General features: G+C 36.6%; 1 protein-coding gene and 1 long non-coding RNA gene across 3 annotated transcripts in view; both read right to left on the reverse strand.

The window, feature by feature from the left end:
• Nucleotides 1–1,257, reverse strand: part of LOC135413202 (uncharacterized) — a 6,588-nt gene extending 5,331 nt beyond the window's left edge. The window contains exon 1 of the long non-coding RNA XR_010430126.1: nt 1–1,257. This exon is cut by the window's left edge and continues 2,090 nt beyond it. This is a non-coding gene — a long non-coding RNA (uncharacterized LOC135413202).
• Nucleotides 1,258–3,033: 1,776 nt separating this feature from the next.
• Nucleotides 3,034–81,463, reverse strand: VEGFC (vascular endothelial growth factor C). 2 transcript variants are annotated; one of them, XM_064652545.1, is made up of 7 exons: nt 81,085–81,463; nt 25,147–25,360; nt 23,016–23,206; nt 14,214–14,365; nt 10,309–10,418; nt 9,721–10,051; nt 3,034–5,797 (listed from the first exon to the last, which is right to left on the reverse strand). In XM_064652545.1, exons 1-7 carry the CDS (start codon nt 81,226–81,228, stop codon nt 5,683–5,685), a joined length of 1,257 nt encoding a protein of 418 aa, XP_064508615.1. In that variant the 5' UTR covers nt 81,229–81,463; the 3' UTR covers nt 3,034–5,682. The 2 variants fall into 2 exon arrangements, with proteins under 2 accessions (XP_064508615.1, XP_064508616.1); XM_064652546.1 differs by lacking the exon at nt 81,085–81,463 and adding an exon at nt 78,225–78,452.
• Between the last annotated feature and the right edge of the window lie 62,716 nt (nt 81,464–144,179).

Consider the following 144,179-nt stretch of genomic DNA (forward strand, 5'->3'; position numbering starts at 1 on the left):
TGGAACTTGCCCTGACTTTAGTCCAACAGTAAGACTTTCTTAGTCAAAGAGAGCAAAGCATGTCATATCCCACCTAAAAGAGGCACAACAGAAGTGAGAAATGGGAGACAGTCACATTAACTAGATTAAATGAATTTATTCTCATACTTGTCAAATCTCCAGAACTACCACCTTAAAGCAGGTGATACCATCCAGGACAATTCAGTCCCTTCTCTAACATCTGCTGGCTTACTACAAGAACATGATAATCAAATAAATAGTACCAGAATCTCGGTATTCCATTTTAAAATCAACAACAACAGTTTAGCATATTAGGTTCTCAATTTCTGACCTGAATTTTATTTACTTATTTCATACAAAGTATAATAACTTAAACAGAAGGGAGGGAATATTTTCCATGGCTTTTGGGCATAAAGCTGTCAGAACATTCTGAATACCTAATGAATTTTACTTCACAGGTAAAATAGAGAAGTAATCAGTTCACATATCTTGATGGGAGTTTAGGCATATGCTGCATCTATTATAGGCATTTGCAGAAGTGCATCTTCAGATTAGGGAAAATTACTTTGGAAATTGTCTCCTATGAATTGGGAGCAAATGAATGAGGATTTTTATGGTCTAAGTCTAGAATTTAGGTACCCCTCACAATGACTATGAAGTCAATTGTGGATCTAATCCCTTGTATATTTTTCCTTTATATGTCCTTTCATTTTACTCTTTACAGATTCTTCAGTGATAAGGAAGTTTTAAGTACTGAATGGTGAGTATGCTTAAGGTTTAATTACAGTTTGATATGGCATTTCACTGGGAAGGATCCTGTAACCCCATTTCATCTGTCTTCACAGTGCTGTAAAGCATGGTGTAGGGTATGTCTCTGCTAAGGAAGAGCACAAAACTCAAGGGTTTTGTGGTATGTTTGAAAAGTCTCCTTACTGGCCCTTCAGCTGTGGATTTTTTTCTCTCATAGCATGAATGACATGCGAAAATAAACTCAATTGCAAGCCTGAATTTAGTTCCAAAATGCTGCGCTGGACATTGTTGTGAGTGCACTTTTAGACAGCAGGGATAGTATCCAGCATCCAGCAGAATTAAAACTTGTGGTTTTTTACAGGGAGAGTGATATTATAAACTGTCTTTTATGTTTCAAGTGTAATATGCTACAGTGATTTATACATCTGTTATTTTTTTTGCAAGTTTGCTTTGGGGAGGTCTCAATTGCAATATTTTTTATTATTATTATTTGCTTGGACAGATTGGATTTGCAAACTTGGAATGTGAAGTTTCAGACTTCTTTTTAACACTTGCTTTCATGTATGTGTAGTGAAGAGAATCACTAAGCATCTAAAACCAGATTAATCCCTATGTTGGCATGATTATTTAAAGTAAAGAGAAGAAAGAGGCCTTAATGACAATAGAGAGGAAAGCAATGCTATTATTAGTGAGAGATTGGATATAAAAGGGAAATGGAAGGGTTAGAGTTAACAGTTATATGTGAGAAAGGCTGACAGGGAAATACAGATAATCTTATGGGGAGACTGAGATATGGTCGAGAAATGTAAGGGGAAGAGTTCAATGACCACATATGGCTGATTATAAATGTAGAAAAAGAATAAAAATTTGCTGAAACTCAGCTGAAAGGTCAGTGTCTGTCAGGAATGGATACAGCACCCTTACTCAGGAGAAATATCTGAATACAAAAAATATAATTTTCATGACAGGGTCTTGCTCAGAAGAAGAGGGAATAAATGGTAATACACAATTAATAGAGATTTCTGTAGTTTTTCTCCAGAAGAAGAAATACTTACACAAAAGAGTAAAGCATTGTGTTTTAAGAATTTTTTCTTCTAGAATGTGCTATGCTTTGTATTTCAATAATTTTCAAGATGAAGTAAGGTCCCTGATTCATAGCTTCAGACTACAGATAAAATATAAATTTTTTAATGATAAATTAGTGACATTTTAGAAACTTTTACTGTAAAATTGGTGACTTCTTAATGCTTTCTACTGTTCATATTTCATTACAACATTTGCACATGAAAATATAGATGAGTCCAGATATGTATTTTATAAAAATGTTTTATCTATCCAGAGCTTTTAAGAACTCTAATGTAATCTAGAGTCTTAAAGCTGTATTAAACTGGTCTAATTTTATTAGTTCTTATTAGCTAGTAATATTAATTAATTTTAAATAATTAAATACCTGGTCCACTTGTTCTTATTATTTCATCACTCAATCAGAAGGTTGTCCTGTGTTCTTTCTCAGAAGTTTTATCTGCAATGCAAAATGAAAAGAGAAAAAGAACAAAAGGAAGCTATTAAATAAATTATCAACTATTACTTTCATTTTTTCAAGAAAGATCTAATAATATTAAGAATTATTACTATATTGTATTTTCTAAATTGAAAATTTCTGAAAATTCTGCATTGACCACTTTTAAACTTTTCTACTTAACAGCAACCTTTTGTACCTCCAAACAATGCAAAATTAAATATTTTATAAATTACATAATCTTTAAAGAATAAATTCCTAAATGAAATATAAAATAAATAATATTTAAAAGAACATAGTCTATTCCTCAGGATAATCTCTTGATGAGCTTATATAAATGATTCCATTTCTGTCTTTTTGGCATAGATGTGATATCTGGTTATACTTCAAAAAAAATCACAGAGAGAGAGAGAGATGTTAAAATTCAAGGGCATCTGGAGTTGTCACTGAGATCTAAAGACTGAAAATGAGAATACTGAAAGCAACCCTAACACTAAGCCTTTCAAGTTGATACAGTACATATGCAAGATTTCAGGCTGGTCTTTCAAATAGAAGTAAGAGAACTGATTTACTATGAACTTGTTCAACATGAATTAAACAAACATGTCAGCAGACTAACAATACTCACACTGTAAATAGTACGTCCTTCTGGTAATACAGGTAGAGAGGGCTTACTCTGCATAATTTATGGTCTCCATACAGTACAATATTGAAAGAGTACAGAAACTGTTGTAAATTTGTGATGAAATGCAAGCATAAGTCTGTTTACCATTAAATGTGATTTACTGCAGTTACATGCATTCTTCCTCTCCCACCCACCTTGTAAGTTTAGTACAAGGTACAGGGCTTTTAGACAAATAACAATAAAAGCTTTTTACTCAGAATTAGTGCAGAATAACTTGTATATAGAATTATTGTCAATCTTGTTAGACCTTCTTCTAAGCTGTATAGCCTATTTTTAGATATTTTAAGAACAGTAAATTAAGATATAAAGTGAAGATGAAAATTTCAAGATCATAATCAAATAACAAATCAAAACTGAAAATGGTGTAGACCTATCAGCTACTTTATATAATATGTGCAAGGAAGACCTGTTATACAGATTATTTTGTGACACTATGGAGATAAACAGAATTACATTTTATCACGCAGAATGGGAGTCTGTATCCAATACTAATGGTAATAATCATGATGTATAAAAGGAATTTTTAAAACATTATTATCACAGAAAGCAGAATTGGAAAGCCTGATAATTATAAAATGTTATCAACTGCTTGCATGTATTATTGTACGCACCTGCATAACTTTAAGAATGGTTAACTAGTCGCTCTGCTCTGCCATAAATTCGATTTGTGGTAACTTTTACAAGTCAGGAATTTACTTTTTCTAAATCTTAGTTTTACTTAGTGATTAGCATAACTTATGTCCAGAAGTTTTCAATGTTTCCTCGTTCCAGATTTGGTTTGTTCTTCCCCCCACTGCCTCTCTTCTGTTTGAGCTGGGATAGAAATTTTAAAGCTTATTTTGGGAGCTTTACCTACAGTATTTCTTCTCAAGTCTTCACAGAAGTTTGCTCTTTAATTGATTTCTTAAGGTATTTTACGCTTCCTTCAAGCAGCTGACCTACAGACATGGATGCCTGGATTTTTACCAATACTGAATTGAAGTTTGATCATTAGCCTCTTGCTATTATGTTGACATTGCCGATTTAGACACTGATGATTTGCATGACTACAAATCCAACCAATGGGAATTGTCGGTTGTTATATTAGCTTAAGTTGTATATCAGTGTTAATTGTCATCCAAAGTTCTATCTGAAGCAATATAGTAATAAGGACATACCTCAGTATTTGCATGCCTAAACTTCACTCTGTTAGCCTATCTGGATAACAAATAGCCATCCTCTGAGGAAGAACAATGAGCATACTAAGCATACAGTGGAAAGTGCTGTTTCTCATCCTGTTAGACTGCCTCAACCCATGATGGAAACTGAGTAATTCAAAGCAACTCTCACTCCTTTAAGGAACTATGATATCCAAATATCAAGAACCTAGAAAAGCAACTTCTCCTAACCAACCTTCTAGGATATAATAGTACTTCATTAATAACTCTTTTAAGAACAGTTGCTTAGAACCAGCACTGATGTCTACAATTATTTTTACTGATCTGCCTACTCCTTTCACAAAAATCTTGCTTTGCAGCTTTGCTTGTTCCACTTCTGCACCCAACAAATTTTTCATATTTTAACAGTTTCTGATATATTTTAATTTTGAATAGATTGCTCTTCCCATGCAAGTTAAAAATCTTACTTCTTTTTAGAATTGCAGATATTTGATTTCACATTTTCTTAAAAAAAGGGAATTTTTTAATGTAGAGACTATGTCAATCCACACCAGACTGGTATAAGTTCTTTTATCTCCCTATTGGAATATAAATTGCTTTTTTTTTTCCTTCAAAATATTTTTGCATACACATACATTGATCAAGATATCTGACCAGCTATATGAGAGAGTAAAGCGCATCAAAGCATTTTGAATGATTTAGCTGTAAAATTTACACTGTAGTTTGTTATACTAAACAGAATGCAGTGTTGTTATTTCCGCTTTCATACTAACAACCTTGAATAGACATTACTTTATCTTATTCCTTAGGAATATTAACAAGAAATAAAAGAGAAGGTGAATATATTGGAATGCGAGTAGTTGCTGCTGTGCTTTAAACATAGTCCTTATCCTTAAGCAATGTACAGGATCTCCAATGTTTTCATTAGTTAATAATTGTACTTGCTTTGCTAGTTTCATTCTAGAGGCAGAAATATCACTGGGTCATGAAAATTCCAGTATAACTGTTTCTATTTCAAATTACATACACAAAAGGTATGAGGCAATGTCTGTAGTCTTCCTTTCCTAAAAGTGCTTTCTCCTAATCACCTTTTCCTCTGTTAAAAACCCTGAAAATAAAGCTGAATCCGAGTTCCTTTTCAGCCAGATGATTAAACATTCTCACTATTATATAATACAATTTCCATTTTATTTTAAACATACTTTGCATGATATAAAAATATTGATCACAGTGAGCTTTAACAATTGTTACTGCTATAAACAGAAATGCTGCACGATGGTTTTAGTGGAAATAAATTATATAGTCATTATCTCTTAAAAAAATCACAAGAAGGAGAACCTAGGCTGTTTGGTCATTGGCAGAAAATAAGTTCTTATTGAGTTCTTTACAAAACATGAACCCCAGTTATCTTCTACATTTGCTTTCCACATCTTCAGAAAAGCACGAGTCTGTCTCTGAAAGCCCCACAGGGTCTCTGGTGAACATTTAATTCCAAATATTAGCAAAGTTTCTGTTCTTCTTTTGTTCTAATGGAAAAATGTACACCAACATAGCAAGTAGTGATCTCTTCACTAATTCATAAGTGGTCTTTTCCAATATGTGGGTACACAGCGGCACACTTCTTCACTAAAGTAAAATCCAGCATCACAGCGTTTCGTTCGGACTGTACACGGTGGTCTGTAACAGCTAAAGAAATGAAAAAAGTGGACATTAATATAATATGATCATTTATATTTGCCTGGAGTAGAAATCTGTGTGCCTTTACATTGCCATTTCTCAATGTGATATTTAATTCCTACAAATACATATATTTTAACCTCTTTTTATGTTCTTGCCACTAATTTAGTTGGACTACTCTTCACAAAAGACACTGAAAGAATAATGAATGCTACTGAAAAGAAATTATTCTATTGTCACAGATACACATGAGTATTTTTTACCACACTGCCTGGTTGTAGTCACACTAATCTTGAGTAGTGTTTCCTTAAATTTTATTTTTAAAATAGGATATTTTTCTGTACTCAAATTGGCTTGTTATGACCTACTGCATGCTGCAAGTTCGAGGTGATGATCCAGAATCACGTCATAATAAAATCTATCATCTACTATCCCAGGACTGTTTCTCACCTTATTCATTATTACAATAAGCCTGAGAGATTTGTCTACATATATTAAATTGTGACTCTGATCTTGAAAATGAGACCATACTTCCTTTCAAGCTGCAAATTCCCATAGTCAGTCTCCGAGTGGGAACGTATCTACACTTCATATTGTATCTGTGTGCATTTTGAAGAAAAATCAGAGCCTATTTATCATGTTTCTGATAAATATTACTGGAAATGAACAGAATACATACCTACTTGATTAAAATAAATTTGACAGAAATAGAACATTGAACCACAAATAACATGTACCTAAGGAGTAGCAGAATTTTTCTTCCATCAATTCCTTGACTGAAAAATAGAACTTTATACAAAGATAGTATCTGTGGTTGTCCCTGAACCCTTCCTTTTCCTATTTTACTTTTCTATTAAAACAAGAACTTGACCTAAAATAACCCTACAATAACAATGCTGAATACTTTCTGGTGTATAATGGAGACAAAGTACAAGTCTGGGGGTTTTTTTCCTACATTGGCAACGAGTCAAAAGACAAAAGTATATGTTTTGAATTTCATCACAGTTATACTTAAAACTTGTACTTAAATAAGTTGCCGATAAGTTAGAATTCTGGATGCTTGCTTTGGATACCAAGTTACTACTTCACAATAATTTGTTTATGATATAAGGTCTGCATTACAATTACATTAATTCACTCCAGCTAGTTCAACCAATGAAACTGGCTATGAGGAAAACAATAAGGAATGAGGAAGACTGCAAACATGACATTTATTAACTAGTCACATCTTGTTCAGTGTTTTCAATGTCATTTATCATAGATTAGTTCACCAGTGTGGTCTTTGTAATTAAGGGAGAAACATTATTTTGTGCCACTTAATATAGATACTTGAAATCAGTGTAGCAGCTCATGGGAATCTCTCGAAGCTCTATTCATCTTTTCCCCAAAAAGTCTGGAAATGGTGGTAAAAAGCAACAAAATGGTTTGCAAAAGGATCTAACTGTGAACAAACAGGTAGCCAGCAGCAGGTTTGTTCTGGGAAAAAGGTACTGCACAGATATGCAATGGATAAAACACTGAACTCACCTTTTTGCCTATCTCTGTCATGCAAGCTTAGACCATTTCACGTACTGAATGACAGCAAAATGAAATAAGAAGAAAAAGAGGCAAAGCCAAACTCTTCCACACACCTATGATTGTACACAATGTAAAGCAGTCACATAGTCATTAAGTATGAGGAGTTCAGTTTGTTTAGAATTCATGCTTCCTTGTGAACTTCAATTTACAGAGGAGAGTGCTATATAGCATCTCTCCCATGTGATTTTATGTCTAGCAGCAGTTAAGGTCAGGTTACTGCAGTCTTATCCTTATCTGGGACTTTTCAACTGAACAAGAAAGTCCCTATCCTCCTCTAAAATGCTTTGCAGCTGAAGTGCCTAGTTATCTGGCCCTACCAAAACTGACCAAAAATAAATTTTTGAGGTGACAGCAGAGGGTGAATAGTGGTAGAGTCATTGTAACTACATAAATGTGGTTTCCTTAGGAAACTGCTGAACAATAGACCTGGTCTTTCAAAAGATTTGGGCTGAATGCTGTTTACAGGGCGTTTTCATGTGACAGATGTCTGCTTTGATGAGGATAATCTGAGCATGCTGGAACTAAGACAGATGTTCAGTCACTATACACAGTTCTGGGCAAGTCAGCAGCAACTTTCTCTTTGTGGTCAGTAATAGCGATTTTTTGCTGCAGAATGCCCAAATTGTCATTGGAGCAGTCTTAACAACCACACAGATGAAACAAGTAGAAATGCTACTTCCAGAGCTGCTAACAGCATCATCAGCATTAAAGTCAGGATGCTTTTTTTCCCCCCCTTTTTATCTTTCATCCTGTTCTTTGTATTTGTATCTGACTTTTTATTCCTTTTCTTTGAAACAGGGCATAACTCTAGGCAGAGGGATTTTAGATACAGTGTATAAAAGCATTGGTGCTTCAAAACCAGAAGCTACAAGGATCACTTCTCTCCACAGGGAGCTGTCTAGGCCACAGCTACAGGATTCTGCTCATGTCTAGGGCTCAGGCATCTTGCACAAAGTTATAGAGTGGTACCTCTATTTATGTGGTCTCAGGACAGCAAGGGATCTTTCAAACAGGATGTTATAGAATTTTTATTCCTTTCTGAGTTAGGTTGTGCTGGACAGAGCCAAAACGTGAGAAACCTATGCTAAGTCCTTTCTTAAGCAGGAGAGATTGCATCTTCTATTTTCCTTGACAGTGCTAACCTCTACAGGACTATTGGGTGTAGATGTACAGCATAATACCATATACAAATATTTCCTTCTGCACACAAACTGCTTAGAAAAGAGAAACAGCTAAAAGCATCCTATATCACACTGTCCTCAGAAGTGAGAAAGCGATTCAAACTGTATTATATTCGATCACAACATAACAGAGAAAAGCTGAACTCAATTTCCTCTTTCAAATACTAAGTCTTTAAAAAAATACATATTTCTTATGGCATTTCTTAGCTTTTTAAATGCCTGACTTCTCCAGTTATGAATGTTCTTTTAAAGTGCACATGGTTTATATTTGTTGCTGGAAGTGCACACTAGAGATTTTTTGATAAGCAACATATTGCTATACATTTAAATGTCCCAATTTGCTATTTTCCATTTCCAGTGCCTTAAAAGTTATTTGTCATTGATATAATAGAAATAATTCACCCTTTTTTAAAAATAAGTGATCTTTCTGCTCCAAACTGCATTGTTTCTGCTTTAAGAAATTTACAAGAGAACTGACTTTACAGGATAACTTTTGTCACGTAATATACAAAGCAGAAATAACACTCTTGTTTCTCAGAACCTAAAGTCATCCTCATTTTTATATACAGACTGCTAATGTTATGGGTGTAGCAGTCATGGAAGGAAAAGGTCCTGTGACATATAAAGAAATTGCAGTTTTCTTCCTGACTGAATCTCATTTTAAATGATGGATGCAGGCAGTCTGTTTTATAGTTACATAAGTCCACTTTTCACAGAAATCACCCAGAGCTGGGTGATTCCAAAATTTATGAAGCGAAAATGAATGATGGTATCTCCAGAACTAAGGCCTGAAATCTAACTAGGAATATTTGAGTTATATGAATATTTGAGTTACTTAAATTGCAATATTCAGTTCTTGGGAAAAATAGAGTGGGATTTTAAATAATATAGAAGACAGGGAGCTTGAAAAATTAAGCTTAGACTTAATTTTTCTGAAAAGAAAAAAAAATCACATGCTGTAGTAGTAGCAAGAGTACAAGAAACTACGCTTTAGAATACTTATGCCTAATAGTTACCTATTAAGAGTTTATAAAAGTCACAGAAGATAAAACTGAACTGAAGACAGGCTTACTGTTTACTTAAGACTACAAAGCATTTCAACAGCCAGCTAATGTCACAATGCAGAATTTTATGCCTTAAACACAATGAAAGAACTAAAGACTGCGTTTTTACCTGCATGTCTGGTGGTGGAACCTTTTTCCTTTTAAGAAGCATTTATTGGGTGATTCTATACATTCACAGATGCATTTTGCAGGATTTAGAGGTTGATGTTTAGGACAGGTCTTTTTACATAGACACTGGCACTTTTCTTCATCAAATTCCTTATTGGGCCCACAGGAAGCGGGGATAAGTTTGTTTTTGCACATACACTGACATGATGATCTGTCTAATTCTTTGTGAGGTCCACAGCTTGAGGGCCTCATGCCTCCTTTGCAGACACATTGACAAGTTTCTTCATCCAGCTCTTTGTTTGGTCCACAAATATGGAATCCTTCAGATGTATCTAGAAATATAGCAGAGAAGTTGCACTATTACCAGAATTTTGTGTCTACCCACTCACCCAGTTTTATATGAAGAAATGACAGCAAATCCATACCTTTTAAGATGTTTCAAGAACAAGTACATGTCAAAAGACAGGCAATACAGAGTAATATTATCAATACAGAAAAAGACACAACTAATTACTTCTTGTTTTTAATTTCTCCTTTAGTTGAATCAAAATGTAGAGCTACATTCAGTCTTATAAGAAAAAGTGCTTACCAGAATCTCCAAGGTGAGAAGAGAAACCAAAATCATGCTGCGACAAACATCTGCAAATTTGATTATTCCAAATATGATTTTTTGGACAAGTTTTGTTTGCCACATGACACCTGTGAAATTAAATATGCTGTTCATTTACTACCATAAGAATTCAAAAGGAAAAAGAATAGTTTCTAGGTGTTGACTGCCTTACTTCCTCTCCACTAAAAATATCTTTCTAAGAGTGTCACCTCATTAATAGTGTTATTTTTTACTCCTATCAAATCTGTTACTATTTAAGGTCCTCCCGAATACAGGGATCTCCAACCATTTGTTGAAGAAACCAGCTCACATTTCAAGTTTCAGCTATAACTTCTAGAAGCTGATATTTGTACTTTGCTAATGTAGTCTGGAAACAGATCTAATCCTGGAATATAAGCCTCATCTAGAAAATAAAAAAAATATTAAAAATATGTCAAATACTGTATAGTGGTAACAACATTTTTTATGTTGCTTTTTGAGGTTCAAAAATGTTTTTACACATAAGATGTCAAAAGACAGCAGATAATAGTTTCTGAATGAATGCTGTAGACAAAGCTTTGATTTAAAAAATACAATCAGTTTATCAGATTCTTTTCCCCTTTATGTGAAAGTTATGTGTCATTAACTGACACTTTCTCATTAATCACTCAAATTCTGGACAGGTTTCTTGAACCTAAAGATATGGACGTCAGCGGTGATGGCTCTTCACTTTGGAAATAAAAGACAATACAGAAGTTAACTCTTTCTCTGCTCTTTATCTGCTACAGTTTTGCAGCCAAGGTAATTATACCCAAAAAAAGCAAAAAATTCAAGCAGCAGCTCCTGCCTTTTTAAAGACTGAGTGAACTGAGCTAGTGGGTGAGCCATAGATAGAATGTTTATGTGTATTATCCCATCTTCCTTGCTTGCAATTTCTTTATCATCAGAGCTGACATTACAACTTTGATACACCTCATGTATCCAGGCTGTGTCATTTATTCATTGTTTCTGTAGTATTTCTAAAATCCTCCTAATCTGTTAAAGCAACACATATATTACACATTTGATGCACTTTTCTTTCCCCTGAGCACCATTACTCATGCATTCAAAAATGCAGGTGCTGGGACATTCTGTGACCGTCATTCAAGTACACCACTCCCCTCCAACACATTAAACCACTCTGATTGTAAAGGCTGCTGTAATTTAACATCACCCTGCATCGCCTCATGTTTTATGAAACTGGTGTTTTCTGATTTCATTCCACTAGTGTTCTCACTCTTGCTCCCTCACTTGGCACGTTTCCTTTAGCCTGCCTCCTGATTCTGCTCAAGAAATAGTAAAGATAATTTACAGAAATATTACTCTATTCTGTTAAAAAAAAATAAAATTAAAGAACAAAAAAAACCCCACACTCACACCTGGAGCAGCCTGGCTCTAGCTGGGAGTGTTTAAAACTAGTTAGAGTATGAAGAAAACACCAAGCGCATGTGAATTCATGAGCAATGTTGCTACAAAGCCCAAATTACCAGAACTTGAACAGAATTAAATGAATTTCAGTATCAGGGTTGGAGACACCCAGCAAAAGGAATGAAGATGCTTGTTTACAAGTTCTACTCTGGTTTCCAGTACAGACAATTGGCTGAAAATTTAAAATGACATTTTAGAAAAATTCAGGAAGGCTAGAAAAAAAAAATCAGATGCAAAACCACTTTGCAGAAAATGTCATCACCTCTTTTTGTATTATTGTCCATTCAACTGAAAAAAAAAAGTCTTGAGACAAAGAGGTAATTATAGAGACTTGATCTGAATTATGTATCTTGAAGTCCTCTCTGTTCCACCCTACCTCTAATCACTAAACTTCTAAAATAGGGTGACAATTTTGTAACTCAGGTACATGTCTTGATGACATTCCATATAAATGGAGTAGAGTACTACTTAAAATACCATTAATTCAGGATGTATTCTGAAACACTGGCTAATACCAACTGACATGCCTCCATTCCACAAGTACATAGAAACAGCTATTAGTTTTTAGACCTAGACCTTAATTCTCAGGATAAAGTCATGCAGAAAACATATTTTATATAAAAAATATGAACTATTTGTATTATACTTTACATGTGGTCTCTCTCTTCTTTCTACGATATGCCTGTGCATCTTGGTATAATCCAGCCTTGAATTCTTATTAAATCCCAAGGGTTACTACCCTAAAACCAGAGACTTTACTCTTAGGCTTTTCTTTTCAGTAATACATAAGAAAGTAATTTAAATTTTTCTGTTAAAATGAGCATGTACATAAATACATGCACACATGCAGATCTGCCACTGTGACAAGAAAGTAGATTTCCAAGTTTTGGCTTAATAATAGCTTCACTAGCATTCAAACCTATAAATCAAAATGTTAAGGAAAAAAATAATAAGTTGAAAAGAAATACTTCACTACAAATTAAAAAAAAACTAATGGGATTCTGAAACCCATCCAGGAACCTACCAGGAACATGCAAATGTCTTTCCTTTCTAGAATCTAGAAGCACTCAACTTAGTATTTTGTTGGGTTTTTTTTCTGTTTTATTGTACAAAGCCATAGATTCTAAACATAGAGAGAGTACTGAACAGTGGAGAAAGCCTGTATATATTCTGACCTAGTATTAGTTTGTCTTATCTTTGTTGAAGCATGATTCCTTACTCACAGAACAGACAGGTACCTGCGTGCTGTTCAAAGCCTTGTATTTGTACACCCACCTCCCTCAACCACAGGTAGCTGTTTCCTAGCTAGAATAACTCTTGCACTGGTAATTACAACACCTCTTAACATGGAAACACTAAGAGGATGGCAACAGTCAGCATAATTTGACTTTACTATTGACTCTTGCGTTTGTGTTTTTTTAATAATCTGATAATTATGTGATTAAAAAAAAATCATAGATCAATTTCCTAATATATTTCCAATCCACTGTTAATGATCTATGTTTTGATGAACAAATTAAATGATTTGTGTTCAAAGAGAATACAGTCTGAGTTTAACTGGAACGCGTCAGAAAACATCCAGACTTAAACTGAGTGAAACCACAGAGAAAAATACTTAGCTTAACATCTCTGCGAAGTTTGCACTGTTCACTCACCTTATTAAAAATGTCTAAAATTAATTTCAGTTCAGTTTCTATTAACTGGTTCTTCCTTAAAGCAACCATTAGACTATTATATATTTTTGGGCTCCTAAATACATATACATCATGAAATCATTACTCAGACCTCTGAATGAAGGAAGGAGTTCTTCAAGTGTTTTAATAACACTTGTTTTGGTGCCAGATCTCTTCTGTGTTTTTTTTAATTCAAAATCACACAAAAAAAATCTATATGGTAATCCTGTGGAGTGTCAATTAACCCTTTACTTTCCCTTTCCATTTTATTTTCATCTCTGGCATATGAAACTGTCACAAAAGATTTGTAGTTAAAGATTCCATAAAAAATAGTCCTTTTTTAAAAAAACAGCATTTTAACTAGGAAAATACGGATTGAGAGAGAAATGAAGTCTCCTACTTATTTACAAAGGTAAGTATTTTTAGCTTTCCTTGACTACTTTTAAAAAAATAAATTGATTTTGCTGGTGTTTCCTTCAAGTCTCAATTGGATTGCAGCTCTTTCCATCAAACAACTCCCACAAACAACATTATTATTAATTTTTAAATTATCTCACTCTAGTTTATCTCCTGGATAAAAAGGTAATGCTAATTTAGAAACATTCTCTTAATGTAAAATATGGTAGCTCCCTTGCACAATGCATTCTGCTACTACTACTGTGTAGTTCACTTATCATAACTATAAAAACTTCCAGCACTGTTTATAATCTAATTATAATGTGAAACATCTCATAATGTGAAAGGGAAGACAAGTTTCATACTTACTGAGTTTGTGTTGCTGGCAAGGAACGTCTTATGATCGAATGAACTTGTCTGTAAACATCCAGCTTGGACATGCATCGGCAGGACGTGTGATTGGCAAAACTCACAGTTACGGGTTTGGGGCCGTGAGAAAGAGGCACTGTGATCTCAAACAACTGCAAAAGGGAAAGCAAAACAAAAAACTTTTTATATAGATCTGTAATGGTCCAACTAAAACTAATGTAAGCACATACCAAAAAACTTATAAGGAAATTAAGTTCATTTTTCTGCTCTCTTCCACCATTCAGTGGCACATTCAATTATACTGCTAAATAATTATTAAGTGCAAAATTAATACAATAGTTATGGTATGACAATAAACATTTTTAGGATTAAACTCTCTTATGTGCCTGTTTGTTTACTATAACATTTAACATAAAAGTGTAAAATGTAAAAAGAACTCATTTTTCTAGGAGATGATTTCAAAAATGGCAGTCTTTTAAAAAAAAATCCAAAGTGAAACATTTGGAAAGTGCTTCAAAAAGCTGAAAACAAAAAATAATATAAAAATAATATAAAAACCTAATACATCAATTATACAATTATAAGAGCTTGTGTAAAAAAGGAATATATTGAACTTAGATAAAACCATTTTTGGTTCGATAACTATAGAACTGCAGCATACTGTAGTTTTTTAATTTTTTAGTATTTGTATCATTGCAAATTATACGCCTACCATAATGGAATATATCTTGAACTATTAATTTGTTTTCAAGAAGAATTTATATTATTATAAAGACTTCTAGACAAAGCATATTAACACCTGTATTCTTGTTCCATCTGCAAAATAAGTAACACTTAAAATTTTTGTCTTGAGTCATTAATAAGATAAAGACAGAAGTTCATGTCTAGTTTAAGGTTTAGTATCAATAAAATCAATGCCTAATTATCACCAGACATACCTCCAGGTTTTTCACTAAGTTCAACAGAGACCTCTGGAAAGAGACTTTCTAATTAACTTTTTATAATATTTATAATCCTTTTTGCCTTTCAAACCAATATTGGATCCATTACTCTTATCTATTATAAAATATAATAAAAATATAAAATATATAATAATGACAAAAAGCATTCTTACTAAGATGCCTCATGCAAGGAGAGCAATAAACATAACACAGAACTATCATTTTCATACTAATATGCTTTATGTACTTATTAATTTCTTTAAAAAATATCCAACTATTTGAAGGCCATCACAGATTTTGTTTTAATGCACAAACTAGGAAATTGGAAAGGAGGAAGGTGGTGGTGTAGATAAAGAGACAGAAAGGACCATGTTTATGAAAAATAGCTTTCCTTTCTGGATACAGTATATATTTGAGAAAAATACATGCTGAGTTCTTTGAGTATGTTTTTAAGTACTGATCTTTAATCAGATGACAATGCCAGACTTCTAACCTTTCTTGAAACAAGCTGTGCTTTCTGAAGGACAGCACAGCTGTTGAGACCTCTAAAAATCTGGACAGCTAATAATCTACAGATGCAAAAGCTTTTATTATATTTAATATCTTTTAAGAAAACCAATTCTTAGGAGATATGTATGAATTGAAGGACAGAACAGAGAGTATAAACTTAATTACAATAGTGCACATGAAAAGAGGATCTTGTTTTTCTTGCTCTTATGACAGTATAAACTTGCTTTTCTGAAGCTGAAATAAAAACCCACTATAGGAAGAACTGATAAATCTTAGAAATTAAAATAAGCATGAGTCTTTAAATGGACCAAACTGCAGCTAAAAAAAAAAAAAAAAAGAGAATGTTCTGTTCTTCCTCTGTTCTTGCAGTAGATCAGTTTGCCATGCTGCAAGGCATAGCAGACTTCAGACCACTGGAGACAGCAACATAGGACTATTGCTACACTTCCAACCTACCTAGAAGAGGTAGATCCCTGTCCAGCTGTCCTGTTCAGCTTCAGTAATCACTGAGAGAAATTTCGGAAAAACGGCTGAAACCTATCAATTGTGAGTGGACATGATGGCGAACACGAATTGTCTTAATTTACATTTATCCTTCCATTTCACCTGTGAAAGGTATCAGTTTACCAACGAATATTGCTAACAACTATTCCCACCAACACCTCAGTGGTGCAATGAGAAAAAGGTCTAGTTAAACTACTAAAGGCAGACTAGTTTCCCTGACCTGACTGAACAAGCTTCAGTTTGTTCAACTAAATTCTCTTAATAGTAACGTATTTTACATCCCCCAATAGCTGCTACTATTCATACATAAAGTCAAAAAACTATATATAGACAACTATTTATATTAGATATTACATTATATATAGTATCCCATTTCTAGTCCTGACTTTCGTAAAGTGCTTAAGACAATACATAAACTAGCATTTTGAAAAAGAATGGAAAACACATTTATTTCCATTAATGAAAAGGCTGGAAGTGAAATACTGGGGTTGGAATTATTGGTTTGTTCTTCTGACACTTTTGTCTGCATGTGCTATTGGGATACTGTATTCTGATGCATACTGGAGAAAAGAAATATTTTCCTCTTCTGATAATGTAAATCTATCAAGAAGATATTTCAAAAGAAATAAACTCTTGAAAAGTAGTCTATTACAGAAAATATATTTAATACTAAAAATAATTCAGTTAAAATAATCTCTGGCACTTGAAAATAAGATGCTTTCTATAGAAAATCTATATTCTGCTTTCAGTTGAGATAACAGCATCTCTAAATTCAATGAAGCTGTTTAAGTGTAAGTGAATAACTCTCAGTATGCATAAGTTGTGTTTGAATCTTCAATTTAGGTAAAACCTCACTATGTGCAACGCTTTCTGGTTTTGTTAACATCTAATTTATTTTTTTGCTTATCTTCCTCATCCAATAGAATAATAAGCTCAAAATCTGCTATCGCTATAGGGCATGTTGGCAACATGTAACAGCCAAATGTCAATACCTAGAAAGGATAGTTCTGTGAAAAATTCAGGATAACATCTGTGCATGAGGCTGGTTCTCCACTCTTCTTTTCTGGCAACATTGTTGGCTAGGGCTAGTATTGCTGGTACCCACATTGCCCAAATGGGTAACTCTTCTTGGAGATCAAATGGCTTATATTTCTGGCTGATCCCTCATTCAGTAAACATCTGATTTTACTGCATTCTTAGGGGTCTAAATCTTCTCTTCCTTTTCAATTTCAAATCATAGTAAAAATCCAACTAATTCACACTACAGGCAAAAGGGAAAAGACATTTCTCACAGATATCAATGCCTGAAGATAGACATTCAGGAAAGACTACAAAGAATGAGTTTCAGTTTCCAGAAGAACATGAGATCTGATAATATTAGGGATTAGGGCAGTTTTTCAAAGTGGAGAGCTTTTATTGCCTGCAGTCTTCAGAGAAATGTTAGTAATTATGGTACATTAAACAGCAAATTAAAGTACCTTAAATGAGTATTGCTTGAGTTAGACAAATACTCAGAAGAAAAAAAATAGACTCAATTTGCCCATGCTGTTCTGTACCTTTTTGCTACCAACACTGCATTATCAGGAAACCAGGGGAAAGCAGAACAGAAGCAATATGTGATCACATAACTAAAGAGTATTATATCTAACAAAAAAAAAAAAAAAAGAAACCACACAAAATCACAAAGCTCTGTCCTAACTGCTCCACAGAAGCTAATAATCATAAATATGACTCAGTAACACAGTTAATCTCAGTGTATAACACATATTATCGGAAGCTCTGCGTAACTGAAGAACAGGTAAAAACCATAAATAGTTAGTGCATTTCATAAGAATTCAACTCCTGCCATTCAGCCATCTGACCACAGAAAGTCAGATGAAAGATCTTCTAGTCTTTCTCAATGTTTTTAATATTTCTCTTCAAAGTACTGTGTTTGGCCCTTGTCTCCTTAGGTCTTCATACAATTTGATAATTCTCCATGACAACCTTCCCTCATTTAAGCCTAAATGAAGCTTCCCTTTCAGCCAGCACACAAAGCTTGATTTCCCTTCCCTCTTCTTGGGATCCTTAGCATGACTTTTAGCATTCTGGCACCCATACATCTTGTCCCCACTAATTCTGGATCAAGAAGGTTCCCTCGTTCCTTCCCAACAAGATATAGGTGAGTGTATCAATAACAGGCTCTCCCAGTAAGATGGCATTTCGGTGCCTAGATCTGACACTGCATGAGATTTTTTTCAGCTTCAAGTTATCATGCATTTTAGTTATCAAAAAAAAAAAAACCCACAAAAAATCACTTTCCCCTGGATTTTCATTTTTTTACAAGTCAGTTTTTTTAAATCCCTGAAGATCAGTGCACACGCTCTGTAATGTAGTTCTCAGGTGAGAAGCACAATAAGAGGACACCAGGCAAAGGTATCTCTGAATTACTCCACCCAGTCAGACTTGGCCATTGACATTCTGCAACCAGCAATTACTGTGACGCCAAATCCATCAGTTCCCCTTCTTTCCCACCTTGTCATTTCTTCAGACATCCTTGCAAGAGCTTCTAGGCCAGAGCTGTGTGGTCCCATGGACCACCCTGTAGTAGGCTCTTATCAGTTCCTACACTGGCAGTGCTCTTCTTTTAACCATTTATACAGATGGAGTGAAGAACAGACACAAGGGTAGGACAAGAGTCTGGTGCACAACCTAGAACTTAGTATGACTTTAAAGTTTAAAAAAAAAAAAAAGAAAAAAAGAAAGAATGTAACAGAAGACAGGAATCTCTGAGCGTGTGACCAAAAGCGCTACTAGAACTCCTGAAATAGGAATCTTCCATGTATTCCTCCTCAATGGAGGAGGAATCACAGAATAGTGAAAGGATGTTATAGACATGTTCCAACCACTTTCCAGACACTCTCCACTAGACCAGGTTACTAAAAGCCCCAAAAGGTGTGTAGTTTTGATTCACTGCATTGATAGTTTCTTCTTTAGACTAGAAGGACTTTGTGCTACACTTTCCAGAAAATCTGTTTATTGTTATACAAAGTATTTCTTTGCTTCAGTGGCTAAATTAATTTATTCAGCACCATCATCATATGTGCCAATATCCATTGCATCAGCACACTTAAAATTATTATTATGCTCACTGACTTATAAAATATAAATTATCCAAAACTGTTATTTTATTATCAGGATAAGGGAAGGTTATCATTCTAGATACTTCTCAAATATAGAATATTCTTTTTTTTTTCCCAAGACTTACATTAACTACACTATGTTCTGATGGATGTTAGTTTATTTTGGCAAGTTTCCCTTAAATTGATTGAGTTTAAGTTTCCATCACTTGTGATCTTTGCACTTCCTTAAGTGTCAGTAAGGCCAGCCAAATATAACCAGTGTAACAGAGTACAATGTATCTGGAGAGATGTTTAAGGTAAGGATATGACTGATTTCAAAACTAAACATCTCTATACTGAAAAGAATGAAAATGAACTATTTGAGAGATGGTACATCATCTTTATTTTACTGTCTAACTTTCTTGAAAGACAGTACTTCAAGGCTTATGTGTGATACAACAGGTAACTTATCTGATGTAATAAATTTAATACTTATTTAATATGCTTGTTTGGGTTTTTTTAATCCTTTTTTTTTTTCTTCCAGAAATTTCTACAAAAAACACCATTTGGAACTTACATATCTCCCACTATTAATAGTACCTACTATATAATTTCAATAATCAGTCTTACACAGAAAAATGCATGGGAAAAGGTATAAATAGTAACGCTCAAAACAACTGAAAAGTCTTGTGACATATGCATATCCAAATTTTGAAAAGGAATACCATGTAGATCTCAAACATGGCCAACAATTTCAAGGTGTTAACTTGTTTCCTGTGAGAAAAGCTCCACTAAATCTAATTTCGAACTGCTTGGATAGATGTTTTCCTTTGAGGGATTATTACTGTAATCACGAAACAAGAAGATTCAGGACTTTTACAACAAATGATCTGAAAGAAGTCAAAAAACTGTCACCCTGCCAGCCAAGAGGGAGAATGGAGTGAGACGGCTCTTTGACATCTGCTCCCTGCTTCCCTTCAACCTATGAACAAGTGGCTATAGGTGGGGCATAAAAAAAGTGCAGCTGAGAGACAGGCTGTTGCTGTACCAGGTAGTTCCAATTTTTGAATTATTCTTGTCGTGGAAACAGAGAACAGCTGCTTGATTGATAACAAATTAGAGAAAAAAAACAACACAACTACACCACAAACCAAAAGAAAAACATTCTCCATAGACCTTTACTAGACAAGCCACCACTTACAAACTGGAGTTTTGCAGTGTCGCAGATAGAGAAGGTCTACTGGATTTTATGAATTAGCATAGGGGGCCCTCAAAAGTTTTTGTAGACCTTATACTATATCTTAATTAAGAAACTATCTCATATCTCAATCATGGTTGTATAAACATCCCTTAGCAACTACAGAAACAGTTTTTGTGGGAAAAAAGATGGTATTAAAAGCAAAGCAGAATACTTTTCTATTTTTTTCTCAATAAAATTAAGTAGCTAGAAAGGAGGAACACAGCCTGAACTAAACTATCGACCTCTCTCTGGACCACCAGAGTGTTACACAAGGCAATCTGGGAACATCTGACCTGGTCCATCCTCCTAGCAATCAATGATTTGCCCCCTATAAAAATAATTTCTATGCTTAGTCCTTTTATTTTTAATTAATTTTGATGAAAGCTGATATCAGCCTTCTTTATACTTTAATGTCTGGAACTAATGCTAGAGCTTGCCCTCACAGTAAGACCTCCAGCTGAAAAATTAATTTCCCATTAAGCACTTTTTCTGCAGGGTGAACATTATGAAGTTATCTTATGAAGTTTATGCACCAAAAATAAAGCTAAAAAATGGTGAATTATGAAAAAAAGATTCCTGGTTATTAATCATTTGTTCCCATTTGATTCAGGAAATAATAGAGAAACAGTAGCGAAAATAGACGTGAAGGGTACCTGAATTTCACAGAAGGTCTTGAATCCAATAGTTTTTTCTTCCTAATTCTCATCTAATATAGGGTAAGCTGTGGTCAGATAATTTTAAAACTATTTCAGATGGTGACAGATGAAGAGATATAGCTATAGGTCTCTTCCTTTATTAAGAGTTTTTCTAAACTGCATTCTGTCAAGGACAAGATAAAACTGGAAAGCAGAAGCAAGATAGAAAACTCAGAGATTAAATCACCTGTTTTTTCAGTATAGGTAAGAAAATAAAACAATGTTATTTCCTCTTTCTTCTTTGTGATAAAATCTTTAAGATTTTCCTTTTCAGAGTCCCTCAAATCTTTAACTACAACTACATCGTATCATTACGAATAACATCAAGAACTTCAAAAGGAAACTCACTACTAAACATTTTCTACTGGGTAGAAACCTACTTTATTCAATAGACACGAACAGAAAGATGAAGAGAAAGATATTATTTACCCCAAACTGACATGGTGCTCAAAGACTAGGAAATCTGTGTTGCATGGAACAACTCTCTCCGTGACTAGATCATCCTTTGTTTCAGTAAGCTAAACTTCATCAATACATGTAAAAAAAAAGATCATATTTCTTGGGTTTTAACATGAGAATTATATTTGTATCTCAAAGTAACTTAGGAATTAATTGCATCTTAAAGTAACAAACAAATTAAGACAATGGTTTCTCCTATTAATGGGAAAAACAACAGGGCTTGAGAAAAGTAAGTGTTGTAGTTTTCCTTCTCTAAGCTACTTGAGTTACGTTATTCCTGTGCTGTACAGTTGTCTACCACTAGCTTAAATTTGGGATTGAAAATTCATGGTAAAATATACCATTTCAGACAAACAGATTGATGAGAAATGAAGGCAGAAAATGCATTTAAAAAAATGAGTAGTTTTTTCTGTTTTCTTTATGTTCCTTTTTCCTAATTCCCTCTCAAGAAGCCTCAGAGCACTAAAAAGTTTCATGATAAAGGAGTGACATTTCCAAGGGCTATGATATTATAGCTGGCTATGCAGTTCTGGATCTTCATTATAAATATGTACTGTATCTTCAGCCAGATGAATCTAGCTGAAAGAGGAAACAAGATTTACACTAAAAAGTGAAAAACCCACAAACAACAAACCCCCTACCAAATACCGTAACAACAGCAAAATACCCTGGCAAACACTTTTAAGTGTGATTATTTTTACAAGTTTTTTGAGGAAAATGTTGTTGTAAGATAACTGTGATAATTCCTATGGCTACTTAAAATGATGTAATATATGCTTCTCCTTTAAAGGCAGCTCACAAGCTCAGTGCATGATCTCTGCACCTGATCACTAGCCCTGAACTGGAAGAATAAAACCCACACATACACCTGGAGGAAGATGCATTACAACAAAACAAATATGCTAATATCTCTTAATACAGTAAAACTCAGTTCCTAATAGGCTTTATTTGTAACGTATCCTGTCTGCATATGTCCTACAACAGTCCACACTAATAAAATTATAGGCTAGTTTTCCATAGAGTGCTTGCCTCATACAGGTAAGTGGTAGATGCAAAAAAAAGAAAGGGATAGAATTAAGTTTCATGGGTAATCTCAAAACTGAGAACTGGACATCACAATTTATTTTTTCCCTAAAAAAAAATAATAATATATTTTGGGGAAAAGAGCATTAAACATTTTTTTCCAGGCAGTAGTCTTCAGCTGTTTTTCCTGTTTAGTCCGGAAAATACATACAAAAACCAGCTGATATATTTTCCTTTGTCATAGTAGCAATAAGAAGGTTTAAAATAAGCACGATCATATATGGATTTGCAAGTAGCACTTGGACTGTAATAAAAGAGTGAGAACTTACTGTCTTGCTGATGTAATTTGTGCTGATGTTCATACACTGGAGTCCTTCACTATTGCAGCAACCTCCACATCTGTAGATGGATACACATGGGGGTTTAAAGAAGGTGTTTGTAGTTGCTCCAAACTCTTTTCCCACATCCACACACACTTCACGTGGCATGCACTGAGTTTTTCTCCATTCAGTATCAATACCTGCCAAGTTATAGGGAATGTCATGTGTTATAAAGTAACTGTTTAAAAACAATACTCTCCTGAAGTAAATTAGGATTCTTTTTAAACTTTGGAACCATAATATCCATTGCTAGAGTCACATCCCATAGTCAGTGAGATACACATCTCTCTGTGTTAACTTCTACCTGATTTTTCTTCTTCGTAGGAACATGACATATTGACATGCAGCAGAAGAAAAGTCACAGCAGAGCTAAGAGGGACCCTAACAGGGAGACCTTAAAACACAGAATCATAGAATGGCTTTTGTTGGAAAACACCTTTAAAGGTCACCCAGTAAAGCCCCCTTGTAATGAGCAGGAACATCTTCAACCAGATCAGGTTCCTCGGAGCCCTGTTCAAACTTGAATGACCTTGAATATTTCCAGGGATAGAGCATCTACCACCTCTCCAGACAACCTGTTCCAACGTTTCACTACCCTCATTGTAAAAAAAAGTCTTCCTTATATCTAGTCTGAATCTGCTTTCTTTTAGTTTAAAATTATTACCATTGCTCTATCACAAGAGGCCCTGCTACAAGACATCTCTCCCCATCTTTCTCATAGACCCCCTTTAGGTACTGGAAGGCTGCTATAAGGCTGCTTCTCTCAGCCTATCACCATAGGAGAGCTGCTCCAGCCCTCCGAGCATCTTCACAGCCCTCCTCTGGACCTACTACAACAGGTGCACATCCTTCTTATGTTGGAGGCCCCCAAGCTGGACACAGTACTCCAGATGGGGTCTCACCAGAACAGAGTAGAGGGGCAGAATCACCTCCCTCAACCTGTTGGCCAGCAGCTCAAGCTGTACATGTCCTTTCTCGTTTGCCTGGGGTAAGTCTTATCTCGGGTAAAGTCTAAAGAAGTATTGCACATCTCTTCAAAGTAATTTTAAACAGTCCCACACAGTACTTCACTTAAATACTCTAAAATAGAAATGTAAAATTTTACACACTTAATGTGAAATTAATTTAAATACATGCTTAGTTTGTTAACTATAAGGGTAATATTTAAAGCAAAAGGTTATTATTTAGCAACTATATACAACATGTGATTTAATCTGAAGCATGATACTTGTGCCCGGATTATCCACCCAAATTTAGGCAAAGATTTTACATCATGTTATACAGCCTTTTACCAAATAGAATCTTATACTGAACAGTCCTGAGACTTGCAGCTGTGCAGGACCCTTTATTCTCTTTTGGCACTAGATTATGGTAGGTTGTTCACCAGAAATGGAAAATTTGCCTTATGTGTACTTTAAAGTCTCCATTAAGATATATGATATCCAATATCACGTAAAAAAATACACCTTCTGCTATAAGTCCTACATTTCTCTGCCTACAAGCACTTGTTTAAACTTGTAAGCTAATATATTTTTATCCAAGCAATCTGAAACACTAAAGGATATTGACATATTGGGTTGAAAGCCCTTTTTTTCTGATTTTAGCATAACATCATGACAGCTGCCCTCTTGTAACAGGGAAAAGTTACAAGTGGATTACTTGGCATCCTAAAGCCACAATGCATAAGAGAAGAAAGCATTACTAAGCCATGATGTAATTGCAAAAAATGCGCAGAAACAGTTCAATGACTCCAACTATTAGCATCCCCTCTGCTTTCTGCAAAATTTTTACAGCCTCCACAAAGTAGGACTTCTTATACCTGAAGGCACTTTCTCTATCTACAGAGCTGAGAAAGCAACTTTCTCACAATGGATGTACCTAAAATACGTCTACAGAGCGATTTGTTTCATTATGTAATGCGGACTATCAAAGGTTTTATATTATAGACAACACATCAAATCAGGCTGCTGAGATTGGTTTACTGACAATGGTTAGCTTTTAAAACGTTTTTGATGCAACTGAAAAGCCTTCAGAATTTAATTTATTGTGTGTTGGAACATGGTTTGTGTCCTGTACTTACTTTTCAGGATCTCTGCATTATAGTGTGCTGCGGCAAATTTCAGGGAATCATCTGATCTTGTGTCAAAGCTGGAGTGTTCCCTGTTGTGTTGCCAACCTCCTTTCCTCAACTGACATTTGAACATTTTCCAGTATTCTGGGTAAAGTACTGTCATGAGTTCATCCACACTGGACACAGACCGCAACTGCTCTTCCAGGTCTTTGCTTGCATGAGCCTGTCAAAGTAACATGCAAGATTAATTACTTTCTCTATTACACAGGGTTTGCTGGAAACTAGCCTGAAAAGCAATTCATACATCGTAAAATAAAGTCATGCTCAAAGGGGTCCTCATTATAGAAACTGCTTCTGTTAGTCAATGCCAATAGTATGATATTGACAAATACTGAAATGTTTCACTTCTGCCACTAGTTCTTTATCGCACTTGTAGTTGAAAACATCTTATGGGAAAGGAGCTATAGAATTAAGCCCACACAAATACAGTTTGTAGATTAAAAAAATAAAAATGCATTTTTATCCTGGAAAGATAAGTTTTCATGATAAAACTTTGAATGGTTAAACCCCAAAATATTTAAATTGTGTTAACGCTGTTTAATATTACATACTCTTAAAGTAACATCAAATTTTTGCCCATTTTCCCTTAGTCCAGGAAAATCAAAACACGCAGAAATGCAAAACCAGTTATTAGGAAAAAAGAAGAAAATAATTCATGTTATTTTGTACCTGTTTAGGGAAAATCTTAGTAAGAAAATTGTATTACAAAGCACTAGTCCTTAAATCAGTAGGAGTTAAAGACTTTGGTACCTTTAAGAATCTAAACTGCACACTCCCTCAATGCTGAGTTTCAACTGAAACTCATCAGGCCTCTAAGCACTACATTCCTCAACTTGCTGTTTCAGGGGTAGCCTGAAATCCTGTAATCTTACTTTCTTATTCATGGGCCTTTACATAAGCTCATTGCAATTGCAGTTTTCTAGATGACTGAGATTTACATTCCAATTTATCGCTTATCTGGGAGATTCCTCTGTCCTTTTAGATGAAACAATATATTGCATCAAAGGACTGTTGTTATTCCCTGCCCACCTTTCTCATCCATGAATTTCTGACTTCCCAAACGGCAGGGCAGTAAGGAGAAAGTACTGAAGAACGTTTAGCCACCTTCTCAGTCTACGTGGCCCTTAGATGGCAGTATGAGACACAAAATATAGAGGTACACTTTGTACAAAGTGTATCAACTGGCTGCAGACGCTGTACAGTTTACTATAAAACTGTTCTAATCAAAGAAACACCGGGTTGTAACAGTGTAAGACATGTCTAAGTGCAGAAACATAAAACTGTAGAAACTGAAATTTAAGAATCCTTATCCAACTTCACTATTAACAAAAAAGAAATTATTTCCATTCAATGATTTTGAACATTATGTGAGTAAAATCGCTAGTTCTGAACTAGTTCACCTGAATCAAAACTGCTCCTTGTCTCACAAACAACTACAAGTGTACAAAACGGCACGTGTGGTTGCATCCCCTCCCTTTTCTGGTGTCAAATACAGTAGAAACACCTCAGGTAAGGCAAATTTACAGAACTCATTTCTGTACAGTTATACACAGAACTGTGAAGGTTGTGAGGCACCAGAAGAGGTGGGCCAGAGAAGCTGTGGATGCGCCACCCCTGTGTGTTCAAGGCCAGCTGGATGGAGCTCTGAGCAATCTGGTCTAGGCTGGAACCAGATGATCTTTAAGGTCCCTTCCAACCCAGGGCATTCTATGATTCTAATTCCTATTTCAAAGTAATTTTATATGACCAAGTGTTACGAAGTTAGAAAAAATGTTTTCACTAAAGCCTCACTAACCACAGTGTCATTGCAGACTATGTCCTGGGAGGTTTCAACAACCAATTTGTCATCTCAGGAAAGTGATCATGCAGGTCTTGCCTCCACTGGGTCATCCCTGACCCAAGCCATGCATCAAGCAGTATCTGGGGTCTTTGTCTTCAAATTTGATGGCAACATAGAGCATCTGACTCCCCAACACCCCTTCACTCCTTGTAGGATGTCACGCAGGGTCTCAATCAGTGGGTCACAGACAAAAATCTAAGCTTAACAAATAACTAATTTGGCTACTGTCTGCTTGTTCTGAGAGGTGAAAATTGCAGGACTTGAGTAGCCTCACACCTGCCTGAGGGTGCTGCAGCACATGTCCCTTGACGGAAGCAGGTACCTGCACCAGCACAGTAAATGCCAGTGTGGCAAATGCATGTCTGCCATGTGATGGGAATATGCATGGCACAGGAGGTCACAGCATGTCACAAGGCTGGATGCCAGTCTATTTTGTAAAAGGCACAGGAATAAAACCTGTGTTTAGACATCTAGTAGGCGATCCTAGGAAGCCCCAGTAGATCATGGGGGTAACATGGAAGGAGAATCCAAATGAAGGTTCACCACCTCTGATGAATCCTTTAAAAGCCTGTGTAGCCCACTGTAGACAAAATGCTGGCTATTGCTGTTTCAGATATTCAAGGTACAGGCCTAGAACATCAGGAAAATAAGTACTGAAACTCAATATTACTTAGCTGATAAGAAGCTAAGCAGGAAAGACAGAGTATTTGTTAGAAATAATGCATACTGATGAATTCCTCTTGGGTCAGGAAATCAAGTCAGGAAATCTTTTCAGCTGGACACAAAATTTGTTATACTTGTACAAAATATGTATGAATAAAAGTCAAAACATGAAGAAACTAGTTGCTTTAACTAAATATTGTATTAAATTTAATAAAGTATTGTTTTATTCTGGATATTCCACAGGTTATAGTGCCATGTGCCTACAACCTGAGATGGGGCAACCCTGGTTGTGTTTATAGACTGGGGAACAAGAGGCTGGAAAGCAGTGCTACAAGAAGGGACCTGGGGCAAGTTGAATATGACTCAGCAGTGCCCTGGCAGCCAGGAGGGCCAACTGTGTCCTGGGGGGCATCAGGCAAAGCATCACCAGCTGGGCTAAGGAGGGGATTTTCCTGCTCTGCTCTGCACTGGTGTGGCCTCACCTTGAATATTGTGTGCAGTTATGGGCACTGCAATATAAGTAAGATATTAAGCCATTAGAGAGCATCCAAAGGAGGGCAATGAAGACGGTGAAGGGCCTTGATGGGAAGCCATATGAGGAGTGGCTTGGTCACTTGGTCTGTTCAGCCTGGAGAAGAGGAGACTGAGCGGAGATCTCATTATGGTCTTCAGCATCCTCATGACGGGAAGCAGAGGGGCAGGCACTGATCTATTCAACCTTGTGACCAGTGACAGGACTCGAGGCAATGGCCTGAAGCTGAGTCAGGGAAAGTTTAGGATAGATATCAGGAAAAGGTTCTTCACCCAGAGGGTGGTTGGGCACTGGAACCAGTTCCCCAGGGAAGTGGTCACAGCACCAAGCCTAACGCAGTTCAAGAAGCATTTGGACAATGCTCTCATGGTGTGACGCTTCAGGCTGTCAGGAGTTGGACTTGATGATCCTGATGGCTCCCTTCCAACTCAGTGTATTCTATGATTCTATGAAGTACTCACAATATGAAGAAAAGCAATTTTTGAAGCAGATATAAAATGAATTTTAAAAAATCATCATTATTGCATCTGAATTATTTTGTTCTTAGTTTAATAAAGCTATTTGCTTTTAAAGATGGCTTCAATTCAAATTTACACTGTGGAAAACCAACTTAATCACTAGTGGACTTTTGTTATGTCCCCTCTTCCAATTCAGAAAGAAAGGGAGAAGGAAATCCATATATCTATACTTAATACAATACAGCCGGTGCTCAGAATTAGGGAAAGAAAAAAATAGAAAAAATATGCTGATTTTTCAATATGCTTATAGTGTTACCTTGACACGCAAATCACAGATCTCTTCCTATATGTATATGTATTTTTTAATTCCAGTAAATTACTCTCATCTGTGACAAACTGTTTAAAGGAACAGTTTTTTAAGAAGCTTGTGGACTGATTTAATTTTAGAACAGCCAAACTTTTGTGTTGACATAAACATCAAATGAAATCTTAAGTTCTGGATGATTAGAAGAGTGTGTCCTGCATGTAGTATAAGCACTAGATCATTAAGGATTGTTAGAAAGAGTTTCTAAATTTCTAAGAGAGGAATGAATCTGCTTCTGTAAATGTAGTAGTAGTTTGACAACATTTTTGATTTTGTGCAAATTTTGGTTAATTTTATAAAGACATACTGTCTTGGTCCATATCTTTTATTCTTTGCTCTTTCTTAATTATGCATTGGCTTGTAGTGTAGGACAGTGGATTTCCATTGCAAAACAATTTTGAGACTTCAACACCTATTGGAATATATGACAAGACACAAAGAAAGTAACATCCACAAAAATGTACTACAGATCAGAGGAGCTCCAATTTTTCATTCATTTTATGCAAGCCCAGATTAGTTAAGTTTAGAAAGAAATATAGTTTGTAGCTGCAATTACTGTCACCAAGGTACTTATTCCCAAATGTTAAGTTCAAAGGGAAAAATAAAAGGTAATATAAAATTAATGAAAGTTGTGATAAGAGAAATTATACAACTTTTAGGACAAAAGAAAGCTTTTTGATAAATGTAAACAGTCTGTTGATTTTTATATAATCAGTTACAGTGCATTCCTGATGAAATCCTGGACCAACTGCTTAACATTTTACTGGGATCTATGTTTGACATCAAGCAGGAAGCAGGAAACAGTACCAACAGTGACTGCACAAGAAGTTTTCTCTATCCTATGTTTTCTATTTTCTTTGTTCTTTCAAGTCAGTTAAGGGACTGGGTTTTGGGACCTTTTATTTTTTTTTTCTTTTAACCACTAACCCTCCCTTCATAAGTGTTTATCTCAGTCCTTTGGTTGGCCATTTTACTGTGTTTGTCACTTTTAGCTGTTATCAACATTGTCCTATATGATCACCTAAAAATGTTAGAAGGTAAATTCTAAAGAAAGACACTGACTAAACCTTTAACTAGACAAACTCTACAAGATGATAGATGATAATAATAGCTTAAAGAATAAATAAAGAATAAATAAAGAATACAATAAAGACGTGTTTACTTCATTTCACTTATTTCACATTAGTTCTCAAGGAACAGTGGAAATGACAAATACACCTATAAATAAAGCAGTAAAGCTTGATGAAAAGCACTCTCTTGCTATTATTTATTTAATTTCAGAGCATTTTGTTCTATCAAAGTATGTTTTTCACAGTGTGGCTTTCCATTACATGGTATGTCCAGTTTTTCACAAAATTATAGCTTGCGAGGGAAGGGGCAGGATACCAAACAGGCTCTATATCCATTAACAAAGTCAAAACTATAATAGATTTTCCACACATTACATTATTTATGTTACACATGTCCCCAATGTCTGCCTCCATTATTAATAACAAAGGTCAGAACACTTAATATTTGGCAGCATGCTTGACACATAATTGATGGTGCAATGTGCTATAGCACTACTTTATGTATCTGCTCTGACTACAGTTGTCAGCTCATTTCATTTTCAAGGATTTTGTTGACAATTCTTAATAGGAAAATGCTGTCTATAAACCCCTCCAGTTTAATATGCTTATATTCTGTATTTATTGACTGACTAAAATGCATTAAAATCAAGTAGTTAAATCTGAATGTTGAAATGGTGTTTAACCAAATGGAAATATTGCAAGAGAAAAGCATGGATAAACATTTCACTTGCATAATAATTTATTGCAATTTTCATGTACTTCAGTGCTATTTTTTTTGGAAGTTGATACCAGTAAAAAACCAACCAACCAACCAAACAAAAAAACCCTAATTAAATATCATAGCCATAGTTAAGAATTATGTTCCACTTTTATGTCCACTTCTCTAATCATGCTAGAAAAGCTCTGATTTTGATCTCCCATGCACCCATTTGTCACCTGTAAAATTGGATGACTGTCTGTAGTTGCAACATTCAAGTTACCATTCATTACAGTAACAAAACAGTGCCTTACAGAAGCAAAACAGCAACAGTGAGCATAATTTTTTTTCACATCACTTCAAGTAAGAAGACCACTGCAGTTAATATGAACCAAAATCAAAATATCATAAGAACACCAGAGAGATTAGAAAAAGTCTCTGCTTCAAAGAGCTTACTTTGTAAGGCTTTGCCTATCAGAAAAACATAAAAAGTAAAAATGAAAGTATAAAATAAATAAACCAGTCTGAACTATATTATGCTTTAAGTGACTTCTATTCACTCTGGCATTTTAAATACTAAGAATAACATCAGTCAAAGAAAACAAATAAATGTGGGGGCGAGAGAGAGAATGTACAAAGTAGACAGGCAAGGAAAAATAAATGAGTTTGAGGAGAAATTTGAAAGAGAATTTGTTAAAAAGGAAGAAAAATACACTGGCTATAAGGATAAGCGTAATACTGCAAAAGTTTCACTTCTTGATTATATATCACACTTTTTTTCTCTTGTCTGGACTATTTTTTGAGAGAAAGATGCACAAACTCCTACAAAATCATCCTAAGCTTATACTGTTTAATATTGCTCCTCTTGTTTATAAGTACAAGTATTTAAGCTAAGGTAGGCAGTGTAAAATTTCCATGTTAAGCAAAATCCAAATTTATGCAAGTCAGCATTTACTGGATATTTTATTTAGATATGCTTAGAAAATGCTGGAAAACATATCTAAGTTTATAGATTTGCACAAAGGTACTTATGTTAAGTCCTTTAGTCAAACATTTAGCTGCTGCTGAGGTTCCGAAACATGCTGATACTTATTCCTCAAGTACCTGCATTCCTCAATGGTTCTCAACCTTCCCTAAAAAAATGCCAGTACTTTCATCCTTTCAATGGCAATTGCTTATGAAAATACCCTTTTCTATTTGAATTTGAATTCCCTGGGAAGCAGACAGAGATTAAAAAACCCCAAATTAATTCTAGTTCCTTTCTAGAGCAACTGTGTGCTCTGCTGCCTAATTTTTTTAGAAACTCATTTTAGTCAGTCAGTTCTCACAAGTTTTTACAAACTTGGCCAATTAATACCATTCTTGACTACGACTGAATGCAGTTTTGAGAAAGTAGGTTCATGGTGCCTTAGCTAGATCCTTTTTTGAAGTAATTTCACAACTAGATTATTGTAACAGGAAAGATTCTGTTCTCATGCACTTCAACCTGGTCTTTGAAATGTACTTTGTTCCAGAGCAGTAGTCTTCAGCTTATGTTCCTAAATCCCTACAGACTATTTCTAAGAGCATAGCAAGTTGTAAATGCAAAATAAAATACAGACCATAAACCCCATTATCAATAGACTTGTTTCACTATTCAGAAGCTTTCATTACATAAGTCCACAAATTAAAGGTCAAAGGCTGCACAGCAGTCATGGAAATTTCTGGGATAACCATTTGTTGTCTAAGTGCAGATGCATCTAGATTGTTCAACTGATTCAAGGGCTCATACTGAAGCTTCCAGTTAGCATTACAGATAGATTTGGAATCAATAAGGATTTGGATTATTGCTGCTGAAAGGCTTACATCTGATTAAATCTTGGAGACATTAGGCAGTGCAATCTGTACCAGATGAGATTTGTGTATTATTTTCTCAGTCACCAGCAACTCCAGCAATCATTGTTGACAAATATGTGGATCACCATGCATGACCAGAAAAAAGGGGAAACCATTTGTAAATAAAAACCATTTGTAAATTGAAAATAAAGAACAACACTGTGATGATTTCTGTGATATCAAGGTGACTAACAGACACAGCACTCTGCCAGAAAGAGAACAGCATGAAAATGTCAGTGCCCTCTACAATGCAACCACTGCAACCAGCAAGGTTCTGGTGCTGATTGCGTGCACTCTGATTATGAGACAACTGGGTTTATGCCACATGGCAGTTCTGTAGAATCTGACACTTTATAAGAACAATATGTTCATTTTGAATACTTTTGAGCAACTTTTAACTAACACTGAGGAAAGTGAACCACACCATTCTAAAAAGAAAAACTTGCACTCCTACAAAAAATCCTTATTATAAAATCTTATGCTCTCAGAAGAAGACAGAATGCCAATTAAGCAATTTTTAACTGTCTGACTACTGGGGTTTTTTTTTCAAAATACCCTGCAACCTTTTGGGGTTTTTTTGTTTTGTTTTTAACAGTTGGATGTATCCCATCAAAATCAATAAACAAGAATAAAACTACCAGGCCTCTATAAAAAGAGGCTGCTTATTCTCAGTTCTCAGTGTTTGCTGAACTTTCACTGGCTTTACCATTACTTTTATTTACAACTGCCATTAACTTTGTAAAAAAAAAAAAAACCAAACAAATATAGAGACATTTTGGAAGAAAGCTATTAACATGGTAGCACTGCAATGACCTGTCATCACTTCAGCAAGTGTAACACAGTCAGGGAGAATTAGAAAACTTCTCAGTATCAAGTAGAGACTTACTAAGTGGAGAGGTAAGGGGCAACCTCTTCATGTTAACTTATATGACAGCCCATTCTGAGATACTGCTTGAGCACAGTACCTGTGCTACATGAATACATCCTAGACCCTAATTAGGCAGTGAGAAGTAGGAGTTAGGGCCACGTATCAAGTGAGTGCTTCAAAAAGGCAGTAGGTAGAGTTTTTATGTCATGTTTTCTATTCTATGGGTCACTTGTACATACAAAAAGGTCCCACTAAGAGCAAGAATAATAAATTGCACATTCTTCACAACATTTTTGAGTTATGCTGAACACACAGACTACAGCATATGCTGTGTTCTCACTGTGATGAGAGTATTTAATTTTCAATTCAATGCTCATTTATTCATGGTTTTTTTTTAATGTGGCCATTTATAGGACAGCAAGATTACATGAACACATCATAGCTTACCACTGTTGTATAATTTCTCTTGTTACTAAGTAACTTGCCTTTTTTCACCAAGTTTTTAAAACCATTTTTTGAAGCCCTGAGCAAATATAATTAATCTATAGTCTAAATATTTAGCAACAGGTCACAGAAATTTCTTGAATTAATTATACTTCTAAAATGGTTCTTAAAACAAATAATTTCAGAGGTCATGAAACTAGATCAATTGAATTTCAAAGAAAAAGTTGAACTTTATTCCAAAACAAATGTTTTAATCTAAAAGGACATGATTTCCGTTTTGTTAAACAAGTCTTGCACAGTTTACAGATCTGTACAGAAATATTAATTACAAGACCACCTACCTTGTCACATTGACTATTTCAACAAATATTCCAGCCATAAACATAACACACTACTTACTCAAAAAAACCTAAAGACTAAAGAGCAAGTTATAACACAGCAATTCCAGTTGCAAAATCTTAGTTTTAAATTATTACAATCAAGTTTTGCATATACAAAAGAGGAAACACATAAAGGTTCTTAGAAACCTGTGCATTTTATTAAATTTTAGGGGTTCTAAGTGCATGCCATTAAAATTACACTATTATCTGATTATGTTATTTAGCATCATGTTTTTTCAGTTCATTTTACACAAGTCTATTTGATAACTCAAAGGAACACAGCAGACTAACATATCACACAGCTTTTCATAACCAAGGTTTTAAATAGTGAGATTTCATTACTAAACAAAATACCAGCTTTTATTTTTGTTGTCAAAGTATTAGTCAAATATTTTATGTAAAGGTTCTTTGCTAATCTAGGCAAAAGAAAGAGATCATCTGAATTTCATTATCCTGAGGCAGGTATACCATGCAGAAGACCTGCTACCCACAACTCACTTGTGCCTACCCTGATAATCCGCATTTGAAATGTGCTCCATTCTAAATTCTATGTGGAAGACCCTTTGGATCACAATTTGACACCTGTTACGGAGAAGTTACACTGAGACAAAACTATTTGTTTAAATACTGAGCCTGTAATACTTTTTTTTTCTTTTTGCTTTCCCTGATTGGCTAACTTCATTGCAAACCACAGTATAAAAGATCGGTAGTTCCGTGGAGCTGTCTCATCCCTTCTGAACTATGCGGAGGAAAAAATAAAAAACAATAAGGGTCTTTGATCACAAAAAGAGAAGTAATGCTTGTGTATCACTGAAGGAGAAAGCTTATTGTACCATGTAAAAACTGACAGGTATTAAGAGATTTGCCAGCAAGGCATGAGAGATAGGGAAAGGCAAATGAATCCTTGAGAATGGCAAATCCAAGAACTAAATTGAGACTTGGTGACAATTCCCTTTCATGCAACCAAAGCAGGAGAAATATATGCTCCCCATTATTTTTGGCTTAAATTATTCTGAATAGCATATTGTACAGCAATGTTACTTAAAAAGGATCAGGGGACATCAGCAGTATTAAACTAGATCCTAATTTACACTGACAGGACATAGAGTAATCCAGTACTGAACAGAGTACACTATCAGAAGACTTTTTAAATGAGGCTTGACCGCAGAATTAAGTTTTTTCAAGAAATACGCCCTGAGGTATCAACTTCTATTGGATGGCAAGAATACATATAACCTCTGACTGAAGATAAAATATTGCATTTTGAATCCATGACAGTTGCCATTAGCTGAAACTTTTCCTATACCCTCTTGCTGAGCTGCCTGCATTCTTATCCAGGCCAAGAAACTAATGAAAAATAAAACGGATTTATAGGGATTACATATATTAAAAGGAGGCATACAGAGAGCAGAAAAAGGGGGAAAGAGGCTCTAGTTATTCAAAGTCTGTAGAAAGATGCAACAAAGATGTTTAAAATTAAGTATGGGCATAAACCTGTATTTACTCATATTAAGCTTCTTTTCTGTTCTTAGAAGTAAACAATTTTTTTAAGAAGTAAATGGTTTTGTATCACTACATTTTGTATTCACTTTTGCATTCAAAGTCTTGAACAGAAGAACTTTAAAATAACAAACCCAGGTATCAGGTTTGTGACATGAAAATAGGAATGAGAGAAGAAAGAGATAAGGGAGTAAAAGTGAGTTAGTATCATGACAATGCAACCTAACACCCAGTCTCCAGCTCAGAGCAGCCCGAGATTTTATTCTTCAGAAGGTACACATCTTGATATTACATATTCTAACATAAAAAGTGGAAAAAAATAAATCAAAAAGCTCTAGACTTTTTGAATAAAGTATCCATCAGTTTCTTGAAAATCAAAGGTTCTAGAGATTTTTTCATATTTTAAAAGAAGAAAGTGTCAAAGCAGGAGAACTTGATGCAGAAAGAAATTTCAAATTCTCCAGCATTACCAGTGACTCTTCAGGAAGTGCTTTTTCAAGCATATGAAACCACTTCCCAAAGTCGATCTGGAGAGATTATTTATAATGGTTTTCATATAAAACCATGATGGAGTTATGTGCACACGCAATTAGTGCAGTGGAAGGATTCCTTTGACTTTTGTTCCCAGTAGCTTATCGTAAGTACCACAAAGCACACACATGTCTTTAGAGGACTGCAGTCCTGAACATTGGAATTTTGGACACACACTTATTAGCACCAAGAGACCATTGTAGTCACTGAGGTCACCATTTACAGGACCAGACCATGAAACAGCTTCTGTTTGTTCTTGTATATTTCTAACATTTCTTTTACTGAGAAATGCAATTTCCTCAATGCTTTAACAGCAGCTCTTTTCAAACAGAGTAGATTCAGACACAAGAAACACATGTCCCATTAGAGTAACTGGCAGTGAGAATGACATTTCTGGTATGCTGAATTAAATTTTGTTCCAAAGGAAAGTGTTTTGTTTATTTTCAATTTTATTTGAACTAGGATTGCAAAAGAAGGAAAAAAGTAAATGGATGAATTTAAAGAACATTTTGTTTCATATTGAAATAGTTTTAAAACAATTTGGAGAGCAATTATTAATGTAGCTTTATAAACATGTGTGGCAGATGATGCTATATATTTTGATTAATTTAGCTGAGGTTATTTCTGACACCCCACAAAACAATCTCCCATACTCTCATATATTTCTGAAAAGTCAAATAGCTGCCACCAACAATTACTAGGGACAAAACTTGAGCAGTATCAATTAAATTCCTGTTTTCACTGAGAGAGAAAGAAAGGAACAAAGTATGCAGAATTTTGTTGTTCCAAAAGATTCAGATTACAGAAGTGTTGCTTTAATACGTCTCTCTGCAATTATTCACATTTGTTATTTGGATCCATTAGAACTTCAACAATGGTATAAGTGTATTTCTTTTTTGAGATGTCATTAAAATTAACTGTGCCTTTAAACAAATGTGCCCAGATGCTATGGGTACAGCTAATCACAGGCACAAAGGCCCAGTCAAGGTCAGGCTGCGAGTTTGTCTCTAATTGCCCAGTTATACATTCCTTTTTCACCCAAATCTTCTACCGACTTCAATGGGATTTTTGTTTAGTGAGGATTACAGGATTTCACCTCCTAGTTTAAGTACTGCATCTATACATCACTATGTGTAGTATGTTTTAGTCCCTCCAGTCACAGTATCTGTAGTTTTACTAGCCCCAAATATCATGTTGAGCTTTTTAAGACTTTCACTGTCCCGAAGCCTTAAAACTCAGTTTCCTTTTGCTCTACTTTATTTTCTTTTGTTCTTCTATAGTCAACGCTATTGGACTTTGAAAAACAGTTACCTGGCTGCCCATGTTTGTCTCACTGCTGCTACATTTTTCATTTCAAATGTGCTAATTTGCTTTCAAAACCTATACCGAACTACTGTATTAGCCATTCTGCTAAAACACAAAGACAGTATTTTTTCTACCCCAAAGTCTTTCTCTTAAATTCTTGGTTTCATTTCAGGTTCTTATTAAAACAATCTGGTGATTTTTACATGATCTTACCGATGCCCATAATAGCTTTTGTTGACTTCTCTAAATATTTTTGCCTGCCACAGCATGTTTGTACGATTAATTCTCTATTCCATTTTTTTTACATGTTTACATCAGGTCGCCTGCAGTCTTCCTTAGTTTACCACACAACATATGTTCATGAAACATTTTTTTAATCATTATGCAAACACTACAATCTAGACAAAGTGCATGCCATCATTTTTTATCAGACAAGCTGTACAAAGACAAGGGTGTTGCTATGTTGTCAGTTCAGGCCTGTTGGTCTTTTCCTCATCCAAACTGAACTCAAGAGGAAACCCAGACACAGCTGACAAGACAGTTCACTCAGAGGCCTGTTTCTAACAAGCACAAACACAAAATACCATGAGTTTGAGTTTGTCTCCAGCATATCCCAGCTGCTCTAGCACCAACAAAGTCCTTTGTCACCTCCCAGAGCATGCAACTGGCACCTGCAGCACTACATTCTGCAAACACCTTTCCAGGCAGCTGAAACACACTTTGACAACTTAAAAACCAAAATATACTCAAAACCCAACAAAAACAAATCCCTCTGAACTGATGGACCCTCCAAAATGACAAAACCAGTAATTATGCCTCAGAGACCCAGGCCAGTGGTCTTTAGCTTATGCTGGTCTTTGGGCAACGTCAAATGTTTCCACTGGCCTCAGTTCTAAATATTCATTTCCAACTTGTGAGCAACACATTAACTGTCAGAAGCTGTGAGTTCACTATCTGATTTTTGTCTTAAGAGAGGCCAATACTCTACTGTGGTTTTATTAGCAAAGCCTCTTTCCTGTATAAGTATGAATGACGGCATTTTAAAAGAGTAGGAAAAAATACCATATTTCCTTATCTATGTTTTTGTGGTGAAACATATAACTATAGTTGTTTTCTATTCTCTGCAGTACAGGCATTTCAGTATAATTTTCTTGTTCTTTGAACAAAATTTCTTGAGCAGTATTGCTTACATGAGGAACACATGTTAGCATTAGCTAAAGAGACACACTGAGTAAACTATATCCATTTAGTCAAAAAGTCTCTAGCGAGTTGCAAGCAGCAGCAAACATATAATCATTGCTCAAGTTTTGCAGTTTCTCTGATATCATTATGTGACTGATCAGAATACTATTTAATGGGGTCCACTTTCAAGGTTACATTATGTTCTAATGGCAAACAGTCACTGCCCAAAGACATACACTCTGGTATTTTTCACGCTTGAAAAGCACATGCTTGTCAGGAGATTTTATCAGCTATTTACTTAAAATGCAAAAAAGCTCTTAACTCCTACTGATTAAAAAGGGGTGCAAACTTGGTGCTGAGTTTAGGACACTGCTACAAGGCTACACTCAACAGGCACTGGACCATATGCAGAAACAGTAGTTAACTTTTGGGGCTCAAGCACCAGCCTGACCATAGTACTCTTTTAACCCTTGGCATATACAGTAGTAGTAGAGAGCACAGCTAATTGCTAGATGATGTATAGATCAGTACATGCTTGTGGGCTTTGCATGAGAACATCTTAGTCTCCCTTGGTATCATGGTATTCAGTCCCATCAAATAAGGCTGGATAACAAGAACTGGCAGTTTGATTCAGTTGAAAGGCTAGAGTGCTGTAATTTAAAAGAAAGACGTGTTATCTCAGTATTCTCTCTGTAAGCAACATGAAGCACACATATGGAGGGTATGAACTAGAACTGGACAATCCAATTTTTAGAAGTCCTGCTAAGCAAGTGCACATTTTCAAATGGAACTTAAAACCATGTCTTTTCTGTGAACTGAAATTCTTGTGTGCCTTATTTTGACCTTCTTTCAGTATGGCCTGCACTAAGCCATAATAGTTTGTAGCCTGCAGACAGAACAGAAAATACTTTCCCTTTAAAGCGTCCAGATATATGTCCTGGGTTACACAAAAATTCTAGTATCCACTTTTTTTTCCTCTTTTCTCCAAATTCAGCTTTTTCGTGTTTTGCCTTCTTCAAAGAGACTGAACTGCTTGTGATTAATGACTCAAACACTCAACCACCTTGGGCTTCCACCACCACTGTGACATATCCAGACTGTGACCACCACTTTGACCAACAAAGATCAAAATTGCAACAACCAAGTCTCGACGCTGGATCCAATGGGTGTCTTGCGGGTCCATCCACTCGCCTGGAGGGTCTGCAGCCCTGCTCCGACTGCCTGTACCAGCACCGCCGCCTCACTACAGTGGGGCAGGAGAGCCACAGGGAAGGGCAGCCGTCTTGTCTCTGTCCTGTGGCCACACGTGGTTTTTTCTGGGTGGGGGAGACGGGCCATCATCTCTATTTGGTCTGGTGGGCAAGGAAGTTTCTCTTCATCAGTTGGTTTAACCCAGTTTTATCAGTATTGTTTTAGCACTGTTCTTGGTAAAGAGTTATTTTTTTCACTTAAATCCAGGAGTATTTGGTCTCTCTTTCTCTATTGGAAAAAGCAGGGTTATTGAATCTGAGGGAGTAGACTTCTGTCTGAGGTCTCTGCCCCTCCAAACTGTCTCAAACTGAGACAATATATCCTTTTCATTCTCAACCTTTTTCAAATTTTTAACAAATCCTTGTCATTTAAGGATGGATCCCTGCTCTCTGTAACCATATGTGTTGGCTTCCTAAGCTCAATTTGAACATTCCCTCAGAGCATTCCCTACATGAGTTGCCTAAAACTCTCCACCACCGTCTTCAAGACCAAATAACATGTGCATTAAAGTCTCTCAGCTCTGACTGTCTATACAACAATGCTATTTACACCTACCAATTGTACCTACAGACAGACTCCAGTGCTGCCAAACTCAGCCCTCCTTTTTAGGGCTAAACACACTTGCAGATAGTTTTGGAGAGCACATGGACATTCCTTACATGAAGATTTCATGGTACTTTCCATCTACAAAATCAGTATTCACGTAGCCTTTAGTTTCTATAGCTTTGGCCACCATCAATACAGAAGCCCATACATACCCTAAAGTCCCATCTCAAGTCTTTGAGATGGCCATGTAAGGCAAATATCAGTAGCAGGCAGAATTATACCTATTTAGTAATAGCTGCAAACTTAAAGTAAAAGAATTTCTGGGAAAAACAAAGTGTACTGTAACTGACTATACCAATATTTCTGACACAGGGCTTTACATCTCCTAAGAAAAGGTAGATGTTACACTTGTTATCATATCCTGAATCAGAAGGCAGAGTATATCAAAGAGATCTTGATTTGCCATAATATTTCAAATGATGGCCTCAGGATTTATACTTAATCTGGTTTTCAGAAAGCATGAGCTATTCGAGATAGAAACAGATGTCAGAAAAAATAAACCCAGACAGAAAATATGGCACATTATTCTAAATAATGTTTTTTTTCAAAGAAATGTTAAATAGGTTATGCAGTATAGTCAAATCCAGCAATGGTATAAATGGTAAAAATTAATATGTAGTTATGTATGTGCTCTTTCATGATTTCAGATTTACCACAGATATATTAGTGTCTCATTTTCGTGATTTCAGATATATTTGTGGACCACATGGAAACATTTTTTATAAGTAAAGGACAGACAATATATGGGAAGAGCTAAAGAACTTGGAAATATAATTTTCATTAAAGAATCTCCCAAATGTAACTAAAATAGGTAAATGTGACTTAAAACATAAAATTTGAGTGGCTATTGCTTTTTTTATTCACATACTTGACTGTCTGACAGAAGGATGTATTTTGCAAATACAATGAAGTATTTAGCTACTCTGAAAAAACACACAATGGCACAAAGACATAGATATAGAAGCCAAATATTTAAAACACTGCTAATGTTTGTATCTTATGCTGAAAGTCCAGATTATGGGACTCATGCAGTTACAAAAAATCATGTCTTCCAAATAGACTTAACATTTCCTGATAGTGGGCAATTTGAAAAAGCAAACCTTAAAGGAACAGAATGAAACAGAAAAATAGAAAATTAATCATATTTTTGCATCTTCTATTTTTAATCCAACTCCCAATTTCTAATTATTTCAATACCACAGTAATTCTCTAAGCATCCAGAATGCAATATTCCAAATGAAAGTCTAGATAACAGATGTCCCTTAACACATGAATAGCTGAACTGTATATTGAAAACTGCAATCTCTATAAAGAGAAATATTTTTATTATCATTTATTCATTTAAAGAACAAGAGTTAGTGACTTTTGTTACAGGAATACATTCTTTCTTCTGATATGCATATGTTCATAAAAAATAAACATATAGAATATACCACAAGTTACTAATTACATTGTTGTCTACATTGGAAGGACAGGTGTAAAGAACACATTGAGAAAGCTAATATCTAGAAAATGTTATCCCACGAAGGATATCCCACCTTGAAAGACAGATGAACTTTATCACTGAAACATTTTACACAGAAAAATTATAATTTCTCAAAAAATGAAAAAATAATGCTGATTTACATTTCATTTCTAAAGAAATGACAAAATCTAGAGAAGAATCCCATTCTTTCTCTTGCATTGTTTTTAAGCGTGTGTGACATAACTCCTTCCAAGAAATCTCCCCTCCCACTCTCCCTATCCTTCCCCTGGATCCTCAATTTTAACACCTATTTCTTTGGAGTTTCATCTTATTTCCTTCAATATTGACTCAAGAGTAGGGCTGCACCTTCTGATCTCATCCCCTTGGATATCATCACAGAAACCAGAGCTCCTATACAGAAAGGATTAATGGCAGTACAATAGTAGTCTCCTTATCAAGCCTAAACACAAAAAATGGAAACAGACGAACAATAACTCAATTTTACAGCACCATTCAAGATGTGACATTTTTGACATCTGCACATTTCCTACTGGAATGCAGGGAATTAACCTGATGGTTTCTAAAAATGGGAATGCATGTGTTTCTCTCTATGTGCCTTCCCACTTCATTACTAAATAATAGTTTGCATAAACCACTAACTTTAACAAAACATTTAAATTGCAAAAGCATAGTGTATTTGTATGCTATAAACATACACCTTATTCCACTGCACTATTATTTGAGTTTGGCAAAAAGGTCTGAATGGAAGCAGATTTGGAGTTGCTTTTTTCCTTATTTTTCTTGTTTGGTTTGCTTGCTTAATGCTGACTGGTACTGGTTACTTTCTATTCCTCCTAGAGTGACAGAATTGCTCAGATTGGAAAGGTCCCCTTACGGCCATACAGTCCAACACCCCAATCAAACTTCCAAAGACAAAAAAAATCCACCACCTCTTTGGGAAACATGTTCTGATGCTTAACTGTCCACACATTTTTTTCCCTTTATATCCTTTGGAAGCCTCTTCTGTTTGAACATATGATCCTGGTCCCTTGTTCTAAGCCTGTGCATCTCAGTGAAAAGCCCGGTTCCATATTCTTAGTAACCTCTAAATGAAAGACCACAGTTTGGTCCAGTCCTCTCAGGCTCTTTTCATAGGACATATGTTTCAATCTATCTTGGTTGCTAGATCTGTTGCTAGATTGCTGTTCAATCTATCTGTTGCTAGATTGAACCAAGTTTATTAAGGCCTTGTATTTTTTCTTTTTTTTTTTTTCCCCTGAAAACCAAACACAGTATGCCACATGTGGTTTAGCAGTCATTAAGTAGAGGAGAATAAGCACTTTGCTCAATTTACTGGCTATGCTCCTCTTGATAGAGCCCAGGATCCTGTCAGCCTGCATTGCTGCTAGGGCACAATACCGGCTCATGTTCATCTTAACTGTTCACCAGAATCCCCAAGTCCTTTTCTGCAGAACTGCTCCACAACCAGTGAGCCTCAGCCTCTACCACTGCAAGGAACTCTTCCATGCCAGGTTAAAGTCTTTGTATTTGTCTTTATTAAATTGCATCAGATTCCTATTAGTCCATTTTTCCTGTGCATCTAAGTCCCTCTGAATGGCAACCCTGCGTGGAAGTCTATCAGCTTCACTGCCTCCAGACCTCCAGTTTGCTGTTATCCAAAAACAACACGAAGGTGCACTCTGTCTCACCACTATGTACCCTCTTCTCCTTCTGTTACTCATGAAGATATAAAAAAAGTTGGTTAGACCACAGTTCTAATAACACCAAGGCTGTGGGTTTGATCCCTGTCTAGGCCATTCATTTAAGAGTTGAACTCAATGATCCTGGTGGTTCCCTTCCAACTCAGAATAGTCTGTGATCTGTGACTGTAGTAAAATAGGTTGGGGTTCTCATCCACAGACCTAGTAATTTCATCAGAGACAGCAATCAGATTAGTCAAGCATGATTTACCCTTGGCATAAAAAGGCTGACTCCAAAAGGATCCCATTTACCAGTTCATTGAATAAACTCAAGTTGGCTCCATCAAAGGCAAGGACAATCCTCTGCTATTAAGACTTCCTCCCAAAAGCTTCAGTAATTCATGGTTGTTACAAGTTAGGTCTGTCACTGATTATTGCCTCCTTGTCCAGCTCTTTACTTGTGAGGATTCTCTCACCCAGATAAATTGCACCCTCATTAGAGTCCATTGACAGCCTCCAGAAACATTCTGGGTTGCTTTTATGGGTTGCCCTTCCAGCAGGTGTCAGGGAGGCTGAAGTCTATCACAAGAACAAGGGTCTCAGAGTTGCTTAATTATGACTTTTTCCTCTTCCTCATACTAACCAAATGATCTGTAAAATACGCTCAGCATTATGTCACCAGCTCCTCCTCTGGTCCTAATTCGCAAGAAACCCACCCACTCAAAGTGCTTCTTCACATAAGGGAAATGTCCATCCCTTTTTTCCCTACCTGTCTTCCTATATCCATCCATCATAGTTGTTCCAACAATACCTTAGTGATGTGTCTGCATGCAGAGCTCTGTCTCCTACTGATTGATTCCTAGGTTGTGTGCATCTCTCTGCAAGTAATTCTTCCCTGACAGTCTATAAACCAGAAGATTTATGTTTTGCTTTGGAGTTGTTGTTCATCAGATTTGACCATCTGCTGATAGTACTTTTCTGCCTGTCACACAAATTTTGACTCTTTTATTCCAACAATTTTTTTTTCTTCTCTCTAAAATCTGTTTCTATCCCTTTCAACTCCAGTAAAAATCATTAATTAAGAAGTGCCTACAGACAATCTCACTAAGTAGCAGTCTGCTTATCAGCTATCACACTTTCAAATTAGCATTGCTACTTTTAGAAAAGCTGTATTGTGGTAAATTGAAATGATGAAAAATCCGTAGAAATCTGTGCAATAGCATGTTCAACCAGCATTATCTATGTAGGCAATGGAAGGAAGGGGCTATTAGCCAAACAAGGATAAAATTTCACACAGAGATTTTAAAGACCAGAACTGAATACTGAAAATAGTATCTTGGATTCAGTGAACAGCCACATAGCTACAACTATCCTGCACTCATACTCCAACTAAGTCATTTAAAAGTTACCCTAGGAACATCTACAGATTGCAGCACTGAAACTGTCTAACTTGATTTCATTTTGCACAGGATACATTCCGGAGCAGGACACAGGCTCCCTAGCTGGGAGGTGCTGTTGACTCTCTTGACAGACAAGAGGCCTTGACAGAAAACATTCCCTAAGCCAGGAAAATCAGTAGGGCCTTGGTTCTGCTGAGGATATTGCCCAGCAAGACAATGAAACACTAAGCAAAAGTGAGGATCACCAGCTTTGCATCTTGAACTACAAGATGCCAAGCTTGCAGATGAGCTTTAGAGAAAGGTGAGAAGAGAGCCTCATTACAGGCTACCACTTACAAGAAGTATATGCTGTTTGTCTTCCAGCAGGTCAACTGACTGATGGTAACTTAATACTTGTTTAGTGAGTGGAGGTCACTTAAAAAACCAAGATGTTATTGACCCCTATAGTTAGTTCAGAGAATCTGTGAGAGGAGGAATAGACACACAATTCAAATGTGCTGAAAAAAAAAGTGTTAATATTGACTACTGAATTGAAAACTACATCAAACAACTCTCACTGATGGGTTATTGCTATAATAATGTAAAAATTGCATATCACCCATGGCTCCTCCTAAACAAAATACTCTCAATCCAAATTTCCAGCTGAGAAGCTTCTTTCATTCAGACTCAGTGCTGAGCACGTTTTTTTCCAATTAAACCAAGGACATAATTCCCAAGGTGAAGATAAAATGATATACACATCAGGAGGCCTGAAGTACAGATTTGCCTTTATTTTAAATTTCTTTTTGAAAAAAGCTGTTATGAAACACAAACAAACATTGTCTATTCCTAGGTGACTATTCCTATATTTACACAGAGACTTAAGCAAGACTATGTAACTGTAAAGTATAACTTCCTATATATTGCTCGGTTAGAGAAACATTTTTTAGAAGTTAGATCACAGCACAGAAAGAGGCATAGAAAAACCAAAGATACAGGGCCAAAAGATGCTATATTCCTTACCCCTCCATTAAGCGTTTTTTTTCAAAATTCAGATGAAAGAAGGTTGTGTAACATTATAAAAGCTCTTGACTAAAATCAGAATTATTTCTATAGATAAATTCTGCAGAGTTTTAAACTCTGGAAAGAAAAGGCAGCCCAAACCCTTTGCCCCCAAATCAAAAAATATACTTGAAGGAGCAATTCTATCTTTCCAGCCATTATGACCAGAGCTATGCTGATTTTAGTGGAGTTCAGGTTATTTACAGCAGTGGAAGATCTGGTCTTCCAATTAAATTCTGTCTTGACTTTGAGTAATTCTGTTAAGGTCACTAGAACAGGGTTACTCAGGACATAAATTTGCCCCAAGGGCTTTTGTTACCTAAGCTATATTTATATCACATTAATGTATAAACACAAAATGCCTAACAAGTTCCCATAAAGCAATTTATGTAATTAGTTTGTAACTTGTACTTAGGTCTCTCAAGGGTTACTGAGGGTCAAAATAGGGAAACATATTTCTGAAAAGCACAGGTCCTAAAATAATAAAGCTTCAGCTTACATTTCTAAGTGGTAGCACGTCAGTATTTTGACTTCTAATAACCTTTTCAAAAAGTAAATGGATTAAAAGGTTAAAAAAAAAATACATCTGAAATGACAGAATACCATATTTAAAACCAAATGGTAGTTTTGTGTGCTTCCACAGATGAAAATGCTTTAGTTAATTTCTGTTTAAAGTTCAGAACATCATAAAGACACAAATAACACCACAAAAGTAAGACTCTTTTTCATATATTCTAAAATTGAAAAACAATTCAGGTGCAAACAAAAAGTAAGTATTGCCTGCTTTGTACTGTCTGTAACCTATCCTCTTTTGGAGTTTAAAATTCACCAAAACTTCCACCATATAAAGCAATACAAGTTAGCAGGATTGGGGCCTAGACATTAAACATAAGTGGAACAGAGTAAGCTTTTAAGGAAACTGATGCCACTTGTCATACATGAACAGAGTACTGTGCTTCTTTTACAAGCAGCAGCATGATTTCCTTTTAAAAAGGCAAAAATTATGTAACCTGGAGGTTGAGAAACACTGTAAGACACACATTATCTATGAGAATGCTAGCAAGAGGAATTTTTCATTATTAACTAAACCTGTCTGAGAACCCTAAAGAGTCACTAAAATATAATTAAAATAAATGATCAAAGGTCACCATGCGCCAGTTGTTTACTTGGATAACAAACACTGCTGATAACTCTCATTTATTGAATTTATTAACAAGCTGCAGGAATGTGCTTGTAGCATTACATGACTATGCATATTGAACAATTGTTTTATTTCAACTTTACTGTCTTCCATTTTACATAGTTCACAACCACTTACACTATGCAAACACATAACATTTTATTTTTAGATCCTGTTACATCACACATGAAATTTATCAACACATTTATCAATTAGTTACAGAAAACTGAAAAGAAATAGTAAGGAAATGCAATCTCCTTAAGGGCTAAAGAGACCAGATAAATCAGGAGTTTAAGACAACTACTTGTTGTATGCAGTTCACTAGATTTATCTGACAGTACAACAAACCTCTGGGTTTTTTCATACTTAATATGTACATCAATTATTTAACAGTTGCTAACAAAGAGGGAACTTTCAAAGTGGAGATCAAAAGGAATAAAATAGTTAAATCTGCTTGAGTCCAGTCAGCAAAACAAAAACATGACGCTTCCATATACAGCTAGAGTACCAAGTGATGTGGACAGCCACAAACACAACAGCTTTAATGGAGAAAGACAGAAATACATATTTCTGAAACATGGGCAGAAATGGAAAAATGTTTTTGATCTAGCTCATGAAGGACAACAAACCTGGACAATACACAGATATTTGGGATGCTGCTTTCAGGTTGCGTTACAGTATTATAACACAACATTTCTAATTTTTTTGTGTAGATATAATTCTAATTTGTAACTGCAAATAAAAAGTCCTTTGAATTAAAAAGGAGTTCAAGCAAGTCAGATAGTTCACACTGAAATAAAAGGAAATATTATTGTTTCAGATTTATGGGGGAGGAACAGCTGGCACTTATTATGTCTATGTACTACATCAATCACCAGCAACACAAACTCCGATAAATCTACCTTATGTCCCTGTGAATATAAAACTATTTTTCCTTTCCTAGAACAGATTGCTAGCTTATGTAAAGTAGTGCAGCTCTAAATCCAGTCCTCTATCTTCCAATCAGTTAAATGATGTACTAGCCAAAAATTTATCTAGTTTAGCTTTTACAGATGGGGGTAAGTTTCAGTCTTTTTGCTATTGTTGTTTTGTGAGGGTTTTCTTTGGTTTCGTTTTTGCTTTGTTTGGTTGTGGTGTTTGGGTTTGGTTGGTTGGGTTTTTCTGGGGTTTTTTTGTTTGTTTTTTTGTTTTGTTTGGGGGGGTGTTTTTGGGTTTTGTTTGTTTGTTTAAAAACAAATGATTGACTTTCCCACAGAGTGCTCGTGCAGGCTAAACAGCACCAGTAAAACAGAGTATCAGCAAGTATTGTTGGTTTTGGTCAAAGCTGTAGCTGCAATAGATGCCAATTTGTACATCATTATCTCTACTACAGCATGAGCTGTTTTTAAACAATCTACTGCAACTGGATAGTGACAAGGATAAAAAGAATAAAGGCAGTGGAAAGAACATTAACCACAGAAAGATGAGTAGGATGTGGCCTCTTGCGATCCGACCACCCAATGTACAGGACCTTAGTACTGAGAAACAAATGTGCTTTAACTTTCCTGTCTGCCGAAGAAAGAATGAAGCAGAACAGATTGTCCAGCAAGCTTCTGTTAAGTGCTTATCACAATTTTTGGTACAGAGGATAGAGCCAACTACTAGAGAGCAAACATTTCTAAATTCAACTCAAAACTATATGGGAGGACTTAATCCAGACTGTGAAGGAGGAAATAATTTTCCTTTGAATATAGCATTAACTTTCAAAGGAAAGTTGATCTTCAACCTAGTGGAGAGGAGCAATCTACTGACAGATTGAGATGAGAAGACAGATTTATGTCTTTCAGTCTTTCCATTCATTTTTAAAAAAGGTCAGTTGCAACCAGGCAGCTGACATGGCTAACACAGTGACAGAGGGCTTCAACTAAAACGGGAAAAGCATTCTCCTGTGTGTTAATTTGGACACTTTAAAAATCAACTACTTCATCTGGTTTTCCATAAGATATTCTCAATTTTGACAGAAGGAACAACAGAGCTATTACTTGCTATCTTTGAGAACAACCAGTCTGGAGGATTGGTGGTTTTAGGAGGCTGGAAAAGAAAACCAGAGTTCCCATTCCAGGCTCGACTCCAATTGCACATACACTAGAACAAATGATAAACAAGCTATTTGCAAGTCTTTAGGAAGTGGAAAACAAAGAAGAATCCTTATTCTCTACCGCCAAGTGATTGCAAACATCTGATACAGCCGCGTGTACACAAAAATCATGTCAAATTAATATAATTATCTTTTCCTGTTATGACAGGGAAATGGTCTTCTGATAAGGAAGCAGCAATAGGGATCAGATAGCGTTAGGATAAACCTTCTGCATGGTAATAAGCAGCATTGTAGCCTTTTCACATGGGGAAGAGCCATACTTTCTCTCTGCATGCCTGCAACCCAGCCTCACTGCACCCCTCCCAAACGTGCACCATCCCTGCATGCACATGCAGCCACAAGTCAGATCCAGATAGCTGCTGCTGCTAGACAGATCATACATACTTTAAAACTCACTATTTCTGCAACATATATAAAGTTTGAAGCCAAAACCTGCTACAGCTGCACATCGAATATTTATATAAAAGCTTCCCCTCCCCCTGTCCCATAACTGATTTTGTGAGGTCCTGTAGCCAAAGGGACACACTCAAAGATACTAATCAGCAAACTCAGCCCTTTCTCCAATATGTTGCACTGGTTAAAGACTACAAGAAATACAAACAGTTGTCATGGAGCTGCACTTCCTCTTAAAATTATTCTTGAGAAAAATCGGTAATTTTTTCTGCCAGCTCAGATGCCTGACCCTTGATTTCTTGGAAAGCTTGTGACCTCAGTGTGAATTAAAAGCCTCATCTTGTCCACTCTGTAATTTATTTTGACTTTAGTAAGGCTTTTTCCTTGACATTCTAAGATGCAGGAAATACACTCCAGAGGAAGTTACTACAAAGAGGGAAGCAAAACTGCTGGAAAACTGCACCCTACATTGTTTATCAATGTTTCACTGTCAAAGTGAACATACTTGTTGCTGTGCAGTTTAACATACTCACTGGGGATTTGGTTGGCTGAAGAGGGAGATTCTTAACAAGTATGCTTCTGACTGCTTCATGATGCAGTTTGTGAGGCTGTAAAAACTTCGGATGACAGGATCAGAATTCAAAAGAAACATGGTCGATCTGAGATATACTCACAGGAAAAAAAAAGATTATGAGATTTTGTTAGAACACTTCTACTCTTTGGGATCTTTTAAGTTCTGTCCTTCGAGCGGAAATACTCAACTGGACAAACACAATTGAAGAAGTTTCAACTTTGTAGCAGCTCTCCAGAAAAGCCATCTGTGAGTCACAAGCTGAACATGAGTTAAAAACTAAAAGGAACACTTGAAGGGACCAGTGTTTAGTCTAAAAAAGAGGAGCTTGAGGAGAGTAAAGGGCTAAGTACAAGGGAGGAGGAAATAAGTCATCTTCCATTATCCACATTATCTTGGACAAACAGTAATGGACTTATATTTACAACACACACTATTTACATTGGATATTAGGAAAAAGAGTTCTGTTGAATAATCTTTTTTTCTAGAGATCTATAGAAGAAACTATATAAGCCAAGTCCCCTTTTTGTCTCTTAATAATATCCCTTTGCTGTGGCTCACAAAGGCTTAGATTTTAATCTAGCCAGTGTCTTGCTTTTCTGCCAGTCTTGTCACAAAACAGTATCACTACAGATGAAGTCATAGAAAGCAATCAAGACAAATTTTTCTAATAGCTGAGCATATCTTATTAGAAATTTTTAGATATACTTGAAAGTATATGCAACAAAATAAGGACATGTTGATTCAACATTTCCTTTATTGTGAAGTTTCAGCTAGGTACAGTGACCAAATAACTGCTTCAAAATTCATGTAGTCAGCTCTACATATGAATCTGATTTCAAGAAAAAGTATCCTTGTGCATAATTTTATATATCAGAAGGAAAGCACAGTTGCTTAAAAAATGCACAAGAAATAATCCAACAGACTGATTATTCATTAAATGTGTTGGATATAACCAGCCAATAAAATCTCCTTCTGAAAATATATGAAGTACTTCAAAACTACTATTTTGTGTTGCAGTTACAAAATGGTCTAACAGATGTTGTTTGGACACTACTTCCAAAATCAGGACTCTCTCTACCATATTGCCACCCAGTACTTTAAGAGGACAAGGGAGAGGAAAGGAAATAAAAGGGAAACAGATCTTTTTGTGACTAATAAATAATTCAAAATGCTCTGAAATGTACGAGCTCTTTATTTTATTTTTTTTTTAGTAGTTGTGCAAAATTTATGATGACCTTCAGATTACAAAATACTTCAACCATGTAAGGCCACATATATAAACGTATATAAAAGTGAACATGAAAACAGGCAGAAATCTAATTAGGCTTTAAGAAGATAATACACAAGGGGAGCCACAGCAGTAAAACATCATCTTTCAGTGAGCAGAATACACTTACATTACTGTCTGGCTACTTTTCCCATTCATGAATTCAGATATAAGCCACCAAACCCTGCACTCAGTCTACATAAAAAAGAATCTATGGTTTAGCTACAAAATGACCCCCCATTCTAGCTTGCATCATGCATACATTCACAAGAATGTGTAAGAAACAGCCCTTTGTGTAAGAAATACTTACATAGTTGATTTATTGACCCAGTACAAAAAAATCTTAAGGTCTTCAGAAGGAGAAGAAAATGTAATCCTGAAACAATACATTCACACAATATATGCACCCCAAAAAACAACTTTTCTAAGTCTCATACACATAACACTGGGGATCATTCTGAAGTTGAAGCTTTTTAGTGGACAATGAACCAAACATATCCAAGGGGTGCCTGAATCTACAGAACTAGATTTGAGATATGGTAAGCACAAGTACTGCCTTCATGAGTTACAATCCTCCAAAATTCTTCAGTCTGTTGATTATACAGAAAGTGATCTGAAGTGGAAGATACAAGAAAAGGAAATAACATGAGGGGTATTAATTAACCAAAATCCTTCAGCCTTGCTGCCGTCTGCAATAATTCACACAGCCAAATCCAGAGTCAGTCATCTCCTCGAGAGGTTTACAGGAACACTTGAAGGAGCCTTTGCTATAGACCTTCATTGTTTAAATAAGCATATATTGTAGTGATAATTAGTATTTACATTTAGCATGTGTTCATGGCTACAATTTTTCTTTCCCACCTATAATCGCAGTAAGCAAAAACTGTAAGCAAAACCAAGTTAACCATCAATCGTAAGACCAATAAGAATTCTTAAAAATTAATTATTTTAGTAATTCAAAAACAGTCAGAGTGCTGATTTTAGATTGCTAATTATCAAAAAGACATCAGTGAAAACTCTAAAGTTTCAAAATAATGCTTTAAAGCATTTTAATATTTAACTATGTTAGTGGTTTAAATCATAATATCAGAAATGGTCTGGTTGTATCTCAAGAGTTGAAAAGTAAATCAGACAAAAAACTAAACACTGCATTTAAACAAGATGCTTTTTTTAAAGTATAATTTTCTAATCAGCAAAAGTGTTCTTAAATTCTAAAAATGATATGAGTTAATCTCAACAAAACATACTCAGTACCATATTATGGCTTTAATCTAAAGGAGAATTCATAGAATCACAGAATATGCTGAGTTGGAAGGGACCCACAAGGATCATCGAGTCCAACTCCTGACCCTGCACAGGACCATGCCCAAGAGTCACACCATGTGCCCAAGAGTATCATCCAAACACCTCTGTCAGGCTTGGTGCTGTGACGGCTTCCCTGGGGAGCCTGTTCCAGTGCCACTCCTCTTCCCCTCATGAGGAAGATGAAATCAAATCATCAGTCTATTTGAGTTGTACAGCAATTTACACTAAGCATCTTTCATAATAATAAAGTCATAAAAAATGCAATATTTGGCTTTTCAGAAAGAATTTTCCCCTGTAATAAAGACACTAGCACTGCAGCTCTGCTTGAAGTTACATTTATATAAATAAGATCAAATATTTCTCTGTTTTAAACTACTTAGGTTTAGGGAGAATAAAAAAGAAAATTACTGTTGGTCCCACTTTTAATAAAATTCAAATTTAATTTAAAGCATTTGCTAAAAATTCTTGAAAAATGAAACTCATAGAGAGATAATTTAAAATTATCTCTGAAACAGCTCCATATTGAATCTTAACTCTAATTAAGCATTTCTAAATAAGTTAAAAGTTCCAAAGAGTAATCTCATTTTCTGCATGTTAAACCTCCACTGCAAAAAGTATCAAATTGTTATCCTTTCAAGGTGCACACTTCAGTAGCTGAGCAACATTAATTTTGCTTTCTATTAACTGCACTCAATCTGAGTGTTGACTAAGCAGAAAAGAAAGCTTTTCCAATAAGAAAACAAATTGGGAGTCAATTAAAATGTGATCTGTATCACTTGTTTGTGGATATTTGCTTGGCATACATACTAATTTTTAATCTTCCTCCTGATATCATTGTTTTGATTTTGGAGAAGCTGAACATTTTTTACATAACTGATGATATGGTATGCCTGAGACTGTAGTGGCAATGAGCTCTCAGAAGATTTAAGCTTTTAAAGACTTTTCTTTTTAATTAATGTAGAGATATGAGAATTTTTTAAGAACATAAAATGCAGTTGGATCAGTCAGCTATCTAAAAAAAATTTATACAAAAAATAGTGATCAAAATCACAAAAACAAATATATAGACAAAAATCTGATTGAATACATTAACTAAAACTGGTTTTGTGAAACACTAAGGCTAAATGAATGATTGCATTAGATATAGTTTGCTAAGTCCATACTGCAACCTGGTGTACCCAGTTCTCAGGATGCCATCTAGATTTTTCTGTTTGGACTACCATTTGAAGATGCAATAGAACAAACTACAAAGATCTCAAAGCAAAATCACTAAATTTCAGTGAGAGCTTGACTCCTTGCATTCATAAAGTAGTGTGGAAAACAAAGGCACATGAAAACGGGTTTCAGGAGGGAATGAAATCTGGAACAACAGAGAAGAGTGAAGGAACATAATTTCATAATAGAATGGTATTTTAGACTACTAAAACTCCACCTGAGGAAGAAGGAACTTCCGTTTCAGCAGCCATCTGGAAGCAGAGAAATCTTGGTTGTCCTCCAAAGCACGTTATGGGAAAGAACTGAAGCATACAAGAATATGAAAAGGCTCCCTAATAGTGTCTCAACTTCTTTTTTGGAAGCCAAAGGTCTTAGGAACCTTTGTAAAACCCCAAGCTCTTCACTGACTCATCTATCTCAGTTGAAGTGAAAAAACCATACAGCTGGACTCTGTGAAAACAGACGTTCAAGGTACTGGATGCCAGGGTGTCTGAAAGTTGAGCTCTAAGAGATGAAAGGTATACCAAGATACAGTGTTCCAAACTATCTTGATTAAGAGAAGCCTAGGCAGTTTCAACATAATGAGATCCAAGTACAGCAAACACATGAGTAGTGGATTCTTAAACAAAAAACCTCCAAACCTCTGCAAACCCAAACAAACAAAAAACGGATCCAGGTCATGAACCAAAAAGGCCAATATTTTTAAATCTGCCTTCAATAGAAACAATGTAGGATATAAACCTGACCTTTATTAATACCAAAGAGAATCAGTTTCAAAAAAATTCCAAAATATATATGCATTCCACTTGAGGCACTAAGTAATCTCAGGTTTCCCAATTCCTTAGTCTGTGCAAAGAGAACTTCCAGAGGCTAATTTAGAATTTGCATGGGTTTATCCTTTGAAACTGTTCCCTCCCCCTGATCTCTAACGACAGCTTTGGGTGACCAAGTTTCTAATACAGCACTCGGCTAAACGCCCATACATGCTGGACTGTGATCAAAATGCAATTCAGTTAACAAGCACACTGAAGTCCTCAAATGGTAATAACTATTTCTTTGCTCACAATCTTGCGAATCACTGACCTTCCAAAAGATTACTGTATTTCTTTAGACTGTGAAAAAAAGTAAAAATCACTCACTCGAAATTATTCTATACTGCCTTTTAAAATTAACAGATGCAATATAGAAAACAAGTAGTTTATTATATTTTTACATATCCTTTTTTACATTTATCCCTATATAGTTGTCTAATAATATTAATGTACTTCAATCTTTAATTGGCTCTTATAAGTAATGGCAAAAGAATTTCTTGGCAGTAATTTTTATTTTTTATATGATCTTGAAGTACACACTTTAGTGCCATTAAAATAACTATTTATGCACACTAGGACTAACAGCCCACTAAATCCATTGTTAGGTCTTTTGCTAACTTCAGAAACTCTGAGTCAGATCTTGAACCTCATAACTATCAACAGAGAGCTCACAATCTTCATGTACAGGCACATCAGCTCAAGAATATTCAACTACAGAAATGTAGCTGGTAAACTCAGAGTGGGGATACATATCTCAAAATTACAATTGCTTGCAGGAAAAGGTCGAAATTACCAGTTTGCAGTTTGTGCAGCCAACACTACATATACAAAGATAAGAAGTATACTTCCACATGCTGTATATTTATGCTTTTTTTTTTGGAACTGGAATTCTAAGCATATACCACAGCTGTTATTCAATGTCTGCATATCCAAAGCAGGCCTTCAAATCAGTAGTGAGACGTTTGAATTAAGAAAGCCTGGCATTGTCTTCACTGTACCTATATTGCATTGTACATTTAATCACAGCATTTATTTCCAGTTCAAACACAAAATGTGAGAGTGGTTTGTGACAATGCATGACTTAATAGCAAATTAGCTACCTAGTGAAGACACTAACAGGTGAAGCACTGATAGTGAAGTGGCTGTTGCAACACAGAACTAAGCATGGATAAAATCCTACCAAAAAACTTCATGCAGGCTCTCCCAGAGATCCATCCTACCACAGCTACATGCCTAGAAATACCTCATCAGTTATCTTAAACAGGGGTTCAAGCACAGGTGTCTTCTGATAAATTCAAAATACTGCTTTCTAACCTTCTCTTCCCACTGTGATCCTTAACCAAACAGTGGGTTGTTGGAAATTACAGGAGCAAAACTAGAAGAGTTTCTTTGGTCTTCACTTTCTGTAGCAATTATTACAGCTTTACATACACATTGAGCAATACAGCAGTTTTGGGTTTTGTGGTTTTTTTGTTTGGTTTTATTTTCCCTAAACAAGAAGAAAATTACAGCAACTCTCACTACCATGACCTGTCCTCCAAAATTAGCTTCTTGCACTTCAAATCTCTGGCTGGTGCTCATTGCTTCCCAAACGGAATTAATCTGACCTGGTCTGCCCTCTGCACATGGCACTTCAGCTGCATTCACAGGCTGGGAAGGGGACTCAATGGCTCAAAGGAGCACTTCTTGAGCAAAAGTGTTTTATATGAAGTGCTACAGATTTTCTAAGTAGAGCCTCTAAGTAAGAGAATGAAAGAAGGACAAATGCCCACAGAAGAACTTCCATGACACAGCTACTGAAATTTCAAAGCAGCTCTAATTTACTTGGCAGGCTGTTTCACAGCACTCACCTTACAGAGGCTTAAGGCTGATCATCACCCTGCTCCCACCTACGCTATCTTTGCATTTATCAGAAGATGAAATTAAAAATCCATTCTAATAGTTTTCTTCTGACCTGTAATAGAAAACATCCAATGTATACCAAAGATGTATCTAACACATCTTTATTATATGCCATGCAAAACAGCACTCCATCTGGGTACATTTACAGGGACAGCAAAATAAGCTGGAGTTGCATGTTCTGTCTCAGTACCCCAAGACGTTTCACCATACTTAACTGTGTTTGCTTATCAGCTTGAAAAAATAGTGTGTCCTAGCACCCTTTGCACACATGCAGTTATTTGGGGCTCACAAAAGGGGGTCACCAAATAGAATCTCCTCAGCAAGCTGCTCACTGTGGCACACTCTAAAAGCATTTCACAGAGGCTGAGTGTGAAAGCATTTCACAAGCTGGAGTGTTGTGCAAGGTGTAACAGGTGCTTCTATTTAAAAACCACACTTAGCAGAGGGGCATCAGCGACCACTCCTGATCTATGGTCTGGTATCCTGAAAGATCCCCTGGGAAAAGGGGATCTATTATCCCAGCACAGTTTCTATCAGAAGTTCAAAACCACCCAACGAGTCTTACTAGGTACTCAATTGTTAGGCTGTCTCACTTCACACCAGGCTGCTACCCAGCATCTCAGTGCTGAGAAGTCTGAGGACATGGATGTCCCTAGTGGTATGCTGCCTCACAGGATCTGGCCCTCAGCAGCTTGACACCCTTTTCCCCCACTTTGCTGCCATTGAACGATCAGACCCTTGATCTTTTACCTAAAAATATAAGTAAGAGTAAAGACTTTAGATTTGTACTGGGGATGTTGGCTACATACTCTGTTTATTTCTACGTGTGGATCTGCTTAAGTCTGCAGACTTGGACAAAAACATGGATTGCGTTCTGTTTTCACATAAGTGCAAGCCCAGAGTAACTACTAACTTAATAATTTATTTGGGATATAAAACTGAGCAAATAAGAGAACATAAGCCAAAATAACTCTTAGGTTTATAGACTTCTTTCATTTATGATTTTTAAACTTCTTAATAAATCAGAACAGCCACATATTTTGATATACAAAGTGTATTCCAGGTTGTTTAGCATGTTCAGTCCAGGAAAAGTGGTGTATTTATATTTAATTATGGAATAAATTATCTTTGTTCCCTAAATATACTGCTTGAAAGCTTATTTTTTTTTCCTGTTAGCAATACTGCCAAATCTTATTTTCATCTTCAAATAGAATTTTTACTGTTTTACTTAAAACTCCTGGAGGCAATCACAATTCAGACTCTCACATATGCTTCTATACAAAATACAGCAATAACAAAAAACTCTAAAAAATTTGGTATTTCTTCCAGAGCCAGAAAAGTAATTTGGACTGAGATGCCCACAATTACTGACTGGATTTGGCTCACTAAAATAATTCCTTCTGCACGTAGCCACAGCTTCCTCCATCCAGTGCTCTTTTTCAGATACTTCTAGATGTAAATAAGGGCAAGCTGGGGCTGCATGAATTACTCACACATCTTGCTCCCTGTCATAACATTTATGGAAAGATCACAGCTTTTCTCTTTTCACTTAACTAGAAACAGGCATGTCATGATGATACTGGTTTACTGATATATGATAGATGAATGTCTGCTCACATAAAAGCAGCATGCATGCTTGTAAGAGGACAATTTAGGACATGAAGGATGTGTAAGAGGCAGCACACAATTTCCAACCATGTGATGAGATATATAACCATTACAATGAAGAAAGACACCCATATGTTACTTCCCACTGATTAGCATGATAGGGATGAAATCACGTTTGGATACACCACTTGACTAAAACAGAATGCTGTCATCAGCTGTTTTGACAAAAAATATCTACATTTTGGTCTTGTATGATCATACCTCATTAATTGCCCATTTTCTCTCACAACACACACTAATTCGATCACCCCACCTCAAAATGCAAAGAGGATCTGACAGACAGACAGTAAAAGACAAGAAGAACAAACCACAATGCCAAACTGTTTCTGTATGAGAGCTGTAAAATAAAAGTAATATCATGAATGGCAATACACAAGTAATTATGCACTATTTATTACAAAACCAGAACTGTTTGAAATCTAAGGAAGCAATCAAATTATAGAGAAAGGAGATTGGAGAGTTTCATCTCCCTGTCAAGAGTCAATTACGTGATGTAACTCAAACTCATTGCCATGGCAGACTGTGGATGTAACAGCTATAAACAGCCATAACAAAAGAAATTCAGCAAACATGGATGGGTGAGTATATAACTGGATAATAAACTCGGTGGGCTAGTTATCCTGGCTCAGTCCTGATCTGCTACCTGATGGAAGCTAAAGGATATTCAGACACAATCCTTCAGTATTCACAACACAATCAGATGAAATACTAACCCACATGGACTTTCCAATGGTATTTCCAATGCTTTTTGGTACTTGTCAGCATACCAAAGAGGATTTTGGCATGCCATACTATATGTGCTGGTACAAAGGTATGCTGCTTGGAGAGCCAGGTGCACCAAAGGAAGTCTACTTCAATCTCCTGTACATAATGGCCATTTTCATTTATGCATCTCAACACTGAATTGAATGTCTTGGAAACAAAGGCTCCTAACTGAGAGCAGCTAGACTTGAGGATGAGAATATATGTTAAAGTCACCATTTCCCTTGACAGTTTTTTTGAAAGATTAGTCACTCTCGCAGTTCCGAAGGGAAAAAACACACCAGTGCCTTCTACTTCAGCTTTATGCCTTCTGCCATGTTACATTTTCTCTTTTCCAAAGATTTCTACATGGTTTTCCCAGTCATCTTTTGATCTACTACTCCTTAAGCTCTTACTAGAAGTTATTTCCACCTCTCTATTATTATGGATGTCTTTCCCCCAGCCCAGTTTTTCAGTTACAGATTCATCTGTAGACATTGGAGGCAGTAGTTCAGTAGCTGTCTTACTAATCCCACACACAGAAGAGGGAAGGAGGGTATGTCTCTGCTACAAGTCACTGTTCTCACCTTCTACATGCATGAGGTTCTTATGATCCTGTCCTCAGTGACAACACTCTAGTGAAGGAGGTCATAGAAATGTATTTAGAAATGTATTTTAACTCTTTTTTCTAGTACTATTTCACATTATTTAGGCTTCTATGTAACAAGTATATTCAATCTTAAATACTAAAACGCAAATAACAGTTTTATTTTAAGTACTACGAGTTTAAAGTTTCGTTATTTTGCTATGCTGGAGATTTTGAACATTTGGGAGTGCTGGCATTTTACTACAGCAGGTAGAAAAAGTTTTTGTATGTGATGTAGCAAATAAAAATGACATAGGAAGCACTTTTGCAGCAGTAATGTATGTTTGTTTATTACTTTCTGTATCTTTATAGGTTGTTTTTTACAGACCAAATAAAACACTTGCAATCTATTAGTGAGGCCATTCTCTTTTTTTCAAATTACCATGGTAGGACAGTTGAAACATTCTTCAAATTATAGCTTCCAGGCATTCAAGAAGACATTTTCTCTAATACTTTGTTTCTGCCAATGCACATTAGCAATCATAAATATGAAGCCTGATAGGGTCATGACTAGCAAGGTGAAAAATCAAGGTACTCCCCTGGATTTGAAGTAAGGGTTTTAATTGATTCATTTTTGCTTTCTTTTCTAATGAAGTTAAACATGAATGGGAAATATAGGGAGCTGCATTCAGCGTTTCTCATTTGTCATATTTTCTATTAAACTATCACTTGCAGTGCTGAGGCAAACAACTGTACTATAACTACAAATCACCTGGGTTTTATTGTAATCATGGCCTACGAAAAGCAACTTTTTTCCTACTTAAAGCAGAGAGATACATTACACTTCACAATTTGGGGCAAATACAAGATAAAAATAAGGTAACTATGAAACACTTCTGACTCAGATGAAATGAGTAAGTGTAAGATAGGTGACTAGGGTCTCACTTCCACACTCAGAATAAAACTATTAAAGAAGGATAAAGATGAAGGGAGTAAGCAGAAGCAGGAGTAAAAGAGACCCCAGATTTGGCATCTGAGCTAGCAGAGCACAGACAGTTGTTTCGCTGGCACTGCTACAAAGGCCTCTGAGTATACCTAAAGGTATATTTGTGGACAGTCACATCTAGTTATGAAACAAGCTATAGTCATGCATGTACTTCAATTCATGCAGATCAGGGAATAAAAACCTCAAAACTACTTAAAGGTATCTTATTAATACAATAAAGGTTATTAAGTCCATTGCTTCTGTCTCATGCATATCTTCATCACCCTTTACACTATGAAATGATATAGAACTCAATATGATATTTTAAATGAAAGCAGGGAAAGTTAGTTCAAGTCAGCCTTCTACTCATCCACATCAGATAGAGTGCACACCATGATCCGTCTGTATGGTGAGTCAGGCAGCTAACAATTACAAAACCTTCTCTAAACAAAGACACGATTTTGGCTTGAAAATATGTTTAATTCTAAATAAAAACAGTTCTCCTGATAATGCACATTGCTGCATTCTACTACACTGAGAACTCAATCGTATACTTACATATGTGTATACAGACTTAAAATCTTATGTTAATGAAGTATTAATGAGCATAAGAAGCGAATATCCTGGAGTCTTAATGTCCTTAATGTCCTACCTAGGTAGGACATTCTCACCAAGACTGTAACAAGTATAACCACTAGCTCCTGAAAAACGGCTTAAGCTGCAATGAGTCTCTCATCACCATTTATTGGAATCAGTGTCCTACTTTCAGCTGGGATAGAGTTCATTTCTTCTGAGTAGTGGGTACAGGGCTGTGTTTTGGATTTAGTATGAGAATGAAGTTGAAAACATACTGATGTTTTAGTTGTTGTTGGGCAGTACTTACCCTAAGTCTAGGACTTTCTGGTTTCCCATGCTCTGCCGGTGAGCAGGTGTACAAGAAGCTGGGAGGGAGCTCAGCCAGGACAGCTGACCTGAACTGGCCAAAGGGATATTCTGTACAAGAAAACATTAAAATCAGCATACAAACTGGGAGGAGTTGGTTGGGAAGGGCCAATTGCTGTTCAAGGATGGGCTGATTAACAGGCAGCGGGTGGTGAGCAATTGTAGATCTCCCTCCCTCTCTCTGCCCACCCCCTCTCTTTCTCTTTCCCTCTCCCCTTTTCATTACAATCGTTGTTATTATAATTATTATCTTTTATTTTAGTTCAATTATTAAACTGTTCTTATCAAAACCCTTATCTTATCAGTAGTAAGTGAGTGGCTGCGTGGTACTTAGTTGGCAGCTGGCGTTAAACCACGACAGTTGGTAGGAAAGTTTTAGGCATTGTGTAAAAATAGGCAGTTTTCAGACTATTTTAATTTTAAATTTGTTTTCCCTTAGATTCTGTATTTTCTATATTGCAACTGATCTACTGGAAACCAAACCATAAAATTAAAAGTGATTATTTATTGGCAAAAATGTGAGTAACTTTACTCCAGCTGTAGAATAATTGTTAGCTGATGGTTTTAAGTACACATTTAAACATGTATTAATATTTTCAAGTTATTTACAGTATCTAAGTGTACATAAAAATATAGACACATTTTGTAAATGTGCATGTGTATGTCTGTGTGTCTATACATATGAGAGTGGAAACAGTGTAATTATATTCTACAGTTATATCTAAATTAAGCAACAGCATCTGGATACAGAACAATACCTTAAAGCAAAACTCTATGACGTCAGGAAATTCCATACTAAAATTATCTCTCCTTTAATTCCACTGTATTAGCACTGAATGGGAATCAAGACAACAGCTGCTGCTGGGTATCAGATGCATTGATCTATATATCAACAGTTTATTTTTTAAAAAATTAGAATATACTTTAGACTTTCTCAGCATAAAAGTATGCTATATAGTGTTCCTACTAACCTTCGTTTCTGGACACATGTTGTTGGAGCTGTAGGAATAATGGGACAGCAGTTCCCACCTCTTCACTGCTGCTTTTCTTTATCCCTTCCACCTTGTCCTTCAGCTACTTGCTATATATAACTCAGCACCAACCAATGGGATTTAACCATTAAGCAAAGCTTCAGTACTGCAGCAATCTTTCAAGCTTGATCTGAGGACAAAAACTTCACTTACTTTAGAACAATCCCTCAACAATTTCAACAGAGGCTGTGGAAAACACCAAATGCAAATAAAAAGAGTTGCTGTAGTTACACAGGATAAATGCGCAAGTGCACACTTATTTCATTTAATGTCTCCTCAATCAGCATGGCCACTTAAACATCATAACTTTTGAAAACTGAAATTTCTGAATAAACCTTGAAACTGTGCTTGATGAGGCCATGCCACATATTCCTCATAGCTGCCGGTCTCTGTCTTTTCGCTACAACAGGAGTCCAGACAGCATGAATCAGTTTCTTAAACTTTGAGTCAGTTAAGGTGAGATAAAGCCAAGTAATAACCACAGATGTTTTCCAAAGAATTACTGCCTCCTCAAGGCATTTTCTGCTCCAAGGCTATTTTTCCATAGGACATTGCAAAAAGAAAAGAAAACAGGTTCTCACAGCTAACAGTACCACCATGTTCTAAGTTATTGATCAACAAATGTCCTAGACTATCACTAAAAAAAAAAAAAACAAAAAAACAAACCACTCACATTCACTCTATTCCCAATTGCTTATTCCTGCCCTCACACAAGTCCCTGTCTCCCATGTAGACACAAGCACACATGAAGCCAAGAAGTAAACCAGATTAAAAAAAATCAGTTCAACTGCGTACTCCTTAGCCCTGACACCTTCCCCCCAAGCAAGCTGTCATTCAGATCATGTTCCTCACTCAGTTCCCCAAAAACTCCTACTGGCACTAAGAAGGGACAGTGCAGGTGACAAATAAGAAAGTGGGCGATGGGAATACCATTTGAGCAACTGGTACCAAACTATGCAGGTTCAAGCAAGTAACTTCAGCTGGAACTGCTCCAGTTTTTCCACTTGTAAGACCTTGTTTCTAGCTGTTTATTCAAAGGTTTTGACAGACTTGAACCTGAAGCTTGATTTTCCAGAGGAACTGTCCTAATGCCTGTTTCTTGTCCACATTAAAATAGTGCAGCCTCCTCACTGAAGATTTGCAGCACTTTAAATTGACAGGGAAGTATATGGAGTCATGAGAAAAGAAAAAATGGAGGGTGCCTCAGGAGCGTATTTTTAACATCTTCAGCAAAATTTCCCCTACAAATAAGCATGACAGCTTATGAAGTTCCAGCAGACGTTGGCAGATTGCTCTGCTAAAACACAAAATGGTTTAAGGAACAATCAGTACATGTTCCCTGCAGCTGCTGAACAAGACTTGCTGTGCAGGTATAGCTCTGCTCTGCAGCAGGTTATGAAGTAACAGAAGTGAGGGGGTTTTTTGTGTGCTCTCAGTGATTCCACAGCAGACAGCTAAAAAGAAGAAACTTGAGCATAAAGGAACAGTAAGTAGAAAAAGCCTCAGTCTGCCCTAAGAATAAAATGGGAAAAAGAAAAGACACAGAGAGGGAACAGAGCTGAAACCCAGATCTGAGAGAAGAGCGTGGGAGAAGCAGGAAAAGAAAGTTGTGTTCCAAAGCTAGTGAAGGAGATGGGGGACAGAGAGACACACTGAAGAGGGACCTGGGTTGGCACTGAATTGGCTATGTGGAAGCAAAAAGCAAAAGGAATCAAAGAGCAGTGATAGCCTGGTGCAGCTTCACTGCCATTTATTCACATGAGAAAGGGCAATTAAAATTAGGATAATGGGTACAAAGAGGGAAAGGGAGATATCAGATGATTTCACAATTTGAGAAAAGGAGAAGCAAAGTGTAGAGAAAGCAGCAAGAAACTGGAGATAGATTTAAAACACAGGAACTGCTCAAAAACACGGGTGAAAGGCAGTAGGCTAAAGGTACAGCCTGCTGTCTCACTTGGCTATTTTAGTATTTACACAAAGCAGTCTTGAATGGGCAAAAAACACCCAAAGGTCTTAAGACATGGGCTTCTGTCTCTTCAGTTGGATCAGTTTCCATATGAATTTACAATCCTCAAATAAGGTTCAGCATGGCTAACAGGTGCTGCAGTAAGGGAGGTAGCTGGAGGCACTTAGGCTTCCCACCTCCCTGTATCCAGCCCCATTAAGACAGAGGTTAAAGAGGATGGAGCTGACTGGGATGTGGGATGACATCAAGGAGTCAATAAAGAAAAAGGCAGCAGTCCCAATACTTTGGGAAAATGGTCACAAAGGCTCATGCCTATTGAAAGCTGTCCTCTAGACTCACACAATAAAGTTGCAGGCATTTTTGTTTATCTTTTCAAAGGCTCTAAACATCAAGCAACTCCAGAGAGTATCAGAAGAACATAAAAAAAAAAAATATATAAAAGTTTTTAACAGTAGCATTGTGCAATTTCTGAATGCTTGATTTTTACTGAAGTAGCAGGCTGTAATGTATATATTCATATACTACATACATTTATGTTTGCAATGGCTGTCAACAGTACTAGATTTATCTTGGGTGTAGGCTAACATATTATTTATGCTGAACAACAGCAAGACATTGATTATACATCTTTGTATCGTAGCAAGAGAAAGACTTCCAGACACCAAACTTGTGTCACTGAAAGTCCAAGTACAAAGCAGAAGATAAACAATATTTGTTTATATGTCCTTCTAGTAGTTTAATAAGGATCACAATCACTTTAATTACAGTACTTCTACAGAAAAAAATTTGGACAACTACCTTCACTCAACATAAACACAAATAACCCACCAATGGACACTCTCACAAATTGTCAGTGCAAGTTTAGCTGCTCATGAACTACATGGATTTTGTTCCAAAAATTAACCTGTTTACAAATACATCCTTAACCAGATCACCCTCTCGCTACACAGAACACACCCACAGTACTATCTAATCACAAAGAAAGTTGAGTTGGAGCTTAATGGTTGACCCTGAGGCATATTCTGCAGGAAGCGTAGCTGACTACTAAAGTCAGCAATGTGGTCCAGTATTACCAGCCCTTCACTTCAATATTGCTGAATCTTATATGCACGTAAGAAGAGAAAAGAAAAATAAAAAACCAAAACTAGTTTGGTTAATAAGATCCTCATTACTTACAAAGAGTAAATGAAAAAGACAATTTTATTTTTATCTGTTCACATTGGTAGTCACGGTCTATGAGGATATGCTTGTGAACCACTGCAACCAGGTACGTGACTACTCTTACCTAATTTTGCTATACAAGATCAGCCACTAGAAGTTATTTACCTGGAGGATCATAAGTAAACTGTTGCACACTCCCTATAAATTCAGCATAAATCCATGCTGCTACCAAAAGTAGTACCCTTATCTTACCTCCCCTTATCAGCTTTTCCAACACATGTAGAAGGAGGAGTAAGAACCAGGGGAATAGGGACAGGCTCCTGGCAGGAGCACCCCTTCTGTCAAATTAAGTACAATATTATTTACCATAATCCAGATGCAATGCACTAACTATATATATTATATATATATATAGTATATACATAACTGTATATACTATATATGCTACCTTCTTCAACTACTAGGGCTGGATCCAGAGAGGTATGACCAATTACATCTTTCTATCAGTGCTGCTTACAGCAGCATAATTATACTGGAAAATTAATGTATTTCAGACAACTCAGGTAAAAACACTGTAATTTCAGTAAGAAGGAAAAAAAATAATAATTAAAAAAATTGTCCTTCCCAGGTACAGCTCTGTCAGAGTGCCCTTGAAGAGCATTGCAGAAATTTCTCACACTGTTGTAATCTTTACTGAATACAATCAGAGAGGTTGTGGGGTTTTCTTCTTCGTTTGTTTTCTTTCAGTGTCCCAGAAGACTCTGAAGCCAATACTGCCATCCAGCTAAAGCATTAACATATCAGAGTATCAGGATGCTGGTTGCAAAATAATTCTGATTTTATGAAAGGACATGGGAAAATTGGTAAGCAGTGGATTAGAACAGTTCTGTATGAAATTCAGCCACTTTAATGATTACCGAATGTTTATTGATTCCATTTTTCTTTCAAGATTGCTACTCAGGTATCAGTGCAAGTTTTATAAGATAGACAATTAATTTCACATTACACTGCACAAAGTAAGACTTTGCATTTACTTTAGATTCTTCAATACTGCACTAAGTCAAAATGAAAGGGAAATTCCCTTTCTAATTAAACCAATTAGCTAATGAACACAGCCTGCTCAGCTCAGAATAAGCTTTCTTTTTAATAAGTTCCTCATTAGGCAGTTTGCAGGTTAAAAAATATATATACAGTGATTATAAAAATGTAAGTCTTTACAAGAGCATGTGTTAAATAGTCTAAGGAGCTTTATGACAATGCATGTAACAGTGATTTTGAGGAATTCATAGTGCATATTATTTATGGGAGGAAGAATAAAATCAAAGCTAACTACAGTTTTCACAATTGTAATAAAGAATATGCAGAACAATAGCAGAAATCAATAGGTTGGCTCAAATATGAAACAAATATTTAGAATTAAAAAATGTTATGATTACCCAGAATTCAATTTTATTCAATATATCATTTGTTAGATAATATCTCTAGGATAACAATAAGGATTTAAACAAATATGCCTCAATGGGACCCTTTGTAAGATGCATAGATTCCTCTAATAGAGCAGCCCATGGTACTTCTCTAGTGAGGCAGGGGAAATATGTCCCAATAACACAAAGAAGAAAGAATAACCAATGCAAGGAAAAAAAAAAATCCAAATCCTAGAAGACTTAATCTTCTTCAGAAGACTGCAGATATTTCTAAGGGGATGACATTCGATGTCTGCTAAAGCTCACATTATATAGCACTTATCTGAAGTGTTTTCGTTAATTGCCTTATCTTCTCCCTCCTCCTGGAAGTGGAGAAAAGGGAATTAAGGGAGATTTGTGACCCAACTGTTTAGGACCCAACTCCACCACCGTTCTCCAGCTGTTTCTGCACTTTTCTATTGAGTAGGCATCAAGAGCAAGAGAGGATCTCCTGGTTTGCCCCTTTACTCAGCACTGCACTACTGTTCATCAAGTGGCATTTGGAAGATGGAATTTCCTACAAACAAATCCATAATAGGGGTTCCAGCCACCATAATCAGCTCAAAAGAGCTACAGATTCTAATTCTGACCTACAAGGAAAATAGCACCCCAAGCTGGCAAAACCTCAGGCAGACAGCAACTGAAGAGACCCCACGCATGTAATAAAGGTCTAAAGATGAAAATAAAATCAGTCTCTTGACCAAAGGTGTGGGGAAAATCTGACATTGGACGCAGTCACTCTGACTGGCCAAAATATAAAAACAATCAGATTTGTATTTGACTGAAATATAGTATGAATAATATTGAAATAAATAAGTGACACATTCATGCTGCTTCTTTAGTTTGGCCCTCAAAAATTTCAGGATGTATACCTCAGATCTCCAAATAAACTGCATATTTTTTCCCAAGTGCTGAAAATAATTTTTGTGCCTGTATAACACATAAGATTCAAAGAAGAGACAAGTAGAGAATATTAACTGTAGAATGAGTCTTTACAGATATTGCAGGTCAACAAAACCAAAGAAGCACCACTGCACCCAAACCAGCACCATCCTGGTACAAAGTAGCTCAGAATCTAACTGCTCACGGCACCTTCAGTATGAAAAGAGACAAATAAATGGACAAGATGTCCATAAACAGATACTGAAGAGAAGAGACAGTGGCATGCCTTCTTATATCCTCAGTCCAACAACTGGGGATGTTAGGAGGGTATCAATGGAGCAAACAGCAGAAACTGACTAAGCCCAAATATTCTCCTTACTCAGAACAGCACATGCTGCTGACACTGACAGAGGCCAAACACTTGCCTAGGCAGACCACTAGTTTGCCCCAGTGTGGTTTTTCTTATATTCTTATGCTTTAGGCTAGGATTGATGTGTATCTAAAAATTTGCAAGCATGGGTAAGTTTCTGATAAATTTGTTTGGTCATATGCACCTAGTTAGGGCACAAAACTAAGTCCTCACAAATCTTGCCTGACAGTAGCATCATACTGTTAACAGGTATAAACAGCCTCTGAAAGATTGCTGGCATAGTTCACAGATCACTTTGAGACCACATCTCATTTTTAAAGAAAAATCATCAAGGACATTAAATATAGAGCTCATAGTTTTTAACTCAGAAGATGGCTAGTCCCATTAAATCTCTCACTGTGCACATGTGGTAGGCAGAAAAACACATTAAAAGCATAATGAACACATAGGTTTAAATCACAGATGTTTAAATAATCATCATCTTGAAATAGGCCCCTAAGAACAGCTTTTATGTGCATTTTGAGGAAGTGGCAATAACTATGAAATGCCTTCCCTCATCCTGTTCTTCAGTATAAATACAGGTAGTTCTTTAAAGGAGGCATTTGAATCATACTCATGTCTGACATGTTACAAAATACTCTCAAATCAAGACACACTTTAAAAACAGATATACAAGTGGAATTGCTAGCAAAGAGAACAAAACATCATTGTGTCCCTACACACATCTGTGGTGTCCCACATCTGGAATCCTGTTTTCACTCCTGGCTTTCCCCCTCTCCTTGTTCTGCAGTCTTAAAAGAGAATTAAGAAAGGTATGAATTCAGGTGATCAAAGGTAAGGAACAGTTTCATTTCAAAGAGCAGGTTACATAAGTGAAAGATTTTTAGCCTGAAAAAGAACAATGGAGAGGGGAACTCAATAAAACCGCAAGTGGCATGGATAGCATTGCTCCCTGCCTTGTCCAGAAGAAGGACTGGGGAAGTTTCATACTTAATTAGCAGGTGTCAGGCTCAAGACAAGTAAGAGGAATTTTTTTTATTGTTTTGGGACTTGTTTGGTTATTTTAAAGTTTACTATTATGTATAGTAAACAGAACATCCACTTGTTCATACAGAAAGGTGTTGATGTCAAAAACTTCTGGGGGCTCCATGAGCACCTAGATCAAAAGTAAGAGAAAAGTCAATTGAAAGCTATTACAAAAAGCAAAATAACATGCACACACACCACCCAACATTTAAGGCAAGTAAGTTCACAAAGCTGCTGCCAACAGTCTGACAGCATGTAGTGACACTTTCAATTTCTTTGCTCAGAAGGAGGTTGTCAAGTAGATCCTGTAATTTGGCAGGGCCTTGCATGGTAAGGGCATAAATAAAAAGAGAAGAAGGCCAGCCAAAAAAAATAACTAAGAGGTACTGAAAGAGCCAGAAGAGTGGCTGTAGCCAGGTGCATGTTGCCATGGTTGCCCTTTCACTAGGTCAGACATGAGTCTGGGGATCCTGTAAATGCCTGCTGTTGGGTTCTCTAACTGAAGTCCCCGACTGGCCCAGGAACAAGCAGCAGGTACATGTTGAAACACCAGGGGTTCAGGATTTTTCCTGAAAGTGGTCTGTGAGATGCAAAGATGAAGAAACAAGGCAAGCAGAGTAGAAATCTCCCAAGACATTCCATGGGGTGGTTTGAGGACAAATCAGCAGGATGTTGCACAGCAAGCCCCCTACAGGTGATCAAGCAGGGCAGCTCATATGACAGAAGATGAAAAGAAACTTTGGGGGAACAGGATTCAGTGGGTATTCTGTCTTCTTGCAAGAACAGACATGCCCATGGCCAAAGGGCAGCCTTCACCTGAAGGGGTTTTCAGGGGGAAGGTGTTACAGATTACTTCTCATCATGAGGTTTCCAGCATCACGCTCTAAGTCATCCTCTGTCACACTAGTAGAGCACAGGGTGGACATTTAGTGGCTGTGCAGCATGGGCTCTCCAAGGAGATTGCCCATGTTGGGTACTGCTGAAAATGGCATATAGGGCTAATCAGGCATTTTGCCTGACCAGGCATAGACATTCTTCTACTCTTAAGTGACTTCAATAATCACTATATATAGCATAACCCAACTAATCATGGAGTAAAGCAGAAACTCAAGGGAGTTGCTCAGAGGCTCGAGAGAACAACAGAGATCATCCACCAGTCATATGAGATGAGGATTTGAAAATTTCATTAATTTTCTGAAACTGTTAGCTAAGATATTCAAAGTTTCATTACTACAAAGAGCCTTTTTATGATGTTAATCCAGATTAGTAGTGACTGTTCAATTTAGAGTTTGCCTAATTCTTTAGTTCTATCTGATACAACAAAACAACCTAATTCTTCCTTCCTTTGAAGCATGGCCTTACCCTCTGAAAATTCTTCATTGCTCCTTCCCCTACTTCTTATTCCAAAATCACAGTTCAATGTGCTTTTAGTGCCTTACAGCCCATCCACAGATATTTCGAAAAGGAAAGTACTTCAGAGCTCATCTACAGATCTTTACTGCTTTATTTGTTTTTAGTGATTTGATCAATTGCTGGCCTAAACACCTGGAGAAACAAACAAACAAACATTAAAAAAAAATACTAAAAAACTCAGAGTTCTCATTAATCTTAGAGATCTTCATCATTTTCACAGCTGATAATCAGAGGGAAACAGGCAGCTCTTCTTTGGTAAGAAAAATAAAAGCATTTTATCACACAATACTTCACAACTTTCAGTTGTACAGGCTCCATTACTCGTGAGCACCATGCTCTTGGAGGAAATCATAACTGTAGAGAGCCCTTTATCAACCAGTTTGCCACTCTAAGGTGGTCTGATCTCAGAGTCCAGTTGTTAATCAAACTCACCTCCCTCAGCGTACACACACAGTGAATCCCCTCCTAAAAGGGGACAATCTCATTTGTCCAGTACTATTAACATGGCATTCCTGCCAGCTGAAACAAATTGCATTGAGGTAGCCAGGAGCTGCCCACCTGCTAGGCTCTGCTGACCCACAAGAGGAGCCAAGATCTTTCCAAACTATATGTTCAAAAAAGTACATTTTTATATCTCAGGGTGTACCTGGGAACACAAGGCAGAAGGCACAAACTCAGCATCACTAACACTCCAGCAACCAAGGAGACTCTCGGAGAATTTAATTTTGAGCCTAGCCTCTTGGCTTCTGTTGCCTGGCAGTTTAGATGAAACCACCACGAAACTGTACAAAGGAGAGAGGTCAATACCCACTGCATTCAGTCTCATGTCAGTGGGACTTCTAGCAGCTGTTAAAGTTCTTTTGAAAGCTGTGCCCTGGGGCCTGCACAACAGGGTTCTTGATATTTTTAAATGAACCAACATTTTGCCCTTCTCTATCCAGCCAGAAGCACACCCAACTGTAAAGACAAAGTAATTGTCCATATTATCTTCCTTCCTGGAAAAAACCCCAGTTCTCCATATTTACTGAATCTACTGTGCTAACAAGACTGTCCATTTTCTCCAAATTACAGAATACTTCAATATTAACATATAAAGGAGATAAAATTAAAAATATCCTTGCGTCAAAGAAATATTGAAATCTTAACATGAATACTTTGACATTCATAAATCAAATGAAACAAAGTAAATGGTCAAATCTGTACTGCAGCAGCACTCTGCCCATTACGCAAGACAGGCTGGAAAGCGGGTGAAGAGGAAGTCCGAGGCTCTGTTTTCATTTGGAAACATCTGTCCCTGGGCAAGGGACAAACATCAGTAAGGCACCACCTCGCAAGTTTATTTCTCGTTTTCCTTTCACAATTAATTGCATTAGTAATCTAACCATAAATAGCAATTCTATAAAAATTATACATACAGTCTTCATCAAGACTCTTGGTACTATTAATTTTAAAGGCAAATTATGTTTCTGTCAATTATATCTGTGGCCAGTTACAAGCAGTTATCACTGTAATTATTGAAGTTATGTTATTTCTAAGAAGAAATGAGTGGTATATTATAAGTAATACACAGTGTGCAAATAAGCAGAGATTTTTTTGCTGCTGCAAATAAGCAGCAGCACGCCAAATAATGAATGATCCTTTTAGGGGTACAAAATACAAACAATCTTTGACATCCATTGAAACCTACATTCACAGTATTCCCCTAGTCTCCAACTCATGGCAGCCACAAAGTTGTCTCCTAGTCTGCAACACCTAGGAGTTGTTAGTCAATCAGAATGACAGGTCAAGACTGTGGTAAATTCTTAGAGCTCCAAAGGCAACATTTTCAAAGAAAAGAAAATATTAAAAAATTTAAAAAAAACCTAAACCCACCCTCTCAGAATTACTTCCAACACTTGTGGTAAGAAATGCTCTCCCTTTTTTTTTGGTTGTTGTTGTATTTTATTTTTTGGTTTTCTTTCTTAAGGAAAAAACAAAACCAAAGTTGTTCAAGCCAGTTTTTCTTTACAGTTTTCATCACTTCTCAGGCTTTCCTTATGTTTTAAATTCTTCAGTATTTTTTTCTTTTTCCATGTTAAGTTCCTTTAATATGTATATAGCACAGAGCAAGACCACCTACATGGACAGTTCCCAGAGCTCAACTCAGTATGAGTACTTTCAAGTACGGTTACTATGAATTCAAGTCCACAGATTCTAGCCTTGGTTCATGGCAGCGTCCACTTTGGCTCGCTCTGGGTCACAGGCGGCCCAGAGAAAGGAACTCCTGCACACCTCCCTCCCACTGCTTCCTCAGCAAGAACCCCTTCAGATCGGGAGTCAGTTGGCAGAGCAGGAACACGGATTCCACCATCTGCAGGCAACACACCTCAAACAACACCTACCAGCTTTTCCTCATGTGACTGTGTACATGGATCCCATACTTGCAGGGTAAGGAGCATTAGCTGCCTATTCCAAAAAGGATGAACACCTCTTAAACTCAATAATTATAATGCAGGCCTTCTAAAATTAATGTTTGACCTGGAAGTAATAAATACCTTAACCTCTAAAATTGGTGCTCTTTTTCTCTCTAATGAGACTGTTCCTTGAGCAGACTGTAGAGGTTACCAGCTGTAACAGTCTCTCTCAATTTGAAACAAAAACACAAATGAAACAAACTAATCAACCTCCAAACATTTCATTGTCTACATAAACATGACTAAGTTGACAGCAGATAAAGTGTAAAGCTTCACTTGGCTAGTTTTTCTTTCGGCTCTAAGTATTGTAACTGATGCAGCAAGTACATTCTGGCCAGCTGGAGCAGTCCACCACAAATGCATCTGTCCTGCTAAATTCATCAGTTGAAGAAAGTTGAAGGACAACAACAGTAGTTTTGCTTTTTCTGAATGATCTCAAATAGAATATAGTATTTCAGTTGAAAGAGACCTACAGCAATCATTTACTCCAACTGCCTGACCGGTTCAGGGCTGACCAAAAGCTAAAGCACATTATTAAGGGCATTGTCTGAATGTCTCCAAAACACTGACAGGCTCAGGCTTGACTACCTTTCTAGAAAGCCTGTTCTAGTGTTTGACTACCCTCTTGGAAAAGAAATGCTTCCTAACATCCAACCTGAACTTCCCCTGGCGCAGTTTTAACCATTCCCATGCATCCAACCACTGGACCACAGGGAGAAGAGATCATCACCTCCTTCTCCAATTCCCCCTCTCAGAAAGCTGTAAAGAGCAATGAGGTCACCCTTCAGCCTCCTTCTCTCCAAGATACAGATAGAGTCCTCAGCTACTCTTCATAGGACACTCCTTCCAGCCCTGTCACCAGCTTTGTTACGCTCCTCTGGATGCACGCAAGGATATTCACATCCTTCTTGAATTGTGGGGCCCAGAACCACGCACAGTGCTCAAGGTGAGGCTGCACCAATGCTAAGTACAGCAGGAGAGCAGGATAAATACTGTTTCTGAAAATCTTTAGAAATACCAGAAAATTTCACACATGCTTGTGGGGTGTTTGGAAGATGCTACAGGTCTCCTTTGGAGAAAAAAATTAGGAAATAGCCAAATGTTGTGTCTATTCTCAGAAGCTATCCCTTCCACAAATTCCTCTCTTCTCCCTTTCTCAACAGAGCACAATTACTGAGTAAGGAAAGTCAGAGAATTAAACCATTTAACAGTGTAGAGGATTTTGTTACAGATGATATCTGATTCCTGAAATTACTTATTTCTCAATGGTGCCACAAACAGGTAGGAGTAACACAGGCGATGCCACACCTGTGACACCAGAGAGAAATATGTGTGTCATCTGCTCCCCAACAGCCTCCTGGTGTCTTCCCAGAACTGTCCAATTCTTTGCCATTACATTCCCTTGTCCAGTATAAAAGGTCCTGCCTGATTCAATAAGGAACAAGTTGTAAAACACCTTCAACAGTTTTTAAGCTGCATCCTTGAGGTCAGGCTACTGGAAAACTGTCAGTGAGTAGCCGAAGCCATTATGTGAACAGTATGGAGTACTACAGAATTCAGGGTGATGGCAGTATTGGGTAATTAATGTCATTAACTTTCCCAAGCAATTATTTTTCACTGAAGTTAACCATAACCGGAATACCAGAAGTTTTCTGCAGAAGATGTATAGCCTTAGTAACTACATGTAGGATGGCTACATACTCGTCTATACTCAGTGAAGAGTACAATATAGCCAAAATACACCAAGTATTACTATTTTTTTTCTTCAGTTATGAGAAGTTTTTTCCTGTGTTTTCTCCTCCTCTCCCTAAGAACACCATTCCTCTTGGTTACTTTGCTAAAAAGGAGCTTCTCACCATAACATTCACTCCCTCCACTGATAACTGCAGTCTCTAAATACTTGTAACAACTTATAGCTATCTTATAGCTGACTTGTCTAAAGTCAGGAAATGTCAAAAGAGAAAACAAACTACTACAGAGCTAGAGGGATTGATTTATGATGATTACAATGGAAGAACAGAAGAATAAATGTCTTATAGTTTCGCTATTTCCTAACTAACATCTGAAATGCAACAAAGAGGGGGAAAAGAGTAACACAAATATTGTCACCAGAAGAACTTCTGGAGACAGATAAACACAAAAGAAGATAAACAAGTTGACAAACTGATATATAACAGGAATTCAAAGAATCTCCCACACTCCCCTAAACTATCAATGTTTTAAATTAAAATTCTGGTGCAATTTATGAAGTGTCTTTGAAGCAGATACACATTTACATGGAAGGGAACTTGGTATTCCATATCACTCAGAACAGAAGGTGAAATTAGAAGAAAAAAAAGTAATGAATATTTATAATAGGTAAGAAAAAAAATCATATCTACCCTACTTACTATGTAAAATTCAATACCTTCCCAAAAAAACTCTTAAGAAACAACTTAAACTTTGAAAGAGCTTATGAATTTCAAGTAAAAACCTTGCCTGGAATTTCTTATAAATCATTCTACAAACAGCTGTAGCACATTTTTTTTACATTAAACAGGATATTAAACTTGATAGGAAACTAGTGTGACTTCAGTTGGATTCCCTTTGTTCCAAGGATTTTGTTTTAATAAATCACTAACCACATTCAAAAAAGCAGTAGCCGAACACAAGGTTCTAAACAGACTTTCTATCCTGGATGCAGGGTATAAGTGGAAGGGGATTATTACCATCACCCTCAGCAACAACAGCCCAATGAATACGTCCTGATTTATTTTTACTAAAATAAGTGGACACACATCCTTGAAAAAACAGGCAAGAGTTTAAACACACACTGAACCTAAGTGAGCATAAAAATAATTTTTTGATGGGATGCTTCTGTATGCCCCTAAACACTGCAGTTCAAGTGATCTCTAAAGCCTTTTTAGAATCTTTATAAGAGCATGGGACTGCTGCTGACAAATAACTGAAGTCCCAAACAGGCATACAAGCATGCTTACACAAGATACCCAGGAATGCACATACTTACACTGAGAACTAAAAAGTGCCCTGAGCTCTTAGAGCTTAGTACTGTACTTTACTCACTTAAAAGGCTAGACCAAGGTTTACTATTCATGTTTGCAGAAGCATTGCTTAGTTTTTATAATAGGTCCTATTACCAATGTTCATCCTATTGAATCTGATACACATCATGCTTCTAAAAAAAACAATCTTTCTATGCGCACGTGTCTGAAAAGAGAGTGGCTACACACACATAAAAAGAAAATTTGCAGCAGACTAAACAGCAGCAGCAGAAAAAAAACATTCTCCCTACACGCTCAATTTAGCACTTAACAAACAACCCAAGCACTGGGAGTGAGGTTTATGCTTGTTTTCAGAGCAGAAAATCTAGCTTCATCTCTCACTAGTGCATGTAACATCACAACACAGAGTAAGGCACACTTCATAAACTTAGAGGTGGCCATAAACCTGATGGGTCTGAGATTATACCCTGGAGATACACTGACAGGAGGAAACCCTGGAAACTGACACTGCTTTTCCTCACACTCCCATTAACTAACAATATTTAAACTCTGTTAGCCATCAACAAACAGCATTGTATGATTAGGTCAGATTTTAAATAATTTTAAAACAATAATAATAACAAGGTGTATCTCCGGTGAGGTAGCATCCAAGATAAATGCAGCTCACATAAGCACATATATTTTCATTGCAAAAAAAGCAAATCATAGAATCACAGCACAGTGTTCTGTACTTAATGCTGTCTGTGTAAAGAGGCCCCAATGAAATTTTAAGGGGTGTACTTTAGAACAGGCAAATATATTTTCATTTGCTAGTCCCATTCTAATACAAAACAAAGAATCCTTGCATTAAACATAGTTTTAAACCTCTTAAAACTAAACGGGAAAATTGACCAATATTGCTTTTGCATAGTCACATAATCCTAAAGGTTAGACTATGTAACAAAATGATGATGCAGCTATGACAAATTCTTGCAACTGTGTGGCTTCATTTCAGTTATTCTTACTATAATAACCTAGTTCTGCTATTGTTATCTTATTGCCATTAATGAATTCTAGGTACATGCTACTGTTACACCTTCATTTCAATAACCTAAGAAGTTTATTTTATTTATTTTTAAATAATACTCTCACAGGTAGGCAGTATAGATTCACCCACCGTGGCCCATTCAAAATTACCTAAAGAACAACAGCCAGAGACAAAACACAGTGTAAAAGTTACTAAAACATTAATAGACAGTACAGGGAGATTAAGTTTCAAGTCACCAGTATGGCACCACAGCTCACCCTCTCCTTGCTGCAGCTGCTGCGAGCATCTCTGCGGCGGGTCCCTGCCAAACTGCGTGAAATCGGGGGGCAGGAGAGCTGATTCCCCAGGACCCACCTTAAGCAGGGAGACAACTGAAGTACCAGGTTATGTTCCACAGCAAGCCACGCAGGCGGAGAGAAGGGGCCAGGGCCGCCCTCCCTGTCCCGCCGGGGAGAGGCGGGGTGTGACTGTGAGGGGGTCGCCCCGTCGGGGCAACCCCTTATGCTGCAGGAAATCCGAAAAAGGTGATTTACGGGCAAGGTTCATTCCCATCCCACTGAGCTGACAGTTCAGATGAAAAGTATTAATCTGGGCCCTGAAAGCTTGTTAAATAACGAACTTTACCCTTAGGCTGAAAAAAAAACCGGGGTGGGCGGGGTTGGGGGGGAAAGCAGTGTTGCACAAGCTTATCGGTGCCCACTTGCTGCAGAACATGCCCTTGCAAGAGCTCTGTATGAAGAACTACTACTATTTATATCTGTAACGCTTTCAAGTTGCTGCAAATCTCTAGACAAGATTAATACATGAAAATTACCTGCTTAAAAACACGATATCCTTATTTTCTGCCCAGCTTTTTCTATGCTGGAGGACCCTCAACTTCATCCACACTTTTTAAAGTGTTTTTTAAAGCTAAAGTTCCTAATGTAGGAGTAGAGAGAAATAAAGATAATGTGTAAAAAGCTGACCCAAAGGACTGCATAACCTGCACTTAGGCATCGGCTTAACACGGAGTAACATGGCATATGGATGGGAAGTCAAAACAGAGGAAGCATAGCACCTATGAATTTCATTGAAGTTAACAAAGTTCAAGCAGATACTTTATACTGACAATACAATCATATTTTCCTTGAAACAATTATTTGCAGCTTACTTATTTAATCCTTTCATAATTACTTCAGATATTCATCTCAATATTCACTCATCACAGTAACAACCCATGCAGTACTCACTCAAACCATTCCAGCAAAAGCAACAAAATCACAATTAAAGACTTCCAACATGACTAAATCTCTTTGGAACCAGAGTCTTTTTCTCTCTCTGCTTACTTCTCACCAGTAGTCAGGCACAAAAACGTTTTTCTATTAACGTAATCACTTAACACATGCTATCCCACTCACTTCCCAGTCTCTTGACCTTTCCTTCCTTTGGTTTGCTGACAGTTCCTCTTTTTCCAGAGAGTACTTGCACTTCCACACAATGCAGGACAGTGGCAGCTCCCAAAGACTTCGAGGTTTCTTCCAGAAACAGACTGACTGTCCACACCATGTGCATGGGATCTGAGGTGAATACCTTCACTATCAGCTGTTCTACTTCAGCAGTTTAAGTGCACAAAATATTCACTCTGCTCCAGTTTCGATTCTTTCTATCTTTTGAGCATAAACTATTCTGAGGCTTTACAACTCAAATGCTAGTTCCACCCAGTAAATACCTGACTTACAGTCATGGGTTGTAAAGCATTGAGGTATCTTTACCTTCCACTAAGTTTTGGGGGTTTGTTGGTTTGTTTGGTTTTTTTTTTTTAAACTTGTATAAATAGTCTAAGTGATGAGTGGCCAGCTGAATTGATTTTGTGTTTTCCTACTTTTGAATAACTGAAGTTTGAAAAACACTTGCTAAACATTTAAGTAATATGATCACTGATAGTGTATTAGCACTCAGAATGTTGCAATGTAAGCATTTGTCTATAATTAAAATACTTATTAATTATAGACTACAGTATATAGACTGTATTAATTATAGACTACAGTATTAATTATACTACAGTATATAGACTGTATTAATTATAGACTACTGTATTAATTAGAGACTACAGTATAATCAGTAACCTTTTCCATGCAGAATATTATCTGAAAAGTATGACTTCTGTGTACAACATATAGTCTACAACAGTTTGAATACCTGAAGTAAGTACAGCTACTATACACCATCGAAACTTGACTTCCCATGCAGTGACAGTAAAATCTCCCAAATTTTTAATCAGTACAACAAACAGCATGGGGAGGGGGGAGGGAAATCAGAATATTAGCTTAGCTTTTAATCCACACACTTCCCTCCCTGCCCCATGCTGAAATGAATAATGAATGAACTGGGTCATGATTGCTTTCAATAAGTATGTCAGAAACAATAAGACAAGGCTAAGAGTTGTAATATGCTCAGATCTCAGTGGTCTTCCTAACAATGCCACATGCTTATACAGCCACATACTATGCATCTTTTTTATGCATCAGCATACCGGGAACTGCAAAACCACAAGCACCAAAGTACCCAAGGTATTTGAATTTTGTTACGAAACTTACTATGCAAACAAAAATTAACAGAGAATTTATGTCTGGAATCCGAGAATTTAAGCGCAACTTTCATTGTGCGTCTGGGCAGAACTGAGATTTTCGAGTGTCACCTTACATCTCCCGTCAACTCTGTCACGCAGCAGCAGCTCACCCAAAGCGTCAGTAACTGCAGCAACCCAGCTGCTCCCCTGAGTGTTTCTCAGCCTTCCCTCCCGCGTTCCCCAGCCCAGGACCTCGCACCGAGACGCCCGCGGGGCGCGCCCCCGCTGCCAGGGCCGGCAGCAGCCGTAGCCCGCGGGCCGCTGTCCCGTCCCAGCTCTGCTACCAAAGGCGGGGCCGGGATCGCTCCCACCGGGCAGCCCCTGCACCGCGGCAGCAGCGCAGCCCGTGGGCTGCCTCTGCCCATCAGGTGTTTCGCATCTCTTTGTAAATGCAGCTGTTCCCCACGCAGCCTTGGACTCCAGCAACCCTGAAAATCCAGACACTTTAAAAAAAATTCTTCCCTCACTTTTAAGGAACCCCGCCACTTCAAAAGGCTTCTCCCAGATCTTTTCCCTGGAGCGATTTCCAAGCCGTTCCTTCAAGGGGACTCGCAGCCACATGCCTAGAGGAGCGACCTGGCATCTACAGCGGGGGCACGGTCTTACCTTTGGCTCCCCCGCGTCGGGCTCCTCCTCATAGTACCCCTGGCCGGATTCGTAGGCGGCGGCGGCGGCCGGCTGCCGGGGTCCTAGGAGCACGGCGCCGGCAGCGAGGCAGCAGCCCAGGGAGAGCACCTCCAACAAGTGCATGGTGCAGGGCAGAGCGGGGCCGCGGGGCAGCCGGAGGAATGCAGGCGAAATTATGAGGCTCCTTCTCTTCCTCTTCCCCCCTTCTCTCGCTGTCCTTCTCCCCCCTCCCTCCCCTCGCAATATCCAAGGCAGTAAAATCCGTGGGATGGAGAAGATGCGGTAGCAGAAGCTCGTAGACGACTGCAGGGGAGTTCCCAACTTTCCCAGCCGCTTCGCAAATTCTCACCAAAGTTATCCAGAGTTTGCCAGGTGAAAAACCCACCAGGAAACCGGACATCCGAGGCTGCGCTCACTCAGGAGCAGGGGAGGTGGAAAGCGCAGAGAGGAGGAGGAGGGAGGGGAAGGAGGGAGAGAGCCAGCGAGCAGCAGAGCGAGACCGGTCGCACCGGGGGAGTTCCCTTGTCTGGGGCCGGGGGCTCCGGGCCGAGGGGCTCTGCCGCTCCCGCCGCTGTGCCGGACGCCTGTCAGCGGCGGCGCGCCCGGGGGGTGCGCGGCGCCTGGGGCTGCGCGGCGGCGGCGGGGGCTGCGCATGGCGAAAGCGCCCTCTGCCTGCGCCTCTGCGTGCTGAGAGGGGCCGGCCGCCTTCCTCCTTCTCCTCCTCCACCTCTTCCTCCTCCTGCTGCTGCTGCCGCGGCGGCGCCGCCTGCTGCTGGCGCCCTGTGGAGCGGAGCGGAGCGCACCGCGGGCAAGGGGCCGCCCGGGGCGCGCTGCGGCGCTGCCGGGGAGGGGAGGAGAGCAGAGCGGGCCCGGCCCCGCAGTGCTGGGCTCGTCCCGGCTTCGGCGAGATGAAGCCCATTGTAGGTCCAAGCGCAGAGGGGAGAGCAACGTGCCCGGCTCATTTCATTTGGCTCCGAAACCAAGAGCTGAAGTTGGGCACAACGTGCACAGAGGAATCATGCAAGGCAATTTCTGTGAATCCTAATCAGTTACTTGCTGAGCAGTGTTGGCAGCTTCACTAAAGAGAGTATGCGGCTATTTTTGGCAGGAGAAAAAAAGATTTTTTCATGTTAGAAAGAGTACTATAATTATTTGTAGCCTTCCTATCAATGACATCTTGGAGCCGTCTTCGAAGAGAAGTAACACCCCATTCAGAGTCCTAAATAAAACTGAGTACAGAAACTGTGTTCCAGTTACACTGTGATTAAAAGTTGTTTTTAAAAAATGAACATTGCAATCAAAGAAACACACTACAGCCTGCTCAGATCTCAGCTATGCAAAAGGAAAAAGTTATTCTCTATACTATTATTTTTTGCTTGATGTGATCAGCATTATCGAACTTTGTGTAAATATTTAGAAAGCTTTTCAATTGTTTTATGCATCACTTGAGTACATCTTTTGGTAACAAGACTGTATGGGAACCAACTGTGGGGGCAGATCCCTGACTGCCTTGATTGGATGCTGGCAGTCTCCTCATGTTACACTGCTCTTATTCTTCGGGAATCCCATTATGTAACTATTCTGGGAGCAACATTCTGGGTGTTATACATAAAGGTGTCTCTAGTAAGCCTTTAGGTACCTCCTCTTTTTTTTGATTTATTTCTTATAATTTCCAAGACAGTATTTCAGCTTGCTGCTACACAGATAAATTATTTTGGTGCTAGAAAGTAGTCACTTCATTTGCAATCAGAATGAAATCTAAAGTTTAAATAGATCTGCATTTTGAGAGTTTGTATAGTTATTAGAAAATTATTGAAGCACTAACATTTTTAAAACACATTACAACAGAGTAAAGCAATGAAATAAAGACACAGTAGAAGTTAAGCAGAACAATTATGAAGATAGAAAATAGTGTACATAAATTAAAAGGCCCATTGTTCTTCATGGGACCCTTACAGCACTTCAGATCAAAGGAGAGGATTAAAGCCTAGAGAGACCATAGTCCAGGATGCAAACCCCATCTAAATAGAACTACAGCATTACTGATTTGAGTTGAAACATGTTAAAATCTCTCAAAAGCATCACAGGCTGATGTAGAAAGGAAGTTCTCTTGCAGCATGTAAATAAAACCTGCCTGAAAAATCATGCACAGATAATATTATTTCAGTAACTGAGTCCCATGCAAGGAGCCTTCCCGAAACTAAATCACAAAACAGGATGGAACATACCACTCCTGCTGTGCCATCATAATATCAGCTGTCTTCATTATGTACTTCCCCCATTCCCCAGCACTTTCATTCTCCCCCCCCCCCCCCATTCATAGAACATCCATCATGGGATCAAACGTTTTTATGTAATAGAGCATTTCTACCAACTGGCCCGTATAGCAAGTTTAACATGTATAATTGAAAGCCAGCAATCATAGTAATAGTGGCTCAAGTCACAGTCTAATCAAAAGATTTAAAAAATAAAGTGGTTGAAATCTGTAATACTTTATAGATTCAGTGTACAAACAAATAAATATGCCATTGATTCTGGGCCACTAAGGTTTTACGCAATCTAGACTGTGTTTCTCTCCATTCCATAAAAGATGCCTAATTTAAAGGTTTACCCATTTAAATATATTTTCTCCTTCCACCATCTAATGATTAATATTCCTCTTGTGTCTTCAACTTAAACAGAAATCAGCCTATGGGACAATTAATTTACAATTCTAAGTGACCCTGTACACTGAGAGTGAACTGACCTTATAAACACAAATGACTCAAGAGATACCTCTAACAGTGTAGAGACACAGGTCTGGGTCTTACCCTGTTGTGTTTCAATGGCAGCAACTGAAAAAGAAAGGATTTTTTTTTATGTCAGAAGTAAGATTCCTTCAGAATATTTTTGTATTGTTTTAAGGATCCATTTAAAAAATCCAAGCCCCAATCTCTTGTTCAAGTTGGTGTAACATACATCTGACAAACACATTCCTCCCCTCTATGTAGACATACCTGGTATGTTCCTTTCAGATACATTCTGCTTCTAAAACACAGATGTGTTTCAATACCTGTTTCCTATTTCCAGTTATTAGCAAAATGAAAAGTCAGAGAGGAACCACTGCAAGAAATGTGAGCTGAGACTGGGAAATAGAAGAGAGTCAACAGCAGCAAGAAAAATCAGTAGCATGCTTTCATAGTGTGGTCTATTTGCTCATTGTTTGCTCATTCTTTTCACAGAATGTAATTTCTATTATCTTTATTTTTTCTATTTGATTCAAAGCAATCTCCATTGCATTCTCCTATTAACTAGACATGTAGAGGCACCCAAGAGTTAAAACCACAACTAGTATGGTTTGCTTTTTTTCAACACATATAGTCTTGTGTGTTGAAACTCACACTGGTGAGTTTCAGTGGAATTTTTGTTTACTGTAAATCTCAAAGTTAGAAAACATTGTTCCCTGAGTGCAGCAACTCAAAAGACTCTGGAAGTGCCATTCTGGAGTCATTCCAAAAGATGAAGGCATTGTGGTAAGCTTCCTCAGTTCCTCTACAGATAGGACTCCCCTATATTTCCTCTCATGCTTAAAAGCCTAGAAAAAAAATGGATATTGATCAGTGTCTTAAATATCAATGTTCTATGTAGATACTGTAAATTAGCTGTAAATGTATAGCGGAAAAAGAAAGAAAAAGAAAAGGCAATTCAGATTCAGTGCCAAAGTGAACAGAACAGCTGCTCATTGATGTATTTTCTGACCTTGCATTATTCAATCCAAAGTTTTATTACACATTTTTATCATATTACTTATCTACTCAGAGTAACCAGCTTTACAGAAGACTTAGCTACTGAAAAATGTTGGTACAGTGGATTTAGGCTGTAGTCCACTTCTCAAAATCTCTTATTTGTATAAAACATGATTTAGTGGAAATATTTAGGAGTACTGCCAGTTTTACTGATTAGGTGTGTAATGGACTTCCTCGCTCATCGCAAGCACATTCAAAAATGTATCTTTTTTTGGTACCTGCCCTCATTTAGGAAAGGGTGTAAACATGGTAGCTTGAAGATCATCAATAGCAATTGAAATATTTTCCTTAACTTTGATCAGGCATTCTCACTGTAAAACTTAACCCGTGGGAACCTGTTGTACACCAAACCTCCAGCTAGGAATCCTAAAATGTAATTTTCTCCAAAATTATTGCCAGGAAAAATAACTTCAGTTCAATGAGAAAGACATCATTGGTGCAAAATCATTTGCTGCAGTGCTTGACCTAGCAGCCTGCACTTTATTATCTAGAAATGTCTCTTTTGTTTAGTATAAAAATTGGTGCCTTTTGAAAATTAACTAACAAGACAAGAATCCTTAGTCCTCAGCCCTTTGACTCCAGTTGATATGCAAGGATTACAGGATTATTGGGATTTCTTTGTCCTCAATGATTCCATTTTAAACTGTTAAATTCAAAACTATTGGCATCCAGCATTAGAATTTCTCTATGCTACAGATGAAATGACTGCAATAGTGTAAAACCCTAAGGGGTTAATATAATGCAAAAATGGACAGCACAAGGCTGCATCTCAAGAAAAGAGTTTGAATTACTCAAAGTAAATTACATGTCTCTAAAGCTGCCCTAAATTTAGAATGGAGAAAGCCCTAGCATACATTTTATTCAGCTGACTTATATTAGGATTTTTCTCTTTAACATGGTTTTTCTTCCCTCTTGTGGTGTAAGGTCTCACAGAAGAACAGGTATGCATAGAATATTGATTTACATCCTGTAAACTGATTATTATTTTTATAACCTCTGACTATAAACAATAAAATGACTGATTGCAAATTTATGCTGGTTCTTAACTGAAAGTGGTGCACAATCTAAACTGTATAGCTGAAGTCATGTCACTAAATAAACAAAATTAGATTCAACAAAACATATTAGGATCTAACAGCACACAACCACTAAACATAAAAACACTTAGCATGATATATACCTTCCTGCAGTAGTCTTCCAAGTGACAATCTATGAGATAGCATATAAAATTTGGGAATATAACAGGACAGAACAGTCCTAAACCAATTCAAGAGACATTTCTATATAGTTGCTAAAACAATGGCAGAAATAATTATTTCTATAAAGAGATGCAGTTTCCACTAACTTTGTTCTTGCATACCTCTTCTCCACTCATATGTATTCTGCTGCATTCCCTGCATTTTTCTTCAGTGCTTCAAATTTTTTGTTCAATATTTTGCCTATTGTGGAAATTAAGAATATGTTAAACCCTTCAAATGTAAAATGCTGAAGCATTAAAACCTATAAAAATTGTCAAAAAGTATTGACATAAATTTGCCTCCAAACACAGAATAGTGTAATCAGTTATTGTAATGATTCTTATTTTTCCTAAATAGGTTTTCTTTACCAAAGTAAATTCTTTTCTTCTATTTAAAATAGCCTTTTACATATTTGAACACATACCCTTCCTTACTTAATCTTCTTATTTTAAGCTAAATAAGATCAGTTTTTCCGACATGGCTTTATAGATTTTTGTTTTCTAAAGTTACACTTATCCTTATAACTGTCATTTGAATAACCTTTAGTTTATCCAGGAGTTTATTGAAAGATGGTGCCCAACACTGAAAAGGATACTTCAAAACTGACCTATGTTTTGCAGAACAAAACACCCCAACCTGTTTTTCTGCATGTACCTTCTCCTATGGTATTTGATAATTAGGCAGCTTCATCTTCAGCTTGATATAAGGTGTAACTCTTGCATGTCTTTTGAGGATTTTCTATCAAGCCAGGTGTTCCCTTTCCTGCAGTTGTAGATTTGACTCTTCCAACGTAAGTGGAGCACTCACATTTCCCAACAGAAATCCACTATCTGTTTTCTTCTAGTGATTTTTTCACTTCATGCAAATTATTTCCAATTTTAAGCCTATCTGTCTTTGCTGTCCTTGCTCCCTAGATCTCATCTGTAAGTATAACAAAGTAAAGGTGTATTCCACCTGTGCTGCCCTTGATTCCTTGTGGTCAGAAAAAACATTGTTAGCTATTACAAGGTTTAGTTAAGAGTTGAAACTTCCCTCTTGACTTGCTGATCCACACCGCAGGGTTGGCTTCAGCCCATCATACTGATTCAGACAACAAAAATGCTGAAATGTGGGGATATTGAGGTCTGAGATTCTTGCTTATATCCATCTTCATTTTTCACGTGGTTGAAAATAGTTGGAGATTAGTTTAAAAATGCTGAAAGAGAGGTTTGTGGTTTGGGTTGGGCTCTGGTTTTGTGTTGTTGGGGGTTTTTTGTTTTGAAACAGCAGGTAGTGAACTTCAGGAATTTGTTGTTATGAGAGGTTTAAACTGTGAGGTCTAAAAATGGATCAGACATAGTAATGGAGATTAGAACCATAAACTGGTTTAAAAAAAGAGAGAAAAAAAAGGTCGGAGTAGTACTATGTTGCATACCTAATTCAATGAATGCAGATGATGGAAAAGCATGAAGGAAATGGACTACAGACAGTGTGGTCTCCTTAAAAAGATAGACAATCTAGACAGATGGTTTGTCTAAGCCAATAGGACATATCTTATATTTTGAGAGAAAATTAATCAATTCCTCATTTATTCAGGTCCAAACCACAAAGTAAATTTGTTCTTGTCTTTTAGTCTCATGTTCAGACCACATGTACTTAGTCATAACAAAAATACTTATTTTCACACATCATTATTGCACTAAAAGTCAGTCCAACAGATAAGGTTGGAAGGAATTACACAGGAAATCCAATTTGTAAACTATTAATGAAATTAATAGAGAGTGCTATTGCCATCATCCTTAAACTAGATTTAAACATTCCATTGTAAAAAAGGAAAAACCTGAACCAAACCCCATGTATCAGCTTTTTGGATACATATCACAGAAAAACAGTAAAGCAGAAGTTTTGGATTTTTTATTTCCTTTTTTTTTTTTTTCCAACAAGTAAGGCACAGCAAAACAGGAAAGCTCCATACAAATGTTCAATCCAGAAGTTACCATTACTAACAGTTTGCATTTGTAGCATGCTCAACTTGGTTACTAAGAAGGTTTTATCCTCTGCTAAACAATTGCTTAATAAAAACCATAACATGTTCCCTTAAAAGAAAAGTATGTTTTGTTCTGAATCAAGAGTGTCATTGTTGCTATCAGACCTAGGGATGCATCCTGGGCACAAACCCAGATGGATGAGGAACCACAATCTGTGAGAATTCAAAATTCAATCCCTAACCTTTTCATTTTTCAAAAGCTGCTAAGGGAAAAAAAAATAAAAGACAACAAATTAAAGAACAAAGGTACATTGGTATGCAGATTGCATCATAGGCCACAAACAATTCCTTCCTTCCTAATCTGGCCAGGAAATTTCATATTCCTAAGCACTCAGCACAGGGTGACGGAGATCCTAATTCCCTGTGATATAGTGAAAGCTGCCCTAATTTTCCCCATTATCATTAATGAATGTATGTAATGAGGCATTCTTTGACCTGCTCTTGACTGCTTCTTTATTTCAGTACAACCTGTTTATCTCTCCTTTGACCAGTTTCTTGATGTTCAACACTTCAGGCTAAACTAGACTAATGCTGACTAACTAGACTAACCACCAAACTGATGCAGGCATCATGGAATGAGATCATCGCTGGGCAAAGCAGCTTCAGTACAGTACATCCATCATCCTTCTGGTTGCTTATCTCTTTCTAACTTGAATTTAAGCAGCTACTACCGATCTAAAAAGTGGGTAGCATGCTGGGCGCAATCTATTTTTTAAATTCCTATCCCATCACAAACCTACAGCTACACTCCACAGGGACACTTCAGCTAATCTGTCCCAGCATAAAATTCTTAAGTGCAAAGGGTAGATCAACAGACCATTTTCAGTAGCAGGTTCCAGCTGTGGAACTCAACCTAATCTTCTCTATTGATAATGAATATAAGCCTGAGTGTATTCAAAACTAAAACCAACTCCAGCTTCTTAGTAAGACTCCCTGCAGTGATGGCATCTTCCCAGGGTAACCAGCTGATCTGGGTAGAGAAGGAGGAGGCAGAGAGACAAGCATGTAAATTAAAAAGTTAAAAATTTCAGATATTGTATTAAAAAAAATGTTCCCAACTGTGCATTATTACATTAAAATAATTTTCAGAGATGCACAGAAGTCACTTTTGCTTATCTTTTCTGCCTTATAATTTTGAGTGGTCAAAAATCACCATTTTTTTCAGGAGTCAGATCTTGTTTTTTTCCCTAGTAACGGCATGGGGTTAGTCATAATTGTATTCTGATCTCTTTATGTAACTGTAAGGCCACTCAAAGCTATCTCACTTAAACAGGATAGAGAAAAGTCATACTTCCATCTTGTTTTTCTGTTCTCTTGAGATGGGACCAGCCAGGAGCAGCCCCTCAACCATGGAAGAACTATGGGATGAGGGAACATGCTGGTGCTGGGCTCTGAGTTGCCCCAGCTGAGGAAACACAGAGGAGATCAGACTGTCAGAGAACCTCATGTTAGCTTATTTAATTTGTTTTACAGACTGGTATATGATCAAAGGCAACATCTCAAAGCCCGTGAGCTCAGCTACATGGAAGGAGAAGAAAGAGAAGAAACAAGAGACAGTATTTTTTTTCTGGGATCTGGCCATATTAGGTAAGTAACCTGGTGAAGCTTAATGAACCCAAACTATATGATGTTGCTGCTGAGACTACAATGACAGCACAAGAAAGATGAGACAACTTACACAATAGTTTCAAATGCATTTTTTTGCTTTTTAAGCAGATAGCAGACAGCTGCACCACATGCTTTTTGCTCTTGGATTACTCCAAGTAAGTCTCTAATCTCTTATAATGAAAATAGATGGGTTTTGGTGGATCCATGGATTTCTAGTATTCTAGTTGGTAAAACTACATAAAAATCAAAACAGTCCAAAGGAATATTTGTTTCCACACTATTTTTTCACACTATGTTTTCACCATAAGGTGAAACTATTCACCTTATGGGCTAATGTTTCTAGTCCACAGTTTTGCACTGAAATCTTTAAAGCAACCAGAGGGAATTAGGAGCAATAATTAGTTGTAATTATATCTTTTTACATTGTAATAGGCTTCTTTCAAATCACATCTGATTTTTGTAAGTCCATACTCCTTTTCTTGCTCTTATCCAAGTATGTCAATAATCTAGCCAAAAGGGATAAGACTCAAATGAGAAAGGGATTTACTCATGTAGTGATATGCATAGCGAGGCTGTTAATATTCATAGAAGGTCTTAAAAAATAATTTGATTTTTAAAATTGTGGAGGAAAAGTGTATTCCCTTTTTTTTTTTAAACAGAACTTCAAACTCTAGATGTGTAGTAGTTTCAAGGGATTTTCTGCATATTGTGTGACCTATTGTTTAGTTAGACTGTGTAACAGGTGCCTTGTTAAATAATAATAATGCTGAGTACCAGTAGGAATAAAACAACTCGTTGAGTTCAATATACTCTCAGTCAAGATCAAAAAGAGCTGGGCTCAAACTCAGTGAGTTTTCAAAATTTACCCTAAATATACAATATCAGAGTTCATAATTAAGCAGACTCATTTCATCAGTCAGCTTCAAGTTTGCACAGCAGTGGGAGCAATTATAACACTACTCATTTTTTCAGGTTGGCTTGAACACTTGACCTCATAAGCAAACTCCTTTTTTCTCCCCTCTTAAGATGCAAAGCCAAACCATTTGGTTTTAACAAACCAGAGCTGTCCATTTGACATTACAAAGTATGTTTAACTGCTTTCTTTCATTAAAAAGATGGTTTATCTTAAAAATAGACATTTACAGGCTATTTATACTAATTTTTCCACACAAAGGTTAAAAAAAAAGAAAAAGGTGTTTCTGCTTGCTTGACATTTTCTTCAGGTTATCAGTTGAACTGTATTTGTTCCAGCCTCTGGAATACATAGAAATCTTCAAATTCATGCAAAGGCCAGGATGCCTTAAGGGCACCATTGCCTTGATATTCCTCTTGCATCGTGCCAACATTCACTGGGGCCAAAGAATGTGAAATACAAAGGGAGAATTACAATTTTTTTCAACAATAGTCATGTGTGGGCAGATATTAATCAAAACTAACTGCACTCAGAAAGAGTAAAACAAATAGAAGAGGATCTCACCTCCCTTTTGTCATCCCAGAATTAAGGTTCTAGTCTAAAGCCAAATGTCTGATTGCCCATTAAAGTCCATGGAAAGCAACAAGCCCCTTCCAAAGTGGAAGTCACTTTCCATTTCTTTAGCACTAATTTTAGGACATGCTCAGTTAGTAACAGGGGGACACTATATACTAACTTTGAGATCCCTAAAGTTACAGAAGAAAAGTCTCATGTTGAGAATCTACATTGGAAAATTTGTCCCTGGGGAGCCCCAATGCCATAAGGAGATGTCCAAGAAATACAGGGAGAACGTGGAACAGGAAATTAGTCTCCAGTTGGACCATTTGATTATCAAAATGGAGCAAAGGCTATAGTGGCATACTTCATAAAATAAGAGAAGTATTTGATTGTTGACTGACAATGTTTTCATTTTAAGATTTGTGTCTTGCTCATTTTTTTAGGTCTTTATTGAACAAAAAATTGAAAGGTATGATATATCTCAGCGATTAGGCATTTCAGGTTTTACTGGAGAATTATCAAATTAGTGAATGAAAAAAATCACACTACAATAGACTGAAGTCAGTCTAAAAGTTGTTAGATCTTTAACATTCTCATCTTGCTCATGGAGTGATTTCTATTAAAGTACTTTGATTTCTACCTGAGACATTTGGACTGTCAAAATTAAGCCACATGGAAACAGGATATTGTTTGATGATCTGAAATTCTGACTGAATTCTGGGATACAGTCACCAGTTGTGAAATATACCATAAAAAACACCAGGTGCTCTATAAAGTGTGAAAGTAGACTACAGATTAAATGAAGGAAAATGCATTTGAGACACTGCAGGGTTGGAAAAAGATTAAAAAGTTAAGGTGAAACAAGCATCGGATAAAGAATAGATTCCAGGTCAAAAAATAAAAAAATCCTCACAATGGAGCCTCATGGTTTGTGGGGGGGTTGTTTGTTTGTTTGTGGTTTCGTTGTTGTGCTTGTTTGTTTATATGTTCTTTTTAGGGGAGAGGGTGAGGGTGTTTTTGGCAGTGGTTGAAGTTTTTCCCCCCCCTCCAAAGACTCCATATCAAAAGGCTCTAATTTTATGCCCCTAGACCCAGAAAACCCAGACAACACCTCCCCCACTTTATTTTCCTGCCAATCTTGTAAACTCTGAAAGCTAAAAAAGCAATGTCTCTTTCTAGTTGAGGTCTCTCTCTTATAAAAGACCATGTTGTGAGGCAAACTTATGAACAATTTTAGTGATCTGTTTAATCTGTTATACATAGGTCAAACTAACTCTCTCATGGCTCCTTTGGTATTTCAGAAATAATGCATTCAAAATGTTCTGGTTAGCAAAGTGAACAGATACTGCTCAATAAGTAAAGGTTACAGTTTTATCAAGGAAGAAGAAACAATATTTATAGGTTCATTTTTTTTGCTATTAGAGAGACCATGTTATTTTTCCTCTCTTTTTTCCTGGCACTGCAACTACAAGCCTTTACAATATGTATTATTGATAATCATAACTTTATGAGGATTTTAATTTAACATGGTAAACTGCCTTGCTGGACTCTTTATGATCTTTATAAAAGTAAGGATGGTTTGGGGTCTTTTGGGGTTTTTTTTGGTTGTTGTTGTTTTGCTTTGTTTTTTTAGTGAATTGGAAGAGATTTCTACAGAACTGTTATAGAGTACGGAAAGAGTGGGGAAGCATGCAGAGTTTCCTTACTCACGTAGCACTGTGACAGTCCTTACACTTAAATGTATTATGAGATTTTTTTTTTTAAGCAAACCAGATGTGAAAACTCCCCACAAGTTGATCCGTTCCTTCTGTTGGAACTACATTTATGGTTATAATTTAATCAGCACTGCTTTCCCTTTTTGCATGTCACAAGATTTAAATAAATGGAAACAAGACAACTGTGTTCCAGGTATTCTTTAATTTATATCTAAATATCAGTTGTTCTCTATAAGTGTTCTGATTTTCAGAAGTATCATGCTTTATGAGCTACTAACTTTAGTTTATCTGAAAGCAACACTTGATTTCTCTAATACTGGAGACTCAACTTAGAACATTCTGCTCAATACCTCTATAGGCATTTTCATTGCAAACAGTAAATGCCTACCTGGAAATGAGGAAATTCCATACTTATTTATTCACCCTAAGTTTCTTGTGCGGTAAATGCAAATTGCTCAACTGAATTAATAGCAGAGTAGAAAGAGAGCACCAACCGAGACAGGATTTCCACATGAGAGATCTATCTAGAGCACTGATTTTCTTTTACAAAATTATGAACAGATAATAATTCCACTGCAATTTTTTTTCTCCTGAATCTAGTTGGTCTGCCACACAGTATTTTTTTTAAATGATACCAGGTATGTGGCCTTCAGCATTACATTAAGAAAAAGTAGCACATAACCTTCTTTTTGTATTAACTACAGAGATTTATGCTTGACTTTTATTAAAACAGGAAAGAGGTAGTTGTCATTTACCTTTTTGCCTCCTTTTTGAGGTAATAATTCTAGGAAGTTGTAAAAACTATAACTACATTATTACATTCATTATGTATTCTTACTTCAAAGAAGAAAAAATTGCGTGAAGTAACATATCCTATTAATCACAGAGATTTGAATCCATCTAATCTTTCTCTATAATTTCAGCCAGACATCTATTATAATGTCAAATACTATTAGTGAAGCTCTAGCTACTCAATATACACAAAACAAGTTCTTGCATGAGAATTGACTCAACAGAGCTATAAGACAATAAAAGGGCAGCAGGGCCTGTGGCCTCTGCTCTCCAATTCCATAAGGTGAAGAAAAAGTGAGTTCACTAGGAGCTGTCAACTCTGAAACATCTCAGTTCAACATGGTTTCACCAAAGATCAAATGGAAAAGGCTAATCTTGTTTTCTAGACACTTAAATCTCATTTTCCCAGGCAGATTTACCCCAGGTTCATCCAAATGTATCTTAAACAGAATATCTTATTCTGAAGTGTCTTTTTTTTTTTCCTAATACAACAGGCACAATAACACTGAATACATCAGTGTCACAGTTATTGTTTCCAAAGATTAGGCAGAGGGCCACAAGACATCTATGGAAAGTAGAAAGCAAGTTGCTAACACTCTTACAGTACATTTATACTTTATGAAAATATTTATTTATACATGCATATCAGAAATCATCAGCTTGTTATCCTTCCATACATGTAATCATCCTGTATTGGCAGAAAGCAACATTAAGCTTTAGTAATTCTACTGGGGCCTTTTTTTCTTTTGTTTAAATAAAAGATTGACAGGACTGCAGTTTTACTAATACTAGGTGTTTTGTACATGAAAGATATCCTGCTGCTCATGCATGCTACCAGAATAGTTAAAATAAGATTAATAAAACATATAGCCAAAATGTTGCTTAAGATTGGTTACCTACAGAAAAACTGTAAAGATCCTACAAATATGGTATTTAAATAGGTATTTTCCCCTTTTGGGTTCTGATGTTCAACCCTGAAAGCATTGCTTTGTTCTACCCTGAAGATTTGCTTTCTCCATTTCCTTGATTTTTCCTATTTCCCTTCAGCAAGGTTTTATTTTCAATTCAAAGACCAAAGTGTTAAAATGAAGTAAGAATCTCTGTTGGTCTTAATTAGCAGAAAAGTTATTTACCTGTGAATCTGACTCAAGTCACAATGTTATAAGTTACACTTCAGATGTAATTTAGATTATAAATTACACTTGGGATATAATTTAGTGCCTTGTCTTCATTATTTGCTTGGGGGATGGTGATGAGGGGAAAGGTGATATTCCAATACAAATAAAATCCAAAGTTTACTAAAAATCAATAACAAAATTTTCCATTATCCTCAGTGAGAAAATTTTGTCGCTAGTGTTTTGCTTTTTAAGCAGAACAGTATATGATGAAGAAATCTATAGACATTTTGGGTTTCAAATGCATTGGTCGTGGCAAAATTGATAGCAACATAACACCAGTGTTTTTTGTTGCAAAACCAATTTCTGATTCTTCATCAAGTTCAATCCTGTCTTGAAAGCAAGGGTAATGTTCTTTTTCAAACTTGGTATACTCAGCAGCATATCTTTCTATTTCTTCATTCTATAGCAATGAAAATGTAATTTAAGGACAAGATGAGGCTTACAGTAAGTTGATTCTGTCATTACAAAAATTCCTCTTCCATTTAAAAATTAGTATTTATTTTGAATAGAAGAAAACAAGCCAAGAATCTAAAGAGGTAATACTATTTTAATAAACAGCTCCCACAAAAATACTTCTTTTTAAACTGTGGAAACTTAAGGTGTGTGCATTCAGGAAGGGAGGACAAGGCTTAACTGGTTGTTTTTCCTCTGTTAAAAGAGAACTTTTTTTCCTATATTTTCCCCTTCTAATCCCAACAGATGGAGGAAACTCTCATATACCACTATATGCCTCGGGATATATTTATACCTAGTTCTGAAAGCAAAGCAAAAAAACCACCAAAATATTTCTCCTCCATCAAATAAAACACGTAACAATACAAGAGGAATAGTAATAACAAATACTATATAATATGGGAAATTGGCTATAAACCCAGGATTTTCTCTCTAGATACCTAACCTTAGGTAAGATTATTTTTGTTCTGTTAAAAGAAATTTAATAATTCCTTTTTGAACCTAATACAATCAAAAAATTGTAAAGATGGTTTAGCAGGCTTTGCAAAGACATAAAAATTCATCAGAAGCAGGGAATTCATACCAGCTTCTGTAAAACTTGAACAATATAGCTAAAGATGACTACCAGGAACCTACCACAAACCACTACAGAGCATGAACTAAAAACCAAAACCACATATTATCAAGTTTCTTTTCCTTGGTGTCTCCAAGGAAAGGTCATCTTTATCCGAAATGTCAGTTCTTATGTAACTGAGTCCTATCTTCCAGGTTCATCCAAAGCCACCACTCAATTCTATCAGTAGGTAAGTACTGTTACATGAGTAAGCATGTAAAAAGTACAGTTTGAGAAAGATGAGAGTCTATTATTTTCAAGTTTAATGGAAAGTGTACAACCTCAGCCCACAAACTTAAGGGCCAGGAGTTTGTAAGATTGTACATTTAGTTCCAAAATTGCATATTAAGTCATTTTAATCACATTGTTTTGACCAGACAGAGAAAAAATATGAAATTTATAATTTAGTGTTGTCAAGAAAATGTAATCCTAGCTGAGGATTGTTTTGTGTGATTCTGAAATTGAATTCTCTCTAAGCAAGATGCAGCTTAAAAACTTCTTAAGTAGAAATGTTATCCTTTTCTTTTTAGGTGCCAGTTCTTAAGTTATTTTTTTTTCCAGGAATCTGAACTGTCACACTTAGAGATCATGTAAATTTTCATTATCTGTAACACCATATGGCAGCTCAATAACGTTGTGTGAAGAACCATCTTCCTTGTTTTGCTGTGACTACTACTGGTTTTATTTTATGCCTCTCATTCTTATGATGGAACCGAAATAAATCCCTATTCACCTTCTCCTCTACACTTGGTTTTGTAAACCTCCTTCCATATATCCCTTGGTTTTCTTTTTCCTGAATGGTCCTAGTCAGTGTGCCTTTTGTTCATGTAGAAGATGGTTTTGTACATTTGATTATATTTGTTATTCTCCTCTAAACCTTTTTTTAATAACTGAAATTAATAAAAAAGAATTGCATAATGTTCTTGTATGTTTGTTACAGATTTAAATGATCATAATGGTGTTTTCTATGTAATGTCTTTATTACATTCCTAAAAATTCTTAACATTTATTTCTTTCCTTATTACTAATCATTAAGTCAAGAAATATTCCCTATAGGGTTACAAAAATTTGCTCCTGAAGAGAAATCTGAACAAAACAAACAAACAACAAATGTCATATTGCAAGTCATGCAGCTTTTGGCTTATGTGGAAAGTTACAGATGCTGTACTAAAACTCTAAAGTAGAGATTAAGCAATATTTTAAGAAAAGTTCCCAAATTGCTAATATCACAAAACTTGCCCTTGCTAAGTAGTATTAGTGTTTCCAGGATGGCATACTAACGTTTGTGATGGTTTCAGTCTAGGCCTTCCTGGAAACCAGCTTGTAACCAGGAAGGAACTAGGAAGGTGACCAAGGAAGTATTCCATGCTATTCCTTTACGTAACCCAGGGTATAAATAAGGCATTGATAAGAGAGTTCGCCCTCTTTCCTCTCCGGCGAGGTTCGAGAACGGTGGGTCCCTGTTTCGGTTGGGCTTATCTGGAGCCGAGGCCTACAGTGACTGCCGTTATCTGCCACGCGTGAGGGGAGAGCCAAGGACCGTGTCTGGCCATCCTGCCTGTTCGAAGGGAAGTGGTGAGATTCTTGCTAGTTTGCCTTCGACTGGCTGTTTGACTTGTTCGGTCCTTGCCCCTTTTGTCCTTCTCCTTTTTTTCCTCCCCCCCCCCCCCCCCTTCCCCCCCCCTGGTGTGTGGTATTCCCCTTTCGTGTATCTGTCTTATATATAAATATACATATATATATATATACATATTTTTTGCTATAGCTTTGGCTGCTTGGTTTTTCTTCTTTTCCCTCTCTGGGAGGCGGGTCCTTGTTGTCAAGTTTCGGGGGACTTGGCAGGAAGCCAGCTCGAAACTTGTACAACATTTTTGGTGTCAGAAGTGGGATATTTTGGTTAAGTTTGGCTTGTTTTGATAAACATTTTCCAGGAAGACAGCTAAGCTCGGTGTTGTTTTGCAAGCCAATCTATTGTTTTGGGAACAGGTCTGGGAACACTGCCAGAGTCTGGGAAAACAGCCAAGGAAACTTTGTTTATATAAAACAAAAGTTTGTTTTGGGATCAAGAAGAAATAATAACAAAAAGCAATGGCTATTTCATTAATTTGTCTTATAATTCTAGCCGTCTTTACACCTGTGTTAGGCTACTCTATAGGGAGACGTCCAGACCTTGAGGATGGATGGAACGAATTGCTTCCATCCTTTAATTTTGACATCGAAGGTTTGGTAAAGGAGATCCCCATGGTTAAAATCGGCTCTAATTACTATATAAATCTTATTGCAACAGTACTGTCATTGATAAAGGTACTGGAAGTGCTCCTTAAACTTGGAAGAATGGGGTTCCGTTGCTCTCCCTCTTGTAGGAAAGATCACACCTCAAAGGGATTCGCTGGAACTTTGGAAAGGGCTGCCGACAGGCCAGTCCCCGGGTGGCATGGAGCTTGGGGAGATTTCGGTAGATTAGTAGGACGTGTGTCACCCCCCATTAATTGGGAGTTCACACCAGAACAAATGTTTGATTCTGGTGAGATGGCCCACTGTTTGGCAGAAGGGTGTTTTTCCTACAAAGATCCGAATATGCAATTCTCCGCTTTGTGCTGGGGCCTGGCTAATGCTTATCGAGCTGCCATAGACCACCTTCAGAGGGCTAAGGTTGACACAGAGACCCAAACCACGCCACTTGAAACCAGTGATGTCCCTATTAGGTCCACAGAAGTTGGGGTCCAAACACAACTTGAAGTCAATGACATTTCTACTAAGTCCACTAGAACCGGGACTCAAGCTAAGAACCGGAAGATCATCATTGCCCCTATAAAGAAGAAGAAGACGTGGGTAAGGGAGATCGAGGAACTTACGGACCCATCTCCGCAACCAGAACGCACAGAAGAAAGAGAAGAAGAAGAAGAAGGAATAGAGGACGTAGTGAACGAAGGAGCGGCAGCAATGGGAGAAGGAGCAACAGCAAGTGATGAAGGCGCGACTGCGAGAGAGGAAGAAGTGGTTGTGACTGAGGAAGGAGCGATTGGAAGAGAAGAAGCAGCTACCAGAGAGGAAGAAACGGCTACACGGGAAGGAGCACGTCCAAAGGAACTAGGGGCACGCCCAAAGGAATACAGAACAGCACCAAGAGAAAAGAAAGCAACAGCACAAATGGCCGGTGGTATATTGTCGCTTGATGATTTATATCCTGACTACAAATTCAGTGTTACAAAGGACGCAAAGAAGGAGCCAAAGCATCCCCCTCAATTGGAGGGGGAATTATCTCTACCCCTCCAGACCCAACCTTCTCTTGGAGGTGTGGATGATTGGAAGAAGCCCTTATCTTGGCACCCGAGAGACTACTCGCTACCTCCACCGGCTGGGTATCGTGAACGACGTAGAAGTCCATCTCCACGGCGTGAACGACGTAGAAGTCCATCTCCACGGCGTGAACGACGTAGAAGTCCATCTCCACGGCGTGAACGACGTAGGAGTCCGTCCCCACGGTATGAACGGCGTAGAAGTCCATCTCCACGCCATGAACAACATAGAAGCTTATCCCCATGGCATGCCCAGTCTCCATCTCCACGTGAGAGATACAGGGAGGAGGCAGGAGCGGTTCCACGTAAGAGCGGAAGAGTAAAGAGGGAGGTAGAAAAGATTCTACGTGGGAGAGATGGCCAAGAAATAATGCGAGAAAGCGAAATTATACAATCACTGACCACAAGAGAGCTTAGAGATTTACGGAGAGATTATATGCGCTTGCCTGGTGAACAAATCCTCGCCTGGCTGGTGCGATGCTGGGACAAGGGAGCTGATAGTCACATAATTGAAGGTGACGAAGCACGACAACTGGGATCCATTGCCCGAGACCCTAAGATAGAACAAGAAATGGGAAGGGAGAAAACGGCATCCAGTCTTTGGCTCCGAATTCTTCATGCTGTGAGGGCGAAATACCCGTTTAAGGAGTCCCTGAAGAGTTCTTCGAGAAGGTGGAGGACTGCGGAAGAAGGCATCCAATACCTGCGGGAATTGGCCATGCAGGAAATTGTCTACTCTGATCCAGAATATTATGACATCCAAGTTCCCGAGAATGTTCCTTGCACACAACCAATGTGGAAGAAGGTAATTCAAGGTGCCCCTAAACCATATAGGTATTGCTTGATAACCGCATATCATCCAAAGATGGATGAACCAAGTGTGGACACCATGTGTGCTTGGATGAGGAGCATAGAGGAAAATCTGGAAGACCCCTTCGACCCTCTATACCGACACCCCTATGATAGGGAAAGAATGGAGAGAGATTATGAATATTCCAGATATGAGGACGACCTTAGAGACAGAGAGGACAGAAGGTATAGAGATTACCAGGAAAGGCCAATGGGAAGATCATGGCGGGACCGACAAAGACGACCTCGGCCTAGACCTCGATCCTGGTCTCGATCTCGCTCACGGTCCCTGTCATTCACAAGTCAAAGGAAAGAGAACTCTAAACGTTGGCCACGTAACCAACTATGGGCATACCTTCGTAGTAAAGGAGAAAACATGAAGAAGTGGGATGGTGAACCCACTTTTAAGCTTGAAGCTAGAGTGAGGGAGCTGAAGCGAAAGAAGACTGACAAGAAAGTTGTCTACGTAGTAGACGGAGATTTCTTAGAAAAGAAACTGCGATCGCCGAAACACGAGAAGATGGAGGTCCACTTCGACAACGGTAAAAAGTCTAAGAAGTCAAAGTCAAACTCTGACGACGAATGCTCTGATCAAGACCAGTAGAGGGGCCCTGCCTTCTGCCAGGAGAAGGAGAGGGACCAAGAAGATAACCGAGTTTACTGGGCTGTGTGGGTTCGATGGCCTGGCACATCGGATCCTCAGAGATACCAGGCCTTGATAGATACTGGAGCCCAGTGTACTGTAATGCCTTCGGAGTATAAGAGTACCGAGACTGTTACTATTTCTGGAGTGACCGGAGGGTCTCAAGAATTGTCAGTGGTAGAGGCAGACATGAGCTTGACGGGAGACCAATGGGAAAAGCGTCCCATTGTGACGGGGCCAGAAGCCCCTAGCATCCTTGGTATGGACTACTTAAGGAGAGGATACTTCAAGGACCCGAAAGGGTACCGGTGGGCTTTTGGTATAGCCTCGGTGATTGAAGAGGAGTCCAAGCAATTGTCTGCCCTTCCTGGCCTCTCAGAAGACCCTTCCATTGTAGGATTACTGCAAGTTAAAGATCAAGAAGTGCCAATAGCCACAACAACTGTGCACAGACGACAGTATCGGACAAACCGAGATGCTGTGATCCCTATCCACAAAATGATCCGGAAGTTGGAGAGCCAAGGGGTGGTCAGCAGAACCCATTCACCCTTCAACAGCCCCATCTGGCCTGTGCGTAAATCCGATGGAGAGTGGAGACTGACTGTGGACTATCGTGGCTTAAATGAAGTTACGCCACCGTTGAGTGCTGCCGTGCCAGATATGTTGGAGCTCCAATACGAGTTGGAGTCCAAGACAGCAAAGTGGTACGCCACCATCGACATAGCCAACGCGTTTTTCTCCATTCCCTTAGCGGCAGAGTGCAGGCCACAGTTTGCTTTCACCTGGAGGGGCATTCAATACACCTGGAATCGACTGCCCCAGGGGTGGAAACACAGTCCAACCATCTGCCATGGACTGATCCAGGTCACACTAGAGAAGGGTAAGGCTCCCGAACACATCCAGTACATCGATGACATCATTGTATGGGGGGATACAGCAGAAGAAGTTTTCAAAAAAGGACAGACGATCATCCAGATTCTCCTCGAGGCCGGTTTCGCTATCAAGAAGAGCAAAGTCAAGGGACCTGCCCGAGAGATCCAATTCCTAGGGGTGAAATGGCAAGATGGACGACGCCAGATACCAACAGACATAATCAACAAGATTGTAGCAATGGCTCCCCCCACAAACAAGAAAGAAACCCAAGCTTTTCTGGGAGCAATAGGTTTCTGGAGGATGCATATCCCAGAATACAGTCAGATTGTGAGCCCTCTTTACTTTGTGACCCGTAAAAAGAACAACTTCCAGTGGGGTCCTGAGCAACAAGAAGCTTTCAGGCAGATCAAGCAAGAAATTGCACATGCCGTGGCTCTTGGACCAGTTAGAACGGGACCAGATGTAAAGAATGTACTCTACTCTGCAGCTGGAGATAAAGGTCCCTCCTGGAGCCTCTGGCAAAAGGTGCCTGGCGAGACACGAGGGCGACCACTGGGTTTCTGGAGCCGAAGCTACAGAGGTTCTGAGGCTAATTACACCCCTGTGGAAAAGGAAATCTTAGCGGCGTATGAAGGTATACGAGCAGCTACAGAGGTAATTGGTACTGAAGCACAGCTCTTCCTGGTACCCCGATTACCAGTCTTGAGCTGGATGTTCAAAGGGAAGGTACCCCCTACGCATCATGCCACTGATGCCACATGGAGCAAGTGGATAGCCTTGATTACGCAGCGTGTACGATTGGGAAGCTCAAATCGCCCTGGAATTCTGGAGGTTATCACAAATTGGCCTGAAGGTGGGAACTTCAGTCTGGCAGAAGAAGAAGAAGAGCCAGTGAGCCGAGCTGAAGAAGCTCCGCCATTTGATCAGCTGCCAGATGAAGAAAGGTGTTATGCCCTTTTCACTGATGGTTCTTGCCGTATTGTAGGAAGGAACCGGAAGTGGAAAGCAGCCGTTTGGAGTCCCACCCGACGAGTGGCAGAAGCTACTGAGGGTCAAGGCGGGTCGAGTCAATTTGCAGAGCTCAAAGCCGTCCAATTGGCCCTGGACATCGCCGAACGAGAAGGATGGCCGAGACTCTACCTCTACACAGACTCGTGGATGATAGCCAATGCTCTATGGGGATGGTTAGACCGATGGAAGAAGATGAACTGGAGGCGTGGAGGAAAACCCATCTGGGCTGCTGACTTGTGGCAGGACATCGCTGCCAGAGCGAAGAGTCTGAATGTGAGAGTCCACCATGTAGATGCCCATGTGTCCAAGAAGCAAGCTAATGAAGAACATAATAACAACAGAGAAGCGGACCGAGCTGCACAGATAGGGGTGTCACAAGTAGACCTAGACTGGCAGCAGAAGGGAGAGCTGTTTCTGGCTCGATGGGCCCATGATGCTTCCGGTCATCAAGGCCGAGATGCCACTCACAGATGGGCACGAGACCGAGGGGTGGATTTAACCATGGATATCATTTCTGAAGTTATCCATGATTGCGAGACCTGTGCCGCTATTAAGCAGGCGAAAAGACTGAAGCCCCTGTGGTATGGTGGACGTTGGGAGAAGTATAAGTATGGAGAGGCCTGGCAGATTGATTACATCACATTGCCACAGACCCACCAAGGTAAACACTATGTGCTTACCATGGTGGAAGCAACCACCGGATGGTTAGAAACATATTCGGTACCGCATGCAACAGCCCGAAACACCATCCTAGGCCTTGAGAAGCAGGTCCTGTGGAGACATGGCACTCCAGAGCGAATTGAGTCAGACAACGGGACTCATTTCAAAAACAGTCTAGTGGCCACTTGGGCACAGGAGCATGGCATTGAATGGGTATATCACATTCCATATCATGCACCTGCTGCAGGAAAAGTAGAAAGGTGTAATGGACTGTTGAAGACGACTCTAAAGGCACTAGGTGGGGGAACTTACAAAAATTGGGACAAGAATTTAGCCAAGGCCACCTGGCTAGTCAACACCCGAGGCTCTGTCAACCGAGCTGGTCCTGCCCAAGCAGAGTCCCTCCACACTGTAGATGGAGACAAAGTTCCAGCGATCCATCTAAAAGGTATGTTAGGTAAGGCCGTTTGGATCACTCCTCCCTCAGGCCAAGACAAACCCATTCGTGGGATTGTCTTTGCTCAAGGGCCTGGATATACTTGGTGGGTTATGAGGAAGGATGGAGAGGTCCAATGTGTGCCTCAAGGAAACCTAAGCCTGGGAAAAAACTAATTCTGTGCCTTGAGTTGTATTTTACAGGAGACCAGACACCAGACGGAGAAAAAAAAGAGAGAGACCCAAACAAAGCTGATACGAGAATCTAAGGATGGCCGATGATGACACAGCCCAAACCAATGAGCCAGCCCTAAACCGGAACTGTGATTATGACGAAAGGGTCAAGAACACAAATCGAGTTGCTGGTGGTGCTGATCTTCAATGACAGACGACAACCTTCGAGAAAAAATAAACATGGACTATATATATATATGTGTATATGTACGGGATAGAGACAAACACAATATACAGGTGTTACGTAAAGAAATAGTATGGAATAAGGGGTGGAGAATGTGATGGTTTCAGTCTAGGCCTTCCTGGAAACCAGCTTGTAACCAGGAAGGAACTAGGAAGGTGACCAAGGAAGTATTCCATGCTATTCCTTTACGTAACCCAGGGTATAAATAAGGCATTGATAAGAGAGTTCGCCCTCTTTCCTCTCCGGCGAGGTTCGAGAACGGTGGGTCCCTGTTTCGGTTGGGCTTATCTGGAGCCGAGGCCTACAGTGACTGCCGTTATCTGCCACGCGTGAGGGGAGAGCCAAGGACCGTGTCTGGCCATCCTGCCTGTTCGAAGGGAAGTGGTGAGATTCTTGCTAGTTTGCCTTCGACTGGCTGTTTGACTTGTTCGGTCCTTGCCCCTTTTGTCCTTCTCCTTTTTTTCCTCCCCCCCCCCCCCCCCTTCCCCCCCCTGGTGTGTGGTATTCCCCTTTCGTGTATCTGTCTTATATATAAATATACATATATATATATATACATATTTTTTGCTATAGCTTTGGCTGCTTGGTTTTTCTTCTTTTCCCTCTCTGGGAGGCGGGTCCTTGTTGTCAAGTTTCGGGGGACTTGGCAGGAAGCCAGCTCGAAACTTGTACAACGTTACAGTAATTCCTTCTTCCTAAAGTCTTATCTAAGTTATACAGACCATCCAAAAGCTTCTTAGGAAATAAGGATACACATACTTTAGACCATCACTCTGTGGATAAGAAAAGACTCAACAAGGCACTATGGCACCTGAAAGGGACTATCAGTTCTATTGCTGGTAGAATAAGATCAGACGCTCCTGTTACTGTCACCCCACTGGACTGAAAGCATGTTGCTATGTAATGGAGAGTAAGTTCTATTAATCCCCTGTAAGAACCAAGGCAAGAAAAATACACTTGCATTAGCAGATTCATCTCTGCAAGGCTGCTGCTGATGTACCAGTCAGCATATCAGAGGCAGTTTTGTCCGATGACCAACTGACGGTGACACCTGTCACAGTTATTCAACTGACGGTCATTTCTGAAAAATTACATTCATAGGCAAAGATGTGTACATGTGAGATAAAATATTCAGTTGGGTTTGTGGTTAAGATGTCATTTCCTGCTGTCAGCTCTCAAAAGATTTATGGTTTTCAGTTTGAGTTTTCTGTTGTACCATAAAAGATCATATTAAGTGATCTTAACTTTGAATTTAGGGTTACTTAAAGAGCAGAAAATCTTAATTGACCAAGTAGGATGCATTCTTGTTGCAAGATTGGTGTTTACTTCAGTCATTTGGCTTCAGAAAGCTGAAAACAAATGAAAAACCAATGGTAGAAATGAGAACTTAATCTGGTGGAAATGTAAGATAACCAACAAACTAAAGCTTGCAGCACTCAAATTTGTAAGTAATATGGACTCAGAAATAACAGTATAGTCTCAATTGCATTCATCTTACAAATCCTGTGCATTTCAGGTAAGAGCTCTTACTATAAGGATTATCAGACTGCCATTTGTGGCTTTCTGTACTTCCACTTCCCTGCTTCTCTTTTTTAGTTGCCCAGCATGGAGCAGACATGAAAATGCAGTTCAAATGACATAAATGGATCCATATGCGCTGTTGAACTCGCAAGCTAATTTGTCCAAGTGAGTAGAAATCAACAAGCAGGTAAAATGTCTCATTTTTGCAATTCCTTACTTCTTGGTTAGTATTTGAAGTGCCTCTGAGACCCTACCTAACAAAAAGAGTTCTGAAGTAAGAATCATGTAGACATGATTCCTGGTGCAGCCTGGTGCTTAAAGGGAGACTAGGGGGCAGGGTGCAAAGAAAAAGGAGATATTCACTCCTGTTAAAAATAAGGAAACATTACAAAATTATATTCAGAATATCATCTGCCTAGAGATTTATCTCTGCTAAAGCAGGGTAGGAAATTATGACACTGTTTTGTAATGGATGAAGCAGAGGTCTAATACAAAAGACAGTTAAGGAATCCTAAAAGAGGAAAGCAACTATCATGGTTGATTCTGTAGTGAAAAGAATGTTTTTGTTTGATAACCACCATAACAGTGGGATATGTATGGTCTGTAGTAAATAAAATAGAAGAGAGGACTACAAGAGTTGACAAGACTGAGATTCTGAGGTTGCCTGCTACTACTCTGCAGGCAGCAATAGGTGCTGAAACACATCTAGAGGGACTTTACAGATGAAGACAGTTTGAGAACTTAGTGCAAGAGGGAAGTTCTAAAACTCACCTTGAAAATACCCTTTCTGAAAATGCAAAAAAAACAAACCAAACCAAAACAAAACAAATGAAGAAAAAAACCCCAACCAGATATGAATTAGTTTCTTCTGAGTGTCTGACCACATTTTCCAAATGGAAAAGAAAGTGTAAGATGAAGGTTCCATTGTACTAAGAAGAGTGAAAGCAGATACAAAGCAGAACATCTAGAAAAAAAATCACAACCTCAGTGCAAGAGATGGTGAATGCAATACAAATAAGAGCATAATGAGATAGTTACAGTTGGTGAAGCACAGACTTTCCTGCAGTGAAGCATAGACTTTCTTGCATCCCCTTCTCATTTTCTCTCTTCTAATTCTAAGAGTCTGAGATAAGAGAGAACTGAAAATTGGAAGAAACATATTTCAAATCATTAGAGTGAGATTATTTATTGTATATGAATCATTAGTAAATATTTTAAAAAGTGAAGGTAACAGCATTAAGGAGTTAATGAACTTCAATTTGCTGGATGTAACCTCTAAAAGACAAAGAAAAGATGTTGTAGGGGTCAAACCCAATGACTAGAATGATTTACTGCTTAAGCATCTATGACATATAGGGTAAAGGAGTTATCATAGCATTCAGTTTAGGTTATATATGCTAGAATCCTGCATAGTAAATCATTAGAATTTCTACAAACTCTAGATAATTTTCTAATACAAACAGAATACGGTCCAACACACAATCTTTCCAGGAGACTGCAGATTAAACACTGAGCCAAAAACTGGTTACCTAGGGGCCAGTAAGTATGGCCTGTTTATGTTATAGATGAACAGAGGACATTTGCAAGCAACAGTCACTCACTCATTCTCATATATCACATACACAGTATGTTAAAAAGACTAAATGTTCAGTGATCTCAGCATAATGAGCCAAAGCCAGTAGTAGGATGGTAGTACTACTCCCATGAGACATGAGTGTTTATTTGCTATGTGGGCCTGGGAACTCAGGTCATACTCCTAGTCTTAAAATGACAAATAGCATTACAATTAGAGGTATTTTCTGAAGTGAAAACCAGCCCATGTGGTCTACTGACTACTTGAGTTTCTTTAAAAACAAATGGTAATTTAAAGTGTGCACTAGCCTGTAAGTCCCCACCCTTCAAGGAAAATAGTTGGATCTAATCTGTGAGAGACTAAAATCCATGTATAAAAGAGATAAAACATTGTCAGCTATAACAATTAAACTGTGACAATCAATAAAGGCAGGCATGCCATGTCTGTTTCAAAATTACAATTAAACTGCTTATCTTAAATAACTTACATTTTCCATCTAAGACTACACTAGTATCTAGTACTTTTAGCCAGCTTGAATACAACAAAAGCTTCAAGGGGACAGAGACCTTTTAAATAGTGATGCTTTTTCTCTCTACCCCTGAGCCAGTTCTTGAGAAAAAAAATTTAAAAACTTAAATAGTCAGAAAATGCTTTTCTTTAGTCCCTCTTTCTATAAGAAAAGGTTGCAAAAAAAAGGGAAGCGTGTGAAAAGGTTGAGAAGGTGGTAGCTCAGAGATTGAGCCTACATGAAAACTGAAGTCAAAATAAATAACTTAATTGGCTCATGCCTTAAGTCAGTTAAATAAGCATGTAACTGGAGCTATATGGACATTGTGTCTCTGCAAAATATCCATTAAACACCAAGTCTGGGTGAGTTAATCTAGAATTGGTTTAAGGTCCCAAGTGTAAACTCTTACCTTAATTGCACTCCACCATGACTTGCCTACTGCATGTCCTGATGTTTCACCTGTACACAGCAAGAAAGACCAGCATAGTTGCATAAGAGAAACTCTTTGCTGGGAGGGAGAACTTTATCAGGGAGAACTTTTCCACTGAGAATTGAAAGTAAATATGTATCCCGTTTTTTGATCCTAAAGCCCTAATTTGCCACCAGCCTACATTTATTAGTAGTGAAAAGAAAAAGATCTGCAAACTGGAAACCTATGAATTGACCATCTTCAGAACAATCGTGCCCAAAATAGATTTAGGCTATTTTTAACAGGACTCTTGTTAGCATAGCAGTACTCTATCAAAAAAAAAAAAAAAAAAAAAGGAACATTATGAGAATTACGAACTTAGCCTAAGGCAGGGGAGAGATTCAACTCACCGTAAAAAATCTCATTGCCAAGGACCTTGAGAGACCATCACACAGTGGTTAGCATGCTTTAAATAAAAGCAGTTAAAATGTTGCTGAGGTCACACTCAAGAGTGGGAAAGAGATTGCACTAAAATCCCTGTGTTCAAATTTTTAGCATATTTTTTGGATTAATTTCCCTTGCTGACTGATCCAGCAGCTGCAGTGATAAATTCCAGATCATTTGACAAAATCCTTTCTTCATCTGAGAGATACCTGAAGTTAACCAAACTAAGTTATTTTCTTAGGTAGCATGTACTATTTATATTTACTGCATTATTGTAAGCTGAGATTTTATGGAACATGGAAAAAAACCAGCAAGCCTAATTACCATACCCAAAGTTGCACAGGTAATTAAAACCATAGAGATAAATGTTGTCTTTGAAATCACAGTTTAAGATACTGTTTTCACAGTAACCCAAGGCAACAAACTTTGAGGCAAGTATATTATTCACTTCCAAGAGCTCCATTGTGACAGCGAATGTATTTTTTATTCATAGTCTGGGAGGCCAAGGAGTCCCTGAAAAGTATTATTTTTAAAGGAATTTTTGAAACAATTACTGTAGAGAGAAGAGTCACATAAAGCTGCAGGGGCACAGCACAGGCACATTCAAAAGGTTTTGAAGTGGCCAAACTTTATGTACATAGAAAGCCTAAACATTTCTTGTTTCTGGGTCACAGGCAACCAAGACCTTTGACCTTCAAGCTATAGATCTCTTATGCAGGCAAATTACTTAGACTGCAATACTTCATAAACAACAGAAGCCCTATGTGTCCCACCAGGCATTACAAATAGGGTGGGGTTACACTTGTGATTGATTTGATTTGGATGGAAATGAGCCTCCCTGGGAAGTCTGCTTAAGCCTTTTATATAATGCCTGATCAATGGCATGGCAATTTGGTTTTAGAATTGTAGATAATGATGCTGCTTTGCTATTTTAGGAACGTGGCTGGTATGAGTCAGCATAAATATTCAATTCAGGTTGGTTTTTTTTAATTAGAAATATTACAGAGTAGATGAAAAGGAAAATACATCCATTATCAATCTAATTTGTTTGAGTGTTTTTTGCTTTAGATGAATTTAGTATTTCACTGCTTTCTCTTATATGGTCAAAAATCAATACATTAAATATGATGTGGAAACAGAATAAAAATGAAAATTAGAGTATCAGCTTCTGTAGACTATCAGCCTGTGTAGAAGCCCACACTTCCACCAGAAGAAAGGAATAGAAGCTCTAATTATTTCAGTTTTCTCCAGCTAATAAAATGCATAAATAACCTTGTCGTGTCTCAATAGGAGTTAAGATGAGAAATAGGATAGTTCCTCTTGGAACTATTGTCTTTCACCCTTTAAATTCCATTATCTCTTATTTATTTCTCTTTCAATTCAATGTCTTTGGGAAACACCTTAAAGCACCAAGAATTAAGAGATGTGTCAATACCCAGTACTGTATATTCAGAGGGATAAACAGAAAGAAGTCACAGGACAAGTGACCTTAACAAAGTAGCTTGTAACAATGCTACAAAAGGTAAATTCAATTATTCCTCAATTAGTTTAATCCACACATAAATTCAAACATTTTAAGCAATTCCAAGCTCTTTTAAGAGATGACAGAATATAGTTCAGTTGTCTATATACTAGTAGCATATTTTACATTTGTAATCCAAGTTGTCTGAATTTTTCTTTCTGCATTTTGCCTCTTTATTAAATACTGAAGGCAGATGTGTGCTTATCTAAGAGACTTAAGTCTTATGTCTCTCTCCCCTTTTCCTCCCTGACTGCCTCACAATCACAGACCACATGGAAACTGAAAAGAGAACTTAAATAAAACGAATGATTCTTGCACATGGATGTCCTGCTGCAAAGATCATAAACATTTAGAATGGTGACAGTCTCTCTGTCCATTTGGATCTGCTAAAGGCTTATGGCACACATGATGCTTTTGTATAGGAGCAGGATAGCCATCCTGGCCTTTTGAGCATTACATAATTTATTTTTAGATGGTAAAAAAGCATTATGTTTCAGTCACTTTATTATTATAGTGCTGAAGAAGAAACAGAAAACACTACAGACTGGTGAATCTTACACTTTTCTTGTAAGTAGGAATTTTGATAGACCTAAATTCCATACAATTTCATAGTGTCTATTACCTTGTTGGCTAAAAATTTAACAGAATTTCATATGCTAATAAGTGGCAACCAGGTATGCTTTACATGATGTACTAGTAGATGATGATATGGTAAGGATGGCAGACATGAATACCAACATAGTATCAGATAAATGGAATCTGAATCTTAGATTTTTTGCTTCTAGACTGATAGCCTCTGAAGTATTTTAAAATAAGTAAAATGAGCATCTGCAAGGACAACACACAAGGAAACGGTAAAAGAGGCAAGAATATTATCTTCAGAGGCATTAGTTTATCTGATTTAGGAATAGTGTATTCCAAAATGAACTGAATATATCTTTTACAAAAAAGTACTTAGATGATCAAGGATTACTCATTTCCCTTTGTAGCTCTCGAGTTTCCCCACACATTCTCCTAACTGTATTACTCTATGTATAACATTTGCAGAAGCTTTAGTACAACTATTATTACTAAGTCTTACAAAAAAACCCACTTGGCTTTTTTTTTAGAATATCAGAGTTCTTTAATGATATAATAACATTTTAAGATTCAGAAACAAGATTCTTCTTTATTGTATTTAACACAAAGTCCCTCTCGTTTTACTGCAAATGCAAGTACACTTGGACCAACTGTTTTGATATCTTTTTTCTGGTTAATGTTTTTGAACGAAATTTTGCCTTCACATAAACATCCCAGGCTGATAGGCTGTACAGAATATAATTATAACAGTACAAAGCCTGACAAAGTAAAACATTACATTCTACTATTTTATAATCTTTCCCTTTAACTTTTCCAGGAATCAAGAATAGTTACTTTTCATAAATCTAGTTGCACAGAAGAAAATTCAATATAAAAGCACACAGCAAAGTAGGAAAAAAAAAAAAAGGACCTGTTTTACAACCCCAGCAGCGCTTGTTAATGCTAACCACCCAGATGTGCGGATGGGGGTGGGCAGGGAAGTCAAAGTGTCAAAGTGCTACTATCTGTGTATTCTTTCCCTATGTCTAAAATTTAATCTCACTTGCCATGAAGGAGAAACAAGTCAAATTACAGATTACAAAGTAGTACATTTTACACATTTAAAGTTATCTCTTTGCAGTGTGCTTTGTATTAATTGTCCAAATCCACTGAGTAGGGAACAATACAATAGTTACTTAGACACTTAGGTCCCAGATGTTTAATAAGAGTAAAAAACACGATAATGACCTAAAAGTTATTACCAACACTACAGTCTCAAAGAAAAACACCTTTATAATGACCATATTTCCACTCTGAGAAGAAAAGAAGAACATTTTTCACAGGAAGATCTCATTTCATTTAATTTTTTCTCTTCACTTACTCCATTAGTTTTCCTTCAGTTACTGATTGTCAGCTGAGGTATAGTTTCTTTCATTTCCCTATCCAACTGCTGTCATTAAAAAAAGAAAACCCAAACCACTAACTAAAACTAATTAATTTGGACACTCAAATTGCATTAGAAAATATCTGCTACACCTATTCAAAATTCTTTTAAAAAAAAGTGTATCAAAGTACTATGATGGCCTGCATTTTGACCCAATCACTAAATCCCAAAGGATTAACACGAGTTTTCACAGTCCCACAAATTATGCCAGATCCAGCAGTATGTTCACCAACTAAAAATCCATGAAAAGACAGAAAAAAATTGCTTTCAAAATCTCTGGATGTCACTCACTTAAAACTGGTTTCTACTTGTAAAATCATATTTCTGTAAAAACAATTCCCATTAGTAAATTGTGTAGTGTTAGACACAAGAAAATAGGAAGACTCATTCACTGAGGTGAAGTGGTTTCAGTAACAGCTTTCTAGCTAAAACATTATTATACAGAGCAAGGTAATAAGCTTGAGTGATTTCAGTGATTAGGAAGAGAAAATGTAGGCAAAACTGTAAAACAGTGCACTTGTAACATCAACAGAGCTATAAAGATTTTGGTTGCAATTTGTCGGTATAAAATTCATTATATTCACTCCTGTTGGTCTATTTTAATATTACTGAAACATTATTCCTTCAGAAATTCTGAATTAGATTTTTTTTTAACATAAATATTTCTTATTTGTGGTCTTAACATTACTTTTTCCTTGATTTTTCTATTTCCTGCTGTTCCCCTATTTCTACATCTAAAGGTTCTATGAAGTAAACAAAGCACTTAGATGAGAAAACAAATATTCATTGAAGTATTATACAACAGAAGACTTACTCTTAGTCAAATAAGAACTTTATCAATGAATATAAGAAAAATCAGGTGCTAAATGAACATGCATGTACGGGGAAGTACTTTCTTAAAAACCTATGGACTAATTCCTCTTAATCTTTTCTAAACTCCTTTCCCACTCATTACAGCAGAAATTTTGTCATCAAAAGAAATATCATTAACATCAGTTTATAGCATTAAGTAATATTACATTTATGATTAAAACTCATCTGGTTTAGAACAGTCTAAAATTTTATATTCTTCCCCAGAGCAAACCAAGTTCCTTCTTGAAAAAAAATACTATCCAAACCTCTTCTTTTTTTCTTTTTGTTCCCACAGTTTAATCCATATTTTCAGGCAGTATTTTAACTTAAAAGTATAAAAATATAAGCCATTTCAGGCACCATAATTTCTCCTACAGAGAGTGTTGATCTTCTGTTCGTGTTACCTCTAATCTCACCCTTTTGGTAGACTGCAGAAATATTTAACCATTAAAATAAAAGAGATTCTGTAAGCCCAATTCATCCACTATAAAGAAATGAGAGTACTGATACTGAAGCACATTTAAAGTGAAAAAGAATTAAAATTCTTTACTTTTTTACCTCACTCCTACCTACTCCCTACAGCTCCTATGCTATGAAGCCGTAACTTTGCTGTAATGTAAAAGGGAAGTGAATTTTAGCTAAACACACTGACAGAAGGCTTGGCTAAATTAGGTTGTTTTTTTCAGGAAATATAAATCCACCCATTTAATTACTATGCTTGAGGTCAAACAACAACAGCTTTTATAGAACAAAGTGATCCTTTAATCTAGCCCTAGGTGGATATTTATAAATCCTTACACAGATATAGATCGTCAGAAACAAAAAAAGTCCACAACATACCTATCCAAGCTTCTGGAGAAGAGACTGTTGTATTAGTCAAGCAACTAACCAGTGGATATGATGCCCAACTGGAAAACTCAAGCTTGGAGAAGCATGCTACCTACACCTCATCTGGTCATCTGTGCTTCATTGGCACACAGGAATCAGGAGCAAATGTCAATACCTGAATCTTCCCCTCCCTGCTGCTCAGGAAAACCCATGATTGACTAGAACAAGAGAGCAGATTAAAGTCAGCTGGTTCTTAAACTCCTTCCTCTCCTAGTGGAATAAAGGTAATAACTCTGCACTGAAACAAGGCTGAAGAATACAGATCATCAAAGCTACTATTTTCTTTTCATTAACCTAGAGGAATTTAAGGAATTTTTGTGTTGTTTGATGATGCTGGGGAATTTCCTAATGGAAATACCTGTTCAAAAATAGTGAGGGAAAAACAATTGCTTTGACTTGTTTTATACTTTTTTTACTAATTTTATCATGATAGCAATGCTGACTAGTTTATTTTGTTTATTTCAATATATGAAGGATGTTATACTCTCAAGTGGACTCACTAGAAAACTGTGAAAAAAAGCATTATGTAGAATATTTACATATGTATGAGGGTAGCCATTTTTACTAGAGTCATCTCACAAACTGCTATGGTACTTGAAGGGACAAGCCCTCTTGTTTACTGAGGCCAGACTCCACTGATATTAAATACTACATATGGATGTTTATGTGTTTTCCCTGGGTCCTTTATTTCTCAAATTGTAGAAATGGCTTTGCAAGGCAGACCACTAATACTTATAATGTTCTTCATAACCTCCATCTCCGCTGAAACTGGGGAAAGTATGTTCTCTTTGCTGAGCTGAGCTATTTCTTAATTGCCAATTTCATTTTCAATAGCAGCTTCAAAGAATTGCACCTAAATATTGTGAGATATCTTTCTTGGGGTAGTGACCTTGTACTATTATGTGTCTGTTAGTAATTAATATAGCACGTTGGTATTTTTCTCTTAACCTTTTATATACCCAAGATATAAAGATTGATACTTTTCTTTATCTGTTTCCTTATCTGAGCAGAGTAATTGGAGATTAGTTTCTAATGAGGAACATTTGTTTGCCTTTATCTGCTGGAGAGTCAGGAGGTGATAAAGAAGACATATGTAATCATATTTCTGTGGTCATAGGTCCAAATTTCATTTAAGTAAAAAGCACCCAAAATGGCTCTTGCCATTAAAAATACCATTCCCTCTCTTTTGTTTTTATTACTTCTAGTAAAGTCATACTGAGGAATTCAGACCAGTCTACAAAAAGAATATATTCATATTTATGTAGGCATAAATTAAAAACATCCATCATCACTTTTGAATTAATTGGACTCTTTTGCTTGATTGGACTTCAATCTTTAGCATGAATGGCAAGAACTAGGGGTCTCTTCAGTGTCACTCCTTACTTAAGATCGCTGTGTACTTTTTTAGTCACTGAATAATCTTCTTGTATACATTTAAACATATATTTCAACTGTTCCTGAGATTTTTGATAAATCACATAATATAAATTGTCCCTCTTTCATTTGATAAAGGACCTCAGTGGCATTTTTTTTTTTTTGGGGGGGTTTTCTTGAGGTAATGACTTGGTATTACTATATGCTTGATAGCGCTATAGAAATAATTTTAGGCTCCGAAAGAGAGAGTATACTGACAGTCACTTGTATCAATAGCCTTCCTTAATTTCTCTGTGGTTTCAGTTTTCACAATGGAGCTGAATATCACTTTTGATTTGGAAAAGGTTGTTATAAGTAAATTAGTATGTGCCTAGGTTTGGATATCACCGCATTTTTCTTAATTGCATGAGAGTGAGTATAAAATCACCAGCTACTTCTTTCAGTTTGAAATGATCCTCTTGCAGATTTAAAAAAACCCCACGATCACCACCAAAAGCAACCAAAAAAAACCCCACCCAAACCCAAAATCCAACCAAATAACAAACAAAAAGAAGAATCCTAATCTCACATAAATATTTGCCAATTACTTTTGGGAAACACGAGTTTTACCTAAATTTCAGTTAGAGTGAATTTTCCCTTAGATCTGTAGGGAAAATCTCAAATATCTTGTTATAAAATCTCAGAACTGCTGCTTTGAGCACCTAGAAATGAATTTCTCTATGGGTGTTTGATGTTCAAATATTTTTTTAAATCTATTTATTGTTTGTTGAAACAGATATACTAGGAATAGCATAGGCCCTACAGTAACTTGCCTTCTGTACTGGCACACCTAGGAAAAGAACTATCTCGGCTGTAGAGGATTGATATTAATCTTCTCCCCACTTTTCTCAGCATTAGCCCAGGTATCATAGCTCTTTCCAAAACTATTCAGTTTCCCTTGTTAAACATTACTGTCTTCTGCAAAATCATATATCTATGCTTTTTTTTTATCCCTGCAAAGCACATCATTTGCTGAAAGCAACCTAGTGTGACAGTGTGAGGAAAAAGTGCCTCCAGAGGGGTGTTGAATGTGCAGAAACACATACTCTGTTTTTCTTATAGCACCTGCCCAAATCCTGTTGCTAACACATCAAGTGATGAAAAATATTTGATAACATAACTTTCCAGTAAGTCTTTCTTCTGAAATTAGTGTGGTTCCAATATGCCAACCACAATAAATTGCTTTCAGTACCAGCAACATGTTAGAGAATATATATAATTTTCTATGTGGAATGAGGGTGCAAAACAAGACCTGACTGATCTGCTGCTTAGCTGAGATAAAGTAAGTCTCTCACATTCAAATTAAAGGGAATAAAATCAAACAGCACATAGTCAGTCATAACCCAGGAGAATGACTAGGAACGTGAAGAAATCTTTGTGTTGGAAGTTACCAACATAGAACATGATTGTCTACCAGAGAGACAATAGGAGTGGGTATGGTATTTGTAATTACAACACATTTTTTCTTTCCCATTCTCCATCTGAAATACAATTTTCTCAGGCTATGAAGATATAAAATACTTAAATATTCAAGTTAATAGCAAAGGCTAGAAGTCCCTATTTCTCAGTCATGTCATAGGGAAATAATAAATACAAATGTAATGTAAAATGGTGTGCCAAGATGTGAATTTAATTGCACTAAAAGAATTAACTTATAACTGTAGCTTTTGATCAATTAAAAATACATTTGATAATGCCGATGAGAAAGAGGTTTTCATTATTTATTAATTAAGAGCACTTCTTGTTAAAATAAGAGTGAAAAATCACCCCCAAATCTCCAGTGTTCAGTGGGCTTTCGTTAGTTTTTGAACTTTCATAATGCATGCAAAAGTTTTATAATGCTATGGATACCATTAATAAAGCACATTTATTATAATATTATTTAGAACTGTGAACTCAATTGCTAAATATGTTACAATTCTGCCGAGAATGCCAGCAACATTAATCATCATTCCTTATTCTACTTTCCCTATGGAAGGAGATGAAAAAGCATGCTGAGGACTCACAAGAACCATTTGGGCAAGTTCCCATGTTTTTCAGAAGAAAATTTTCTCTTATTGTGAAGATGGATGTTGCCTAAAAGCTTTGTAGAGCTGTAAGTATAAAATTAATTTCAACCTTGAGTCTATATTTGCAAAGAATACAATTTTTTTATTTTAATGAGTCAATCTTTGCCTAGAAAATTTAATTCAGATGTTAAGATGGACATTTTTCTTTCATCTGTTGTGAATAATAATTTCATTAATCTCAAATATTTTTTTATTTTTTAATTGGAATAGCTGAATACCATACACCTTAAATAAACATTTTGACATGGCGTGATATTCCTTGGGATGTCTGATGTGTGAGGGAGAAGATAATTGATTAATAATTAATAATTTATCAGGGATCTAGGAGCCTGTAGAAATGCTCTCTTCCTAGACAGTCCTTTCCCTGTCAAAAGTAAATGACCAAAATCTGCTTTGGGAGTTTTTGTCAATTTCTTCTGTTGGCATCTTTCCAATCTGAGAAGGTAACTAAGCAACTTGTAATAAAATGTCCTGCAATAATATGTTTAGAGTAGGTTTTAGAACTGCAAATTAGTGAATTAACTTCAAAAATTCCCACATCCATTTCTTTCTCCAGCACCTCATTCTCTCTCTTGCTCTGTTCACTTCCTCCCTCAAATAATGTTGATGCTCCTGTTTGGAGAGTTATGCTGTAAATTGGACAACTGAAAAAGTTCTGACTAATAACAACAAAGATGGCTACTAAAAAGGAGGTTTAATTGTGTAGTAAAAAGAATGTCCTATATGTGTATTTTGAGTTACTCTGTGCTAACTTTGAAAAAAAAGAAATAACACTTTAAGCAGGCAAATACATTTTTCTATCATGAAGACACATTTTTTTAAAAATGAGCAGCTTAGAGAGCTGGAATGGCAATGGCACTACTTCTTCAAGCTTCTAATCGGTCATGTGAGAGGAACTATTCAGCATTTACATCATGAAGTATTCAGAGTCATATAGTACAGGGATTTCTCTGTAAATCACAGATTATTTTTTCAGGCAGAAATCAGGTAGAAGCATTATTCAGCATTTGTTTTTGAATGACTTTTAAAGCTGGAAAAATCGATGTCAGGGAAAACAATAGGAACCAAACATGCTGAGTTACAGTCCTCTTCAGTCTTGTTCTTTAGCTAGCTTTACGGGGATAAAGATCCTGAGAATAGAGTATTGCAACATGTGAGAGAAAACATAGATTTATGACTTTTCTTTTTTGACTGTCTCAGTTATCAATACTGTTGCAGATTCATTTTAAGTCTTCTGTGGTACAGTGATGTTTCTTCATGATGGCTTGCCTAACTTCGGAGCTCGACTCTGCGTTTTTTTGGGACTGCATGGCTCAGAAGGTCATGGGTGTTTTGTGCTTGGCTAAATCTTAAATTGCTAATGTCAGTGAGGATGAAGGGAATAACTGCAGCTGGTATGCCTTCCTTGTATATGTTTTCAGACAGGATCACTCTATACATTCCATAAATACTTTCAAAATCGGTTCCCATTAAACAAACCAGCATGTGCTTAGGGATTTCAGTAGCTGGCTAAAAGTAATTTTCTTCCAATCAAGTCAGTTTTTAAAGGGTATGTGTTTCCTCTGTTATAAACATGCTGTTATGCTTTGGAAGATAAAGCCCTAGTTTCCCTCTCGCCACTGCTCCCCCCCCTTCTTGAGTACACCCCCTTGCTCTGGAATGCAAGACTTTTTATTCACGTCTTCTTTCATTCCCAAGTTTTCAGAATCATGCCATATTGGTGGGAACAGTAAAATCAGGCAGTGTATTATAACTTTAATCAAAGAGGATCAAAGGAGGCAGAGATACAGCATGCAGGACCATGTTTCTTGGAACCAGGGATTGTTCAAAAATAAAGCCTTACTCCCCACTTGTTACTTGAAGTTCATATTGTAAAATTTAAAAAAAAAATAGATAATGACCAGAATGATTAGTATCATAATGAATATGATAAAAGTATTTAATACTTTATGCTAAGTAAACAGATTTTATTTTTGTGCAAATAAAATTATTGTAATTTTTTAAATTAAAATTATCTTCAACACAAAATTACAACACTGTAGAATGAATTGCTATTTGTGAAAGTACCCAAGGAAAAAAAAAAAGAAAAGAGAATTTAGGAACTGGGAGGCCTATGAGCAATGGAAAACCCAAGAAGATTGAATATTATTTTTTTTTGTCATGACCTGATTTTTATTCTTCACGGGCTTTTGATTTGGATGAGAACCATGACACTCCCTGAACATGTGTTTAGGGAGTGAACACATGTGTCTAATGTGTCTAATGTGTCTAGTTCGGACTGTATTGCATGCCATAATATGTCCCAGCAGGAAGATGTAAACACTGCCATAAAGAGTAGTTGAATAGTTTATAAGTAACAGTTTATTTATGTTCCAGATCATGGTAACTTAAATACTCTTCACATTTAGTAGCACTGATGATACCTCTTACTAATATTAGTGTGGTCCACTGCCAACAGCTGGAGGCCAATACATTACTTTAGAGTTCAAGAACAAACCACACAGTACAGTTTAGGGACCAAGCTTTATTGCCCATTAAATGGCTGTTAAGCAGCATCAGAAAAGTGAAGATTTTTCATCTATGTATGCACTGCTTGAGGTTAAATTTCAGTTTTAAAAGGAAATCCTTTTTATTTATGTCTTCGAGGCTGATGATTTTGAATTTAACAGATTGATTTATTTTTGTTTAGAAGAAAAGGTCACCTAAGCATGAACCAGTGACAAAACCTCAGTAACAAAACATGTATTGACAACTACAACTAAAATTCATACTTCTACAGGCATATTTTAGGGAAAAAAAAAATCTCTTTTTCTGTTCCATGTAATTCCTACAGACTGCCTCCCTGAATTGTTGAAATTGGAGTAGTTATGAAATAATAACACTTAACTGCTCTTTCTACCATGCAGTTTCAGTTGTTGAAGGATTCTTTACATCCTGCTCTAGAGCACTTTACTGCTATTAAGCTTAAGAACTCTAGAACCCTCTGGGGATAAAGGGATTTATTCAAGTGCAAGGTCATTAGGAAAAACCGGAATTTCCAAGTTAGTTGTTATGTAGTATAGTTACCTCCTCCTATTAGGAAAGGTATCTTAAAAAATATATTTCCAGAGCCATGATGCCTTACAGGCAGCAGCTCAAAACCAAAACTAGCTGTGTTACTATCTGTTTAGTGGTACAGTGGAATCTCAATTCCAGACATAAAAGCAATATGATAAGAGTACAAGGAACATGATTTTTTTTTTAATTTGCATTCATAAATTACAGGTTCATCAGTTCCTCTGAGAACTCTGTAACAGTTCATGGATTCCCTTCTGACCAAATTTGTTTTGGTGCACAAGTGGCAATTGCCTCCATTCTTAATGACAGGTGCAGAAAATGTCTGATTTCATTGAGCAGTTGCTAGCATATGGTAACATCTCATCTAGCTCTCAAAAAGCACTGAGACTAGAAGAAATATTCATGAACACTCCTTAGTAATCAGGCTGTCTTAATCCTCACCCAGGCAGTTACTAGTTCAAGGGTTACCCTCATCTTCCCCTTAGGAACCATCTTGCTCTTCCCAAACCCTATGAGTGAAGGCTCAAGGAACTGTTGTAATTTTTTTTCTTTCTTCAGACTAAAGGTCTTTACCTACTCTACTCTAAAGAATACATCAATACAAGTGGCTAACATAAACATTCTCCTTGCTAGTAGATACAAAATGGTAAGAGAAAAAAATTGCTTAAAAAAAATTATTCCAAAGTACTAGTAGCTTTTCTTTTAGCTCTTATGAATAGCTATAGCTATTAGCTTTGAATAAACTGAATATTCTCTGACTTTCGAAATCCAGTATCAGATCTTACTTTTACATATTCTTGATTTTTTTCTTAATCAGCAAGCTGTCAGAATACATGCTGTTTCTGCAAACAGGTTTATAGAAAACAAAAAGGTTCTACAAAAGGTTTATAAAACTAAGTAATCTAGCAGTTGAGTGAAAATGCAGACTCCAACACAGACTAACCTTGACTTACTGTATATAAAGATCTGAACTGTGCACAAAGTGCCTAATTTTATTACTAACTTTTGCCAGTAAATAGCACATTATTAGCAGTTACGTAAGCATCTCACTGCTGGTCAACTGAAAGCTGTTTTATCCTGTTAACATAAAAAGCCTAGAAATAGCAACAAAATCTGTTACATTTTATAATATAATAATAAGATATGAGTGTATTATTAGGAATAAATAAACACATAAAAGAACCTATTGCTTAAGCTTAGTGATTCTCTTTTGTAACATGTCCCTTAGATCTTCAGTATTGATTTAAACTGAACTGACTCCTTTGGTTATATCATTCAGATGTGTTTGATCTAACCATCCTTCACTCATAGGGAATGAGAGGAATCATGATGGACAGGGAACATTTGGTTTGATTTTAGTTCTGATAACCAAAATTGGATCCAACTAGCAAAATACTGATCCATAAAGCAGTTCTCTTCCAAAGAAACTTTTTATTGAAAGTGACCACCTACAAAACCCTCAAGAGAAAGCAATGAAATAATAATAAACCTATATGAAGGGTAATCCTGTTAATATTCATCAGGGTTAAACTTATATGAAGGATAACCCTATTACTTTTAATTGTTTGTATTTATAGGACTCAGAGAAGAAAACAAAAACAAAAATTTGAGAATTCATATGGAACACTAAGGATGAAGAAACTATTCTAGTTATAGGAACAGCCTTCAGTAGGGCCCTAAGTGAAAAGTGAAGTGTGGGAAAAAGGAATGGAAGAGGGAAAATTGGTTGATGACATGAGATGTATCAAGGAAACACTCTTGTGAACAGGAATAGAGTTACATATGGTTGAAACTTGAACAGGCCCTTAGCAATAAGGACTAAGTGTTCAAAGAAGAAAACAAGACAATGCTGCAAATTAATCAAGATAAGAGTGCTAAATGTGAATATAACTCAAGCTGTAGGTGCCTCAGTGAAGTGGAGAGGTAGAACGTAGAAATGGGATAGGCTAGGTGACTAGTGACTAACAGTCACAGTCTATAATATACAGCATGGTTTTAACACCTATTCCTACTTTGTTATTTTAGGATGCTCCTGAAGAGCTGTCCCCATTAAAGAATCTACAGCAAACTTGTTCTTCGAAAGTCCATGCTGCAACCCTGTTTACCACTGTTTACATCTGTGATATGCCCATGTGAAACTCTGGCTAAACTGACCTCAAGAATGGTACTGGCAGTCACACTATCAATTTTTACGCACCACGTTGGTATTTGACTCCTGTTTCAGAGGACTTGTCTGTCTTGACTTGTCAGTATTTGCACAGACATTGTGCCTAGAGATGTATTAATGAGCTATTACTCTCACCCTAAATTAGACATTGATGAAGAACACATGCTGAGTTTGCCTGAAATTTATCTTTTTGGATGCTCTTGAAAGACACAATCAGTTTTTCTCTGTAAAACTACTAGTCTTATGAATTGTATGAAGTAACACTCATTTGCTTCCTTCACTAGGGTGTTTTGATATCATAATGGAATGATGGGCAGTACATGTTCAGAATTTAAATATTCCACACATCTAATAGAAGAAAATGGAACAAATGCAATTAGGACAAAGTTAACTTTCCTCTGACTTTCTCATGGTTATCATGAATATAATTGTGTCTTTAAGAGTCCAGTCAGCTGTCTCCAGCTGTTTTTTCAGGACACATCATTAGCAAATTCATTACATCAATGAAAAAATGTATCTCTTTTCTTCCATTTTTTAAAGAGTTTTGTATACAAAAATAGGTTAAAAAAATCAATAAGTGTTTAAGAACTTTTTTTCATGTGTTATGAAACATAAACATAAAAGAGTGCTATGCTACTTAAAGTAAATATAAAATTATAAAATAATTGTTGTGTTCTTAGATTCCTGCAGGAAAGCTTCCTTTTTCTGTTTTCTCCTCTGCATTCACATGGACTTAACCGGCATCTGCCTGAAAGTATTTTTGGCTAGATAAAAGAGTTTTACAGCTCTGGAGAAAATAACCTCACTATTGCTCTTAACTATCCCCTTGATACTTTCATAAAAATGTTAGACCAAACAGAATCTCTCCAGGAAATTCCTAAACTCTAACCTTTCAGGGTCAGAGAATGCAGCAGACAGTTTGTTGTCTTGAACAGTGACCTCAGTGCAGTTCTACTCCAAACAAACTTTTAGATGCTATCTATGTATTATCTCAGGGGAATTCAGTGCTAGCCCTTAGAGATCAACAGTAGCACTTTTCGTACCACTTTCTTCACTTTCTACAAAGAATGAGGAAATGACTCTTGAATCCATTAAATTCCAAATATCTTGTAATTATTGATTGTCTTAGAATAGTCCCAGTTTGGCAAAAATTCTATATTGAGAATTATTTTTGAGAAGCTAAAATGTGCAATATTACAGTCATTATGATATGAATAATTCTGAAGCCAGAGCCAGTTTTGTTCATGTTTAGGACATTATAGGACTTAAATAGATTTTCTGGGTCATGAAGAACATTTCTGTTATAATACAGCTCATGTTGTATGATTTCTTCTACAAATGTAGGAAATTACTTCTTCAAAGTGGTTTTTAGAGAGCCGTTTTTGTAATTCATAGAAGCCATTATCAAATAGAACTTACCTCAAGATTCTTAGATGAAACTCAAATTAGAGTGATTGCCTTGCAGCAATCACTGACTTTGTTCATTTGTAGAAATAAACTTTGACAGAAAAATGCCTATTTTGAGATTTTTTGAGACTTCAAATTCTGTCCACCAAAACTTATATATAACTTATTCTTTCATTAAAATACAAGTTTTGTAAAGAAAGTTTTGCTCATATATTTAATCATTCTAGATTAAAAAAGAAAAATTTGAAAAAGTTTATATAGGGAGGAAATTATGCAGTGGGTTTGTTAAATACACTAAAGCCATCAAGCTAATAAATGTTGTTTGGATGAATTCACATACTACAGTGATCATAAGGTTCCACTACTGCTTTTGGTATAATCGAGTTTTCAGTCAATAAAAAAAATTGTTTTAGAGAGACTCCTGTAAATTCTTGGGGCTTCTCAGGACAGGACACATTCCAAACCGTGATCAATCTCTTCTAGAAAAATTACTCAGTGGCATATCTTGCTAATTTACCCACTACTTTCTCCCAGAAGGCCAAAACTTAAAGATCTCTGTACTGCTCCAGCTGTAAAAGCACATCTGTCAGTTTAAATTAGATAGACAGCTTCCTATAGTCAAGGGGCAGACTAATGCCATTAACCTTCAAGCTTTACAAGAACGTTTTGGTGTTCAGTTTTCAAATGCAATACATAGCAACTGCATGTGAAGATGATAAATGCCATGGAGAGTCAACCAAGTACATATTATTTGTTTTATGTTATTTGGGGTTTAGATTTTCATAATACTTTAAGTGCTGATATAAAATTGTAGAAGTACTCATTTACCAAGTAGTAGATTTTTAAGGAGAAATATGTTCTTTGTGGTTTACTGTAATCTTATAAACCATAGACTAGATGGGAACAGCATTCAGCTGGACAAGAGAGATCTGTCTGTAGTGTTTGTTTGTGGTAGTAGAAAACATACTTGTGTCTTTGTGGCATTCTTACCTTGTTAGAGAAATAGAAGGAAGTAGGAATCAAAGTGTTCTTTTTCCCCCTCCACGTTATATATAAGCTCTGTGCCTGAAACATCCCAAATGAGATAGGAACAGCTTAAATGATCTAGGTAGCAAGGAAACTTTCAATACAGTAACTGCTGCACAGTACTAGATAAAATTATTATGCTTTCCCATGTCTTCAATAGTTAAATAAAGTTGCAGATCCTTTCTATCTGTCATTTATAGACCTGTATATTCTCATTAACAGATCATGTGCTAAACAACAAGAAGCTTATCACTGTCATATACAGCATAGCTCTCACGACAAAGGTGGTTTGTTTTTTAAAAAAACATACATGTGTGTGATAATGCTGAGTGGAGATAGAAATCTGCAAATATCCTGCTTGGAAAAAAAACCCCTTGGTTTTCAGCAAAGAAGGAAACATATAATCATAAGTATAGATAAGTTTAGTAAAGTTGGAATTTATATAGGATGTTGTCATGTAAAAAATATAGAAAGGTAAAATGCAGATGTTCAATAAATCTAGTGTTGCAGCCACCACTTCTTTAAAACAATAAGAATATTTGGAAGTTTCAAAAAAGATAGATTTATTATATATTTTTAATAAATTGATTATCTTTTTTTTTTGCATTTCACTTTGCACTTAAGTTGGATGTAATAAACAATGAAAACAATTATCTCGGTTTTAAAAGAATCTGATGCAATTCTGTGAAGTTCAAAGAACACAATGCTCATTCCCACTGACTCCTGTGGTGTTTAAGGATATTCGGTTATTTGACTGAGACATATATGAAAAAAGTGTGGCAGACAGCTTAATGCAGAATGTCAGAAAATTTTCCTCAGGAAAAAACACCCAGATGTGTCAATGAATATAATACATTTTCAGTTTTATGAAGCAGACATAGTTCAGTTTTGTGGAGTGTCCTTCGTTACTCAAACCTACCTTTTCAAATTTGATCTCTGATGAAAAAATTCAGATAAACAGTTGTCAATTTTTTTTTTAGTACATACATTTAAGACTATTCCCATGCTGCTAATGAAATATTATTGATAGTATTGTTTATCTCTCAGATTAATCCACTGTTGCCAACAGAAAAGCTGTGCTCGACTGGAGATTATTAGTGCAAGGTAAGTGAACATGTATTGAACAATATTAATAGACAAAGGAGAGGAAAAAACACAGCAACATAAATACTTCATGCTAAAGACAGCATGAATCAAAATACTGTGATTAAAAAAAAATCTTTTGCAAACCATTAAGAAACATATAATAAAAATACCAAATGTTTCCTCGTTAGAAAGATTTTAAGAGTAAACAGCTGATAAAGCTCTTATCTTTTTATCTTAAGACTATTGTCTGCACAGTTTTCTATCCCTCCATCCTTAAGCTTCTCATTGATGAGCACACTGTATGCTTTGTAGAATGAACTTAAGAGATTCATAACAATTTGATAAAGCATTGTCACTAGAGCGAGACAGTTTGAATCTATCAAGAACCATGAATTCTCACTTATTTTCAGGTTGCAATATAAATACAGTTTCTATCTGTGGTTTCTACCCATATTCTGTATGGGCACATGTGACTGCAAAACTTCAGTCTGTGATAAACCCATTAGCTTGTACTGCGTACTGCTGTAGCCTCTACACTCCCATTATAGACAGTAGCCTTTCTTGTCAAAAGTGGACAGTTTAATGGAAATTGGGGAAAAAAACCTCTTCCACAAACAGCAGAACTAGGGATCAAGTTTTAGTAGAAAAGCTTTTATTATCTTGCTGCCTTTAGCTGAAGACCTTTACCACTAGACATTCTCTCTGATCTAGTTAACAGCTTCCCCCCTGCTCTCCCCCCATTACAGAATAATTAAAATATGTGGGATGGAAACTGTACTTATCTTTTCATGAGCTATATGTTGGTCATTAGAAGAGAGATTGAAAGGCTGAAGGAACTTAGTTTCAGTTTTCTCAGTCAAAATAGTGTACTGAACCTGGGTCTTTGTTATCTTAGGAGAGTGCTTTAACCAGTAAGATACTGTATAAGAGCAAAAGTGAGAGGGCATCACTATCACGACTTCAAGACAGGTTTTGAAAGAAAGAATATAGGCAGCTCTCTGAAAGATAGAATTTGGACTGTGAACTTTGAATGGGAGGAGGCACCTCTATGCAACACCAAGAAAAACATCTAAATATAGGATAAGGGTTTAAATTAAGTCACATTCCTATTTTCAGGGTTATGTTGGGCCAGCAGGAAGAGGCCCTGCTTCAAATGTGGCTGAACATTTCCTATGCACTGTGTAGAAACTGGTGGGAAATGAAGTGAATTCAGCACAGAGCTGCTCAGCACTGTAGCATCAAGCTTGTTTGTGTTTGCTTGTTTTTGTTTGTTTGTTTTTTAATCTAGCCTTAAATTCCATTCTAGATACTACACAGGAAAAGTAGTAGACCAGAGACTGAATGTGTATCTGCTAGTCACAGTTCCCAGCCATAACCACAAGATCAACGTTCCTAATGAGGAGCTACAACAGATGTGAGTCACTGCAGTTGTGGTTCTGCAAAGTAACACTGTACTTTCCAATTTAATAATGGTCACATTGTACGTATGCTAATTTTTACTTTTGAATAATGTTTTATATTTGGCTTATATCGTTATACACTTATCCTTTATATCGTTTGTTTCAGAGAGACTGCTAGAAAAGTTCTATTTCAAGAGAAAAATATTCCTTACAAATTGTATACAGTACATCCAGAAATAAACAAAGCAATTTCTTACACTTCTTACATTAACATTTACACTTCATTATTATGATATTCCAAAAATATTACCAATATTACATAAAGCACATACATGAGAGTAGCCTCTCACAGGAATGCTATTTTTAAAATGCTTATAAAAAGAATGTTGAATAATCCCGTCCTGCATAAAGTTTGGCTAGATGAAATGACTTCTAAAGGCTGCATCTCACAAGTTAGAGAAGGAATTATCAGTGACCCAACATTAATACATGTTTTGTTGTTCATTTATTGATGCTGAAAACTCTAGTTTTTAATTTTTCTTCCCATTTTAAAGATGGCAGGTTTTTAAAAAAAAACCAAACAAACAACTCTTGAAGAAAATTCCTAGGTGCTCATTCATTAGTACCACATAAATACCACAAAGATTCCCCACTAAAATAAAAGAGCAGAGATGATTTTTTGATCAGTTAAATATTTGGACAGCTCAGCTGAACACTAAAAGTCTGAGTTTACCAAGTCAGTACAGAGTGGTATCTGAAATAATGGAAGGGTAAAAGGCATTATCTTACACCCGGCAGTGTGGTGACTGTTGGGAAATGAGTGTCTTTTTAAGTAAAGACAGTTGACCACTAGGCACTTTTAGCACTATAAAAACACAGCTGGGTTTAGTCCATACTGAAAATATATTCTGAGTTAATTGAGTTCACTTGTAAGCAAACATCTTTAATTCTTTTGCTAACCAAAGCAGGAATTTTTATATGTCTCTTAGATATTATCAGTAATCTTTAATGGAATGTCTTTACAGCTATGTAATCTACAAGAAGTGCCAAAGAAGCCTGTCCTTTTGCCCTTTTATTTATACCTCATTGCTTAAGAATCATTGCTAACTAATGGTACTAAAAACTGTGATAGGTCAAACTGATACAAAGGTATACTGGTACCTTTTTCAAAACACTTTAGAGATTACCCTCAAATCCCTCATTATTTCTTCTAGTAAAGACCACACTGAATCTCAGGAGAAATGAAACACGGAAAACGTGTTTAGTAAAATTTAAAAATCTACCCGAGCACTTGCTACTCAAATGATGTTTCAGGCTACAAATAAATGTCTTTTTTTCAAGAAAGAAATCCAAAAGATTTCTTACAGATAATTAGTCTCTATATAGTAAGAATCCATCTCCAGTAAAAAATCTATTAGTTTTGTTTCAGAAATATTTTGCAGTCCCAATCTAAACAAGGCTCTGATGACAATGCATCTATAGAAATAAAGTGTATTTTCCGTACTTCAAATAACTTTACTATTTTGTGGAAAAGAACAGACTTTGCAGTAGTGACCTAATACACACAATAGAAAGAAAAATACTGCCATGCTATACAAGTGAGTTTCATGAAGTTGTCTGCTATGTATCTTTTCCTTGTGTTTACTCTTCTCTAATGTTCATAACATTTGACTATGAAAGAGGTTATTTTTATACTACAGTTTTATTTAGATAGTGTTATGCTTCTACATTATACTAAAAATGAAAACGAATCCTAAAATGTCCCAGAATACCACAAAGTCCAGCACTGCACGAAAATGACTAAGTTTAAACATCACACATTCCAAGTGCTCTCAGATGCTTTTTTTCTCTAGCAGGGGTACAAGGAAGCAATACAGTTTACAGTTCATTATGTTGTCTATTATATTCAGTACATGCAGTAGTTATGTGAACTGTGGTAAGAGAAAAGTAAGCAACCAGTAGCATGCTCCAAGTTGAATTCAAGCTTTGCCAAAAATAATGTACATATTTCAGCATGTTTTGGCTGTACACCAAATATGAAACAATTTGTACTGGACTATTATTTGTTGAGTTGATTGCGTTATCCAGTTATAGATATATTTTCTTTAAATGTAAGTTTGAGTATTTTCATGTAATAAGATGATATGTCATATAGTATAAAAATACTAGAATATAAAATATCATGCTTTGATGTTATGCTCTAAACTTAACAGTTTCTTACAGAAAGAATTCTACATTGTAGAAAATTATTTATTTGCTGTAGGAGCCTAACTCTATAAAGCTAGATTCTGTTGATCATGGCACTCAAGGGAAGCCTTTGTATGCAAGATGATTCAAATGCCTTTCTAAATTGCTAATACGAAAAGCCATTGTTTCTTGACATGTTATGTATATCATTGACACTAAATATATATGTATATATAGAAAAGATTGTTAATTGCATAATGTATATGTGATATAAAGTATACAGCATATAGTATAGAATTTACAGTATACAGAATATAGTAAAGATAAATATTGTATAAGCTGGTCCATACCAGTTGAAGTGAATAGTTCCTAAATGAAGCTTCTGTAAACAAACTTGATTCAAGGTCTTGGATAAACAAGACATGAATGGTGCTTAGAGGGTCAACAGATGAAAGAAAAGGGAGAATTAATGTTCAGAAGAAATTCTTGCTATGGGTTCCAACCAGTTAATATTAGAATAAATCACAACCATAACTGACATTTTCTGATCTCCGTTATCTTTTATAATAGTCAAAATCAAGGAGAAGTACCTAACACAGGCTGCAGCCCATATATGGTGTCCAAACTTAGAGAGCAAAAATCATATTAACTATTAGGCAATAGGGAAGACATGAAATCAAAATTTATACTCACACAAAGTAATTTTACAGTCATCAAAAATAAATTTAAAAAAAGAAATCAGAAATTGGGTAGAAAAAGTAGTTTCCCTCCTTTCCCAGACACACAATGAGTTCAAGAATGAGAACCACAACCATCTGAAATACCTTCATCCTTCATTGCCTATTTCTGTGTGATTAGGCTTCTCTGCTGCCATGCGAATTTTCTTGGGATGATGATGTAATAAACACAACTTGCAATCACATGTGAGCCTGGTAAGCTAAGTTAATCACAATAAAACTTACTGTGGCATGTGTTCAAAATAATGTTATGAATCTTCAGAGATGGTGCAGCACCCAATATAAGGAGCAAGACTTAAATGTGACTGGAGTAATAAGTATAGTATCTACAAATGGATTTTTAAAAACAAATAGGAGACATTTCTGTGCCTACACTCCAACCTTTATTTGATTCTTACTTTGCTGTCCAAAATACCCTCAGGTGATTCTCCTCTGTTCAGCAATCTTGAGTGGTGACAGATGCCACTTTTTCCTTTTCTTGTATCAGCTCATGTCCTCATTTTTCTCCTCTCTTGGTTTCTGACAGAGTTCCTGCTAGCTGCCTCCTGGAATTAATGATCTAGCAGGTACCTTTGCTTTGGTCTTGGTTCTTAAATGCTGCTCTAGAGTTGTGAAGAGAGATTTTCAATACCACTATCCCTGCCTTTGCTCCACTGAGGAACAATTTGCATACATGCTTCAGTTTTGCTACAGTTCCACAGATTTGATCAATCCATCCCTTCCCTCAGTGCATTCTCTGCTATTGCTGTGAAAGGAGTAACATCCTCTAATGCCTATGGCAGTCCTAGATGATTTCTATATTCTGGCACTTGAGGCAAACTACCTGGGCTGTGCAGTCTGATAAAAATTTGTGTGAGTTGGTGATTTACATGTTCATTTACGATTTAGGAGGCAAATTTCTATTCCTAGTTGTGTCTCTTGCTGTTTTGTTGCACCGAAAAAGTCATTATTACCGTGGACTTCTATTCTGACACCTGTAAAACTGCCACTTGCCAGTGAGGTAGTTTGTGCTGTGTGAATGGACAGTTATGGAGGAGAGGTTGAAATTAATAATGTAGTCAAGAAAGCTTAACAAATGGACTTTGCCATAATTACAAGACACTACTGTCAGGGTGCAGACTAATAACTGGCAACTTGCAGCTATGGGAAGAAAGTGCTCAGTTCATTCTGGGAATATTCTCGCAGCCATAGGATATTTTTCTTGAAAACATTATTTTGTTCTTTAGTGGAAACTTTACCTGAAGAGATATTAAGAGAAGTGGGAACACGAAATCCCGTTGAATCAGTATGACCTCTGCTGGCCAGAGTCCTGAGTTAGCAGAAACTATGTGCAACTCAAACATAACCATCTAAAGGCCTGTTAACCTGTATTAGCTTTGAGTAAGGGTCATTTAATATCACATACATTTGTAATAAATTTCATACCTCAACTGAAAATTTCTTGTACTTGTTGTCTTAGAAAGAATGTTAGTGAAATAGAAAGCAAAATTCAACTTGAAAAAGTTCATTTCTTAAAACAGAGTATGTTCAACAAGTAAATGTAGTAGAGTATTTTTACACTCAGCAATTTTGTAAATCAGTATAAGGATTGTAGCAAGTTATCATCACTGTCAATAAACAATTAAATAGAGCTACTATATTTCTAATTGTTAGTAAATAAAACTTTATCTTTCACTTAAATAATGAACACTTTCAGCTGTACTGAAGAATATATGCTACACTTTTGCTGTATTTTATGCACAATAAATGATTGCCTGTTCCTTTACTTCAAATCTGTGCAGTTTTAAGATCTTAAACTTTCTGGACTGTGAATAACCTTGTCAAGTTTCATTTCCCTTTCACAGGGAAATGAAATGAATTGTTAAAATTTTATTGTTAGTATATAATAGCCAAAATAATGGTAATTGTGCCTCCTTCATTGTCATTCAGTAAGTATTTAATATTTCAGTTGTTAAGTAATGATCAGGTTCTGGTAAAAGCTAGAGGAATGTTTCAACTACATATAACAAAGAAAATTGCTTCTACATCTGCAATTGGTAATCAAATAGCCTTAATGAACAAAAGCTTACAGATTTTCAATCCTCTGAACCTTTTCTGCATTTAAGACTAATTGGTGAAAGAAAAATAAGTGAAACAGTAAAAGAAATAAGTGGAATGAAGTTGGTAGCTTCTGTCTCATTATGAGTTTTATTAATTACTGAAAGATAAAATGTTATTTATGGGCTAGATTTATAGAAAAGGTAGAGAAAGATCACAGATGACCTAGCTGTGTGTTTAAACTTTTTTTTTGGTTGATTTTATTCCAAAATTTCAGTCTTAGGGTCTAACCCTGAAGTTGCCTAAAATCACTGAATGTGTAAGCTTCTGAGAGTGAAGATAGCCACGCAGTGAGAAATTTGGGGGTTGGGACACTTAGAAATGGCCAAAATTTAATTGAGCAAGCTGTAGCTTATGAGGTGGGAAAAGATATCAGTAAATGTGCACTTGTGAGTGTGTTTTTGAGTGCAGTGCTAGGTCTCTGATGTGTAATTTCACTGAGTTTTTGAGCACTAGGCACTACTGACATTTTAATGAGAAAAGCTCAGGTACACCTAACTGCAGGATTCTGGATTCTCATCTAAACTGGCACCTAAATTATTGGCAGGATAAGAGAGAGATGTCTTCTAAGCTTTATGTGTATAAATGTGCAGTGCCTTGCAGAGTTACTAACTTGTATTTCAGAAGCAACAGCATAGTGCTGGGAATAGCTCGGCACCTGACTTAATTAGTCTGGATTTTTTTGTGAATTATGGCACTGAAATCAATATCGTCCTTCACGTTTGAGTCTACATCTAGGACAAAATCCTTTCAGGGTGAAAACGGTCTCAACTGGTAACGGAGTGGTCTTTGGTGTTCCTGTTCTACTTATCCAGTGCATGTGCTATAATGAGTCTGTTGTGGTATCTACATGACCATGGGACATTATGACTCTGATATACACCTATTTCCTACAGGTAACAGAACACAAAACACCAGTACTCAAGCTTTAGGACATACAAGGAAAGAGCAAATTAAGGTTCTTGGAAGAGTGTGCAGTGGCTGCTGGCATAGGATAAAGTATATGCTGCTCTCTCTTTGCTATTATTGATAGTCATAGTAGCTAGGCATGATAGAGTATCTTCCCAACTTCATTCAACTATCTGCCTACAGTTTTTCACCTAATTCTGCATCATTAAGGAAGACTGGATGAGCTTATAACAGTATTTTGGCAGTAAGTGCAGAAATGCTTAAACTTTTGTGGACCTAGTCCTAGCTCCACAACTGTGTTTCTCATATACTGAGTGTGTACTGTTGAATATTTCAAGCCACATTCAAATCCAATCAATTAGTGTTTAATACTGAGATCCATTTTAGCAATTTCAAGACAAAAACCCCAGTCACTTATTAGTGACTGGTTAGAATCACGTTTACCTAGTCTAAATACTTCTCCATTAAGTTTCATTCTGTTTTATCAACTTGACAAAAAAATTAATTAATTATTAAAAATATTGACAACTTCAGATGTCAGTAAATTACAATGAATGTATTTTATCAGTAAAAGAATTCAACAATTACTGTACAGAAAGGAAAACATGAGCCTTAGAGTTAAATTTCTGCAGTGGGATTTTTAAGAATGTGAAAGATAATCTTTCCATTTAAAGTAATCTTGGAACATAGAGACATTAATCTCATGTTATTCAACAGTTTGGTTCTTGGTAGCAGTTAATAATACTTTTCAGTTACTGCTAAAACTAGCTTAGTCATGGTTTCCAAATAATGCATCTCAACTACATGCCAGTCTAATTAAGTTGGTGGATGTAACATGAGCTATAGCACTCCTAAAAATAATTATTATTTTGTATCAAATGTTATATCTTCTTACTGGTTGAGAAAAAACTTTATCAATGCAACCATTTTACCCAAAAGGACATGATACACCAGTACTCAAAAAACTGACAGGGTAACATATCACTGCATTTCACATCCACAGGAGAGCAGTGTATGATGTATGTTATGATACCATAATGTTAGGCAAGCAAACAAGAGTTGTTTGTCTTGACTGCTTAGACAATCTTGTTCTTTGTTTCACTACTGTTTATGACAGAGGTGTTTGACAGGCATAACTAAATGTTCATGTATGATGAACACTCTAAATCAGAAAAACATTATAGCAATTGCCTCTGTTGAGCACACTGCAATACAAATTACTCTTGTATGTTCAAAATAATTCCCTGGTAAATAAAAGACAAAACATTTAACGCAGTGTAGATATTTAAGAGTTCATATAACATTTGAGAATGAGGAAATCAAATACTCTCTGTTAGTCTAAGAATTATTAGTATGATTTTATGACTTTAAAAGTTGTTTCATATCCCTAAGAAGAAAGGTCAAACATAATTAATGCATTTTATTATTTAATAGTATGATCAAATCACATTCATAATCCAAGCATTGTAGTGATATTGTATACTCTCTTGTTATTAGGATTCCAGTGGTATTATTTGTCTGTAACACTTGAGTGCTTTTCAGTAAGTGCCCATCTTCTACTGTTAGAACCCCATCCATTAAAACTAAATATGACTCAATTAATAGCCTCTCTCTGTTATAAACAGTTCCTAAGAAACAGGCATGACTACAAAATCCCAGCCTGTATTTTCCTTTCATTCCTTAATACATATTGTGTAAGGCTGTTCTATAAATCACTGCCTTGATTATCTGTCTGTTGCAAGGCCAGCATACTTTTATGAATAACATAAAAGTGAGCATAGAGAAAGGTGCTTTAAAAATATATTATCAGTGCTGCTTTAGTTTCATTTTTGAAACTGTCTGTAATGCAGATTCTATCTGAACTGCTGACCTTCTCCCATAACAATGAGTGCAATGTTTCATGTCAGTGTTACAAGGAGTTTGAATTCCTTCTAATAAAAACAACTCTTTTTCTTTTCAAACATATTTCAGAATCTGAACTCCATGTTCCTACTTGAAAACATAAGTAATGTGAACAAATATCTTCCTATTCTGTGGGGAATGGGATTTATGATAAAAGAAAAACAGGCACTAGGAGCAATATGTGCTCCACAAATAAAAAGGGAACAGTCAGCTAAACCAGTGTAGTGATGGAAAACAGAGTGGCCTTTGATAGAACTGTAAGCATATATTTCTTCATCATGAGAAAAGGAAACATTCTAGAGTTGGAGAAAGATCTGTAAGCTCTAGTACTAAAATTCGTTTCAGCTCAATACATATCAGGAATGCAGTGTACTAATAAACTGTGAAAAGAGATGGAGGAATGAAGGGAAAAAACAAGGTCTAAGTTTACTTCCAAAGAATATGACTTAATTTTGGTTAAACTCTGACATACTTCTCAGCCTGATAGTGCCCAAAAATGTCATAATATTTTACCAGGATTGTCAGAAACAGTATACAGATTATTCATTTAACTAAACACCATGGAATATTAATCTTTTAAATTAAAGGTGTCTATAACTTCAGCCTTATGATTTATTTCCACATAATACCTAAATCCTCAGTATTACTCAGGTACCTAAATCTTATCTAGGCACACAGTTTGGTTTTTGGCAATGTGCCTAAATATCTTGCCATCTTATTGAGAACATAGGTTTTTAAATGTTTCTGTTTATCATTTTCCCATTTTTGATGAGTACTTCTTATGTGAAGTATTTTTGTGTTATGTAAGCTTCAAAGAAGGTTGCACTCTTTTAGCACTTAACAAGTACCTTTTTGCTTAAGAGTATTCAGAAAATATTTCATAATGACTCTTTCAGAATGGTAAACATTTGATTTCAACATCAAATGAGTAAAATGAAAGGTAAAAAGTTAAAGCTAACCATTTTAGTCCTTTCCAAATGTAGGTGCCTTAAAGCAACAAAACTTAAGCACTTAGGATCAACAAGTTAGTTTATGAATGTAAGATCAAAGCATGTTCCAACTTGATCCTGTTGAATTCAGATTATTCTTCAAAATAATTCCTTATCTCAGATTTCTGACATCTTGAAAATGGCCATTTTATTAGTTACTTATCTGTATTTTTTTCATTCTGAGTGGCTATCACAGAAAAATATTTATCCTGACTATAGCTTGTTTGGCACTAAGTTAAAACTGTAAGAATGCTTCAGATGGTAAATTCTGATATGATCATTTTTTCTTAGACTATAATTCGAAAGAATGTATTCACGCTGGTACATGAAATTGGATTCTGTATAAGCTGATTTAAAGAATGTCCTGAGATCATCTAATGTGAATTTGGATCAGCTGCACAACTATTTTACAGTTCTGGGAGTCAAGTATTTTCAACTTAAAATGTGACTATGAAGGAAGCATATTCTCCCAAATCTGACCTGTTTCCATTTTATATTTAGAGACTGCTTCTTGATAAACTTTGCATAACAAACACAGATGTTTAATATCTTCAGTAATTTGATGACATAATTTCTTGGACCTCCAGGTCTCCTTATAGTATGTGCTTTTTAGATAATGATTGTATATTATACTTACCATAATTTTTAAATTTAACTTTGTGGGAAGAGAACAATTTATCTGAGTGAGAAATGATATCTGGACTAAGAAATTTAAAATATAGACTAAAGTTGCATGATTTATGAGGCTTTCTGTGTTTCTATCTACATGAATACTCCCTAGATTTTTCTTGTTGTTTATGAGAGACTAGCCAAAATTTCAGTAATGTAGAAAAAAGAACCCAGCTAGGTCAAAATCTAGTCTCAATTATACCAAAGCCATCCAAATTTCACTAGATCAAATCACAAATTAAAGAAAGGGAAAGAAGTATCTAAATTATTACTTCTAGATAAGGAACTTCCTGAAAATTATTCCCTTAAAATTATTCCCTGGAAATATGACCTCTTCTCATTCTAAGAAAGAATCATTTTTTCTTAGAAACGTTATCTGGCCTGGTTGAACATCAGTCATGTCAGCCACATCATTGCAGCTAAAATACATTCTGCAGTGGGGGGAACTCCAAAATGTTGTGTTACTGCCGCAAACCCAACTGTTTTGTTAAGTAAGTAAGAATATACAGTATCTCAGTGATTACTTTTCATTATACCTGTCATTTTCTACTCTCCAACAAGGAGAAATCAAGCATTCTGTTGGTTTAGGGCTTGTACATGGTGATGAACAAAGCAAATAGAATGTTTAATAGTGTAAAATTGCACCTCAAACTTGATTTTTACTATGGTAGACGCAAACTTTGTAACCTGATAGACAATCAGTTCAGTCAACTGACAGATTTTGTCAATATTAATGAACATTTTATCAGACTCTGGATCTGGACATACTTTACCCAAATTATTACTTTCTTGAAAACAAAGTGGGTATTTTTGATACTGTGATTATTAGCGTGCCAAATTTGTGAGCATCACATTAGTTGTATGATGAATATCCCTCATAATTAGCCACTGGCCTGTTTACAAATCTCTGTCTATTTAAGGAACTGACTTCTCATCTCTCTCTTATGTTGTTTACAAAGGATTGTCCACTTCATAGTTGACATGACAGCTATATGCATATAAAATAAAACATGTCAGGCTCTGTGAACAAATTTGCCAAACAGACTTCATACACACAGAAAAGATACGTGACCAAATGATGGTACTATTGAAAACTGACAAGTTATTTAATCACTTACTCTTGAAAACATCCACCTCAACAGGCAGGATATTTTTGCAGATATTGAAATTTATCAGACATTTTAATTACTTCCTCTATCTACTAATTTTTTCTCTCAGAACATTTTAATGACTGAGTGCATTGCCTTTTGGCTTTTATTCAGAAGCTAGAAATAATCCAGAAGTTTATTCATAAAGTTTGACAGTTTGTCTCCTTATGACTCATGAAAGGATTGGATTTGGCAAAATTACCTGAAGAATTAGCTTTCCCTAGATAAACAGCCAGATGCTTGTCACCTAAGAAAATCCTCCTGGGAAGATTGATTTTCTTTAAGCAAAAGTTAGAATAATTCTGTTATGACTAGCATAACATAATGACCCAGTTCAAGGTATCTGTTAAAACAGGAGCAAGTACACACTCCTTTTTAGTTATCTTAGCACAATATGTAATCTGATGCCTAAAGAGAACTTTTAAAACTGGAAAAAAATCTTAATTTACATACAGTGACAAATCATATGCAAACTGTTTCCGTATGCAGTGGAAACTGTGTACATAATTTTTGATAAAGTATTTCTCTAAAAGACAAACTTGTGATAGCAATATTTTTTTACAAAAACAAATCCCAGATCTTTTCTAGAGGTGTGTGCTTAAAATAACAGCTTATATTTAATCATTAACTGTTCTGATAAATCTTGAACATTTTCTGAACCACTTTGCAATTTATGTAAATAGTATGTGACAACAAAATATGTGAAGACCATGAGAAAAAGCTAAATGGTAGTAACATAGATTTTACACTGCTCATAACTGTTTCACTAAGCAAAGTTGCTAAAACAAGACAAAATCCCAATTTCCCTATATTGTGAATCTTTCATGACACATCTACCAGAAAACTTAGATATGAGAAATAATTTCCCATGTATTAGGCATTCCATGATGACAGTGATGCATTCAATCAGATAGGCAAGTACTCTTTTATATGAAAAAGTATATAAGCTTAATTCTATACCTAATTAATCTCTGAAAATAAACAGTAAAATAATACTTCATATACAACTTATTTTCAGACTAAAGACTGTAGTGAATTTAAAGCATCTAAGAACCTTCAGATTAAATTGTATATCTTGTGATAATTTTAGCATAGTCCAGTTAATTTTTAATGGTGTCATTATTGTTGTTGTTTGGTTATTGTTTCTAAAATAGTGTTTATTTTATTTTAATACATAATATTTATCATTTCTGGAAGTGAAAGACAGAATTTCTTTAATCCATGTAGTAGTAATTCCCAGGTTCAGACAATAGACTCTTCTAAAAGTTTCAAGAATGGACCATAATGTCTCAAAAGTAATGAATGTGTCTTTATTCTGACTCATGAAAAGACTGGATTTGACAAGGTCTGAAAAATCATCTTTCTCTAGAAAAAAGATGCCTGCTACCTGAGAAAATCCTCCTGGGAAGACAGATTTCCTTTAAGCAAAAATTACAATAATTCTAGTGTAATATAATGAATGACTCAAGGTATCTGTTGAAACACAACCAAGTACCCAGTTATTTTTTATTTTTTGATACAATATGAAAACATGAATGTGTGTAAACAGATACCTTTCAAAACTGATGCCAAAGTGGTGTTGATTGTTTTTTTCATCCAATAATCTGATTCAATTTGTATGTTAACTTCTGTTGTTGTCCAGTGGAGATCCAAAGTCTAATTCTAGATTTGTAATCCATCACTGGACATTCTTAAGGTTACATTATTTTGGGGAAGTTTTGGAGATGTTTTGATAGCTACGCATTTTGAAAGGCCTAGTGACACTGCTACTGGTAGTTCTTGCCAGGCATTCAGTGGGGAGTTGGCACTTACTTTTTTCCCAAACCTGTATATATTTCTCATTGTTTACATTGCTGTTATCTCAGAAAATAGACTGGAGTGTCCTTCTGTTCTGTAGTTTATGGACCTTACTGAGATCAGTTGAAATTAGGGACTCAAAAATTAGGGACTACAACTTATTTTTTGCTCATTTTATTTGTGATATCAGATTGGGGTTTTTTTGTTGTTTATGAATTTTCATATTACTTATTATATTTTGCTTTTCTGAAAAAAATGTGATAGATTTAGGCTTAGTTTTACTTAGCACGACATGATGGGTATGTGCATGTGTGTACACACTAGAATATAATAGGAGATATAATACTTCCATTCCCCTACTTACCGACAACTGGTACAGTTAGGGAAAGTGAAAGCTGACTCTTGAGAAAGTATAATCTATTTGCCAATCTGATTTTAAGTGTTTGCTTTCACCTACCTTTACTTGCTAATTGTGACTAGCAGAACTGCTAAGGCACTTCCAATATCTATGGGGGTTTTCTTGGGTGTAAAATGTCATAGCCTTTTGCAACTGGACATGCCTATCTCGTATTGGCCTTTTCAGCCACCAACACACTTGTAACAAACATGGGTAGAGCCCTTCTCAAATCTTCATTCTCAAAGCCTAGCCATGAATGAAAATGTCACAAATTTTCTGATTTTCGAGGAAATGTACAAAAGTACAGCTTTTTAATACTGGGCTTCTAAAACACAGTGAGGCCATTCTATAGCAAAAAATATATATAGAAGTGATTTTTGGATACTGGATATAGAAGATCCAGTGCAAAAGGATCTGTTAGTTAACTGCTCTACTTACTGGATACTGAATGAAATCGGGAGGAAAAGACAAATAAGGAAGTTCTGCTTTGCATTTGTGATTATTTTAGACAAGGGTACTTCCAATCAACTACACACAAAAATCCTAGCCAAAGTATGAATTACAGTGTTAATGGATCAGATATTTCATATAGTAATAATAGTATTTAGTGTACAGAAAGGGCAAGCATCCAGAGACCTCATGTACTTAGAACCAGAAAAAAAAATCTCACCTCTTAGCAGGATGTCCCCAGAATTACAGGCAGAAAAAACTTCCTAGGACTTCTAGCTCAGCTCTATCAGTGTTCTTATAATCCTGTGTCTGATCAAACTTGAACATTATTAAGGATGGGATTTCTGTCATTTTGCTCAAAGTCCACTTTATAATAATGATGATATCAAGATCTAGCAATGGCAGAAAATCTGTGCAATTAATTGTATTTAAGGGTTTTTAAACACTGGGGAATTTCTTTTTACACAAAATAACATTTTTTGTATTTCATACATGTTTAATTTTGAGGTAGAGAAATTGAATTAGAAAAAGAAACAACTATTGCCTGTTCAAACAGATTTTCCTTTATAATATATTATATTTTTGGATTATATGAAAATACTTTATTTTCTAACAAGACATTTGTTATTTTCTTGAATAGAAAAGATCAAGAAAAGTCTAAACAAAGCATTTATTGTTGGAGTATTTCTCATGGAACAACTTATGCTATCTCTATTGGAGAAAGTTGAATCACAGTTACATTTGGAATTTATATCTTTAAAAATCATGTTTCAAATTTTTTTTCCATTTTTTCACTTTACATGAGGATTTACACTATAAATTTCACAAATAAAAATTGTGTTAGAACTTGGCATGTTTCAAAGGTTTTTTATCCCACTTCCTGCTTTTAATTTCGAACCAACTTCTGCAAAAAGTAGTCTTTGGCAGCATTTTGCAGTAGCCAATTTGCTTCTGCAAATACTACTTGAAAGATTTTGTGGATAAACCCCAAAGTAAATAGCTGATAATCTCAACTAATGAAAAGTATTTGCTGTAAAATTGTTTACAGAGAGATTTTGATGTCAACATGTTTTGCTTGACCTAAAACACTGTTTTTCTCTGATTCAGAAGGCAGGCCTCAAACTCAGAGAACATCAGAGAACAGTCATGCATTGGTGTGTTTTTCAGTCACTGTGCTAATCAATGAGTGTTTTCCATGGAAAATAATCAGTTTAGAGAACATGCAGATAACTGAAAATGGAAAATAATTCCTTTTCCAAAGGTATCTGAATCTGGAACAGAGCTGCTCAGGTCAGCCAACATATCTCCTTGTTATTTGTGGTTTAGTAATAAAAACTGGACTGAAAATGAATTTTGTATTTACCTCTAGCAAATATTACTGAATCACTGTAATGTGTCACACAATATTAAAACATTATGTTCATAGTCTCTAAAACAATGTAACATATGAAATGTGTTGGAACAATGCTTGTATCCTACACAGTAACAAATTATAAGTAAGGCTGAAACTGTGTCTTGATGTTAATGCAATGTTCAACGATGCCTTAAAAAAAAAAAAAAGAAATGCTTCTTTGAATTGTAAATGCAGCAACACAGAAGATTCCCTGCCTCATTTCTAGTTTACACTGTCCTCCTTTAGGCAATGCAAATGCATGTTTTGCATTTTTCCATTAAAGGATGGCTCTTCCATTCCACTTGTAGGAGCTGGGCATAGGAATTAAAGTAGTGCTGTCTTAAAACAGCTCTACTTAGCATGTCTAAATATTTGAATATTTAGTGATTTCAAACAAGACAAAAATCCTTTCCTATAGTCTAGACTGTTTCCATACTGCTTCTAAAGCACCAGTTGTTTCTAAAATAAGATCTTTTCAAGGACAGCTAAATAATTTCCTGTCACATCCATATCTGACTCTTACCAGTACACCAGTATGGAATTCAGTTATCAGCTGGGAAATGCAGACATACTTCAGTCTGTGCTAGGAGGTATTCTGCATGTTGTTAGAATGGGACAATACCAGAAATTGCACAAATGTTAATGGCAGAAATATGAAGTACTTCACTTATTTACTCAGCATGACATTTTTAATGAAATTTTATCTGTCTGTCTGGGTAGTAAATGCAAAGCCAGACTTTTTCAGTACTTCAGCCAATGTTACAGCATCTTCCCTTACAGAGTTTGGGAGCTATTCTAGCCAAAATTCTATCCTAAACAGAAAAGCCTTTCACACCAATCTTCTCTCCAGATATTTTGTATCTCCAGTGGGTACTGGTAAAGTTCAGGAAAGGTCACTATAAATGGCATTTTCTGTGAGATGCTCTGAGAAGCTGCTTGTTTTGTTGATGTTTCTCCCCTTCTGAAGGAAGAAGGGTGACTCAAAGAGGAAAGACAGGAAGGAGCTCAAAGACAGATTGAACTTTCTGGAAGTATATTTTCAGTGGGTTTAAACTCTGCTTGGTGCCAGGCAAATGGTGTTAGGTGCCATTTTCTGCCCCTCTGGAATCCTTGTTTAGAGCAGCTCCAGAAGATACTTAATGAAATCAGTCTTCAGCATTTAAAAATAACTTTATTATAGTACATAATATACCTGACAGCACTATGGATACATAGCCTGGTTATTTATTATTATTCTAACACCAAAATATTTATTTATGAATTAAGGCACCATTATAGAACACACTGGACAAAGAAGTAAGAAAGAAAATGGTTCCTGCTCAAACAAAGAAAGCAAAAATTGAAATGTGGAAGGTGTGGATGAGAAAAAAAGAAATAGATTAACAACATGTGCAATTTCTAGAAAACAATGTTTTAAATTTGTTGATTAATATTAAACTACTATCACAGCAGAGAGAACATCAAAGAGGAATATTTCTGGATAGTGGGAATGGCATATGGAGGGAGAGGGAAAGACCACTGAGGTAATCAAAGGAAAAAATGGCCACATAATTAATTAAAGTTGAATTATTAACTTTGGTAAACTGTGGTCTATAAAAGTTGAGCAGTGGTGGTACTGAGACTATGCATAATTGGTGAGTGCCCTTATAGACAAGAACAAGAATGGTATCAGTGACAGCAGACATCTCTGTTTAGGTACCCAAATCACTCCCACAGTGTTTTATTCAATATTATTTGAAAATTAGTAATTTTTGAAGACATGGTCATTTTCTTTTCAATATTTGTCAACAGAGGCATCCATCAAAACACAGCGTAGCTAATTATAATTTCAGTTCTGATGCTATAAGGAATGAGCTAATGGCATTTAATCCAATATCTGTATTCATCTTAATTGTTAGGTCCTCACATTCGCTTACTAATTCACCCTGTATATCTTTAAATTTGATCTAAGTTATTTGATTTTCCAAGCAGACAGATATGAATCTGAA

The sequence above is a fragment of the Pseudopipra pipra genome, chromosome 4 (assembly GCF_036250125.1).
Source record: "Pseudopipra pipra isolate bDixPip1 chromosome 4, bDixPip1.hap1, whole genome shotgun sequence".
NCBI classification, from domain to species: domain Eukaryota; kingdom Metazoa; phylum Chordata; class Aves; order Passeriformes; family Pipridae; genus Pseudopipra; species Pseudopipra pipra.

Excerpts from the sequence above, each read along its gene's own strand:
- VEGFC (XM_064652545.1), bottom strand. The coding sequence starts at position 81,228 with ATGCACTTGTTGGAGGTGCTCTCCCTGGGCTGCTGCCTCGCTGCCGGC. Across the intron at positions 23,207-25,146 it reads TAATGCAGAGATCCTGAAAA|GTATTGATACTGAATGGAGA; the intron begins GTAAGTACAGGA and ends ATAACTTGGCAG. Across the intron at positions 5,798-9,720 it reads TTCCACCACCAGACATGCAG|CTGTTACAGACCACCGTGTA; the intron begins GTAAAAACGCAG and ends TCATTTCTTTAG.